The sequence below is a fragment of the Conger conger genome, chromosome 11, assembly GCF_963514075.1.
Source record: "Conger conger chromosome 11, fConCon1.1, whole genome shotgun sequence".
Lineage (NCBI taxonomy): Eukaryota > Metazoa > Chordata > Actinopteri > Anguilliformes > Congridae > Conger > Conger conger.
In genome coordinates, this window is record NC_083770.1 from 15,011,970 (window position 1) to 15,156,148 (window position 144,179).

General features: G+C 42.2%; 8 protein-coding genes and 1 pseudogene across 8 annotated transcripts; all 9 read left to right on the forward strand.

Moving 5' to 3' along the window:
* The first annotated feature begins 4,971 nt into the window (after positions 1 to 4,971).
* On the forward strand, positions 4,972 to 7,948 carry LOC133140590 (hibernation-specific plasma protein HP-55-like; annotated as a pseudogene).
* A 3,369-nt stretch (positions 7,949 to 11,317) lies between these two features.
* On the forward strand, positions 11,318 to 15,504 carry LOC133139882 (alpha-1-antitrypsin-like). The gene is made up of 5 exons (XM_061259335.1): positions 11,318 to 11,408; positions 13,185 to 13,877; positions 14,125 to 14,392; positions 14,627 to 14,774; positions 15,279 to 15,504. The coding sequence occupies exons 2-5, from the start codon at positions 13,193 to 13,195 to the stop codon at positions 15,477 to 15,479; spliced, it is 1,302 nt and encodes a 433-aa protein (XP_061115319.1). The 5' UTR covers positions 11,318 to 11,408; positions 13,185 to 13,192; the 3' UTR covers positions 15,480 to 15,504.
* A 6,131-nt stretch (positions 15,505 to 21,635) lies between these two features.
* On the forward strand, positions 21,636 to 30,766 carry LOC133140591 (serpin A3-8-like). Its single transcript, XM_061260624.1, has 4 exons — positions 21,636 to 22,308; positions 23,009 to 23,145; positions 23,663 to 23,822; positions 30,654 to 30,766. Exons 1-4 carry the CDS (start codon positions 21,636 to 21,638, stop codon positions 30,764 to 30,766), a joined length of 1,083 nt encoding a protein of 360 aa, XP_061116608.1.
* Positions 30,767 to 38,343: 7,577 nt separating this feature from the next.
* LOC133141061 (alpha-1-antitrypsin-like protein CM55-SI) lies at positions 38,344 to 41,605 on the forward strand. The gene is made up of 5 exons (XM_061261440.1): positions 38,344 to 38,370; positions 39,471 to 40,102; positions 40,588 to 40,855; positions 41,107 to 41,254; positions 41,389 to 41,605. Exons 2-5 carry the CDS (start codon positions 39,472 to 39,474, stop codon positions 41,584 to 41,586), a joined length of 1,245 nt encoding a protein of 414 aa, XP_061117424.1. The 5' UTR covers positions 38,344 to 38,370; position 39,471; the 3' UTR covers positions 41,587 to 41,605.
* Positions 41,606 to 48,628: 7,023 nt separating this feature from the next.
* LOC133140595 (alpha-1-antiproteinase 2-like) lies at positions 48,629 to 50,452 on the forward strand. Its single transcript, XM_061260630.1, has 4 exons — positions 48,629 to 49,181; positions 49,416 to 49,683; positions 49,840 to 49,987; positions 50,249 to 50,452. The coding sequence occupies exons 1-4, from the start codon at positions 48,629 to 48,631 to the stop codon at positions 50,450 to 50,452; spliced, it is 1,173 nt and encodes a 390-aa protein (XP_061116614.1).
* A 14,082-nt stretch (positions 50,453 to 64,534) lies between these two features.
* On the forward strand, positions 64,535 to 67,798 carry LOC133140597 (alpha-1-antitrypsin-like protein CM55-SI). The gene is made up of 5 exons (XM_061260632.1): positions 64,535 to 64,576; positions 65,683 to 66,314; positions 66,800 to 67,067; positions 67,319 to 67,466; positions 67,601 to 67,798. The coding sequence occupies exons 2-5, from the start codon at positions 65,684 to 65,686 to the stop codon at positions 67,796 to 67,798; spliced, it is 1,245 nt and encodes a 414-aa protein (XP_061116616.1). The 5' UTR covers positions 64,535 to 64,576; position 65,683.
* A 9,785-nt stretch (positions 67,799 to 77,583) lies between these two features.
* LOC133140599 (alpha-1-antiproteinase 2-like) lies at positions 77,584 to 79,455 on the forward strand. Its single transcript, XM_061260635.1, has 5 exons — positions 77,584 to 77,609; positions 77,790 to 78,184; positions 78,419 to 78,686; positions 78,843 to 78,990; positions 79,252 to 79,455. Exons 1-5 carry the CDS (start codon positions 77,584 to 77,586, stop codon positions 79,453 to 79,455), a joined length of 1,041 nt encoding a protein of 346 aa, XP_061116619.1.
* A 29,639-nt stretch (positions 79,456 to 109,094) lies between these two features.
* Positions 109,095 to 112,505, forward strand: LOC133140780 (alpha-1-antitrypsin-like). Its single transcript, XM_061260981.1, has 5 exons — positions 109,095 to 109,185; positions 110,567 to 111,241; positions 111,427 to 111,694; positions 111,954 to 112,101; positions 112,292 to 112,505. The coding sequence occupies exons 2-5, from the start codon at positions 110,575 to 110,577 to the stop codon at positions 112,484 to 112,486; spliced, it is 1,278 nt and encodes a 425-aa protein (XP_061116965.1). The 5' UTR covers positions 109,095 to 109,185; positions 110,567 to 110,574; the 3' UTR covers positions 112,487 to 112,505.
* Positions 112,506 to 137,303: 24,798 nt separating this feature from the next.
* LOC133140839 (alpha-1-antitrypsin-like) lies at positions 137,304 to 140,935 on the forward strand. Its single transcript, XM_061261085.1, has 4 exons — positions 137,304 to 138,852; positions 139,140 to 139,407; positions 140,000 to 140,147; positions 140,713 to 140,935. Exons 1-4 carry the CDS (start codon positions 138,183 to 138,185, stop codon positions 140,905 to 140,907), a joined length of 1,281 nt encoding a protein of 426 aa, XP_061117069.1. The 5' UTR covers positions 137,304 to 138,182; the 3' UTR covers positions 140,908 to 140,935.
* Positions 140,936 to 144,179: the final 3,244 nt, after the last annotated feature.

Consider the following 144,179-nt stretch of genomic DNA (forward strand, 5'->3'; position numbering starts at 1 on the left):
TCTGCTGCTTCAAGGCAGTAACATTTTTTTCTAGGCTGCCCCCCCTTCTCAGGCCCCTCTATATCTCTAGCCATGAGGAAAGTGGTATTTGTTGCAATGCTAATTCTGCATTGTCCACAGACCACCAATCTGTGCATCATCACTACTGGAGAATGCCCTGTCTGGGTTGTCATTCGCCATAGGGCGTCCCCTGGTAACCCCTCTATTTTTGGGGGTACTCTTGACCCACCAGGTCCCTGATATCCTGGCCTTAACTCATTACATGAACACAGGATGCAACAGCCTGGCCCTTTAATATCTTCCGGCACTGGATAGGCATTTTGAGCAAGGTCATGACCTTTTCTAGCTGTTAAAACTCTAAATGTCCCACCTGTCTGTCTGACCACCTTGACCCAGACTTTAGGGAACAAGCATTTAGGCAGTAAATATTTATGTGGTCCTACCTCCATTATACATTCTTACACTGTCCCACTGAGGTTATTCCTCCCTTTTTCAATTTTACCGTATTTTTTTCAAACACTTTCTCTATTATGTCTATGGGTCCAGACCTCACCTTTACAGGGACCCCCCCGTACTGTCATAGTCATTTATCTGCTCATGTAATTTTATTATGTTCTGATCCCAATCCTTGCTACGTTGGCTATCAATCTCTTCACTGTTTGTATCTCTACTATCCCATTTGCTTGAGGATGATAGGGTGGAGAGAATATTCTTTCTATATTGTTTTTGATACACCATTTATTGATAAAGGTATTCTTGAAATGAGCTCCATTGTCTGATCTGATTTCTTTGGGTTTTCCTATTGCTATTACTGTGCTTTCTAGCCTGGCTAGAATCTGTCTTCCCGTACCTTGCCGCAGAGGATGGATAAGGGTGTACCCAGTGCACGAATCAACTATTATCAGTAAGTATCGGTGCCCCCCTGTGGATCGCATCACAGGACTGGCCGAATCCATGTAAATACTTCCCCAGGGTACTCCCGACCTTATAGTCAATCCAGCACTCCACATATCTTGTGGTGTATTAATCATCTGGCATTGTGAGCAGTTCTTAATTACACTAAAAGAGAAATGTCCATTCTCTTCATGTATTTTTTGAACCAATGCCTCTCCCTCTGTCGGAGGCGCGACTTGTTTAGTCCCTACTTTATTAAAATTTACTGTCCTATACAGTCTTCTAATATTGTAGCTTATTCTATATTTTCTTGATTCCTTTCGAGTTCGAGTATTACGGTTTCACTACTTAGGTGCCTAGCACCTTTCTCTTCAGTGCCAGTGTTGTTGAAATTATATATTCATGTGATTATTTCATTATTAATTACTTATATTATTAATTGCTTATCCTTTACTAATTTCTTATACTATTATTGGTTGCTTATGCTGGAATGATCCAGAGTATACACACTTATTAAAGTATCATAACTTGCCTTGTGCTACTCAATATTATATTCTGTAACTGTGTGAGTGGAGATGTCTCTCCCTGTCTGTACCATGGGCCTCCAAGGCCACGGCCATTAACTGTGTGTTCTGGATTATCTTGTCTTGGTGCCTAAGAGCCTGCAGAACCAAAAACATAATACCTCATGACGGAATCTACCATGGGGATTATCTTCCTAGAAACAGGGAGTTAAAACAAGATAAGAGATTATTCTCAGACGCGCAAGTTAAATGCACAGGCCCCTGCGTATACGTCATGCTGGAATGTTTTGAGAACATGCATCTGCATGACGTACCTTGAAGGGGGAGATATGAATAAACAATCTACAGTAAGGAGAAGAGCGGTGGATTGTCTTTGAATATTGATTATCAGAAATATGAATGAATACTAATGAAGGGGCGTACATTTGTTGCGCTCTGTGTCTACATATATCCAGACAAAGGTCCTGGAACCTTTGTCCTTGTTTTTGCATGTAACTTGGACCCTATGCGCATAGTAAAGATTGGATTTTATTTACTGTCTCTGTCTCTGAGTGTTTTCTTACAGGAATAAATTAAAATTCCCACCACAGCCAGTAATCGACTCGAGTCCCACGAGCAGGAATCTACTCGGGCAGTGCCCCACGAGGCCGTGAGCCGGACTCTCTTACCAGCTCGATGCCCCACGTTGGGCGCCAAAATTGTCGTGAGCTACGGACCCCTTGCTGAGCTCAGACCTCACGTTCCCAGGAGCAGTACCCCACGAGGAGGTGTCTCGGGGACGAACTCTCTTTTCCTTTAAGTACTCCGAACGTCCTGGAGCCCTGGTAAGTTCTACTGAACTTCCAGCCCAGTCTCGAAGTGAAGGGTGTGATGCAAATCTGGTATACGATTTCCTGTATTCACTGTATTCCTCTAAAAGAACCTTTATCACATATGATTATAGTCAGATATACTTTATTATAATCAAAAGAATCAAAGGAATAGAGTTATACTGCTGACAGGTTAAATATCATCTTTCAGTTTGCTAATCACATACAAGTTTCATATACCCCTTTAGCTCTTTCTAATTTACCTTTCCACCAGATGTTAAATTCAAGGTACATCCCTCAAATACCCATCCTCTTTGGCCTTAGCCTTATCCTATAGCTCCCCCTTCTGGACGTTAAAAGAAACTATTCCAAGAATATTATGTGCATCTAAACTCTAAAAACTTCTCTACATTTTTCTACCTTATATAGTATCTTAATGAAAAATAAAAGACATAAAAATAAAAGGAAACTTATAATGTTGAACTTCTATGTGCTACTTTTCCTACTTCTACAAGTAATATAGATTATAATTACCACTCAAGCATGATTATAGTTGTTCTGCATCGCTCTTTCGACATCAGTCCTGTTGCCACAACTCTTGGGCTGAGTCCGCACCGCATACGTCAATCCGTTCTCCATATCCATATCCTGGAGTGGCGCGCAAAGGGAGCGCGCCACTCCAGCTCGACCACAGCTGTCCAGCGTTGCTCTCTCTTCAACAGCCCATAGATATCTTCAACAGCAAAATTCTAAGATGCTTTTCTAACGTCTAAAAGCTTATTCCTTATATATTCTTAACTCGTATAAAAGTGTACCTTTTTTTTGATAAGAAATGTCCCCAGTATACCGAGTGGAAAGACATTTATCTCTTATGCAACTTTTTTAATGAACATATTCATCACTTTTGTTTGTCTCACTGTCATTTTCTCATACCTCAAAGGAAGTTTCCCCAATACTTTATCTCATATACCCCTCCGGTTGGGAGTTTCCACCATCTCAGTATACGAGTGGAAAAACACTAGCTCTTTTGTATTTTTTTAAGGAACCTATTCATCACTGGTGTCTGTCTCAATTTCATAGTCTCTCCTTGACTTTCTCCACACTTTGACTTCATACAAGCCAGAAGTTAGTGCCTTCCACCATCTCAATACACTCTTCAGGTGCCCTTTTTTGTGGCGCCTTAAGGGATCTACAAAGGACATCCAGCTAATAGCTGAGTGTAATTCATCACTTAACTCCTCCACAGTCAGTCCTTTGAATCTATCCCATAAATTATCAAATTATCATTTCCCCATCATCTATATTGTTTTCCTCATCTTTTTGCTTTAGCCAGGCATTATGCTCCTCCCCTGTAGGGTTGGGGTATTCCCCGACTGCTCGCTCAGCATGTTGAATCTCCTCCAAGGTCATGCTGGAACTCATTCTATGCATGGCCTCAGTCAGAACTTCAACCTTGCTCCTTAGTACTCTAAACCTAAGTCCCCCGACTTCAGACTCCTCTGCTGACAATTAGGGCTGCTCATTAGCTCTGAACCGCATATTTTTCCTCTTACGGGCGTTCTTGCTACCACCTCAATGGCGTGTGCGAGGGGTTAACAATGCATTCCTGCCTAACTCATCCCTGTCAATCTCTCATCAGGGGGGCCTAGGGCCGGGTCCTCGACAATAGAAATGAGGTAACAATAATTGTGAAGCCTGTTATTTTGTGGAAATCTAGCTGATAAATGTAAATGTTTAGTTTAATTCATTGAATCATCAATAAAGCTGACTATTTTACATATGTTGGAAAATAAAGCTTTTGTCAATAACTGTTTTTTTAGTTTACAGTATTTTTGGGGCATATTCATCAATAATTGTGGAGCCCACTATATGCATGTGGAATGGCAAGTGTGGAATTTTCAGGGAGGTTTAGAGTTTTTTTCTGAATAGAACTTAACATATGCCCTTTCTGAGGTTTTATTCTGAATAGAGCTTAACATATGCCCTTCCTGTGGTTTTATTCTGAATAGAGCGTAACATATGCCCTTTCTGTGGTTTTATTCTGAATAGAGCTTAACATATGCCCTTTCTGTGGTTTTATTCTGAATAGAGCTGAACATATGCCCTTTCTGTGTATTTCTTCATATGCCTTTTCCAAGTATAGGCTATATTACTGACGCAGAAAATAATTCTGCTATGGCCTCCTGGTGTATCAGTAAAATGGCAGGTTCATGTATCAGTGAGTGAATAGAATAACCTTATTTAAGCTGAGGAGAAGCTTTTGCAAATAGCCACATCCCTGGTGTTGCGTTAGTGTATGTGCACTGATGCCTCTAAAAACCTGTAGAGAAAAAGAGAGAGAGAGAAAAGAAAAACTTTTCTCATCTTCCAATAATCTACACAACAACTGACATGCTGGATTTCTTCCAAATAACTATATAAGATGCAACAATGTTTGCTACTGTAGTTTCCTGTCAGTTGTGAATGAGCAGTGTTTTTTGTTTCTACCTTCAGCAGTATTGCCAGCTTGCTAAGTGACAGTAGCCTGGTCAGTGTTCACAGCACATTTCTAGATGCAGCATGTGTTGCTAAATTGGTGAAAGTGTTTCCTGAATTTTCAGTGTGTTGCTAAATACAGCATATGAGTTAGCAAATTGGTGAATGTATTTTCTCTATTTGCGACACATTGGGCCTTCTCAAACAAACACAGACTGTAAAGGCAACAAAAACAGACTTTATTGCTTGTTTAATGATGTATATTTCTGATGTATGTTTTGATAGTTACCAGGATCAGGGTGCTCCTGAGTTTGTGTCCTTCGCTGGTGCTGCTTTGGTCCACTGTCCAGTGTCGCCCTAGCCATGATCACAGTCACCATGGCAATAACAACGTCAGCATTTCTGCCAATGGAAGCCTGAAGATATACCAGGAGAACCTGGACTTTGCTTTCCGTCTGTACAAGCACATCTCCGCCCAGACCGATTATCAGTCCAAGAACGTCTTCTTCTCCCCACTGAGCGTGTCCGTGGCCCTGGCTGCTCTGTCCGTGGGGGCCAGAGGGAAGACGCACCAGCAGCTCTTTGAAGGTCTGGGCTTCAACAGCACAGAAATCACCACAGAGGAAGTGAACCAGGCCTTCCAACACATCCATCACAACCTCAACGAGAAAACAGACGTAGACCTGTCGCTCGGGAACGCACTCTTCATTGGACAAGACTTCAAGCCACGTCCTGAGTTCCTGGAGAGCATGAAACGCTATTACGAGTCAGAGGGTTTCAGCACCGACTTCAGCAAGCCTGAAGAGGCCAAGGAACAGATCAATAAGTATGTCAATGAAAAGACCAAGGGTAAAATATCAGAGCTGGTTCAGGATGTGGATCCACTGACAGTCATGTATATCATCAACTACATATACTTCAAAGGTGAGGCACAGGCTACATACAGCCTCAGGCTGGAATCGTTTCAGAATGGGTCTGTCCAGGGGAGTAGGTTTCATTTAAACAGCAAATTTTGAGCATCTCTTACTTAATTTCCTACATTCTGGTGAATTTTTATGAACCAATTTGCTCCTCTTCTGCATCAATTTATTGTGTAAATTAATTTTATTTATGTAAAGAAAAAGACATCATTCAGGTAGGCTACCCATATCGTGAAATCTTCACAGGTCCCTCAGTCCAGCTTCCTCATTGTTCGCCGCAAATCTTTCAGACCGTTTGCAAACACAGCGAACAAAATGCTAACAGAAAAAAATTAAATTGTTTGCAAACGTTCGCCTGTTTGCTGAACATTAACACACCTCAGATAACTTCAGGCACAAATTATAATCTAGATAACGTTAGCCTTTCATCCGCAGATACTCTCATTCAGAAACACTGACAGTAAAACTTGCGTGATAGCTACTTACACTAGACTCACTACACTATCATGCTTCCGCAGCGGTAGACATATAGCAACTGCGAGTGAGCGAGGCCGGCAGACCCAGCAAGGTTAAGATGGTATGGTCCAGTAGGGGTGTTTGAAATAATTGTAAAATAGGTAAGAAGGATATCTAAGCGTTTAGACCCTCTGTGCTGTTATTATTCATATTGAGGGGGACATGTTCCCCCTGTCCCCCCCTAAATCTACGCGCCTGCATCTGTCAATCTCTGGCTAACTAGGCCAAACATTTCCAGGATCCCCGTTTTTGATTCTGATCACCTTACTTGGGTAACTGTTACTTCATATCTGACAAAAATATTAATTTGGTGGCTGTCTCGTAAGCTTATTTATTTAGGGGCATGTAAGTTATCATATAGGGCCAGCCTGTAGCCTCGTGGCTAAGGTACATGACTGGCCCCTGGAAGGTTGGTGATTCAAGCCCTGGTGTAGCCAAGATAAGATCTGCACAGCTATTGGACCCTTGAGCAAGGCTCTTAACCCTCCATTACTCCAGGGGGTATTGTCTCCTGCTTAGTCTAATCAACTGTAAGCTTTGGATAAAAGCGTTAGCTAATTAAGTAATTATGATGATTTAAATGAACACATTTACTGTGATGCGTTTCTTACCTGCAGGTAAATGGCAGATTCCATTTGATCCCAAAGCAACCAAGGAACACGACTTTCATGTTGATGATAAAACAACTGTTTCTGTTCCGATGATGTATGAAGAGGACTATTTTCATGTTTATCAAGATGAAGACATCTCCATTCTCCAGCTGCATTATAATGAGTCTGTCTCAATGATGCTGGTGCTTCCAGAGAAAGGATTGCAGGGTCTGGAGGAAGTGGTCTGCAAAAACCATTTGCAGAAATGGATCAGATCAGTGGCGATGATGTAGGCTATTTTAAATCAAGTGTAAAGTGCATTTATAATGTGAACCTGCACCACACCAACAACCTTCTCATGTGGGAAATAAGTCAACTACCTTACTCATGTATGACATCAACACATTTTAGAATGTAAGATCTAAGAACATAACTGTTAGTGGTGATGAAAACAGATCAAGTGTGAAGATGTTGAACTGTTGAAAATCATACAGAATTATACTATGCTTAATTACACTACTGTTGTTACCTTCACAGGAATTACCAAGTGTATGTTCCAAAACTGTCCCTTAAGACCTCATATGAACTCAAAGAAATCCTTCCTGAAATGGGAATCACTGACATATTTGGGGATACTGCAGACCTCACTGGAATATCAGAGGAAAGGAAACTGGCTGTATCTAAGGTAGGGAAAATCTGAAAATCTCTGAAAATGAGAGTGAGCACAAATAGGTGATTTCTTCATATTTCGCTTGTATTTAATAAGGTGAATTGACTTTCTTTAAAAAAACACATCTTGTACTAGCCAATATCTCCAAGCAAATTTGACAAATTTGCTATGTATTGTTTCAACCCCATCTGTTTCATTGTCTGTATTTCACTAGTGTTTGTGCTGTGTTTTGATAGGTTATGCACAAGGCTACCATAGACATGGACGAGGCTGGAGCAACAGCAGCCGCAGCCACAGGAATCGGAGGCGGAGGGTCTTCAGCGGGATTCCCCGCACCCACCCCCGTCTTGAAATTTGACCGTCCTTTCATGGTTTTTGTGCTCAATTCGTGATACCAGAAGTATCATGTTCATGGGAAAAATTGTGAACCCAGCAAAATAATAAAATTGCTGTATATGTACGTGTATACGGTCTGCACACATTCATTTCAATGCACAGAAAAATCCAGAAAACACCATAATATTTCAGGATTTCTAACAATACAAACATATAATTTTATTCTCATATTTCTTTTCACATAATTATGTGTTCTGTCGTCATCAGCATTGCTTCTATGTTTTATGTGAGGGACTGAGTGAGTGAGTTCAAAGAAGAAAGATTGCAAAAAAGGGAGGAAGAGAACAAGTTTGACATTTACTCTTATAAAATTAGGTAGTTATCCTTAAAACTGGCACACACACATTTGCACTGTCCCTCCTTGAGGGTATAAAGGATTGCTGTAAATACAGATTTTTAGTATGGTGTTGAATCAGGTGTACTCTTTCTGCAGAAATAAAGACCTCTATAATTGGATCTAGTGCAAAGTATTTTCTTGACTGGATTTCCTCCTTATCCTCCAAGACAAGGGTGGAGATTCAGTCATTGCATTTGAGGGGTCAGCTTTGTATTCAGGGCGCAGTGTGTGTGATGGAAAAATAATGCAACATTTTCCAGCCTTTTTTCATCCATCGTATGCTTCAGTGTACATTATAGCCTATAGTGTGTGGTCCAGCAATATTTGAACATTGACAGAACTGTGTTTTTTTGGCTCTGTACTTCAGCACACTGGATTTGAAATTAATCGGTGAATATGAGATTAAAGTGCAGACTGTGAGCTCTAATTTGAGGCTACATAGACCCGTATTGGGTAAAAAACTTTTATATGTAGGACCATAAATAACCTCTGCATTCGATGCCGGAAGTGTGCGAACAATAGACATCACATGCTGAGCATTTTCCTTGGTGATGCTTTGCCAGGCCTTTATTCCAGAACATGGACTCAATCTTTTTCCTCTAAATTTACGTGCATTTCCAGTTATGTGCTTTCGGGCAAGTGGTTAATAGATCAGATTGCTGCCACAAGTGTTTTTTGATACATTTTTAATTGAGATTTTCCCTACCACCTCCACCCTTCTTTGGTGATTCATTGCTAATGATGGAGAGGACATATTCTTCAGGGTGAGTTCAGGTAGCAGGACAAGGGGGCGTGAATAGTTGGGAAAGGATAAATGCCACAGCGACATGATGAAGTATGTTTTCACACAGAGGGTGGTCACTGTGTGGAATAGCTTGCCAGGTCATGTTGGGGAGGCAGAAACACTGGCGGGTTTTCAAGATAAGGCTTGATACCATGCAAGATACTATTTAGCTTTTGAACAAAAATGGCAATTTTATCCATTTAAAATGAAATCTACAAAAACTGTGCAAAAAGTGAAGAGAACTTTCGGAAGCCACTGTAATTATATACAGCATATAACTGCATACAGAACACCTAGGTTATCCAATTGTAACATAACAAATTTCCAGTCATTTTCGACTCCCAAAAAGATAAATGATAACATGAAACCCCACAAATTGTGAGACCACAACTTCATATTACCGGTATACAGTATACAGTAGACAATTCCAAGTGTCTACTGTAACCGTTTTCTCCCCAGTTTGTCACAGTGACAGGGTAGCAGTGGGAAGCAAGTCAGATGACCACCATTGAATTCATAGCATGGGTAAATAACAAAATTCTATATATCCAAGTATATAATATGTTCAAAGACTCGTGCAAGATGGGTAGAATGGCCATAAAAGGGACTGGATATACATCAGCTGGATGCTGACTCACAGCTAACAATGCATTAACTGTGGTTCATTTTTAAGTGGAATTCCGAGATCTTTATTCAGCCTTTATAGCACACCACAAATTCCACCAACCTATGACATCAGCTTTCCAAAAACACCAGATACTGTATGTGGAATACTATGGATTATACTATTTCACTTCAGTGGTTTGGGAGAATTTCACTGAGGTGGTAGAATTGAGCAGAGGTAGTAGAGTTATTTTGCTGACACATCTGTAAGGACAGTCTTCAAAGTTATCAGCATGAAACTCAGCAGCAAGTATTTTACAAACACAGGCAATATCAAAAATGGTTGTATGTTACCCCTTGTATCTTTCTGTATACTACATTTCTTTAATTTGTTCTTTTGAATGGAGCATTTTTCTGATTGGTTTAGCAGCTGGGTTAAATAAGATCACTCTGTAGTCAGGGCCGAGGCTTTTTAAATTATTTTTTTGTATACATTTTTTCAGTCTGAAATTTGCAGTCACTATGCTAACAGGATATACCGTTTGAAAGCATCAAAACTCAGGTTTATATCTGTGTAACCTATTTTTTTAAATTCCACTTTCATTGTATTTGAACTTCTCTCAGTTTGTTTCAATAATATCTGGAGTAATTCTGACTCTTGGAAAACAAACATCAAAAGGGTTATGTTTCAGAAGTACTCAACAGGGTTCAAGAATAGTAATTATTTAATTTTGCATTTGTCATTTTTAAGCTTGTGTCAAGAAAAGGGGCGATACTTAATGGGTTAATATGAAATAAAAGTGGTCGTAAACACCCCCACCCAGCCCCCCAGATCTGGGCCCCAGGTCAGTTGCAAACATTTGTAAGTTTACATTTGTTAACTACACAGAAACTTTTCAATGCCAGCCAATTATTTTCTTTAATGATTCCCAGTGATATCCTTGTTAACATTTTCGAAAAAAGATTGCACAAAGCCAACATTGCCTGGTTTTCAAGGCCCATTGAGTTCAAAGTTTGACTTCTGATTAAAGTACTGATTAAGATTAAACTTGAGACATCAAATGCAAAATGTGAACTGATGGAAACAGAATTCATTCTTCTTCCTTGGATACTTGGAGTTCCATACTAATTTTACTTCGTAATCAGTTTTATTGTTTGATATACAGTGGGCTCCAGAATTATTAGCACCCTTTCAAACATGGTAAAACTATATATACTGTACTTTTCTTTCAATACATTTCCTCTCTTTACATGAACTATACTGTATCATTCCATCACTTCAATAGCGTATAGAAATGAGGTAACAATAATTGTGAAGCCTGTTATTTTGTGGAAATCTAGTTGATAAATGTAAATGTTTAGTTTAATTAATTGAATCATCAATAAAGCCGACTATTTTTCATATGTTGGAAAATAAAGCTTTTGTCAATAACTGTTTTTTCAGTTTACAGTATTTTTGGGGCAAATTCATCAATAATTCTGGAGCCCACTATATGCATGTGGAATGGCAAGTGTGGAATTTTCAGGGAGGTTTAGAGTTTTATTCTGAATAGAACTTAACATATGCCCTTTCTGTGTATTTCTTCATATGCTTTTTAGTATAGGCTATATTACTGACGCAGAGAATAATTCTGCTATGGCCTCCTGGTGTATCAGTAAAATGGCAGGTTCATGTATCAGTGAGTGAATAGAATAACCTTATTTAAGCTGAGGTGAAGCTTTAGCTTGGTCAGCATTTCTGTTTGTTGTCTAATGATTGTGCAAATCCAATATGTGGTTTTATTTTTTTAACCACTTAGTTCAAAGTCTGATGCGTTATCTAACTGGACATGAGATATAAGTTCAGCCATGGGGACAGAGACGGGGTCCTGAACCGATCTAAGACGTAAGGTAAGTGCAGAATTTATTTTAATCAAGGTTTTATGTGTTTTTAAATAAATCTTTGCTTTGATTGTAAGTGAGTGTGCATATTAAGATGTAGAAAATGGGTTCTTGTTACTATGTGCTTTATCTTCAGTCAACATAATATGTGCTTGTTTCATAAGCTAAATAATGAAACAGGTGGTAAAGGCAAACCCAGATCAGCTGAATGTCCATTTCTTATTATTTTGCACTCTTTTACACCCTTGGTGCTGGTGACTCTTTTAAGTTCTGAGGTGTAACTGTAGTTACAAAAAAATGTCTCATCATCCAAATTTGTACACCTCAGTATTTGTATTGGAAGAGCCCGAAGGAAAACAGAGCATACTGCAACATATTGTAAATCTGTTGATTTTTGGCTTTTGTCATTGGGAATATTGGGAATACTGGGAATGTGTTTCTCAGGTAGACTGCAATATCTCAATAGTAGCCATAATGCATGTATTTGCCAGATGTTATGAAAATAATAATGACATTGAGATAATCGAGCTATAGATATTTTTCATATTGTACAATAATCCTTTTAATTAGAATTTTCTTGTAATATTTTCCCAACATTTTTATTCATTCATATTAGTTTTTTTTTTAATGCTTGTAATTAATATAATATTAACGTGTTTTGCACTGACATTCCTGTGGGAAAAGGCATGATCATCACACCAATGAAGCCTGAACACATACCTCTGTGTGTGTGTGTGTGTGTGTGTGTGTGTGAGAGAGAGATATGTCTGGTCTTGAACACTTTTTGCATAGTCTTGTTTTTTCTTTTGTTTGATCTCAAATTTCACATCATCCACAAAGGTATGGGTGAGAAAACCCAATGCCACACACTCAGGAACATCCCTCAATGCACTGCAAAAACACATTCAAATACAGGAAATGCACACAACACTACGCAACTCACAGGAAATCACAGTAGCAAACTGGGTTGGCCCAGCAATGGTGGTAGTGTTACGGTTATAGTTTGTTCACCATCATCCCAGTGCAGCACTTTGCATCTCATAAAGGCGGTATATAAATGCAATAATTTTACATTATTATTCAATTTCACTGTTTCACACATCCTGTGCCAGGCAGACAGGACCGTACTCCGCTGTAAAATCCAGCTGTGACCGGCTTCAAATAAAAGCTACCAGCTCTTCAAAAACACAGCTTGAGCTGGTCTACCTGGTCAACCAGCTACCAGCTGTTTCAAAACCTAGCTTGAGCTGTTTTTTCCAGCAGGGTACGCAGGGGACAGATTAGTAGCATAAATGAATGCATTAAAAAAGGCTTGCATTAGTGTATGTGCACTGATGCCTCTAAAAACCTGTAGAGAAAAAGAGAGAGAGAAAAGAAAAACTTTTCTCATCTTCCATAATCTACACAGCAACTGACATGCTGGATTTCTTCAAAATAACTATATAAGATGCAACAATGTTTGCTACTGTAGTTTCCTGTCAGTTGTGAATGAGCAGTGTTTTTTGTTTCTACCTTCAGCAGTACTGCCAGCTTGCTAAGTGACAGTAGCCTGGTCAGTGTTCACAGCACATTTCTAGATGCAGCATGTGTTGCTAAATTGGTGAAAGTGTTTCCTGAATTTTCAGTGTGTTGCTAAGTACAGCATATGAGTTATCAAATTGGTGAATGTATTTTCTCTATTTGCAACACATTGGGCCTTCTCAAACAAACACAGACTGTAAAGGCAACAAAAACAGACTTTATTGCTTGTTTAATGATGTATATTTCTGATGTATGTTTTGACAGTTGCCAGGATGAGGGTGGTCCTGAGTTTGTGTGCTGCGCTGGTGCTGCTTTGGTCCACTGTCCAGTGTCACCATAACGGTGATCACAGTCACCATGACAATGATCACAGTCACCATGACAATGATCACAGTCACCATGACAATGATCACAGTCACCATGGCAATAACAATTCTGCCATTGGAAGCCTGAAGATATTCCAGGAGAACCTGGACTTTGCTTTCCATCTGTACAAGCACATCTCTGCCCAGCCCGATTCTCAGTCCAAGAACGTCTTCTTCTCCCCGCTGAGCGTGTCCGTGGCCCTGGCTGCTCTGTCCGTGGGGGCCAGAGGGAAGACGCACCAGCAGCTCTTTGAAGGTCTGGGCTTCAACAGCACAGAAATCACCACTGAGGAAGTGAGCCAGGCCTTCCAACACATCCATCACAACCTCAACGAGAAAAAGGATGTAGACATGTCGCTCGGGAACGCACTCTTCATTGGACAAGACTTCAAGCCACGTCCTGAGTTCCTGGAGAGCATGAAACGCTATTTCGAGTCAGATGGTTTCAGCACCGACTTCAGCAAGCCTGAAGAGGCCAAGGAACAGATCAATAAGTATGTTAATGAAAAGACCAAGGGTAAAATATCAGATCTGGTTCAGGATGTGGATCCCCAAGCAGTCATGTATCTCATCAACTACATATACTTCAAAGGTGAGGCACAGGCTACATAGAGCCTCAGGTTGAAAACTTTTAAAAATGGTTCATTCAATATCTGGACTAGTGAGATTCCTGTCTAGAATTCCACTGTTTTGTTTTTGATTTGTTCACATTATATGGGTAGAAGTTTACATATAACTGACAAAAAATAATATTTCACAAACCCAAGAACATAAACAACCAATTCTGGACTTCTTTGCATGTTTGGTGGCTGTCTTGTAAGCATATTTCTTACCTGCAGGTAAATGGGAGATTCCATTTGATCCCAAAGCAACCAAGGATCACGACTTTCATGTTGATGAGAACACCACCGTTTCTGTTCCGATGATGTACGAAGAGGAGGATTTTCATGTTTATCATGATGAAGAAATCTCCACTCATGTTCTCCAGCTGCATTATAATGAGTCTGTCTCAATGATGCTGGTCCTTCCAGAGAAAGGATTGCAGGGTCTGGAGGAAGTGGTCTGCAAAAACCATTTGCAGAAATGGATCAGATCAGTGGAGAAGAAGTAGGCTATTTTAAATCAAGTGTAAAGTGCATTTATAATGTGAACCTGCACCACACCAACAACCTTAAGTCAACTACCTAACTCTTGTATGACATCAACACATTTTAAAATGTAAGACCGAAGAACGTAACTGTTTGTGGTGATGAACACAGATCAAGTGTGAAGATGTTGAACTGTTGAAAATCATACTGAATTACTTTATGCTTACTTATACTACTGTTGTTACATTCACAGGACGTACAATGTATATGTTCCAAAACTGTCCCTTAAGACCTCATATCAACTCAAAGAAATCCTTTCTGAAATGGGAATCACTGACATATTTGGGGATACTGCAGACCTCACTGGAATATCAGAGGAAGGGAAATTGGCTGTATCTAAGGTAGGGAAAATTTGAAAATCTCTGAAAATGAGAGTGAGCACAAATAGGTGATTTCTTCATATTCCTCCTGGATTCAATCAGGTGAATTGTCTTTCTTTAAAAAACATCCACTTGCCAAAAAACCCCATCTTGTACTAGCAAATATTTCCAAGCACATTTCACTCCCCTACATGAGTAAATTGTTGGCATTTATATAGCGCCTTTATCCAAAGTGCTGTACAACTGATGCTTCTCATTCACCCATTCATACACACACTCACGGTGATTGGTTGCCATGCAAGGCGCCGACCAGCTCATCAGGAGCATTTGGGCGTTAGGTGTCTTGCTCAGGGACACTTCGACACAGGTGGGGGATTGAACCAGCAACCCTCCGACTGCCAGATGACTGCTCTTACTGCCTGAGCCATGTTGCCCGAGTAGGCTTAGGCTATTTGCTATGTATTGTATCAACCCCATCTGTTTCATTGCCTGTATTTCACTAGTGTTTGTGCTGTGTTTTGATAGGTTATGCACAAGGCTACCTTGGACATGGACGAGGCTGGAGCAACAGCAGCCGCAGCCACAGGAATCGAAATGATGCTGACTTCAGCACGATTCCCCGCACCCCCCGTCTTGAAATTTGACCATCCTTTCATGGTTTTTGTGGTCAATCGTGAAACCAGAAGTATCCTGTTCATGGGAAAAATTGTGAACCCAGCAAAATAATAAAATTACTGGATATGTATGTGTATACGGTCTGCACACATTCATTTCAATGCACAGAAAAATCCAAAGTGTTTTTTGATACATTTTTAATTGAGATTTTTCCTACCACCCCCACCCTTCATTGCTAATGATGTAGAGGACATATTCTTCAGGTAGCAGGACAAGGGGGCGTGAATGGTTGGGAAAGGATAAATGCCACAGCGACATGATGAAGTATGTTTTCACACAGAGGGTGGTCACTGTGTGGAATAGCTTGCCAGGTCATGTTGGGGAGGCAGAAACACTGGGGGGTTTTCAAGATAAGGCTTAATACCGTGCAAGATACTATTTAGCTTTTGAACAAAAATGGCAATTTTATCCATTTAAAATGAAATCTACAAAAACTGTGCAAAAAGTGAAGAGAACTTTCGGAAGCCACTGTAATTATATACAGCATATAACTGCATACAGGTTCCACCTAAATAAACGTATCACCTAGGTTATCCAGTTGTAACATAACAAATTTCCAGTCATTTTCGACTCTCAAAAAGATAAATGATAACATGAAACATGAGACCACAACTTCATATTACCGGTAAACAGTATACAGTAGACAATTCCAAGTTTTTTCATGACTGTTTTCTCCCCAGTTTGTCACAGTGACAGGGTAGCAGTGGGAAGCAAGTCAGATGACCACCATTGAATTCATAGCATGGGTAAATAACAAAATTCTATATATCCAAGTATATAATATGTTCAAAGACTCATGCAAGATGGGTAGAATGGCCGTCCATAAAAGGGACTGGATATACATCACTGACAATCACTGAAAGTTAAAAAATAAGTGCTGCAGAATGTGAAAAATGAATGTCTATACGCAAATGGCATGCAGAAGGTCGTATTGGCGAGTCTTCTTGAACCATTCCAAGATTTCCCCTACTGTACATACCCAAGGCTCACAGAAAAACAATCAGTCATCAAATAATGACAATCTCTGTATGTCTAACAAACCTGGTAACCCTTTGTAGCACAGCTGGATGCTGACTCACAGCTAACAATGCATTACCTGTGGTTCATTTTTAAGTGGAATTCCGAGATCTTTATTCAGCCTTTATAGCACACCACAAATTACAGCAACCTGTTTCCTATGACATCAGCTTTCCAAAAACACCAGATACTGTATGTGGAATACTGTGGATTATACTATACTATTTCACTTCAGTGGTTTGGGAGAATTTCACTCAGGTGGTAGAATTGAGCAGAGGTAGTAGAGTTATTTTACTGACACATCTGTAAGGACAGTCTTCAAAGTTATCAGCATGAAACTCAGCAGCAAGTATTTTACAAACACAGGCAATATCAAAAATGGTTGTATGTTACCCCTTGTATCTTTCTGTATACTACATTTCTTTAATTTGTTATTTTGTATACTACATTTCTTTAATTTGTTATTTTGAATGGAGCATTTTTCTGATTGGTTAAGCAGCTGGGTTAAATAATAAATTTGCAGTCACTATGCAGGATATACCGTTTTAAAGCATTAAAACTAAAGAATAGTAATTATTTAATTTTGCATATGTCATTTAAGCTTGTGTCAAGAAAAGGGGTGATACTTAATGGGTTAATATGAAATAAAAGTGGTCGTAAACACCCCCACCCAGCCCCCCAGATCTGGCCCCCAGGTCAGTTGCAAACATTTGTAAGTTTACATTTGTTAACTCCACAGAAAAGTTTGACTTCTGATTAAGATTAAACTTGAGACATCCATCCATTATCTGAACCCGCTTATCCTGAACAGGGTCGCAGGGTCGCTGGAGCCTATCCCCGCATACATTGGGCGAAAGGCAGGAATACACCCTGGATGGGTCGCCAGTCCATCGCAGGGCACACACACCATTCACTCGCACACTCATACCTACGGCCAATTTAGACTCTCCAATCAGCCTAACCTGCATGTATTTGGACTGTGGGAGGAAACCGGAGTACCCGGAGGAAACCCACGCAGACACGGGGAGAACATGCAAACTCCGCACAGAGAGGCCCGGCCGACGGGGATTCAAACCCAGGACCTCCTTGCTGTGAGGCGGCAGTGCTACCCACTGCACCATCCGTGCTACCCCGAACTTGAGACATCAAATGCAAAATGTGAACTGATGGAAACAGAATTAATTCTTCTTCCTAGGATACAATGAGTTCCTGACTAATTTTACTTCGTAATCAGTTTTAGTGTTTGATATACAGTGGGCTCCAGAATTATTAGCACCCTTTCAAACATGGTAAAACTATATATACTGTACTTTTCTTTCAATACATTTCCTCTCTTTACATGAACTATTCTGTATCATTCCATCACGTCAATAGAGTATAGTGTCGTGAGCTACGGACCCCTTGCCAAGCTCAGATCTCACGTTCCCAAGAGCAGTACCCCACGAGGAGGTGTCTCGGGGACGAACTCTCTTTTCCTTTAAGTACTCCGAACGTCCTGGAGCCCTGGTAAGTTCTACTGAACTTCCAGCCCAGTCTCGAAGTGAAGGGTGTGATGCAAATCTGGTATACGATTTCCTGTATTCACTGCATTCCTCTAAAAGAAACTTCATCACATATGATTTTAGTCAGATATACTTTATCATAATCAAAAGAATTAAAAGAATAGAGTTATACAGCTGACAGGTTAAATATCATCTTTCAGTTTGCTAATCACATACAAGTTTCATATACCCCTTTAGCTCTTTCTAATTTACCTTTCCACCAGATGTTAAATTCAAGGTACACCCCTCAAATACCCATCCTCTTTGGCCTTAGCCATATCCTATAGCTCCCCCTTTTGGACGTTAAAAGAAAATATTCCTAGAATATTATGTGCATCTAAACTCTAAAAACTTCTCTACATTTTTCTACCTTATATAGTATCTTAATGAAAAATAAAAGACATAAAAATAAAAGGAAACTTATAACGTTGAACTTCTATGTGCTACTTTTCCTACTTCTACAAGTAATATAGATTATAATTACCACTCAAGCATGATTATAGTTGTTCTGCATCGCTCTTTCGACATCAGTCCTGTTGCCACAACTCTTGGGCTGAGTCCGCACCGCGTACGTCACTCCGTTCTCCATATCGATATCCTGGAGTGGCGCGCTCCCTTTGCGCGCCACTCCAGCTCGACCACAGCTGTCCTGCGTTGCTCTCTCTTCAACAGCCCATAGATATCTTCAACAGCAAAATTCTAAGATGCTTTTCTAACGTCTAAAAGCTTATTCCTTATATATTCTTAACTCATATAAAAGTGTACCTTTTTTTTGATAAGAAATGTCCCCAATATACCGAGTGGAAAGACATTTATCTCTTATGCAACTTTTTTAATGAACATATTCATCACTTTTGTTTGTCTCACTGTCATTTTCTCATACCTCAAAGGAAGTTTCCCCAATACTTTATCTCATATACCCCTCCGGTTGGGAGTTTCCACCGTCTCAGTATACGAGTGGAAAAACACTAGCTCTTTTGTATTTTTTTAAGGAACCTATTCATCACTGGTGTCTGTCTCAATTTCATAGTCTCTCCTTGACTTTCTCCACACTTTGACTTCATACAAGCCAGAAGTTAGTGCCTTCCACCATCTCAATACACGCTTCAGGTGCCCTTTTTTGTGGCGCCTTAAGGGATCTACAAAGGACATCCAGCTAATAGCTGAGTGTAATTCATCACTTAACTCCTCCACAGTCAGTCCTTTGAATCTATCCCATAAATTATCAAATTATCATTTCCCCATCATCTATATTGTTTTCCTCATCTTTTTGCTTTAACCAGGCATTATGATCCTCCCCTGTTGGGGTATTCCCCGACTGCTCGCTCAGCATGTTGAATCTCCTCCAAGGTCATGCTGGAACTCATTCTATGCATGGCCTCAGTCAGAACTTCAACCTTGCTCCTTAGTACTCTAAATCTAAGTCCCCCGAATTCAGACTCCTCTGCTGACAATTAGGGCTGCTCATTAGCTCTGAACCGCATATTTTCCCTCTTACGGGCGTTCTTGCTACCACCTCAATGGCGTGTGCGAGAGGTTAACAATACATTCCTGCCTAACCCATCCCTGTCAATCTCTCATCAGGGGGGCCTAGGGCCGGGTCCTCGACAATAGAAATGAGGTAACAATAATTGTGAAGCCTGTTATTTAGTGGAAATCTAGTTGATAAATGTAAATGTTTAGTTTAATTCATTGAATCATCAATAAAGCTGACTATATTACATATGTTGGAAAATAAAGCTTTTGTCAATAACTGTTTTTTTAGTTTACAGTATTTTTGGGGCATATTCATCAATAATTCTGGAGCCCACTATATGCATGTGGAATGGCAAGTGTGGAATTTTCAGGGAGGTTTAGAGTTTTATTCTGAATAGAGCTTAACATATGCCCTTTCTGTGGTTTTATTCTGAATAGAGCTGAACATATGCTCTTTCTGTGGTTTTATTCTGAATAGAATGTAACATATGCCCTTTCTGTGGTTTTATTCTGAATAGAGCGTAACATATGCCCTTTCTGTGGTTTTATTCTGAATAGAGCTGAACATTTGCCCTTTCTGTGTATTTCTTCATATGCCTTTTCCAAGTATAGGCTATATTACTGACGCAGAAATTAATTCTGCTATGGCCTCCTGGTGTATCAGTAAAATGGCAGGTTCATGTATCAGTGAGTGAATAGAATAACCTTATTTAAGCTGAGGAGAAGCTTTAGCTTGGTCAGCATTTCTGTTTGTTGTCTAATGATTGTGCAAATCCAATATGTGGTCTTATTTTTTTAAACCACTTAGTTCAAAGTCTGATGTGTTTCTCAGGTAGACTGCAATAGCTCAAAGGTAGCCATAATGCATGTATTTGCCAGATATTGTGAAAATAATAATATTGAGATAATCAAGCAATATATATTTTTCATATTGTACAATAATGCTTTTAATTAGAATTTTCTTGTAATATTTTCCCAACATTTTTATTCATTCATGTTAGTTTTTTTTTTTTAATGCTTGTAATTAATATAATATTAACGTGTTTTGCACTGACATTCCTGTGGGAAAGGGCATGATCACCACACCAATGAAGCCTGAACACATACCTCTGTGTGTGTGTGTGTGTGTGTGTGTGTGTGAGAGAGAGAAATATGTCTGGTCTTGAACACTTTTTGCATAGTCTTGTTTTTTTGTTTGATCTCAAATTTCACATCATCCACAAAGGTATGGTTGAGAAAACCCAATGCCTCCAAATAGAGAATACACACTCAGGAACATCCCTCAATGCACTGCAAAAACACATTCAAATACAGGAAATGCACACAACACTACGCAACTCACAGGAAATCACAGTAGCAAACTGGGTTGGGCTAGCAATGGTGGTAGTGTTACGGTTATTGTTTGTTCACCATCATCCCAGTGAAGCACTTTGCATCTCATAAAGGCGGTATATAAATGCAAGAATTTTACATTATTATTCAATTTCACTGTTTCACACATCCTGTGCCAGGCAGACAGGACTCCGCTGTAAAATCCAGCTGTGACCGGCTTCAAATAAAAGCTACCAGCTCTTCAAAAACACAGCTTGAGCTGGTCTACCTGGTCAACCAGCTACCAGCTGTTTCAAAACCTAGCTTGAGCTGTTTTTTTCAGCAGGGTACGCAGGGGACAAATTAGTAGCATAAATGAATTCATTAATAAAGGCTATGTGCACTAATGCCTCTGAAAACCTGGAGAGAAAAAGAGAGAGAGAGAAAAGAAAAACTTTTCTCATCTTCCAATAATCTACACAACAACTGACAAGCCGCATTTCTTCCAAATAACTATATAAGATGCAACAATGTTTGCTACTGTAGTTTCCTGTCAGTTGTGAATGAGCAGTGTTTTTTGTTTCTACCTTCAGCAGTACTGCCAGCTTGCTAAGTGACAGTAGCCTGGTCAGTGTTCACAGCACATTTCTAGCATGTGTAGCTAAATTGGTGAAAGTGTTTCCTGAATTTTCAGTGTGTTGCTAAGTACAGCATATGAGTTATCAAATTGGTGAATGTATTTTCTCTATTTGCAACACATTGGGCCTTCTCAAACAAACACAGACTGTAAAGGCAACAAAAACAGACTTTATTGCTTGTCTAATGATGTATATTTCTGATGTATATTTTGATAGTTACCACGATGAGGGTGCTCCTGAGTTTGTGTGCTGTGCTGGTGCTACTTTGGTCCACTGTCCAGTGTCGCCCTGCCCATGATCACAGTCACCATGGCAATGATCACAGTCACCATGACAATGATCACAGTCACCATGGCAATAACGACTTCAGCATTTCTGCCAATGGAAGCCTGAAGATATACCAGGAGAACCTGGACTTTGCTTTCCGTCTGTACAAGCACATCTCCGCCCAGCCCGATTCTCAGTCCAAGAACGTCTTCTTCTCCCCGCTGAGTGTGTCCGTTGCCCTGGCTGCTCTGTCCGTGGGCGCCAGAGGGAAGACGCACCAGCAGCTCTTTGAAGGTCTGGGCTTCAACAGCACAGAAATCACCACAGAGGAAGTGAACCAGGCCTTCCAACACATCCATCACAACCTCAATGAGAAAACGGACGTTGACCTGTCGCTCGGGAACGCACTCTTCATTGGACAAGACTTCAAGCCACGTCCTGAGTTCCTGGCGAGCATGAAACGCTATTACGAGTCAGAGGGTTTCAGCACCAACTTCAGCAAGCCTGAAGAGGCCAAGGAACAGATCAATAAGTATGTCAATGAAAAGACCAAGGGTAAAATATCAGATCTGGTTCAGGATGTGGATCCCCAAGCAGTCATGTATCTCATCAACTACATCTACTTCAAAGGTGAGGGACAGGCTACATAGAGCCCCAGGTTGAAAACTTTTAAAAACGGTTCATTCATTATCTGGACAAGATGCCTGTCTAGAATTCCACTGTTTCGTTTTTGATTTGTTCACATTACATGGGTGACAGTTTGGCGACTGTCTTGTAAGCATATTTAAATAAGTGATGCGTTTCTTACCTGCAGGTAAATGGGAGATTCCATTTGATCCCAAAGCAACCAAGGATCATGACTTTCATGTTGATGATAAAACAACTGTTTATGTTCCGATGATGCACGAAGAGGAGAATTTTCATGTTTATCATGATGAAGACATCTCCACTCATGTTCTCCAGCTGCATTATAATGAGTCTGTCTCAATGATGCTGGTCCTTTCAGAGAAAGGATTGCAGGGTCTGGAGGAAGTGGTCTGCAAAAACCATTTGCAGAAATGGATCAGATCAGTGGAGATGAAGTAGGCTATTTTAAATCAAGTGTAAAGTGCATTTATAATGTGAACCTGCACCACACCAACAACCTTCTCATGTGGGAAATAAGTCGACTACCATACTCATGTATGACATCAACACATTTTAAAATGTAAGACCGAAGAACATAACTGTTTGTGGTGATGAACACAGATCAAGTGTGAAGATGTTGAACTGTTGAAAATCATACTGAATTACATTATGCTTAATTACACTACTGTTGTTACATTCACAGGACGTACAGTGTATATGTCCCGTAAGACCTCATATCAACTCAAAGAAATCCTTTCTGAAATGGGAATCACTGACATATTTGGGGATACTGCAGACCTCACTGGAATATCAGAGGAAGGGAAATTGCATGTATCTAAGGTAGGGAAAATCTGAAAATCTCTGAAAATGAGAGTGAGCACAAATAGGTGATTTCTTCATATTCCTCCTGGATTCAATAAGGTGAATTGTCTTTCTTTAAAAAACATCCACTTGCCAAAAAACCCCATCTTGTACTAGCAAATATCTCCAAGCAAATTTCACTCCCCTACATGAGTAAATTGTTGGCATTTATTTAGCGCCTTTATCCAAAGCGCAGTACAATTGATTCTTCTCATTCACCCATTCATACACACACTCACACACCGACGGTGATTGGTTGCCATGCAAGGCGCCGACCAGCTCATCAGGAGCATTTGGGTGTTAGGTGTCTTGCTCAGGGACACTTCGACACAGCCCAGGTGGGGGATTGAACCAGCAACCCTCCGACTGCCAGATGACTGCTCTTACTGCCTGAGCCATGTTGCCCGAGTAGGCTTAGGCTATTTGCTATGTATTGTATCAACCCCATCAGTTTCATTGCCTGTATTTCACTAGTGTTTGTGCTGTGTTTTGATAGGTTATGCACAAGGCTGTCTTGGACGTGGACGAGGCTGGAGCAACAGCAGCCGCAGCCACAGGAATCGAAATGATGCTGACTTCAGCACGATTCCCCGCACCCCCCGTCTTGAAATTTGACCATCCTTTCATGGTTTTTGTGCTCAATCGTGAAACCAGAAGTATCCTGTTCATGGGAAAAATTGTGAACCCAGCAGAATAATAATATTATTGTCTATGAACTGTTTCAAGTGTTGAATGTGTTGATTTCAATGTCAAAAAAATATGAATAATAATACCAAAATAACAATAATGATATCTTAACAATAATAGTTTTATCCTAATGTCGGAATTTAGTCTTTTGTGAAGTAAAACTTGTAGTCCAAAAGTCAGATCAATAACAATTTATTGGTACCGCAAAATAGTCTTGATTTCAGTATGAAACATACCAGGTAAAAGCAATGTAGGGCAGTGTGGGGTTTTGTGTCGTGTGGGGACAAGCTTTATACCCCACAGGTTCCTGTCCCTGAGTGGGTGACAGGCAGACAAACAGACATTGTTACCTATGTATGTGATGTGGAAGTAAACCAAATGGTCATTGTCACCAAAGCAAACAGTAACCTACTGTTTCATGCCCATTTACCACCCTGACTTCCTCCCTGATGGTGCTGGGCTTTGTTCCTAACCCCCCTTGATCATTGAGTACGGTGACTATCTCAGAACACTGAAGCAGTGTATACAATGTATTCTTCCCAACACTAACTTTAGGCATTCCAACAACATTTAGTTTTAGAGCATTTTTGCAGTTATTACTGAAGACACACCTCTTGAAGCAGCACCTCTCCCCGTCCCTCGCTACCTCCCTGTGAACCTTAATTGTTGTCTTTCTGTGATTTACTTTGTGTATCGGTATTTTTAGTTGGCTAGGTAAGCAGTGTTTGGATAGTTAAATTGGGTCACTTTTGCTTTGTTTTTTGTTTGTTTGTTTATTTCTTTGTTAAAAAAAAAGAAAAAAAAAGAAAAAAAAGAATTCAAATAGGTCCTGGTCCTTACCTTTGTTGTACAGGTAGCAGTTGAAATTGTACTTCCCTCTAGGGTCTTTCAGCGCACTTATCCCTGGTTATGGGTATGCACTTTGTTGTACGTCGCTCTGGATAAGAGCGTCTGCCAAATGCCATTAATGTAATGTAATGTAACAAAATCTGAATTTATTTATGAATGCAATTACAACATAGGGTTGTTTGAATCATAGCAACAACATGTAGGTAAGTGGAAAAACAAAACATTGGTTAGTTACCATCAAGCCTCCCCTGTCGATTTGGCCATAAGTTCTCAACCCCATCACAGTGGATATTTTCATTTGCCATATATCTGGGAAAAAACTTGTTGCAGGGCAAATCCAGGCCTGACATTGGTCTGCGGTGATGTCACTGCATGCATCATCATCAGAATAATGTAGACCAAACATGGATTACCCGACAGAATAATGTAGACCAAACATGAATTACCCGACAGAATAATGTAGACCAAACATGGATTACCTGACAGAATAATGTAGACCAAACATGAATTACCCAACAGAATAATGTAGACCAAACATGGATTACCCAACAGAAAAATGTAGACCAAACATGAATATTTTCCAGTAGGAATCTTGAAACTAAACATACCTGAACATACTCAATCCACATTTGTTTTACCCTTTCTGCATTTAATTCAGAAGGGACCAAGTATAATATCGGTTTTAGGGACACCTGGTAGCTTTTCAGAATGCATGCTATAGTCGTCAGATTTATTGTTATGATCCTGGATTCTGTCTGTGTTTTTGTTTACATTCATTAGTCATCTTCCCCTGTGATGTCTGTGTCTTTATGTAGTTCAGAGCCCGAGTCACTTCCATGTCTGCGTGAATCACTATTCAAGTATTTTCGTAATTTTTTGGTTTCCCACGATTCCTTCTTAGTCTCGCTTTTTCTTACTTCCTGCTTTCTCTCCATTACAGTAGTATCCATTCATATTTGTAGATAGCACTAATCTACTAATACCAACTAACATAGATTTTGTATAGTACTAATATTATATTACTATATTAACACACTAATTTGTCTGTCTAACTAACTAACAGTCACTAGTTTTGGGTAATTATGGTTTAATCACGAATACTAAAAGATTAGCTTTATCACTATTTCTACACTTCTCTGTAACTCCGTCTCCCTGTTCTATCTCTCAATTTCCTGCCTTAATTCAGCGAAGTGTTCGCACCTGCTATCCACTATCACTACGTTCCTGAACTTTCTGCAATTGTCTACCGTCTGCCGTTTGTATTACGTGTGTCTATGTAAATCCAGTTCCGCGTCTTCATGCCTCCCTTGTTATTGTATGATTGCCCTTTCATGTGTCTCACCTGATGTCTATTTGTTAGCCTGGCCTCACTCCCATGCCCTGTCTAGGTTATCTCATTCCCCTGTGAATTTACACCTGTCCTTTCAGTTTCTCTTTGCTAGTTTGTCTCTCTCTGTTCCTGAGTTCTGCCCTTGTGTTCCCTACGCCGGTTCTAGCCTTCCCTGTGCAATCACCCCTGGATATTCTGTTCTGTTCTGTTCTGTTCTGTTTTGAAAATTTCAATTTCAGAATTTCTGTTTTGCCCCGTGCCTGGCTCCTTGGACTCTGTCTTCTGGATCAAGTTTCTGTACCTCTGCCCCATTTGGACAGACCACCCAGTTTTTTAATTACCTTTATTAAACCTGCCATTTTTGTTAGCCCTGAGTCTGCGCTTGGTCCCTCGGTCCCCCAAACCCGACACTTATGGCCTCAACATCAGTGAACCTGTCATCATCGTCAATGATGTACTGCTGAATTTCATCAGGCTCATCTCATTTCTGGCCTGAACCAAATTGACCACTGCCAGTTCTTGTTGGCAAGTCAAAATTCTGCCTCTTCCCCATTTGGCTTAGGCTCAATTCTGCAGGAAAAAAAAACACATTCAGTCAGGGCCGTGCAGTGACATTTTGGGGGGCAGGACTCAACCACAAAAAGGGCACTCACCCCACCGACACATACTGTACCCACCCCGATGTTGCCACACCCCCGCCATCCACAATTACACACTATAATATGGGACCTTAAGTTCTGCTGAAACACATTAGGCTATTTCATGAAGAACCCACTCTTAAACATTCACTGAGCACTTTAAGTATTTATTAGACTTATTTCCACTTAGAGTTATGATGTGTTGTGTGTTCAGAGATGCATACCACTGTTGTGTGGTTATTTGCCTTATTCTCACCTTCCTATCATCTTTGACCTCCTCTGACAAATCCCAGGAGATCAGCAGTTTCAAACCACCCTGTCTGCCACCAGCAATCATTCCATGGTCAAAGTCACTTAGATCACTTTTTTCCCATTCTGATAGTTCTTGAGAACATTAACTGAAGCTCCTGACCCATATCTACATGAGTGTATGCATTGTACTACTGCCGCACAATTGGCTGATTAGATAATCGCATGAATAAGTAGGTGGAATAAAGTAAAAATGTTCCGAATAAAGTGCTTGGTAAGTGTATATTTGTTCCATCTATGTATATGGCTAAAAAACTGATCCAGGGTCAGGGAGGTGAGAAGTTTTTTTTTTTCATTGGAGACAGGCATATTTACCTCCACTTCCAGTGTTTTTGCTGCTTCTTATTTCCCAATCAAAATGTATTCATTGATTGATTGAAACATAAACACACTGCGACATGCCCAAATAAGACACTTTTAAATATCACGTTTTTAGAAAATTAGCTATAAAGAAAAACTACCTGCTTCAGAAATGAATAGCATATTTGTAAGTTAGGTACGATGGAGAATGTCGCTTTAATTATAATTAGACTAGCTTGCTTGCTGGCACTGAGAGTGGAGTACTTTTTAAATTCATAAGGTGTATTTTTTCATGGATACTACTGTAACCCAGTCACAGAAAGGGTTAATAGTATCTGTTTAAGTATAGGTAGAAGAGCATGTGTTATGACCAATGAGAAGTGTCTTATTTAAAAGTCCCGCCCCAATTGAGAACACAATTTTCTTGTGTAGCCTATTTATAATAATCCAGGTTGGGTCTTTTGATTTGGTTGAACATTCCTGACGAGGAATTGGCGAGCCATCCATCCAGTTATTGTGGACCAGGAGAGAAAGACAAAGATAGTTCTTCACGATTGAAAAGACAAAGACAGAAATTCTTCTCGATTGACATTCTATTTGGCACATCTCTCAGTGTGGTAGGACATTTAACACACACACACACACTCTTTCTTGTTTTATTTACTTTTATTGAAAAAGGGCCTTATTGTTTAGGACCTGGGTCATACAGGAATTAAAATTAGCCTACTGTGATTGTGACAGTCACCGTATTGTATTGTTCATCTTCTTTTTCCGATAACTAAAATTCTGCATAGCTGTATACAGACGCATAGTGAGGGCAGAAGAGCGAAAAGATTAACTTCACTTCAAGTGCTTCCTTGTGGAAGGAGCCGCATCACATCTCTGCTGAGAGCAACGGTGTCAGACACTCAAGGCCTTAGTGGTTCCCGTCGCCTGGAGACCAGGTCAGTTTGTGCCGCATCATCATCATCTTCACGGAAGTCCAGTATCACCATGGCCGCAGCAGAGGCCCGTGCTAAGGCTGAAGCTGCACGCACAAGAGCTGCTTATGTAAAATGAGAAATAGACATTAAAGTGAAGAGAGTTCTGGAAGCAGCTGCAGATGTTGACAGTGAAGAGCAGGGCAGTCTTCCTTTGCCAACTCAGAGGTCATTGCAACGGACTCGCGAATATTTCAAAGGACACTTTCAGTCCAAACAAAATGATACTCCTGATCAATGCCATGAAGATAGCGATGCAGAGACTGTTCACACTTAAAAGGTTACTCAATTTCTACACACCGAAGGTTCCCAAGTCAGTCTGAGCCCACCAAAGCCAGATCCATTAGTTTCTAATCCTAAAACACGCCTCCAAGAAACTCAGAACATCCAGCCCTCTCACACCAATGTCAGAGCCCCTAGCTTCTATCAAGCACACTACATCGATCCATTGGACAGTCTAGCGGCCACTGGCAATCAGTCACACATGTCTGCGTCCTGGTCTTCAGATGTCTCTGACTTCGGTACATACTTGGCTCGTGGAGACCTCGTCACAGCCGGACTCACACTGTTTGACTCCCCATCCCTCCCTACCTCCCTGTGAACCTTAATTGTTGTCTTTGTGATTTACTTTGTGTTTCGGTATTTTTAGTTGGCTAGGTAAGCAGTATTTGGATAGTTAAGTTTGGTCACTTTTGCTTTGTTGTTTGTTTGTTTATTTGTTTGTTTAAAAAAAGAAGAAAAAAAGGACCTGGTCCTTATCTTTGTTGTACAGGTAGCAATTGAAATTGTACTTACCTCTAGGGTCTTTCAGCGCACTTATCCCTGGTTATAGGTATGCACTTTGTTGTATGTCGCTCTGGATAAGAGCGTCTGCCAAATACCAAAAATGTAATGTAATGTAATGTTTGACAATAAGCCAGGAAATTACCTGTCTTGGAAATCCAGCTACCGCAATGCCATCGAAGGACTGAACCTCAAACTCAACAAGGAACTAGACCTACTCATCAAGTGGCTCAGTGGGGAGATGCAGCAGCACGGCAAAAGGATCAGAGCAGTTCACGTCAACCATGCACTGACTGGTTTTCAATTGGTATGGCAAAGCTTGGACCAGAGTTATGGCTCTCCAGGCCTCCTAGATATAGCTAGAGGGGTAAATCCAATTGTTCACAAACTCCCTTATTACCTCCAAGAGCAATGGATAGGTCAAGGTTCAAGGTATAAGAGGGAACATCTCATCCCTTATCCACCATTCTCATTTTTTGTTGACTTTGTGTGCAGCCATGCTGAAATGAGAAATGAACCCAGCTTTGCTCTCCAAGCCTCCTTCCAAAGGTGAGAGGCATGCAATAAAGCCATGCAAAACTAGGACTCCCATCTCTGTCAACAAGACCGATGTCGAAGACTCCTCTACTACCCACTCTGAGAACAAGCCGTGTGAGGAACTAGACAAGCTCTGCCCCATCCATAAAAAAACCTCCCTCAAAGTGCAGGGGTTTCAGAGAAAAGCCACTTGCGGAGCGGAAAAGCTTCCAGAAAGAGAACTCCATATGTTACAAATGCTGCTCATCAACTACACATTAAGCCAAAGATTGCAAAGCTGTCAGAGTGTTCAGAATGTGATGGTGAACGTCATAGCTCAGCTCTTTATGCTGATCCCGCCCCCTGGCATGGCGGGGAGCGAATCGAACTGGCTTCACGTGTAACTATGACTGCCTGCACAGAGGCAGGCTGCTCTAAGAAACGTCTACCCCAAGGGACATCCTGAGAGAAGGAAAAAAAAAAAAAGTATGATGATCAGAGTAACTTGGTAACTTGTGACTAGTGAGATCTGCCTTCTTTGACATGTTTGGCATCCAAGGAAATACCTCTCCTTACACTCGCAGAACTACCAGTTTCATAGTGGAGTCAGCTGACGGTGAAGTGCACCTAGCTCTGCCAACTCTCATTGAGTGCAATCAAATTCCCAACAACAGGGAAGATATTCCTACGCCAGAGGAGGCTGCAAGCTCATCGAAGCTGTAGCCACCAAGATTCCACCGCTTGACCCTTCGGCTGAAATCTTCCTACTGCTTGGAAGGGATATCATTTGTGCTCACAAGGTATGCGGTCAGTCGAATGGGCCACACGATGCACCCTATGCCCAGCGTTTAGACTTGGGATGGGTCACTGTAGGTCTGCCTCAAAGGAGCTCACAAACCTTCTGTGAACACCTTCAAGACCAACATCCTGGAAAATGGTCATCCCAGCTACTTCAGGCTTGTGAAAGTGGTGTCTATGTGAAAGAGAAGTTCGGAGGTGAGCAACACAAACCTCTCCCTGAAATACAAAACAACCTAGGAAAACTGATCTTCAGTCACACAGTGGATGACAACAAACTTGCAACCTCTGTTGAAGATGAAACTTTCGTCCACATCATGAATGCAGAGTTCTCCAAGGACAACTCAAACAGCTGGGTGGCGCTGCTACCATTCCGCAGTCCCAGAGTGGTGTCGAGGACCCGGCCCTAGGCCCGCCTGATGAGAGATTGACAGAAGAGGGGTTAGGCAGGAATGCATTGTTAACCCCTCGCACATGCCATTGAGGTGGTAGCAAGGACGCCCGTAAGAGGAAAAATATGCGGTTCAGAGCTAATGAGCAGCCCTAATTGTCAGCAAAGGAGTCTGAAGTCGGGGGACTTAGATTTAGGGTTCTAGAGAGCAAGGCTAAAGGTCTGACTGAGGCCATGCATAACATGAATGTATAATAACATTCTTGATTGAGAAGTGTGGGCTTGCTCATACAGGGGAGGAGCATAATGCCTGGTTACAGCAAAAAGATGAGGAAAACAATATAGATGATGGGGAAATGATAATCTGATAATTTATTGGATAGATTCAAAGGACTGACTGTAGAGGAGTTGGGTGATGAATTACACTCGGCTATTAATTGGATGTCCTTTGTAGATTCCTTAAGGCGCCACAAGAAAGAGCACCTGAAGAGTGTATTGAGATGGTGGAAACTCCCTATTGGAGGGGTATATGACGTCAAAGTTTGGAGAGAGTCCAAGGAGAGATTATGACAGGGAGATAAATAACAGTGATGAATAGGCTCATTAAAAAAGTTGCATAAGAGCTAGTGTTTTATTTCTGTACAAGTTTCAGGATATATAAGGAGTGAGCTTTTAGACGTTAGAAAAGAAGAAGCAAAAAAGAAGCAAGAGAAAAGCCTCTTAGGATTTTGCTTGTTGAAGATATCTATGGGCTGTTGAAGAAAGAGCAACGCAGAACAACTATAATCAAGCTGGAGTGGCGCGCTCCCAAGAGTTGTGGCAACAGGACTAATAGCGAAGAGGTGTTTATGCACATCCCTCATCGTACATGCTTGGAGCTATGAACTGCACCTGGCGGCCAACAGACAGGACGCGGGGTCCCTCTACGCTACAGAACACCTTCCTGCTGGACCCATGCAAGAACCTGAAGCCCCCCCCCCCTAACCTCAGTGTCAGTGAGGAGAGGCACATGCTGCGGCTGCACTGCAAACCCCCCGACGTGTTCGAAGACATACCAGTGCACATCCCATACAACAGGCACTCCCGGAACGAAGTGCAGGTGAAGGCTGTCACCAAGGACATCTGCGGCATTGGAGCCAGTGACTGGAGCAAAGTCACGTCTTTCGAAAGTCCGGGTCCTGATCCTGGCCCAGATTCCCAAACCAATGCAGCTGTTCAAAGATTTCATCAACAGCAAGGAGGAGGGCTCAAATCCCGTGGAAAATGAGATGGCTATATTTAGGGCATGGGTGGTAATTATAATCTATATTACTTGTAAAAGTAGGAAAAGTAGTACATAGAAATTTAAAGTTATAACTGAGATCAGACTGCAGGACCAACTTTGTGGGAGCCTGTAAATAACTCCAAATCATTACATTACATTACATTACGTGGCATTCAGCAGACACTCTTATCCAGAGCGACGTACAACAAAGTGCAAATCAAACACAAATCGGCGCCAAAGGCACCAATAAGCAAGTAGACTGCTACCGCGCCGAGCAAGGGTGCACATGGCTGTTCAACCCTCCACATTCCTTGCAGCAGCTGGGAACGGATGATCGGTATCTCACACCGCATCCTTGATGCTATGCTTCTCCAGCAAGGAGCTGCAAACCTGACACATGAAGTTCTGACAACTTTCATGGCAGAAGTCACGGCACGGCAATAGAAGTCACGGCGATAGAGAATGCAAGGCCGTGACGCTCAATCTCCACAGATCCAGACCAGCCAGTCATTCTCGCACCAGCCATCCTCCTCACCCAGAAGGTAGGCACACCTTCTTTACCTCCTAGTCTGTTCGATGACAGTGACGTCTCCAGACATCAGTGGAGACAAGTACAGTGTCATAATCTGATGTACTTACCTCTTGACTCTCTGTCCTCTTGTCTCCTGGCTGCTCGATCCTCCCCTCCCAGCCCATGGGTTTCTGACCTTCTACGTTCCTCCAGGTCCAGCCTACGTGCAGCTGAGAGGAAGTGGAGGAAATCAAAAGACTCATCGGACCTGTCTTCCTACCAGTCTCTCCTGGTGGAATTCTCCTCCGCTATCACCACTGCCAAAAGAAATTACTTCCAAACACAAATCCAGAATTCCACTTCTAAGCCCCGTCAACTGTTCTCCATTTTCTCCTCTCTCCTCAGCACACCTCCCCCACCATCTCAGTCCTCCCTCACTGCTGATGACGTCGCAGTATTTTTTGACGAGAAGGTTGCAGATATCCGCAGCAACTTCGCGACCACCACCACCTCTGTGCCTGCCTCCCTTTCTGTGCCTGTCCGGTATCTCTCCTTCCTTTTCTGTCCAAATCCATTGAACGAGCTGCCTCCAACCAACTCTCTTCCTTCCTCTCACAGAATAACCTGCTGGACCCCCACCAGTCCGGCTTCAGACCTGGCCATTCGACGGAGACCGCACTCCGTCAATGAGTCCCTTCAGGCTGCACGAGCAACCTCCCTCTCCTCTGTCCCAATCCTTCTTGACCTCTCTGCAGCGTTCAACACAGTCAACCACTCCATCCTCTTAGCCTCCCTGGCATCTACAGGGATCTGTGGCACAGCCTTAGAGTGGATTCAATCTTATCTCCTGGGCTGGAAGAGTGTCAGCCCCTCGACCCCTTGTTACAGGAGTCCCCCAGGGCTCAGTCCTCGGACCCCTCCTCTTCTCCATTTACACAAGATCCCTTGGCCCCGTTATCTCTGCTCATGGCATCTCATATCATTGTTATGCCGATGACACCCAACTCTTTCTCTCCTTCCCCCCAGACACACAGGTCTCTACCCGTATCTCCGCCTGCCTGAGAGACATCCAGAGCTGGATGGGCAACCACCATCGAAAGCTCAACCCAGGTAAGACGGAGGTAATCTTCATCCCTGCTCTAACCTCTCCCTTCTCTGATTTTTCCATTTCACTAGGGCAGGGGTCTGCAACCTTTATTATCAAAAAGAGCCATTTTGCCCTCTCTTCCACCAAAGAAAAATAGTCTGGAGCCGCAAAACCTAACACAGCTTATAAACTTTTAAAAGTTTTAATCTTTTTTAAATTTTACCTGTTACAACAACAGAATATAACAAACAGAAGTGCAGTGTGCATGTGTAGGCCAACTTTGAAATAAATTTAACAGTGAACTATACAGGCCTATTTGAGTCCTTCCAATATTTTGTAAAATTAAAATAAAAACTAGCCCACTTTAATATAAATAAAACATTTAGCTGCAGCTAAACATAAAATTAGGAACGTTTGTGACAAGTCCATTTCAGTGTGCTCTCATCCTCTTCGGGTTTCTTTCTCAGCCAGCAATCAATCGAAGCACTTGAACATACAAAAAAAAAACTACATCAGCTCCGGGTCTGAAACAAATGTTTTTTTCTGAAAAATAAATGTTATTGTTCTCACCTGTTTAATGTGACTTCTGTTTCTGAAGCTCGCTGCAGATCTTCCCTATGTCGGGGCTGTAAGTTGTGACTTTGATCTTCACACAGGACTGTAGGCTCTCATTTGTGAGGCGGTAGCGATATTTGGACTTTATGAAGTTCATGCTCGAGAAAACTTGCTTGCATAAGTATGTTGAGCCAAAGGTGGACAGGACTCCAAATGCATACTTTTTCATGTTGATATACGTGTCGGGAATGGCACTCCATGTTTCTAAAATAAGTTTGTCGACTTTGGGGAGGTTTACAATATCACTCCATTTGTGCTCTTTAGCGAGAGTGGCCTTCTGACGGGCGACTTCCTCAAGATCCGCTGTCAGGTTTTTGAACTTGGAAACCCATAAATCTTTATCTTCTATGTCGGCCAGTTCAATTTCAAGATCGGGCTTACTTACTCCTGTGAATGCGGATATGTTTAGCAGGGATGCGTCGATGTCTCTGATATTTTTATGAACGAATCTTTCATGTACTCTCCGTCTGTGAACGGCTTCCCCCTCCTTACGATTTCCTGAGCTGCCACAAAACTAGCAGCTGTAGTTGACTGTGGAGAGGTGATCCACTTCTTGAAAGTATGCTCTGCTCTGCTCAACTTTCTGTAGCAGTTCCGAAATTGCTCTCTTTCGCTCATCTTCAGTTGGGTACTTTTCAGCAAATGCTGAGAGCTTGTTTTGAAAATGTCTTTCAACGTTGCATTTTTTGTTGTTTGACAATTTCTCGCCACCTATTAAGCACACAGGTAAGCCAGCGTCGTTGGCGGTGAACCTGTACACCAAAAAGACCCCTCCGTTCTGCCACTTCGTGCCACCTGGCGCCTCCCCCTCACCACACCTGCACTTCATGCTCACGACTGCTGACTGTCCTGGTCCCACGGTGGTGGAATGACCTCCTGGTGGATGTCAGAAAGGCAGAGTCTCTGACCTCCTTAAAGCGCAGACTGAAAACTACACCTTTCCCTCCCTAACTCACCACCATGATTAGCCTTATATATGCCATAGACTGTAATGGCACTTATTTATAGATTGTATAGATATTGTTACTTGGATAGATATCGGTTTTTTTGGGGGGTTTTTTTTGTATTAGCTATTGTATTGTTGTACTCAGGGTATTCTAGCTGCCAACTGTGGTATCCTAGTTTGGAAGCTGATTTGAGTTTGGATGCTAGTCAAGGGTTCTGATTATCTGTATGTTTACACTAGGACTCGGAACTGTACTGTCCTCTCAGGTCTTCGCACTTGTACTTGTGTTTGATCTGCACTTCGCTGTACATCGCTCTGGATAAGAGCGTCTGCTAAATGCCATGCAATGTAATATAATGTAATGTAATGTCTCGCCAACACATTCTGTGGGCCCTGGAGACGGGAATACATCAGTATTCTGCAAATGGAGAAATGAAAGCCCCAATGTGCAGGAAGGAGATGTTATCCTGCTGAAGAGATATGACCAAGAGATATGACTGGCCTGTAGGACTGGTCACTAAAACATTTAGCAGTGAAACAGGAAAGTAAGGAAGGTCGAAGTAAAAATAGTCAGGGATGGTATTCAAAGACTGTTCCAAAGACCTGTTTCAGAGGTTGTCCTACTCTTACCAAAAGTGACAAGGAACTGATGTACTTACCTCTGGTGTTCGTACCTCTGACATTTCAGTTGCATTTGATTTGACATCGAAGAATTTTATTCTTCAATTTTTCAAAGTTTATTCTTTTTTATGATGCTAGCTGCCGAATCTACATGTACTGTAAGCTAGGCTAAGCTAATTGCCACCATTTTCTGTATTGTTTACGGTTTCACACCGCACAGTCAGTTTCTGTATTGGGTCTTGACGATTGGAACTGTCTGCATAGCTATACACAGACGCATAGTGAGGGCAGAAGACTACTAGACATTTCTACAGTTCAATTTGCAAATCACTGACACTTGCAACCCCCCTCCCCTCTCTCTAATTGAGTAAAGTGGCATGTGCCAACCAACCGTGTGCCATTATTTTATATTGAAGAGGGGCCAAACAGCCTGGATGCCCCCACACCTATACTAAAAACAAAACCTTGCTATAAATGGCTATTCATCTTGTAATGTATGTTTTTGCACACTAAAATAATAAATGCATTAACCAGGCGAGGATTTTATTAATTTCATCTGTTTGCAAATGCACCTATTAGATCCAAAGATATACTGGTAATGAAAACTGGTCAAGTGTAAGTGCAAGCAGTTTTTTTAAATGTCTGCTTTTCTTCTAGATCTCTCTGCTGCCTTCGACACTGTGGATCACTCCATCCTCCTGTCTGCCCTGTCAGCAACGGGCATCTGTGGCACAGCCCTGGACTGGATTGAGTCCTACCTCTCTGGTCGCTCCTTCCAGGTTGCCTGGGCTGGTTCGGTATCGACACCTCGGCCCCTCGCCACAGGAGTTCCCCAGGGCTCAGTCCTTGGCCCACTTCTTTTTTCTCTCTACACTCGCTCCCTTGGCCCTGTGATCACTGCACATGGGCTATCCTACCACTGCTACGCGGACGATACCCAACTCTTCGTCTCGTTCCCGCCGTCTGATACGCAGGTTTCAGCCTGTATCTCTGCTTGCCTGAGGGACATCCAGAGCTGGATGGACAACCACCATCTAAAGCTCAACCCATGTAAAACTGAAATGATATTCATCCCTGCTAATACCTCTCCCCATCTGGATCTCTCCATTTCCCTCGGGGATACCACACTCACGCCGTCACCCAGTGCAAGGAACCGCGGCGTGGTGATGGACAGCAGACTGTCCCTTTCCGAGAACATTGCGGCGGTGACCCGGTCTTGCAGGTTCTTCCTATACAACATACGGAGAATACGCCCCTTTCTCACCCCCTACTCGACCCAGCTCCTGGTCCAAGCGATGGTTCTGTCCCGCCTGGACTACTGCAATTCCCTCTTGGCTGGCCTCCCAGCGTCCGCCATCAGACCCCTCCAACTCATCCAGAATGCAGCAGCTGGTCTGGTCTTCAACCTTCCCAAATACTCACACGTCACCCCCCTGCTTACTTCCCTCCACTGGCTGCCTGTCATGGCTCGCATCAAATTCAAAACATTGGTGCTAGCCTTCCAAGCAGTTAAAGGGTCCCCCTCTCAGAACCTCCACCTCACGCTCACGACTACTGTCTGTTCTGGCTCCACGGTGGTGGAACGAACTCCCCGTTGAGGTCAGAACTATAGAATCTCTCCCCACCTTCAAGCGCAAGCTGAAGACGCACCTCTTCAAGCAGCACCTCTCCCCATCCCTCCCTACCTCCCTGTGAACCTTAATTGTTGTCTCTGTGACTTGCTTTGTGTATCGGTATTTTTAGTTGGCTAGGTAAGCAGTGTTTGGATAGTTAACTTTGGTGACTTTTGCTCTGTTTGTTTGTTTGTTTGTTCAAAAAAAAAAAAGTACAAAAAAAAAAAAAAAAATTACAAAAAAAAAAAAAAAAAAAAGGCCCTTGTCCTTATCTTTGTTGTACAGGTAGCAGTTGAAATTGTACTTACCTCTAGGGTCTTTCAGCGAACTTATCCCTGGTTATGGGTATGCACTTTGTTGTACGTCGCTCTGGATAAGAGCGTCTGCCAAATGCCAATAATGCAATAATGTAATGTAATGCTTTGGTCCAGCAGATGCTCATGAGGGAGATTTGACTGAAAGGGCAACATTTTCCTGCCAATTTTTTTGTTTGATTATTCCCAGTGATATCCTCGTTAACATTGCTTGTTAAAAAGCCAACATTGCGTGGTTTGTAAGGCCAACAGAGTTCAAAGTTTTACTTCGGATTAAAGTAAACATGACAAATTCATAATTAAAACCGGTATCAGCAGTTGAGTACTATACTAATTGTGTAGATATATGTAGGTGTAATGGCAAGTGGAGGATTGTCATGGAGAGTTTAATGCTGAATATGGCTTAATGTATGCTCTCTTCATATATTTAATGACATGTTTTATCAAATATATATTATTTACATAGTTCTTGTATGGCCTCCACTTTTGTTTCTAAAATGTTATAATCACTAATCCCAGTGAAAAGAATAATGTTATTTTTACCAGGGCAAACTCTGGTTTTTATACCACTTAGTTCAAAGTCTGATGCCTTATCAAACTGGACATCATATATAAATTCAGCCATGGGGACAGTGTCCTGAACTGACGTGAGGTGAGTCCTGAATTTATTTTAATCAAAGTTTTACCTGTTTCTAAATAAATATGTGGTGTACATTTTTGCTTGATTGTTAGTAAGGACTGCATATTCAGAAAATGATATCATAACACTCAGTGTAATGGACCCAATCCCAGAGACTCACAGGAGGCAACAGTTGTACAAATCCAAAATAATTACTTCATGAATTGACTTTAGCCAAAAAAGAAATAAATACAAATAAATTCTGAAAAGGCACACACACATAAAACAACCAAAAACAGGCAGAGAGCACAATCATAAGTAAGAGAAAAAGGGGAAGACTTGGAAAACATACTCAGGAAAGTGGAGAACCCAGAGGACTGGGTCAGATATTGACTACATGTCCTGTGTACGTATATACAAAGTGAATTTAACATGTGCAGACTAAGAAGAACCAAAAATCTACATATCTAATAATGATGAAAAATGAATGCAGAAGAGACAGGGAAACATGAGGAAAAGGAGGGAAGCAGGTGGCGTCTGGTGGCCGACAGTGGAAATGGTAACAAATGAATCATTGTTACTAAGGGCTTCACTTTCAGTCAAAGTAAAACAAGATTGTTTCAAAGTAGTTGAAATAATGAAAATGAAGGTATAGGGAAACCAATATGAGCTGAATGCTCATTATTGTCCTTAGGTTATTAAATTGTATCTGAAGTTACAAACATTTGTCTAAGATAGCAATGAAGATGAGGACCCTGCTGTGTTTGTGTGTTGCACTGGCTGTGCTTTTGTCCATCGTGCAATGCGACTGTAGTCATGGTCAAGGTGGCAGTCCCATTCATCCTCATGGTCATAGTCATGATCATGGTCAGGGTCATGGGCACTAATATTCCTGTTGGAAAGGGCATCACCACAACAGTGAAGCCTGAAGACATACCTGTGTGTGTGTGTGTGTGTGTGTGTGTGTGTGTGTGTGAGAGAGAGTGACAGAGAGAGAGAGTCACTGGTCTTTTCCTTTGTATAATCTCAAATTAGTTTAATCTCACAAGGCATAAACTGTAAATGCAATAAAAACTGACTTTATTGCTTGTTAGTAATGCATTATTTCTGATGTATGTTTTGATACTTACCAGGATGAGGGTGCTCCTGAGTTTGTGCGCTGCGCTGGTGCTGCTTTGGTCCACTGTCCAGTGTCACCCTGCCCATGATAACAGTCACCATGGCAATAACGACGTCAGCGTTTCTGCCAATGGAAGCCTGAAGATATACCAGGAGAACCTGGACTTTGCTTTCCGTCTGTACAAGCACGTCTCCGCCCAGCCCGATTCTCAATCCAAGAACGTCTTCTTCTCCCCACTGAGCGTGTCCGTGGCCCTGGCTGCTCTGTCCGTGGGGGCCAGAGGGAAGACGCACCAGCAGCTCTTTGAAGGTCTGGGCTTCAACAGCTCAGAAATCACCACAGAGGAAGTGAACCAGGCCTTCCAACACATCCATCACAACCTCAACGAGAAAACAGATGTAGACCTGTCACTCGGGAATGCACTCTTCATTGGACAAGACTTCAAGTCACGTCCTGAGTTCCTGGAGAGCATGAAACGCTGTTACGAGTCAGAGGGTTTCAGCACAGATTTTAGCAAGCCTGAAGAGGCCAAGGAACAGATCAATAAGTATGTCAATGAAAAGACCAAGGGTAAAATATCAGAGCTGGTTCAGAATGTGGATCCGCTGACAGTCCTGTATCTCATCAACTACATATACTTCAAAGGTGAGGCATAGGCTACATAGAGCCTCAGGCAGGAAACTTTCCAGAATGGGTTTGTCAATCTCTGGCTAACTAGGCCAAACATTTCCTGAATTCCACTGTTTAGTTTTCATAGTACTTGGTTAACTATTAAATAATATCTGACAAAATAATAATTTGGTGGCTGTCTCATAAGTTTATTTATTTAGGGGCATATGAGTTATTATACAGGGGCAGCCTGTAGCCCCATGGCTAAGATACATGACGGGGATCATGGAAGGTTGGTGGTTCAAGCCCTGCTGCAGCCACGATAAGATCTGCGCAGCTGTTGGACCCTTGAGCAAGGCCCTTAACCCTCCATTACTCTAGGGGGTATTGTCTCCTGCTTAGTCTAATCAACTGTAAGTCGCTTAGGATAAAAGTGTCAGCTAAATAAGTAATTATGATTATTATTATGATGATTATTATTTCAATTAACACATTTCCTTTGCTGCCTTTCTTAACTGCAGGTAAATGGGAGATTCCATTTGATCGATTTGAAACCAGGAAACAAAACTTTCATGTTGATGATGAAACAACCGTTTCTGTTCCGATGATGCACAAAGAGGAGGATTTTCATGTTTATCATGATGAAGACATCTCCACTCACGTTCTCCAGCTGCATTATAATGAGTCCGTCTCAATGATGCTGGTCCTTCCAGAGAAAGGATTGCGGGGTCTGGAGGAAGTGGTCTGCAAAAACCATTTGAAGAAATGGATTGCATCAGTAAAGAAGAAGTAGGCTATTTTAAATCAAGTGTAAAGTGCATTTATAATGTGAACCTGCACCACACCAACAACCTTCTCATGTGGGAAATAAGTCAACTTCCTTACTTAACATGTATTGCATCAGCAAATTTTATAATGTAAGATCTAAGAACACAACTGTTAGTGGTGATCAAAACAGATCAAGTGTGAAGATGTTGAACAGTTGAAAATCATACTGAATCATGTTATGCTTAATTATACTACTGTTGTTACATTCACAGGGTGTACCAAGTGTATGTTCCAAAACTGTCCCTTAAGACCTCATATGAACTCAAAGAAATCCTTTCTGAAATGGGAATCACTGACATATTTGGGGATACTGCAGACCTCACTGGAATATCGGAGGAAGGGAAATTGGCTGTATCTAAGGTAGGGAAAATCAGGTGCAAATCAGGTAATAAGGTCCATTGTCTTTGTTTAAATTTGACTCACCTATAGATTAGGCTATTTGCTATTTGCCATATATTGTCTGTATTTCACTAATGTTTGTGCTGTTTTTATAGGCTATACACAAGGCTACCTTGGACGTGGACGAGACTGGAACAACAGCAACCGCGACCACAGGATTTGGATCCTACCAAATCCTCCGATCCTACCAATCCCCCATCTTGAGATTTGACCGTCCTTTCATGGTTTTTGTGCTCAATGGTGAAACCAGAAGTATCCTATTTATGGGGAAAATTGTGAACCCAAAAGCATAATAAAATGTTTGTATATGAACTGTTTTGAAGTGTTTAATGTGTTGATTTCAATACACAGACATTGTAATCATCACTGTGGAAATGTTCATGTTAAGAGTGGTTTGCATTTCAAGATTCCTAACTACACAAACATACAGTACAATTGCTATAGGGCTTTTGCATTACACCAACTTCATAATTACAGGTGAGTTTTTCCCTTTCAGTCCGATATCAGTCGTTGAAAAGATTACAGTTATTACAGTTTTTACTTTGGCACTGAATTCAGAACCTGTAGACACAAAACTCAAAACAGAAAATATTTTTTCAATTGCTGGGATACAATATGTAAGAACCAAAAATGTGTTCACTGAACCAAATCAGTTGTTCAAATTGTTACAGCTTAACATCAAAGTATTAGCATTTCAAAATTAAATACACATATTACATACAATAACCATACAATGTTTCTATTAATTCCAACACATCTAACTCAATTAATCCAACTAGTAAATGATATGTAACTGTAACATTACTCCTAAAGCATAGTTTTAAGGAAACACTTTGGGGGACATCTTTTCACATAAATACAGAATTTTACAAACATAGTAGAACATTTGACATACATTAAACAATATTTGATTGGAAAGTAAAGTCAGTGCCATACAGGTAATGTGAATGAAAATGAGCAGCAGGGATCTCTCAACTGTCTCATGTTGCTGCGCCAAACTTTGATCAAGAAACCTGAAATGAAGGAGCACTTCGTAGACTTCATGGAGAAGATCTTCAGCAACGGACATGCTGAACCTGCTCCCACACTGGAAAACGACGAAGAGTGCTGATACTTACTGAAATTTGGAGTTTACCATCCTCAGAAGCCGGGGCAAATCAGGATTGTGTTTGATCAAGCGCACAGTACAGAGGCATATCTTTGAATGACGTGCTCCTCAGGGGGCCAGAGTCTACTCGGGGTCCTTGCCCGCTTCAGAGCTGAACCATTAGCAGTGATGGCTGACATCCAAAAGATGTTTCACAGCTTCTTGGTCAGAAAGGACCACTGGACCACTGTGACTACCTCCACTTCCTGTGGTTCCAGAACCACCAGCTCGACAGCGAAGTTGTGGAGTTCCGCATTAAGGTCCATGTGTTTGGCAATTGTCCTTCACCGGCAGTGGCCATCTATGGACTCAAGAGGACAGCTCAGGAGGGAGAAGGGGAGTTTGGCAAAGAGGCAATATGCTTTGTTGAAAGGCACTAATATGTCGACGACGGATTGAAGTCCTTCTCCAATGTGACCGAGGCCATCGACGTGCTGAGCTGATCTCAAGAGATGTTGGCCCAATCTAACCTGAGACTGCACAAAATCGCATCCAGCACTGATGTCATGAGAGCTTTCCCAGGAGAGGACCTCGCTAAGGGCTTACAAGACCTCGACGTCAGCCAAAATTTCCTTTCTATGCAGCGCAGCCTAGGGCTGGGATGGGAACTACAGACACATTCATCTTTCAAGTTGCTGTTAGTGAAAAGCCATTCTGACGACGCAGAGTACTGTCAACAGTCAACAGTTTGTTTGATCCTATGGGATTTGCTGCACCTGTCAGCATTCAAGGTCGCTCGATCCTGAGAGAACTTACCGTTGATGCCTGTGATGCTCCACTCCCATTCACAGACAGGGAAACACGAGTGGTTAAGGTGGAGGAACTCTCTGCAAGGTCTTTGTGGCGTGAAGGTTCCCAGGATGTACTCGCCACTGCCACTCTCTGGAGCTCAGAGAAAAGAGATGTGTGTCTTTTGTGACACGTCTACCAAAGCAATCATTACATTACATTATATTATTGGCATTTGGCAGATGCTTCTATCCAGAGCGACGTACAGTTGACTGGATTAAGCAAGAGACAATCCTCCCCTGGAGCAATGCAGGGTTAAGGGCCTTGCTCAGGGGCCCAACTGCTGTGCGGATATTATTATGGCTACACCGGGGATTAGGACCACCGACCTTGCGTGTCCCAGCCATTTACCAAAACCACTACGCTACAGGCCACATAATCAGCGTGGTGGCTTACCTGCAACTTATGCAGGACACAGCGAAGTGGGTTTCACTTAGACAAGGCTAAACTTTCTCCAAAGCCGGATTTCACCATACCAAGGCTTGAGTTAGGAGCTGCTGTGCTAGAAATGATCTCGGGTGATTTGGACACAGACCTGGATGACATCAAGTTCTTCACTGACAGCAAGGTGGTACTTGGTTACATATTCAACAAACCAAGACGATTCTACAGCTATGTCCACAACCGAGTGCAGCGCATCAGAAGGTCCACACTAAGAAGTCAATGGAACTATGTTCCCACCGACCTAAACCCAGCGGATCATGCTACGAGAGCAATCCCAGCAAACCAACTAGCCCTCTCTTCATGGATGACCGGACCTGCTTTCCTAACCAATGTAAGATGTGAGTCAGTCCCATGAAGAAGCCTTTGACCTTATAGAAGCTGGTACAGATGTTGAAGTATGTCCAGAGGTCGCAACCTGCGCGACTTGTCTAAGACTACAAGCTTAACAGTGGATGGTTTGAGCGCTTCTCTAGTTCGAGATTTCTTTCAAGAGCTATAGCTCGACTCTCACATATTGCTCACTCCTTCACCCAGGCTTCTGAAGGCAGCCCTTGCTATGGCTGGCATACCTGCAACAAGCACCTCTCCAAAGAGCAACTTGACCAGGCCAATGTATGGATCATTCACACTGTTCAGACAGAAGTCTATGCAGAGGACATTAAGCGCATCCAAGAGAGGAAGTCTGTTCCAAAGCGAATTCCTCTCTGCAAACTGTCCTTTCATTGACTCTGAAGGACTTCATAGGGTCGGAGGTCGGCTGGAAAAGGCACAGCTTCCGTCCAATGAGTCACACCCTGTACTTGTTCCTGGCAGGCACTATGTCACCATGTTGCTGATGAGACACTTCCATGAGCAAGTGTGTCATCAAGGCCGACACTTCACTGAAGGAGCTGGAGGGGCAGCTGGATATTGGGCTGTTGGGGGAACATGATCCATCAGCAGCACAATCTACAACTGTGTGACCTGCCGAAAGGCAATGAGCACACGTGCAATACACTTCGAGGTAATCGAATCAATGGATGCCTCTAGTTTAATTAACGCTCTCAGACGCGTCTGAGGGGGGCCTGCAAAGCAACTGAGATCAGACTGCAGGACCAACTTTGTGGGAGCCTGTAAATAACTCCAAATCGACGCCAAAGGCACCAACAAGCAAGTAGACTGCTACCTCGCCGAGCAAGGGTTCAACCTTCCACATTCCTTGCACATGGGCGGCAGCTGGGAACGGATGATCGGTATCTCATGCTGCATCCTTGATGCCATGCTTCTCCAGCAAGGAGCTGCAAACCTGACATGAAGTTCTAACAACTTTCATGGCAGAAGTTACGGCAATAGAGAATGCAAGGCTGTGAACCTCAATCTCCACAGATCCAGACCAGCCAGTCATTCTCGCACCAGCCATCCTCCTCACCCAGAAGGTAGGCACACCTTCTTTACCTCCTAGTCTGTTTGATGACAGTGACCTCCCTCTACAGACGTCAATGGAGACAAGTACAGTGTCTCGTCAACACATTCTGGGGGTGCTGGAGACGGGAGTACATCAGTAGTCTGCAGGGACATTGCAAATAGAGAAATGAAAGCCCCAATGTGCAGGAAGGAGATGTTATCCTGCTGAAGGACAACCAAACCAAGAGATATGACTGGCCTGTAGGACTGGTCACTAAAACATTTACCAGTGAAATAGGAAAGTAAGGAAGGTCGAAGTGAAAATAGTCAGGGATGGTACTCAAAGTCTGTTCCAAAGACCTGTTTCAGAGGTTGTCCTACTCTTACCAAAAGTGATATGGAACTGATGTATTTACCTCTGGTGTTCGTACCTCTGACATATCAGTTGCATTTGATTTGACATCGTATAGATGCCAGGCAGGCTATTCTGCCTTTATTTGGTATTTGGAGCCCTCTAGTGGCGCAATTCCGGTATAATTTCTAGCTGTTTAAGTTAACATGTTAGTCAAGACTCTTGGGAATGTAGCTCTTTTGATTCCATGTTCATCCACTTCTTTTATGCCGTTGTTGAAGCATAATCTGTAAGTATTTTGTTCATAAGATTACTGTGGACAGAATTATATCTCATATTTAGTATTATTTCAAATTTTATTTCAAAGGCTAGTTGTCGAATCTACATGTACTGTAAGCTAGGCTAAGCTAATTGCCACCATTGTCTGTATTGTTTACGGTTTCACACTGCTTCCATTAAAACAGACCTAAAGTCAGTTTCTGTATTGGGTCTTGACGATTGGGACTGTCTGCATAGCTATACACAGACGCATAGTAAGGGCAGAAGACTACTAGACATTTCTACAGTTCAATTTGCAAATCACTGACACTTGCAACCCCCCTCCCCTCTCTCTAATTGAGTAAAGTGGCATGTGCCAACCAACCATGTGCCATTATTTTATATTGAAGAGGGGCCGAACAGCCTGGATGCCCCCACACCTATACTAAAAACAAAACCTTGATAAAAATAGCTATTCATGTTGCAATGTATGTTTTTGCACTCTAAAATAAGAAATGCATTAACCAGGCGAGGATTTTATTCATTTCATCTGTTTGCAAATGCACCTATTAGAACCAAAGATATACTGGTAATGAAAACTGGTCAAGTGTAAGTGCAAGCAGTTTTTTTAAATGTCTGCTTTGGTCCAGCAGATGCTCATGAGGGAGATTTTCCTGCCAATTTTTTTGTTTGATTATTCCCAGTGATATCCTTGTTAAAAAGATTGCACAAAGCCAACATTGCGTGGTTTGTAAGGCCAACAGAGTTCAAAGTTTTACTTCGGATTAAAGTAAACATGACAAATTCATAATTAAAACCGGTATCAGCAGTTGAGTGCTATACTAATTGTGTAGATATCTGTAGGTGTAATGGCAAGTGGAGGATTGTCATGGAGAGTTTAATGCTGAATATGGCTTAATGTATGATCTCTTCATATATTTCATGACATGCTTTTTCAAATATATATTATTTACATGGTTCTTGTTATTTCTTTACAGCACTTAGTTAAAAGTCTGATGCCTTATCAAACTGGACATCATGTATAAATTCCGCCATGGGGACAGAGACGGTGTCCTGAACTGACATGAGGTGAGTACATAATTTATTTGAATCAAAGTTTTACATGTTTCTAAATAAAAATGTGGTGTACATCTTTGCTTGATTGTTAGTAAGGACTGCATATTCAGAAAATGATATCATAAGACTCAGTGTAATGGACCCAATCGCAGAGACTCACAGGAGGCTAAACAGTTGTACAAATCCAAAATAATTACTTTATGAATTGAGTTTAGCCAAAAAAGAAATAAATACAAATACATTCTCAAAAGGCACGCACACTGGAAAGACTTGGAAAGACTTGGAAAACATACTCAGGAAAGTGGAGAACACAGAGGATTGGGTCAGATATTGACTACATGTCCTGTGTACGTTGTGGCACCCCTGCTCCTGCATGTTGTGCCACGTGGGTGGAGAACCCTGGAGGGGCCCGTGCAGGTCAACCACGCAGACGTCACGCATTGGGAGAGGTGTGCGAAGGAGTATATCTGCCTAGAGAGGTGATGGGGAGATCAGCACCTTGGAGAGAGATCCCTCTACCTGCGGTCCAGGACCCCGGGCAGCGCACGTGAGTGAGCAGAGTGGAAAATCACTGACTCAGCTGCAGCCTCTTTTCCTAATGAGCAGGGAATGGGATTTAAGGCGCGGTCGAGGCTGCAGCCAGTCAGTTGGTGCCATTCCTGAGCGTGTGAGAGTGTGGAAGGCAGATAGAGGAAGGACCTGCAACGCCCTGCCATACTGAAACTGAGGAAGACCCCACCTTCACGGACGGCAACACCGAAGACCTAGAAACGGACGCCGGTCACGTGAGCCAGATAAAATCCCTTCCTATTCACCCCCTGTCTTTGTGTTTCCCGCCAGCCCTGACGCGGCCAAAGAGGGGAGGAGGGAGGAAGCCCTGGAAAATACCCCGGTCTGGGAAGAACCTTCGTTTATTTTTTGCCTAAACGGCCCCTTTGATTTCTCCGGTTTTCCCCTACCCTTGCCCCGAGGGGGGGCGCTATCACCGATACCCTGGGAAAAAAAAACACAGAAAAAATAAAAAGTATTTTTTCTGACATCTGCTATCTCCTGTGTTGGTTTCTAGCTGTGCCCACCCTCTGCACCTCAGGATCCACCCCGAGGCACCACAACGTATATACACATGTAGGCAATAATCTAAGTGAACTTAACATGTGCAGACTAAGAAGAACCAAAAATCTACATATCTAATAATGATGAACAATGAACGCAGACGAGACAGGGGAACATGAGGAAAGGGAGGGAAGCAGGTGGCCTCTGGTGGCCGACAGTGGAAATGGTGACAAATTAATCATTGTTACCGAGGGCTTCACCTTCAGTCATAGTAATACAAGATTGTTTCAAAGTAGTTAAAATAATGAAAACGAAGGCATAGGGAAACCCATATGAGCTGAATGCTCATTAGTTAGGTTAGTATACTGTATCTGCATCTGTATCTATTATACTGTATCTGTATCTGTATCTGTATTGCAGATAGCAATGAAGATGAGGACCCTGCTGCATCTGTGTGTTGCACTGGCTGTGCTTTTGTCCATTGCGCAATGCGACCGTAGTCATGGTCAAGGTGGCAGTACCATTCATCCACATGGTCCTAGTCATGATCATGGTCATGGTCATGGGCACTAATATTCCTGTTGGAAAGGGCATCACCACAACAGTGAAGCCTGAAGACATACCTGTGTGTGTGTGTGTGTGTGTGAGAGAGAGAGAGAGAGACAGAGGGAGTCACTAGTCTTGTCTACCTTTTGTAGAATCTTGCTTTTTCCTTTGTATAATCTCAAATTAGTTTAATCTCACAAGGCATAAACTGTAAATGCAACAAAAACTGACTTTATTGCTTGTTAGTAATGCATTATTTCTGATGTATCTTTTGATACTCACCAGGATGAGGGTGCTCCTGAGTTTGTGTGCTGCGCTGGTGCTGCTTTGGTCCACTGTCCAGTGTCGCCCTAGCCATGATCACAGTCACCATGGCAATGATTACAGTCACCATGACAATGATCACTGTCGCCATGGCAATAACAATAACAGCGTTTCTGCCAGTGGAAGCCTGAAGATATACCAGGAGAACCTGGACTTTGCTTTCTGTCTGTACAAGCACATCTCTGCCCAGCCCGATTCTCAGTCCAAGAACGTCTTCTCCTCGTTGAGTGTGTCCATGGCCCTGGCTGCTCTGTCCGTGGGGGCCAGAGGGAAGACGCACCAGCAGCTCTTTGAAGGTCTGGGCTTCAACAGCACAGAAATCACCACAGAGGAAGTGAACCAGGCCTTCCAACACATCCATCACAACCTCAATGAGAAAACGGACAACACTGAAGAGGCCAAGGAACAGATCAATACGTATGTTCATGAAAAGACCAAGGGTAAAATATCAGATCTGGTTCAGGATGTGGATCCGCTGACAGTCATGTATCTCATCAACTACATATACTTCAAAGGTGATGCACAGGCTGGAAACTTTTCAAAATTGGTCTTTCAATATCTGGACCAGAAAGATGCATGTCTAGAATTCCACTCTTTTTTTTCTTTTTTTTCACATTACATGGGTAACAGTTCAGTAAAATATTATTTCACAAACACAAGAACATAAACAACAAATTCTGGACTTCTTTGCGTGTTTGGCAGCTGTTTTGTAAACATATTTACATAAGTGATGCCTTTCTTACCTGCAGGTAAATGGGAGATTCAATTTAATCCCAAAGTAACCAAGGATCATGACTTTCATGTTGATGATAAAACAACCGTTTCAGTTTCGATGATGCACAAAAAGGATGATTTTCATGTTTATCATGATGAAGACATCTACACTCATGTTCTCCAGCTGCATTATAATGAGTCTGTCTCAATGATGCTGGTCCTTCCAGAGAAAGGATTGCAGGGTCTGGAGAAAGTGGTCTGCAAAAACCATTTGCAGAAATGGATCAGATCAGTGGAGATGAAGTAGGCTATTTTAAATCAAGTGTAAAGTCCATTTATAATGTGAACCTACACCACACCAACAACCTTCTTATGTGGGAAAGTGTGAAGATGTTGAACTGTTGAAAATCATACTGATTTGCATTATGCTTACTTATACTACTGTTGTTACATTCACAGGACGTACAGTGTATATGTTCCAAAACTGTCCCTTAAGACCTCATATCAACTCAAAGAAATCCTTTCTGAAATGGGAATCACTGACATATTTGGGGATACTGCAAACCTCACTGGAATATCAGAGGGAGGGAAATTGGTTGTATCTAAGGTAGGGAAAATCTGAAACTCTCTGAAAATGAGTGAGCACAAATAGGTGATTCCTTCAGATTCCGCCTGGATTTAATAAGGTGCATTGACTTTCTTTAAATAAACATCCATGCGCCAGAAAAACCCATCTTGTACTGGAAAGTATCTCCAAGCAAATTTGAGTCCCCTACATGGGTAGACTTAGGCTATTTGCTATGCATTGTATCAACCCCATCTGTTTCATTGCCTGTATTTCACTAGTGTTTGTGCTGTGTTTTGATAGGTTATGCACAAGGCTACCTTGGACGTGGACAAAGCTGGAGCAACAGCAGCCGCAGCCACAGGAATCGAAATTGGGATGCTTGGAATCCCATACCCTAGTCTCGAACCCCCCGTCTTGAAATTTGACCATCCTTTCATGATTTTTGTGCTCAGTCGTGAAACCAGAAGTATCCTGTTCATGGGGAAAATTGTGAACCCAGCATAATCATACATTTATTGTACATAAACTGTTTAAAGTGTTGAATGTGTTGAATGTGTTGAATTCAATGTAAACAAAAAAGTTCTGGTCAATAACAATTTATTAATACAGCAAAATAGTCTTGATTACAGGATGAAACATACCGGGAGAGAGTAGAATCTTGGAACAACCTTCCCAAATACTCACACGTCACCCCCCTGCTTACTTACCTCCACTGGCTGCCTGTCATGGCTCGCATCAAATTCAAAACATTGGTGCTAGCCTTCCAAGCAGTTAAGAGGTCTTCCCCAGCTTACCAACAAAAAATCATCAGACCCTACACCCCTGCCAGACCTCTTCGTTCAGCCTCCACAGGCCGCTTGGCACCTCCCCTTCTCAGAACCTCCACCTCACGCTCACGACTACTGTCTGTTCTGGCTCCACAGTGGTGGAATGAACTTCCGGTTGAGGTCAGAACTGTAGAATCTCTCCCCACCTTCAAGCGCAAACTGAAGACACACCTCTGTAAGCAGCACCTCTCCCCATCCCTCCCTACCTCACTGTGAACCTTAATTGTTGTCTTTCTGTGATTTACTTTGTGTATCGGTATTTTTAGTCGGCTAGGTAAGCAGTGTTTGGATAGTTAAATTGGGTCACTTTTGCTTAGTTTTTTGTTTGTTTGTTTATTTGTTTGTTAAAAAAAATAATTCAAATAGGCCCTGGTCCTTACCTTTGTTGTACAGGTAGCAGTTGAAATTGTACTTCCCTCTAGGGTCTTTCAGCGCACTTATCCCTGGTTATGGGTATGCACTTTTTTGTACGTCGCTCTGGATAAGAGCGTCTGCCAAATGCCGTTAATGTAATGTAATGTAACAAAATCTGAATTTATTTATGAATGCAATTACAACATAGGGTTGTTTGAATCATAGCAACAACATGTAGGTAAGTGGAAAAACAAAACATTGGTTAGTTACCATCAAGCCTCCCCTGTGGATTTGGCCATAAGTTCTCAACCCCATCACAGTGGATATTTTCATTTGCCATATATCTGGGAAAAACCTTGTTGCAGGGCAAATCCAGGCCTGACATTGGTCTGCGGTGATGTCACTGCATGCATCATCATCAGAATAATGTAGACCAAACATGGATTACCCGACAGAATAATGTAGACCAAACATGGATTACCCGACAGAATAATGTAGACCAAACATGGATTACCCGACAGAATAATGTAGACCAAACATGGATTACCCGACAGAATAATGTAGACCAAACATGGATTACCTGACAGAATAATGTAGACCAAACATGAATTACCCGACAGAATAATGTAGACCAAACATGGATTACCCAACAGAAAAATGTAGACCAAACATGAATATTTTCCAGTAGGAATCTTGAAACTAAACATACCTGAACATACTCAATCCACATTTGTTTTACCCTTTCTGCATTTAATTCAGAAGGGACCAAGTATAATATCGGTTTTAGGGACACCTGGTAGCTTTTCAGAATGTATGCTATAGTCGTCAGATTTATTGTTATGATCCTGGATTCTGTCTGTTAACTTATTCTGCGTTTTTAGAAAAAAATACTTGGTTTGTCTGGTTTTTTGTGTACATTCATTAGTCATCTTCCCCTGTGATGTCTGTGTCTTTATGTAGTTCAGAGCCCGAGTCACTTCCATGTCTGCGTGAATCACTATTCAATTATTTTCGTAATTTTTTGGTTTCCCACGATTCCTTCTTAGTCTCGCTTTTTCTTACTTCCTGCTTTCTCTCCATTCATATTTGTAGATAGCACTAATCTACTAATACCAACTAACATAGATTTTGTACAGTACTAATTATATTAACACACTAATTTGTCTGTCTAACTAACTAACAGTCACTAGTTTTGGGTAATTATGGTTTAATCACGAATACTAAAAGATTAGCTTTATCTCTATTTCTACACTTCTCTGTAACTCCGTCTCCCTGTACTATCTCTCAATTACCTGCCTTAATTCAGTGAAGTGTTCGCACCTGCTATCCACTATCACTACGTTCCTGAACTTTCTGCAATTGTCTACTCCATAATCTGGAGCCGTTTGTATTACATGTGTGTCTATGTGAATCCAGTTCCACGTCTTCATGCGTCCCTTGTTATTGTATGATTGCCCTTTCATGTGTCTCATCTGATGTCTATTTGTTAGCCTGGCCTCACTCCCATGCCCTGCCTAGGTTGTCTCATTGTGTGAATTTACACCTGTCCTTTTCAGTTTCTCTTTGCTAGTTTGTCTCTCTCTGTTCCTGAGTTCTGCCCTTGTGTTCCCTACGCCGGTTCTAGCCTTCCCTGTGCAATCACCCCTCGATATTCTGTTCTGTTCTGTTCTGTTCTGTTTTGAAAATTTCAATTTTCTGTTTTGGCCCATGCCTGGCTCCTTGGACTTCTGGATCACGTTTCTGTACCTCTGCCCCATTTGGACAGACCACCCAGTTTTTGAACTTTTGCCTGCCTGTTTGGATTATGCTCCTCTCTGCCCCTTTATCTACCTTTATTAAACCTGCCATCTCTGTCCCCCAAACCCGACACTTATGGCCTCAACATCAGTGAACCTGTCATCATCGTCAATGATGTACTGCTGAATTTCATCAGGCTCATCTCATTTCTGGCCTGAACCAAATTGACCACTGCCAGTTCTTGTTGGCAAGTCAAAATTCTGCCTCTTCCCCATTTGGCTTAGGCTCAATTCTGCAGGGAAAAAAAACACATTCAGTCAGGGCCGTGCAGTGACATTTTGGGGGGCAGGGACTCAAGCAAAAAAAGGGCACTCACCCCACCGACACAGACTGTACCCACCCCGATGTTGCCACACCCCCGCCATCCACAATTACACACTATAATATGTGACCTTAAGTTCTGCTGAAACACATTAGGCTATTTCATGAAGAACCCACTCTTAAACATTCACTGAGCACTTTAAGTATTTATTAGACTTATTTCCATGATGTGATGTGTGTTCAGAGATGCTCTTATGCATACCACTGTTGTGTGGTTATTTGCCTTATTCTCACCTTCCTATCAGCTTTGACCTCCACTGACAAATCCCAGGAGATCAGCAGTTTCAAACCACCATGTCTGCCACCAACAATCATTCCACGGTCAAAGTCACTTAGATCACTTTTTTTCCCATTCTGATAGTTCTTGAGAACATTAACTGAAGCTCCTGACCCATATCTACATGAGTGTATGCATTGTACTACTGCCACACAATTGACTGATTAGATAATCGCATGAATAAGTAGGTGGAATAAAGTAAAAATGTTCCTAATAAAGTGCTTGGTAAGTGTATATTTGTTCCATCTATGTATATGGCTAAAAAACTGATCCAGGGTCAGGGAGTTGCCTTTCCTTTTTTGCCTTTCATTGGAGACAGGCATATTTACCTCCACTTCCAGTGTTTTTGCTGCTTCTTATTTCCCAATCAAAATGTATTCATTGATTGATTGAAACATAAACACACTGCGACATGCCCAAATAAGACACTTTTAAATATCACGTTTTTAGAAAATTAGCTATAAAGAAAAACTACCTGCTTCAGAAATGAATATCATATTTGTAAGTTAGGTACGATGGAGAATGTCGCTTTAATTATAATTAGACTAGCTTGCTTGCTGGCACTGAGAGTGGAGTACTTTTTAAATTCATAAGGTGTATTTTTTCATGGATACTACTGTAACCCAGTCACAGAAAGGGTTAATAGTATCTGTTTAAGTATAGGTAGAAGAGCATGTGTTATGACCAATGAGAAGTGTCTTATTTAAAAGTCCCGCCCCAATTGAGAACACAATTTTCTTGTGTAGCCTATTTATAATAACACAGGTTGGGTCTTTTGATTTGGTTGAACATTCCTGACGAGGAATTGGCGAGCCATCCATCCAGTTATTGTGGCCCAGGAGAGAAAGACAGATAGTTAGAAAGATAGTTCTTCACGATTGAAAAGACAAAGACAGAAATTCTTCTCGATTGACATTCTATTTGGCACATCTCTCAGTGTGGTAGGACATATAACACACACATACACACCCTTTTTCCTATAACTAAAATTCTGCATAGCTGTATACAGACGCATAGTGAGGGCAGAAGAGCGAAAAGATTAACTTCACTTCAAGTGCTTCCCTGTGGAAGGAGCCGCATCACATCTCTGCTGAGAGCAATGATGTCAGACACTCAAGGCCTTAGTGGTTCCCGTCGCCTGGAGACCAGGGGCCTCATTTATAAACGTTGCGTAGGCACAAAAGAATGCGTACGCCACTTTCTAAGCAAACTTTGGCATTTATAAAAAACGAACTTGACGGGAAAATGTGCGGTCCTCCACGGAAACTCTGACCCATGCGTACGCACATTAACTGGAGAAATGAGAAACTGTGACTGCGATGGTAATGGGATGAAACGCGAGAAATGGTGTGAAATTGATACTGTTGTGTCCTGTGCCTTTAATGCTCGTGACGTAAGACCAGGAAAACGGTATAAAGATTTGCCGGGAGTTGTGGCTGGGTATGGCTGCTGTAAGGACGTGCTTCGTCCCTGTTATACTTATTAAAGTGTTGTATTGTTGAATCTCGCTATACGGGTTCTCTCCCTTCCTAAGTGCAACACAACATTTGGCGACGAGAGAAGTCGAAAATGATACACAGCAGATACCACTGTGCACTGTGCTAAATGCCATGTAATGTAATGAAATGTTACCGCTCACGTATCATATATGAAGAGTTAATTTGCAAAAACGGCCTCTCTTACAACGAATAAACAAACAGCTGTTTGATTGATGCTCCCTGGAGTGCCCAAAAAATATGATTTAGGATGATAAATATAAACGGAGATGTTGTTGTAAAATAATCCCTCAAATATGTAGACGAATTGTTAAACAATACTTCATGTTATTAAATGTATTCTCATAAATAATATGGTTGGAACAGTCGGACAAATTGCGCTGCACTGATGCCGTTTACAATGCGTCAGTCGGGCAGATACGAGTGCATATGGATGCATTATGGATTTTTGTTTGTTTTATCTCTTAATTTTGTAACTGTGTTTTCAATGGTGCTAGACAAATAATGTGTATTATTATTATTATTATTATCATCGTCATCATCACATTCGTTGTGCAGAACTGTTTGTCATTTACAACCAATCAGGATAATTCCCACACCTGTAGCTTTTCAGAGGCAATCAAATGGCTGAAATCCCTTTTCTTGGCCTTCTTTTCAGCGTTTGCCTTTGTCGTCTTTGTGAAATGCATATTCATTAGGGGTGTTTCACTGCCTATTTATAGGCAACTGTGGGCGGGACATGAAGCTGGCAAAGTTGCGCCACATTTAGAGTTGATTGTGATTTATAAAGGAAAACTGGCGTGGGACGTGCGTATGCACTGTTTTATAAATCAGAAAACGTTTTGACGTGAATCCTACGCACAGTTTTATAAATGAGGCCCCAGGTCAGTTTGTGCCGCATCATCATCATCTTCACGGAAGTCCAGTATCACCATGGCCGCAGCAGAGGCCCGTGCTAAGGCTGAAGCTGCACGCACAAGAGCTGCTTATGTAAAATGAGAAATAGACATTAAAGTGGAGAGAGTTCTGGAAGCAGCTGCAGATGTTGACAGTGAAGAACAGGGCAGTCTTCCTTTGCCAACTCAGAGGTAATTCCAACGGACTCGCGAATATGTCAAAGCACACTTTCAGTCCTAACAAAATGATACTCCTGATCAATGCCATGAAGATAGCGATGCAGAGACTGTTCACACTTCAAAGTTTACTCAATTTCTACACACCGAAGGTTCCCAAGTCAGTCTGAGCCCACCAAAGCCAGATCCATTAGTTTCTAATCCTAAAACACGCCTCCAAGAAACTCAGAACATCCAGCCCTCTCACACCAATGTCAGAGCCCCTAGCTTCTATCAAGCACACTACATCGATCCATTGGACAGTCTAGCGGCCACTGGCAATCAGTCACACATGTCTGCGTCCTGGTCTTCAGATGTCTCTGACTTCGGTACATACTTGGCTCGTGGAGACCTCGTCACAGCTGGACTCACACTGTTTGACTCCCCATCCCTCCCTACCTCCCTGTGAACCTTAATTGTTGTCTTTGTGATTTACTTTGTGTTTCGGTATTTTTAGTTGCCTAGGTAAGCAGTATTTGGATAGTTAAGTTTGGTCACTTTTGCTTTGTTGTTTGTTTGTTTATTTGTTTGTTTAAAAAAAAAAGAAAAAAAAAGATAGGCCCTGGTCCTTATCTTTGTTGTACAGGTAGCAATTTAAATTGTACTTACCTCTACGGTCTTTCAGCGCACTTATCCCTGCTTATGGGTATGCACTTTGTTGTATGTCGCTCTGGATAAGAGCGTCTGCTAAATACCAAAAATGTAATGTAATGTAATGTAATGTTTGACAATAAGCCAGGAAATTACCTGTCTTGGAAATCCAGCTACCGCAATGCCAACGAAGGACTGAACCTCAAACCCAACAAGGAACTAGACCTACTCATCAAGTGGCTCAGTGGGGAGATGCAGCAGCACGGCAAAAGGATCAGAGCAGTTCACGTCAACCATGCACTGACTGGTTTTCAATTGGTATGGCAAAGCTTGGACCAGAGTTATGGCTCTCCAGGCCTCCTAGATACAGCTAGAGGGGTAAATCCAATTGTTCACAAACTCCCTTATTACCTCCAAGAGCAATGGATAGGTCAAGGTTCAAGGTATAAGAGGGAACATCTCATCCCTTATCCACCATTCTCATTTTTTGTTGACTTTGTGTGCAGCCATGCTGAAATGAGAAATGAACCCAGCTTTGCTCTCCAAGCCTCCTTCCAAAGGTGAGAGGCATGCAATAAAGCCATGCAAAACTAGGACTCCCATCTCTGTCAACAAGACCGATGTCGAAGACTCCTCTACTGCCCACTCTGAGAACAAGCCGTGTGAGGAACTAGACAAGCTCTGCCCCATCCATAAAAAACCTCCCTCAAAGTGCAGGGGTTTCAGAGAAAAGCCACTTGCGGAGCGGAAAAGCTTCCAGAAAGAGAACTCCATATGTTACAAATGCTGCTCATCAACGACACATTAATCCAAAGATTGCAAAGCTGTCAGAGTGTTCGGAATGTGATGGTGAACGTCATAGCTCAGCTCTTTATGCTGATCCCGCCCCCTGGCATGGCGGGGAGCGAATCGAACTGGCTTCACGTGTAACTATGACTGCCTGCACAGAGGCAGGCTGCTCTAAGAAACGTCTACCCCAAGGGACATCCTGAGAGAAGGAAAAAAAAAAAAAGTATGATGATCAGAGTAACTTGGTAACTTGTGACTAGTGAGATCTGCCTTCTTTGACATGTTTGGCATCCAAGGAAACACCTCTCCTTACACTCGCAGAACTACCAGTTTCATAGTGGAGTCAGCTGACGGTGAAGTGCACCTAGCTCTGCCAACTCTCATTGAGTGCAATCAAATTCCCAACAACAGGGAAGATATTCCTACGCCAGAGGAGGCTGCAAGCTCATCGAAGCTGTAGCCACCAAGATTCCACCGCTTGACCCTTCGGCTGAAATCTTCCTACTGCTTGGAAGGGATATCATTTGTGCTCACAAGGTATGCGGTCAGTCGAATGGGCCACACGATGCACCCTATGCCCAGCGTTTAGACTTGGGATGGATCACTGTAGGTGACGTCTGCCTCAAAGGAGCTCACAAACCTTCTGTGAACACCTTCAAGACCAACATCCTGGAAAATGGTCATCCCAGCTACTTCAGGCTTGTGAAAGTGGCGTCTATGTGAAAGAGAAGTTCGGAGGTGAGCAACACAAACCTCTCCCTGAAATACAAAACAACCTAGGAAAACTGATCTTCAGTCACACAGTGGATGACAACAAACTTGCAACCTCTGTTGAAGATGAAACTTTCGTCCACATCATGAATGCAGAGTTCTCCAAGGACAACTCAAACAGCTGGGTGGCGCTGCTACCATTCCGCAGTCCCAGAGTGGTGTCGAGGACCCGGCCCTAGGCCCGCCTGATGAGAGATTGACAGAAGAGGGGTTAGGCAGGAATGCATTGTTAACCCCTTGCACATGCCATTGAGGTGGTAGCAAGAACGCCCGTAAGAGGAAAAATATGCGGTTCAGAGCTAATGAGCAGCCCTAATTGTCAGTAAAGGAGTCTGAAGTCGGGGGACTTAGATTTAGGGTTCTAGAGAGCAAGGCTAAAGGTCTGACTGAGGCCATGCATAACATGAATGTATAATAACATTCTTGATTGAGAAGTGTGGGCTTGCTCATACAGGGGAGGAGCATAATGCCTGGTTAAAGCAAAAAGATGAGGAAAACAATATAGATGATGGGGAAATGATAATCTGATAATTTATTGGATAGATTCAAAGGACTGACTGTAGAGGAGTTGGGTGATGAATTACACTCGGCTATTAATTGGATGTCCTTTGTAGATTCCTTAAGGCGCCACAAGAAAGAGCACCTGAAGAGTGTATTGAGATGGTGGAAACTCCCTATTGGAGGGGTATATGACGTCAAAGTTTGGAGAGAGTCCAAGGAGAGATTATGACAGGGAGATAAATAACAGTGATGAATAGGCTCATTAAAAAAGTTGCATAAGAGCTAGTGTTTTATTTCTGTACAAGTTTCAGGATATATAAGGAGTGAGCTTTTAGATGTTAGAAAAGAAGAAGCAAAAAAGAAGCAAGAGAAAAGCCTCTTAGGATTTCGCTTGTTGAAGATATCTATGGGCTGTTGAAGAAAGAGCAACGCAGAACAACTATAATCAAGCTGGAGTGGCGCGCTCCCAAGAGTTGTGGCAACAGGACTAATAGCGAAGAGGTGTTTATGCACATCCCTCATCGTACATGCTTGGAGCTATGAACTGCACCTGGCGGCCAACAGACAGGACGCGGGGTCCCTCTACGCTACAGAACACCTTCCTGCTGGACCCATGCAAGAACCTGAAGCCTCCCCCCCCTAACCTCAGTGTCAGTGAGGAGAGGCACATGCTGCGGCTGCACTGCAAACCCCCCGACGTGTTCGAAGACATACCAGTGCACATCCCATACAACAGGCACTCGCGGAACGAAGTGCAGGTGAAGGCTGTCACCAAGGACATCTGTGGCATTGGAGCCAGTGACTGGATCAAAGTCACGTCTTTCGAAAGTCCGGGTCCTGATCCTGGCCCAGATTCCCAAACCAATGCAGCTGTTCAAAGATTTCATCAACAGCAAGGAGGAGGGATCAAATCCCGTGGAAAATGAGATGGCTATATTTAGGGCATGGGTGGTAATTATAATCTATATTACTTGTAAAAGTAGGAAAAGTAGTACATAGAAATTTAAAGTTATAACTGAGATCAGACTGCAGGACCAACTTTGTGGGAGCCTGTAAATAACTCCAAATCATTACATTACATTACATTACATTACGTGACGTTCAGCAGACGCTCTTATCCAGAGCAACGTACAACAAAGTGCAAATCAAACACACTGGGAACGGATGATCGGTATCTCACACCGCATCCTTGATGCTATGCTTCTCCAGCAAGGAGCTGCAAACCTGACACATGAAGTTCTGACAACTTTCATGGCACGGCAATAGAAGTCACGGCAATAGAGAATGCAAGGCCGTGACCCTCGTTCTCCACAGATCCTGACCAGCCAGTCATTCTCGCACCAGCTATTCTCCTCACCCAGAAGGTAGGCACAACTTCTTTACCTCCTTGTCTGTTCAACGATCTCTACAGACGTCAGTGGAGACAAGTACAGTGTCATAATCTGATGTACTTACCTCTTGACTCTCTCTGTCCTCTTGTCTCCCGGCTGCTCGATCCTCCCCTCCCAGCCCATGGGTTTCTGACCTTCTACGTTCCTCCAGGCCCAGCCTATGTGCAGCTGAGAGGAAGTGGAAGAAATCAAAAGACCCATCGGACCTGTCTTCCTACCAGTCTCTCCTGGTGGAATTCTCCTCAACTATCACCACTGCCAAAAGAAATTACTTCCAAACAAAAATCCAGAATTCCACTAACCCCCGTCAACTGTTCTCCATTTTCTCCTCTCTCCTCAGCACACCTCCCCCACCATCTCAGTCCTCCCTCACTGCTGATGACGTCGCAGTATTTTTTGACGAGAAGGTTGCAGATATCCGCAGCAACTTTGCGACCACCACCACCACTCTGTGCCTGCCTCCCTTTCTGTGACTGTCCGGTATCTCTCCTTCCTTTTCTGTCCAAATCCATTGAACGAGCTGCCTCCAACCAACTCTCTTCCTTTCTCTCACAGAATAACCTGCTGGACCCCCACCAGTCCGGCTTCAGACCTGGCCATTCGACGGAGACCGCACTCCTCTCCGTCAATGAGTCCCTTCAGGCTGCACGAGCAACCTCCCTCTCCTCTGTCCCGATCCTTCTTGACCTCTCTGCAGCGTTCAACACAGTCAACCACTCCATCCTCTTAGCCTCCCTGGCATCTACAGGGATCTGTGGCACAGCCTTAGAGTGGATTAAATCTTATCTCCTGGGCTGGAAGAGTGTCAGCCCCTCGAGCCCTTGTTACAGGAGTCCCCCAGGGCTCAGTCCTCGGACCCCTCCTCTTCTCCATTTACACAAGATCCCTTGGCCCCGTTATCTCTGCTCATGGCATCTCATATCATTGTTATGCCGATGACACCCAACTCTTTCTCTCCTTCCCCCCAGACACACAGGTCTCTACCCGTATCTCCGCCTGCCTGAGAGACATCCAGAGCTGGATGGGCAACCACCATCGAAAGCTCAACCCAGGTAAGACGGAGGTAATCTTCATCCCTGCTCTAACCTCTCCCTTCTCTGATTTTTCCATTTCACTAGGGCAGGGGTCTGCAACCTTTATTATCAAAAGAGGCATTTTGCCCTCTCTTCCACCAAAGAAAAATAGTCTGGAGCCGCAAAACCTAACACAGCTTATAAACTTTTAAAAGTTTTAATCTTTTTTAAATTTTACCTGTTACAACAACAGAATATAACAAACAGAAGTGCAGTGTGCATGTGTAGGCCTACTTTGAAATAAATTTAACAGTGAACTATACAGGCCTATTTGAGTCCTTCCAATATTTTGTAAAATTAAAATAAAAACTAGCCCACTTTAATATAAATAAAACATTTAGCCGCAGCTAAACATAAAATTAGGAACGTTTGTGACAAGTCCATTTCAGTGTGCTCTCATCCTCTTCGGGTTTCTTTCTCAGCCAGCAATCAATCGAAGCACTTGAACATTCAAAAAAAAAACTACATCAGCTCCGGGTCTGAAACAAATGTTTTTTTCTGAAAAATAAATGTTATTGTTCTCACCTGTTTAATGTGACTTCTGTTTCTGAAGCTCGCTGCAGATCTTCCCTATGTTGGGGCTGTAAGATGTGACTTTGATCTTCACACAGGACTGTAGGCTCTCATTTGTGAGGCGGTAGCGATATTTGGACTTTATGAAGTTCATGCTCGAGAAAACTTGCTTGCATAAGTATGTTGAGCCAAAGGTGGACAGGACTCCAAATGCATACTTTTTCATGTTGATATACGTGTCGGGAATGGCACTCCATGTTTCAAAAATAAGTTTGTCGACTTTGGGGAGGTTTACAATATCACTCCATTTGTGCTCTTTAGCGAGAGTGGCCTTCTGACGGGCGACTTCCTCAAGATCCGCTGTCAGGCTTTTGAACTTGGAAACCCATAAATCTTTATCTTCTATGTCGGCCAGTTCAATTTCAAGATCGGGCTTACTTACTCCTGTGAATGCGGATATGTTTAGCAGGGATGCGTCGATGTCTCTGATATTTTTATGAACGAATCTTTCATGTACTCTCCGTCTGTGAACGGCTTCCCCCTCCTTAGGATTTCCTGAGCTGCCACAAAACTAGCAGCTGTAGTTGACTGTGGAGAGGTGATCCACTTCTTGAAAGTATGCTCTGCTCTGCTCAACTTTCTGTAGCAGTTCCGAAATTGCTCTCTTTCGCTCATCTTCAGTTGGGTACTTTTCAGCAAATGCTGAGAGCTTGTTTTGAAAATGTTTTTCAACGTTGCATTTTTTGTTGTTTGACAATTTCTCGCCACATATTAAGCACACAGGTAAGCCAGTGTCGTTGGCGGTGAACCTATACACCAAAAAGACCCCTCCGTTCTGCCACTTCGTGCCACCTGGCGCCTCCCCCTCACCACACCTGCACTTCATGCTCACGACTGCTGACTGTCCTGGTCCCACGGTGGTGGAATGACCTCCTGGTGGATGTCAGAAAGGCAGAGTCTCTGACCTCCTTAAAGCGCAGACTGAAAACTACACCTTTCCCTCCCTAACTCACCACAATGATTAGCCTTATATATGCCATAGACTGTAATGGCACTTATTTATAGATTGTATAGATATTGTTACTTGGATAGATATTGGTTTTTTTGGGGGGTTTTTTTTGTATTAGCTATTGTATTGTTGTACTCAGGGTATTCTAGCTGCCAACTGTGGTATGCTAGTTTGGAAGCTGATTTGAGTTTGGATGCTAGTCAAGGGTTCTGATTATCTGTATGTTTACACTAGGACTCGGAACTGTACTGTCCTCTCAGGTCTTCGCACTTGTACTTGTGTTTGATCTGCACTTCGCTGTACATCGCTCTGGATAAGAGCGTCTGCTAAATGCCATGCAATGTAATATAATGTAATGTAATGTCTCGCCAACACATTCTGTGGGCCCTGGAGACGGGAATACATCAGTATTCTGCAAATGGAGAAATGAAAGCCCCAATGTGCAGGAAGGAGATGTTATCCTGCTGAAGAGATATGACCAAGAGATATGACTGGCCTGTAGGACTGGTCACTAAAACATTTACCAGTGAAACAGGAAAGTAAGGAAGGTCGAAGTAAAAATAGTCAGGGATGGTATTCAAAGACTGTTCCAAAGACCTGTTTCAGAGGTTGTTCTACTCTTACCAAAAGTGACAAGGAACTGATGTACTTACCTCTGGTGTTCGTACCTCTGACATTTCAGTTGCATTTGATTTGACATCGAAGAATTTTATTCTTCAATTTTTCAAAGTTTATTCTTTTTTATGATGCTAGCTGCCGAATCTACATGTACTGTAAGCTAGGCTAAGCTAATTGCCACCATTTTCTGTATTGTTTACGGTTTCACACCGCACAGTCAGTTTCTGTATTGGGTCTTGACGATTGGAACTGTCTGCATAGCTATACACAGACGCATAGTGAGGGCAGAAGACTACTAGACATTTCTACAGTTCAATTTGCAAATCACTGACACTTGCAACCCCCCTCCCCTCTCTCTAATTGAGTAAAGTGGCATGTGCCAACCAACCGTGTGCCATTATTTTATATTGAAGAGGGGCCAAACAGCCTGGATGCCCCCACACCTATACTAAAAACAAAACCTTGCTATAAATGGCTATTCATCTTGTAATGTATGTTTTTGCACACTAAAATAATAAATGCATTAACCAGGCGAGGATTTTATTAATTTCATCTGTTTGCAAATGCACCTATTAGATCCAAAGATATACTGGTAATGAAAACTGGTCAAGTGTAAGTGCAAGCAGTTTTTTTAAATGTCTGTTTTGGTCCAGCAGATGCTCATGAGGGAGATTTGACTGAAAGGGCAACATTTTCCTGCCAATTCTTTTGTTTGATTATTCCCAGTGATATCCTCGTTAACATTGCTTGTTAAAAAGCCAACATTGCGTGGTTTGTAAGGCCAACAGAGTTCAAAGTTTTACTTCGGATTAAAGTAAACATGACAAATTCATAATTAAAACCGGTATCAGCAGTTGAGTACTATACTAATTGTGTAGATATATGTAGGTGTAATGGCAAGTGGAGGATTGTCATGGAGAGTTTAATGCTGAATATGGCTTAATGTATGCTCTCTTCATATATTTCATGACATGTTTTATCAAATATATATTATTTACATAGTTCTTGTATGGCCTCCACTTTTGTTTCTAAAATGTTATAATCACTAATCCCAGTGAAAAGAATAATGTTATTTTTACCAGGGCAAACTCTGGTTTTTATACCACTTAGTTCAAAGTCTGATGCCTTATCAAACTGGACATCATATATAAATTCAGCCATGGGGACAGTGTCCTGAACTGACGTGAGGTGAGTCCTGAATTTATTTTAATCAAAGTTTTACCTGTTTCTAAATAAATATGTGGTGTACATTTTTGCTTGATTGTTAGTAAGGACTGCATATTCAGAAAATGATATCATAACACTCAGTGTAATGGACCCAATCCCAGAGACTCACAGGAGGCAACAGTTGTACAAATCCAAAATAATTACTTCATGAATTGACTTTAGCCAAAAAAGAAATAAATACAAATAAATTCTGAAAAGGCACACACACATAAAACAACCAAAAACAGGCAGAGAGCACAATCATAAGTAAGAGAAAAAGGGGAAGACTTGGAAAACATACTCAGGAAAGTGGAGAACCCAGAGGACTGGGTCAGATATTGACTACATGTCCTGTGTACGTATATACAAAGTGAATTTAACATGTGCAGACTAAGAAGAACCAAAAATCTACATATCTAATAATGATGAAAAATGAATGCAGAAGAGACAGGGAAACATGAGGAAAAGGAGGGAAGCAGGTGGCGTCTGGTGGCCGACAGTGGAAATGGTAACAAATGAATCATTGTTACTAAGGGCTTCACTTTCAGTCAAAGTAAAACAAGATTGTTTCAAAGTAGTTGAAATAATGAAAATGAAGGTATAGGGAAACCAATATGAGCTGAATGCTCATTATTGTCCTTAGGTTATTAAATTGTATCTGAAGTTACAAACATTTGTCTAAGATAGCAATGAAGATGAGGACCCTGCTGTGTTTGTGTGTTGCACTGGCTGTGCTTTTGTCCATCGTGCAATGCGACTGTAGTCATGGTCAAGGTGGCAGTCCCATTCATCCTCATGGTCATAGTCATGATCATGGTCATGGTCATGGGCACTAATATTCCTGTTGGAAAGGGCATCACCACAACAGTGAAGCCTGAAGACATACCTGTGTATGTGTGTGTGTGTGTGTGTGTGTGTGTGTGTGTGTGTGTGAGAGAGTGACAGAGAGAGAGAGTCACTGGTCTTTTCCTTTGTATAATCTCAAATTAGTTTAATCTCACAAGGCATAAACTGTAAATGCAATAAAAACTGACTTTATTGCTTGTTAGTAATGCATTATTTCTGATGTATGTTTTGATACTTACCAGGATGAGGGTGCTCCTGAGTTTGTGCGCTGCGCTGGTGCTGCTTTGGTCCACTGTCCAGTGTCACCCTGCCCATGATCACAGTCACCATGGCAATAACGACGTCAGCGTTTCTGCCAATGGAAGCCTGAAGATATACCAGGAGAACCTGGACTTTGCTTTCCGTCTGTACAAGCATGTCTCCGCCCAGCCCGATTCTCAATCCAAGAACGTCTTCTTCTCCCCACTGAGCGTGTCCGTGGCCCTGGCTGCTCTGTCCGTGGGGGCCAGAGGGAAGACGCACCAGCAGCTCTTTGAAGGTCTGGGCTTCAACAGCTCAGAAATCACCACAGAGGAAGTGAACCAGGCCTTCCAACACATCCATCACAACCTCAACGAGAAAACAGATGTAGACCTGTCACTCGGGAACGCACTCTTCATTGGACAAGACTTCAAGTCACGTCCTGAGTTCCTGGAGAGCATGAAACGCTGTTACGAGTCAGAGGGTTTCAGCACAGATTTTAGCAAGCCTGAAGAGGCCAAGGAACAGATCAATAAGTATGTCAATGAAAAGACCAAGGGTAAAATATCAGAGCTGGTTCAGAATGTGGATCCGCTGACAGTCCTGTATCTCATCAACTACATATACTTCAAAGGTGAGGCATAGGCTACATAGAGCCTCAGGCAGGAAACTTTCCAGAATGGGTTTGTCAATCTCTGGCTAACTAGGCCAAACATTTCCTGAATTCCACTGTTTAGTTTTCATAGTACTTGGTTAACTATTCAATAATATCTGACAAAATAATAATTTGGTGGCTGTCTCATGAGTTTATTTATTTAGGGGCATATGAGTTATTATACAGGGGCAGCCTGTAGCCCCATGGCTAAGATACATGACGGGGATCATGGAAGGTTGGTGGTTCAAGCCCTGCTGCAGCCACGATAAGATCTGCGCAGCTGTTGGACCCTTGAGCAAGGCCCTTAACCCTCCATTACTCCAGGGGGTATTGTCTCCTGCTTAGTCTAATCAACTGTAAGTCGCTTAGGATAAAAGTGTCAGCTAAATAAGTAATTATGATTATTATTATGATGATTATTATTTCAATTAACACATTTCCTTTGCTGCCTTTCTTAACTGCAGGTAAATGGGAGATTCCATTTGATCGATTTGAAACCAGGAAACAAAACTTTCATGTTGATGATGAAACAACCGTTTCTGTTCCGATGATGCACAAAGAGGAGGATTTTCATGTTTATCATGATGAAGACATCTCCACTCACGTTCTCCAGCTGCATTATAATGAGTCCGTCTCAATGATGCTGGTCCTTCCAGAGAAAGGATTGCGGGGTCTGGAGGAAGTGGTCTGCAAAAACCATTTGAAGAAATGGATTGCATCAGTAAAGAAGAAGTAGGCTATTTTAAATCAAGTGTAAAGTGCATTTATAATGTGAACCTGCACCACACCAACAACCTTCTCATGTGGGAAATAAGTCAACTTCCTTACTTAACATGTATTGCATCAGCAAATTTTATAATGTAAGATCTAAGAACACAACTGTTAGTGGTGATCAAAACAGATCAAGTGTGAAGATGTTGAACAGTTGAAAATCATACTGAATCATGTTATGCTTAATTATACTACTGTTGTTACATTCACAGGGTGTACCAAGTGTATGTTCCAAAACTGTCCCTTAAGACCTCATATGAACTCAAAGAAATCCTTTCTGAAATGGGAATCACTGACATATTTGGGGATACTGCAGACCTCACTGGAATATCGGAGGAAGGGAAATTGGCTGTATCTAAGGTAGGGAAAATCAGGTGCAAATCAGGTAATAAGGTCCATTGTCTTTGTTTAAATTTGACTCACCTATAGATTAGGCTATTTGCTATTTGCCATATATTGTCTGTATTTCACTAATGTTTGTGCTGTTTTTATAGGCTATACACAAGGCTACCTTGGACGTGGACGAGACTGGAACAACAGCAACCGCGACCACAGGATTTGGATCCTACCAAATCCTCCGATCCTACCAATCCCCCATCTTGAGATTTGACCGTCCTTTCATGATTTTTGTGCTCAATGGTGAAACCAGAAGTATCCTATTTATGGGGAAAATTGTGAACCCAAAAGCATAATAAAATGTTTGTATATGAACTGTTTTGAAGTGTTTAATGTGTTGATTTCAATACACAGACATTGTAATCATCACTGTGGAAATGTTCATGTTAAGAGTGGTTTGCATTTCAAGATTCCTAACTACACAAACATACAGTACAATTGCTATAGGGCTTTTGCATTACACCAACTTCATAATTACAGGTGAGTTTTTCCCTTTCAGTCCGATATCAGTCGTTGAAAAGATTACAGTTATTACAGTTTTTACTTTGGCACTGAATTCAGAACCTGTAGACACAAAACTCAAAACAGAAAATATTTTTTCAATTGCTGGGATACAATATGTAAGAACCAAAAATGTGTTCACTGAACCAAATCAGTTGTTCAAATTGTTACAGCTTAACATCAAAGTATTAGCATTTCAAAATTAAATACACATATTACATACAATAACCATACAATGTTTCTATTAATTCCAACACATCTAACTCAATTAATCCAACTAGTAAATGATATGTAACTGTAACATTACTCCTAAAGCATAGTTTTAAGGAAACACTTTTGGGGACATCTTTTCACATAAATACAGAATTTTACAAACATAGTAAAACATTTGACATACATTAAACAATATGGAAAGTAAAGTCAGTGCCATACAGGTAATGTGAATGAAAATGAGCAGCAGGGATCTCTCAACTGTCTCATGTTGCTGCGCCAAACTTTGATCAAGAAACCTGAAATGAAGGAGCACTTCGTAGACTTCATGGAGAAGATCTTCAGCAACGGACATGCTGAACCTGCTCCCACACTGGAAAACAACGAAGAGTGCTGATACTTACTGAAATTTGGAGTTTACCATCCTCAGAAGCTGGGGCAAATCAGGATTGTGTTTGACTCAAGCGCACAGTACAGAGGCATATCTTTGAATGACGTGCTCCTCAGGGGGCCAGAGTCTACTCGGGGTCCTTGCCCGCTTCAGAGCTGAACCATTAGCAGTGATGGCTGACATCCAAAAGATGTTTCACAGCTTCTTGGTCAGAAAGGACCACTGTGACTACCTCCACTTCCTGTGGTTCCAGAACCACCAGCTCGACAGCGAAGTTGTGGAGTTCCGCATTAAGGTCCATGTGTTTGGCAATTGTCCTTCACCGACAGTGGCCATCTATGGACTCAAGAGGACAGCTCAGGAGGGAGAAGGGGAGTTTGGCAAAGAGGCAATATGCTTTGTTGAAAGGCACTAATATGTCGACGACGGATTGAAGTCCTTCTCCAATGTGACCGAGGCCATCGACGTGCTGAGCTGATCTCAAGAGATGTTGGCCCAATCTAACCTGAGACTGCACAAAATCGCATCCAGCACTGATGTCATGAGAGCTTTCCCAGGAGAGGACCTCGCTAAGGGCTTACAAGACCTCGACGTCAGCCAAAATTTCCTTTCTATGCAGCGCAGCCTAGGGCTGGGATGGGAACTACAGACACATTCATCTTTCAAGTTGCTGTTAGTGAAAAGCCATTCTGACGACGCAGAGTACTGTCAACAGTCAACAGTTTGTTTGATCCTATGGGATTTGCTGCACCTGTCAGCATTCAAGGTCGCTCGATCCTGAGAGAACTTACCGTTGATGCCTGTGATGCTCCACTCCCATTCACAGACAGGGAAACACGAGTGGTTAAGGTGGAGGAACTCTCTGCAAGGTCTTTGTGGCGTGAAGGTTCCCAGGATGTACTCGCCACTGCCACTCTCTGGAGCTCAGAGAAAAGAGATGTGTGTCTTTTGTGACACGTCTACCAAAGCAATCATTACATTACATTATATTATTGGCATTTGGCAGATGCTTCTATCCAGAGCGACGTACAGTTGACTGGATTAAGCAAGAGACAATCCTCCCCTGGAGCAATGCAGGGTTAAGGGCCTTGCTCAGGGGCCCAACTGCTGTGCGGATATTATTATGGCTACACCGGGATTAGGACCACCGACCTTGCGTGTCCCAGCCATTTACCAAAACCACTACGCTACAGGCCACATAATCAGCGTGGTGGCTTACCTGCAACTTATGCAGGACACAGCGAAGTGGGTTTCACTTAGACAAGGCTAAACTTTCTCCAAAGCCGGATTTCACCATACCAAGGCTTGAGTTAGGAGCTGCTGTGCTAGAAATGATCTCGGGTGATTTGGACACAGACCTGGATGACATCAAGTTCTTCACTGACAGCAAGGTGGTACTTGGTTACATATTCAACAAACCAAGACGATTCTACAGCTATGTCCACAACCGAGTGCAGCGCATCAGAAGGTCCACACTAAGAAGTCAATGGAACTATGTTCCCACCGACCTAAACCCAGCGGATCATGCTACGAGAGCAATCCCAGCAAACCAACTAGCCCTCTCTTCATGGATGACCGGACCTGCTTTCCTAACCAATGTAAGATGTGAGTCAGTCCCATGAAGAAGCCTTTGACCTTATAGAAGCTGGTACAGATGTTGAAGTATGTCCAGAGGATGCAACCAGCGCGACTTGTCTAAGACTACAAGCTTATGTTGAAGTTTGATCAAAATGCCCTTATTGAAAATCAGGAATGATGAAGTTTGATTTAAATACTTTCAGAATCATGTGCAAAAATACCCTTTCCTAAATGTTACTATATATCTCTATACTATATTTCAAATGCTGTTTAGTACTACAATGATAAGCCATACTGTTTGAAGAATTATTATTAATTATGTTAAAATGAATAAGTCAGTCATCTTGAGCAAATTAGAACTGTGTGTCTGTTAAAACACATTGAGCTGAAAAGTACAGTCTGTTTAATGAAAGTGCAGAGAACACTTAATCAGGTGTTTACAAACCATGGCATTGGATGCGGCCTGTTTTGACTCTGTGATGCAGCCCAAGAGATGTGGGTCTTTGCAAAGAGATGTTTTGAGTTAGTGATCACCAGCTCAATTTGCCTGCATCATTATATAGGCGAAAGGTTAAGACAGCTCAGCTTTCATAGAGTGACAGAAAATATTAAGGTGGGTTAAGAGAGACAATGTGATGATTTATGACAAATGATTGGTTAGCTATAATGTATAAAGACTAGGATACTTCCTACTGTTACTTTGGAATTCTCTGATCTCTGGAAGTATTCTGGAGCGCACAGACTCCCCGGATTAATCTGTTTTATTTTTAACTAAAGATTTATAATGAGCAACTACTGAGTCTGAATATTTTTTCAACATCATTGCTGCCAAAACAACTTCACCTACGTAAAAGGGTCGAGGAGGAAAAGAGACAAAAAATATTTCCTCAACATTTGGTGCCGAAACCCGGGATCCAATCTTCTGAAGCGGGACTGCTGACGGCTGATGGGACACGGTGTTCTTCCCTGAATAGGACCAGTGCACAACTAAGATACAGGTAAACAGTCACCTTTTTTATAAAAGACTGTGAGGGCGTTACCTGTGGTCCATCAGCTTTTGGCAGTACCTGTAAAGGAGTGACGGATACCTGTGGGTGAGTTGTGGCCTTTTTAAAAGTGTGATGTTGAAAAGCATGGATGATAAGAAATGAGCCTTATATAGCTAACCAAAACCAGTGAGAAGTTGTGTTGGGCATACTGACGGTTGGTGCAGTGCACGCATGCGGGCGGGCAGACTTGTCGAAACTGACTCGAGATACGTGGAATTTTATGTGGAACAGGGACTTAATAATTTAAAGGCAAGAGACTCCTTTTAGAGGAGAGTCACCGTGCAGAGGATTGTACATATCGCTTCCTATCTTTTGGAAAGACCTTAGCAACCCAGAGAGGGGCAAGGCAGGCTGCTGCACGGGTACAGGCCGCATACGAGAAGTTTTGACGGTATTTTGTAAGATACTTGCTTTCACAAGCTACTACAGCTCTTTGTTTTTTTTTGTGTGTCATATTGACATATTTTTTACATTATTTTAAGGTTTGAGAATCTTGTGTAAATGTATGCGTGATTACTGCCGGGTGTTTTTAATATTGTGAATTTCCCAAGGGAGAGAACAAATTGATTGGTTGTTCTCATATATAATAATGGTCATATATATATATATATATATATAATAAATAATAATAATAAATATTGTGGATTTCCAAGGGGGGAGAACAAATTGGTTGTTCTCATACATAATTATAATATACATATCAGGATACGATAATAAAAATATTAAAGAATATTGTGAATTTTCCAAGAGCTAGCACAAGTTGGTTGTTCTCAAATATAATAAAAATATATAATAAAAAAGTGGTGCAAGAGGAACACATGCGGTTCCATAGTTCCATTGCCGAAGGTTTATTTTCATTTCCATTTCTTATCTTTATTTTTATCTTTATTTTTATATTTCTTATTTTATATCTTATTTAAAAAAATATAAAAATAAAAATTTTTTTTTTTTTTTTTTTTTTAAACATTTAAAGGGTTATTTTTCTTTCCTCTTTCTGGTTGTTTTTATTCAGTATTGGGGAAAAGCAAATGCAACGAAGAAAGGTTGATCTTGTGATGTTGACGGGCTGCTCAGAAATGTCGGATAAGATTGTTACCCCCCTGGACTATATGTCCAAACATTTTGAAACTGAATATAGCAAAACAATGTCTACTTGGAAAAAATGGACGGAGGGTTACAACAATGTGTGGCCAGATAAGACTGGAACATTTAAACCTGATTACTTGAAGTGCGTTGATGCTGTGTTGACCGAGAAGGAAAAGAAACCAGGCTGGGGGAGCAAAATTGAGTTGAAAATGTACCGACAAGATTTCAAGGAATGGAGAGCTGAGTCGCAGAGGCGTCAGAACAGGCTTGCCGGAGAGACTGAAGCTACCAGGAAGAAGCAGGGAGGGGCACCTGTGAAGGAGGAGCTTCTCTGTGATGCAAAACCAAGCGGCCCTGCCCTTCTTGGGAGACCACCACCTTATGCTGGAGCTCCCCCTACCGGAAAATTGTATCCTGACATTGAGGAGGTCCAAATGATGGTAAGTCAAGCGAATACATCTGACACTGGATTACAGATGGAAGGAGACCTGCAGGTGGAAGGACAACTCAGCGTGAAGGGACTTATAAGGCCAGCTGAGCACCTCCTGTCCTCCCCACTAGAGGGATGTCAGCAGCCCTTCCAGAACACCCCTTGAGGCAAGACCATTCTGTTCATTGCAGAGTGATGACCGTGAGAGCCAGCTGTTTGGAAGATCCATTGCCCCATCCCTGTCAAAAGCAAGACCTGAGCAACCCTCCCAGAAGCAAGAGCACTCCCTAAAGGCTAGTACTGGGAACGAGACTTTTATCCTGTGGAAAGAAAGGGAGGAAAAAGAGAGACGAGAAAAGGAATTAAGAGAAAGAGCAAGTAAATGTGAAGAAGAACCCCAACTTCGGTGCATCGCTGATGAAGGTGGGGAAAAGCAGAGACTGGCAATTGTTACGAGAAGACCCTGCAGATGGCGGAAAGGAGAAAAATAATATCCTGGTACCTTGACACCAGCAGCATGGATGAGGACAGGGATGGAGATGATTGCATCCTCAAAGGGAAGTTAAGAATCTACCCCAAGAGAAGGGAAGACAAAGACCTGATGGACTTTTCATCCGATGACGACAGAGAACCAAGCACCACTGCACTGACGATGCAAGCCTTGCATCTTAGTGAGAACGCACATAGAGCCAGAAAGATGTCGGAAAAACACCAAAAATCGGGAGGAAGCCCTGAGGACCAGAAAGAATTAGAGCACTTCGCAAACCAGGCCGAGGCCGCTGCACGACGAGCCCAGAAGAAACTCCGAAGGCAGGAAAAGAAGAAACAATCTCCCACCAGGAAAAGTCGCAGATTGAAGGATCAAGGAAGAAGGAAATTGGGGTTTGAAGATAACAGTGAAAACGATGAAGGAGACAATCAATGCCCCCTCATTGCCCTACCCCAGCCTGGCAGGGGGCAACCACTCCATAAGTACCAACCATGGTCCCATACAGATATGGAAACCATGATCAAGTCTCTGCCCAAGCTACAGCAAGGGGCGGACCCCTGGATCGCTGCATTCCAGCAGAAGAACTCCCACTCAAACCTCTGCCTGGGGGACATGAAGCAACTCCTGTTTTCCATTGCTGGTGGGGAAACACGTAAGATCTTAGAGCAAGCTGGACTACAACCGTGCCTGGATACCAATGGAAATGACGACGTGCCCTTCCGTTCGCATCAGAAAGCCCTGTGCTGAAGCCGCAGGGTTCACCACAGCCGTACTGGCACAGCTTGTCATGAAACAGTTCAAACCGCTAGCCTATTACAGCACCAGGCTAGACGCTGTGGAAAGAGGACTGCACCCATGTGAAAGAGGCTTAGCAGCAGCTGCGTTTGCCGTGAACAAGGCAAACCCTTTAATGGCCGGACACCCAACCACGCTATATGTGTCACACGCTGTGGACTCCATGCTGTCCAGAGGAAAATCTGCTCTAACCCACCGAAGAGTTTCTGGCTACGAAGTTTTGTTGACTCAACCACACATCACAATCACTCGCTGCCAGGTTGTAAACCCAGCCACTCTCATGACCACTCCCCTCGATGGAGAACCACACAACTGCACAGCCACAGTTGAAGAAGACTCAACTGCGAGACCTGATCTGTTTACAAACCCCCTCACTACCCCTGACATGACTTTGTTTGTTGACGACTCATCGTTTATTGACCCCAAAGGCTGTAGGAAGTCAGGATGTGCCATTGTCACTCAACAGTGCATGGTTTGAGCGCTTCTCTAGTCCGAGATTTCTTTCAAGAGCTATAGCTCGACTCTCACATATTGCTCACTCCTTCACCCAGGCTTCTGAAGGCAGCCCTTGCTATGGCTGGCATACCTGCAACAAGCACCTCTCCAAAGAGCAACTTGACCAGGCCAAAGTATGGATCATTCACACTGTTCAGACAGAAGTCTATGCAGAGGACATTAAGCGCATCCAAGAGAGGAAGTCTGTTCCAAAGCGAATTCCTCTCTGCAAACTGTCCTTTCATTGACTCTGAAGGACTTCATAGGGTCGGAGGTCGGCTGGAAAAGGCACAGCTTCCGTCCAATGAGTCACACCCTGTACTTGTCCCTGGCAGGCACTATGTCACCATGTTGCTGATGAGACACTTCCATGAGCAAGTGTGTCATCAAGGCCGACACTTCACTGAAGGAGCTGGAGTGGCAGCTGGATATTGGGCTGTTGGGGGAACATGATCCATCAGCAGCACAATCTACAACTGTGTGACCTGCCGAAAGGCAATGAGCACACGTGCAATACACTTCGAGGTAATCGAATCAATGGATACCTCTAGTTTAATTAACACTCTCAGACGCGTCTGAGGGGGGCCTGCAAAGCAACTGAGATCAGACTGCAGGACCAACTTTGTGGGAGCCTGTAAATAACTCCAAATCGACGCCAAAGGCACCAACAAGCAAGTAGACTGCTACCTCGCCGAGCAAGGGTTCAACCTTCCAAATTCCTTGCACATGGGCGGCAGCTGGGAACGGATGATCGGTATCTCATGCTGCATCCTTGATGCCATGCTTCTCCAGCAAGGAGCTGCAAACCTGACATGAAGTTCTAACAACTTTCATGGCAGAAGTTACAGCAAAAGAGAATGCAAGGCTGTGAACCTCAATCTCCACAGATCCAGACCAGCCAGTCATTCTCGCACCAGCCATCCTCCTCACCCAGAAGGCAGGCACACCTTCTTTACCTCCTAGTCTGTTTGATGACAGTGACCTCCCTCTACAGACATCAATGGAGACAAGTACAGTGTCTCGTCAACACATTCTGGGGGTGCTGGAGACGGGAGTACATCAGTAGTCTGCAGGGACATTGCAAATAGAGAAATGAAAGCCCCAATGTGCAGGAAGGAGATGTTATCCTGCTGAAGGACAACCAAACCAAGAGATATGACTGGCCTGTAGGACTGGTCACTAAAACATTTACCAGTGAAATAGGAAAGTAAGGAAGGTCGAAGTGAAAGTAGTCAGGGATGGTACTTAAAGACTGTTCCAAAGACCTGTTTCAGAGGTTGTCCTACTCTTACCAAAAGTGATATGGAACTGATGTATTTACCTCTGGTGTTCGTACCTCTGACATATCAGTTGCATTTGATTTGACATCGTATAGATGCCAGGCAGGCTATTCTGCCTTTATTTGGTATTTGGAGCCCTCTAGTGGCGCAATTCCGGTATAATTTCTAGCTGTTTATGTTAACATGTTAGTCAAGACTCTTGGGAATGTAGCTCTTTTGATTCCATGTCCATCCACTTCTTTTATGCCGTAATCTGTAAGTATTTTGTTCATAAGATTACTGTGGACAGAATTATATCTCATATTTAGTATTATTTCAAATTTTATTCTTTTTTATGAGGCTAGCTGTCGAATCTACATGTACTGTAAGCTAGGCTAAGCTAATTGCCACCATTGTCTGTATTGTTTACGGTTTCACACTGCTTCCATTAAAACAGACCTAAAGTCAGTTTCTGTATTGGGTCTTGACGATTGGGACTGTCTGCATAGCTATACACAGACGCATAGTAAGGGCAGAAGACTACTAGACATTTCTACAGTTCAATTTGCAAATCACTGACACTTGCAACCCCCCTCCCCTCTCTCTAATTGAGTAAAGTGGCATGTGCCAACCAACCGTGTGCCATTATTTTATATTGAAGAGGGGCCGAACAGCCTGGATGCCCCCACACCTATACTAAAAACAAAACCTTGATAAAAATAGCTATTCATGTTGCAATGTATGTTTTTGCACTCTAAAATAAGAAATGCATTAACCAGGCGAGGATTTTATTCATTTCATCTGTTTGCAAATGCACCTATTAGAACCAAAGATATACTGGTAATGAAAACTGGTCAAGTGTAAGTGCAAGCAGTTTTTTTAAATGTCTGCTTTGGTCCAGCAGATGCTCATGAGGGAGATTTGACTGAAAGGGCAACATTTTCCTGCCAATTTTTTTGTTTGATTATTCCCAGTGATATCCTTGTTAAAAAGATTGCACAAAGCCAACATTGCGTGGTTTGTAAGGCCAACAGAGTTCAAAGTTTTACTTTGGATTAAAGTCAACATGACAAATTCATAATTAAAACCGGTATCAGCAGTTGAGTGCTATACTAATTGTGTAGATATCTGTAGGTGTAATGGCAAGTGGAGGATTGTCATGGAGAGTTTAATGCTGAATATGGCTTAATGTATGCTCTCTTCATATATTTCATGACATGCTTTTTCAAATATATATTATTTACATGGTTCTTGTTATTTCTCCGGTTTTCCCCTACCCTTGCCCCGAGGGGGGGCGCTATCACCGATACCCTGGGAAAAAAAAACACAGAAAAAATAAAAAGTATTTTTTCTGACATCTGCTATCTCCTGTGTTGGTTTCTAGCTGTGCCCACCCTCTGCACCTCAGGATCCACCCCGAGGCACCACAACGTATATACACATGTAGGCAATAATCTAAGTGAACTTAACATGTGCAGACTAAGAAGAACCAAAAATCTACATATCTAATAATGATGAACAATGAACGCAGACGAGACAGGGGAACATGAGGAAAGGGAGGGAAGCAGGTGGCCTCTGGTGGCCGACAGTGGAAATGGTGACAAATTAATCATTGTTACCGAGGGCTTCACCTTCAGTCATAGTAATACAAGATTGTTTCAAAGTAGTTAAAATAATGAAAACGAAGGCATAGGGAAACCCATATGAGCTGAATGCTCATTAGTTAGGTTAGTATACTGTATCTGCATCTGTATCTATTATACTGTATCTGTATCTGTATCTGTATTGCAGATAGCAATGAAGATGAGGACCCTGCTGCATCTGTGTGTTGCACTGGCTGTGCTTTTGTCCATTGCGCAATGCGACCGTAGTCATGGTCAAGGTGGCAGTACCATTCATCCACATGGTCCTAGTCATGATCACAGTCACCATGGCAATGATTACAGTCACCATGACAATGATCACTGTCGCCATGGCAATAACAATAACAGTGTTTCTGCCAGTGGAAGCCTGAAGATATACCAGGAGAACCTGGACTTTGCTTTCTGTCTGTACAAGCACATCTCTGCCCAGCCCGATTCTCAGTCCAAGAACGTCTTCTCCTCGTTGAGTGTGTCCATGGCCCTGGCTGCTCTGTCCGTGGGGGCCAGAGGGAAGACGCACCAGCAGCTCTTTGAAGGTCTGGGCTTCAACAGCACAGAAATCACCACAGAGGAAGTGAACCAGGCCTTCCAACACATCCATCACAACCTCAATGAGAAAACGGACAACACTGAAGAGGCCAAGGAACAGATCAATACGTATGTTCATGAAAAGACCAAGGGTAAAATATCAGATCTGGTTCAGGATGTGGATCCGCTGACAGTCATGTATCTCATCAACTACATATACTTCAAAGGTGATGCACAGGCTGGAAACTTTTCAAAATTGGTCTTTCAATATCTGGACCAGAAAGATGCATGTCTAGAATTCCACTCTTTTTTTTCTTTTTTTTCACATTACATGGGTAACAGTTCAGTAAAATATTATTTCACAAACACAAGAACATAAACAACAAATTCTGGACTTCTTTGCGTGTTTGGCAGCTGTCTTGTAAACATATTTACATAAGTGATGCCTTTCTTACCTGCAGGTAAATGGGAGATTCAATTTAATCCCAAAGCAACCAAGGATCATGACTTTCATGTTGATGATAAAACAACCGTTTCAGTTTCGATGATGCACAAAAAGGATGATTTTCATGTTTATCATGATGAAGACATCTACACTCATGTTCTCCAGCTGCATTATAATGAGTCTGTCTCAATGATGCTGGTCCTTCCAGAGAAAGGATTGCAGGGTCTGGAGGAAGTGGTCTGCAAAAACCATTTGCAGAAATGGATCAGATCAGTGGAGATGAAGTAGGCTATTTTAAATCAAGTGTAAAGTCCATTTATAATGTGAACCTACACCACACCAACAACCTTCTTATATGGGAAAGTGTGAAGATGTTGAACTGTTGAAAATCATACTGATTTGCATTATGCTTACATATACTACTGTTGTTACATTCACAGGACGTACAGTGTATATGTTCCAAAACTGTCCCTTAAGACCTCATATCAACTCAAAGAAATCCTTTCTGAAATGGGAATCACTGACATATTTGGGGATACTGCAAACCTCACTGGAATATCAGAGGGAGGGAAATTGGTTGTATCTAAGGTAGGGAAAATCTGAAACTCTCTGAAAATGAGTGAGCACAAATAGGTGATTCCTTCAGATTCCGCCTGGATTTAATAAGGTGCATTGACTTTCTTTAAATAAACATCCATGCGCCAGAAAAACCCATCTTGTACTGGAAAGTATCTCCAAGCAAATTTGAGTCCCCTACATGGGTAGGCTTAGGCTATTTGCTATGCATTGTATCAACCCCATCTGTTTCATTGCCTGTATTTCACTAGTGTTTGTGCTGTGTTTTGATAGGTTATGCACAAGGCTACCTTGGACGTGGACAAAGCTGGAGCAACAGCAGCCGCAGCCACAGGAATCGAAATTGGGATGCTTGGAATCCCATACCCTAGTCTCGAACCCCCCGTCTTGAAATTTGACCATCCTTTCATGATTTTTGTGCTCAGTCGTGAAACCAGAAGTATCCTGTTCATGGGGAAAATTGTGAACCCAGCATAATCATACATTTATTGTACATAAACTGTTTAAAGTGTTCAATGTGTTGAATTCAATGTAAAAAAAAATATGAATAATAATACCAAAATAACAATAATGATATCTTAAAAATAATAAAAGTTTCAATCCAATGTAGGAATTTGGTCTTTTGTGAAATCAAATTTCAACAAACAAAAAAGTTCTGGTCAATAACAATTTATTAATACAGCAAAATAGTCTTGATTACAGGATGAAACATACCGGGAGAGAGTAGAATCTTGGAACAACCTTCCCAAATACTCACACGTCACCCCCCTGCTTACTTACCTCCACTGGCTGCCTGTCATGGCTCGCATCAAATTCCAAAAATTGGTGCTAGCCTTCCAAGCAGTTAAGAGGTCTTCCCCAGCTTACCAACAAAAAATTATCAGACCCTACACCCCTGCCAGACCTCTTTGTTCAGCCTCCACAGGCCGCTTGGCACCTCCCCCTCTCCGAACCTCCACCTCACGCTCACGACTACTGTCTGTTCTGGTGGAATGAACTTCCCGTTGAGGTCAGAACTGTAGAATCTCTCCCCACCTTCAAGCGCAAACTGAAGACACACCTCTTCAAGCGTCACCTCTCCCCGTCCCTCACTACCTCCCTGTGAACCTTAATTGTTGTCTTTCTGTGATTTACTTTGTGTATCGGTATTTTTAGTCGGCTAGGTAGGCAGTGTTTGGATAGTTAAATTGGGTCACTTTTGCTTAGTTTTTTGTTTGTTTATTTGTTTGTTATAAAAAAAAGAATTCAAATAGGCCCTGGTCCTTACCTTTGTTGTACAGGTAGCAGTTGAAATTGTACTTCCCTCTAGGGTCTTTCAGCGCACTTATCCCTGGTTATGGGTATGCACTTTTTTGTACGTCGCTCTGGATAAGAGCGTCTGCCAAATGCCGTTAATGTAATGTAATGTAACAAAATCTTAATTTATTTATGAATGCAATTACAACATAGGGTTGTTTGAATCATAGCAACAACATGTAGGTAAGTGGAAAAACAAAACATTGGTTAGTTACCATCAAGCCTCCCCTGTGGATTTGGCCATAAGTTCTCAACCCCATCACAGTGGATATTTTAATTTGCCATATATCTGTTGCAGGGCAAATCCAGGCCTGACATTGGTCTGCGGTGATGTCACTGCATGCATCATCATCAGAATAATGTAGACCAAACATGGATTACCCGACAGAATAATGTAGACCAAACATGGATTACCCGACAGAATAATGTAGACCAAACATGAATTACCCGACAGAATAATGTAGACCAAACATGGATTACCTGACAGAATAATGTAGACCAAACATGAATTACCCGACAGAATAATGTAGACCAAACATGGATTACCCAACAGAAAAATGTAGACCAAACATGAATATTTTCCAGTAGGAATCTTGAAACTAAACATACCTGAACATACTCAATCCACATTTGTTTTACCCTTTCTGCATTTAATTCAGAAGGGACCAAGTATAATATCGGTTTTAGGGACACCTGGTAGCTTTTCAGAATGTATGCTATAGTCGTCAGATTTATTGTTATGATCCTGGATTCTGTCTGTTAACTTATTCTGCGTTTTTAGAAAAAAATACTTGGTTTGTCTGGTTTTTTGTTTACATTCATTAGTCATCTTCCCCTGTGATGTCTGTGTCTTTATGTAGTTCAGAGCCCGAGTCACTTCCATGTCTGCGTGAATCACTATTGTTACGAATCGGAAACCCAACAATGTAACAAAGACAAATGGGTGTAAAAGTTCGTAACATTTAACACACAACCACAGTAATATGTAAAGGCGTGACTGAAACGCAACACGGGATTTATCGGTTAAATAATCATTTAATATTTACAAGTTAATGATCGTCTTAATCCTAAGCTTAAACCTATAACTCTAAACTATAAACTATTTACAGAGCCTCACCAGGCAGTCCATACAGCGGTCCAAGGTCGTCCGATGGTCGGTTCTTGTAAGTCCAAAAGAAGAACCGAAAACGCTGGGCTTGTGAGACTAAATAAAGTATTCTATAGTCTTGATAATTAATAGCTAAAAGTGGTAAACCTAAATAACCAAAAGGGAGAGCGAGAAGAGAATATGGCTCAAAGTAGATGAGTCTCAAGAAGATTATTCAAATGATGATTCGTATGGTGATTCAAATGGCGATTCTGATGAGATGACGACGTCCAGCTGTTATATAGTCGTGCATCTTTTAATCCCACGTCGCGCCGCGATCCCTCGTCTCCGGGCGACGTAAAGGCATCCTGGTCTCCGCAGCATCTGCATGGCCAGGTGGTTCCTCCGCGACGGTCGTCATGGGCATCCACCAAGGCAGGTCACCCGGCAACAGGATGCACTCCTACCTGTATAGGGAAAAACCAGCACGCGGCAATACCCAGCCAAAAACTCCAAACAGTACCCTTAAAATTACATCCCTAGATCTAACCTTATAATACACTGGGATGTAACACTATTCAATTATTTTCGTAATTTTTTGGTTTCCCACGATTCCTTCTTAGTCTCGCTTTTTCTTACTTCCTGCTTTCTCTCCATTCATATTTGTAGATAGCACTAATCTACTAATACCAACTAACATAGATTTTGTACAGTACTAATTATATTAACACACTAATTTGTCTGTCTAACTAAATAACAGTCACTAGTTTAGGGTAATTATGGTTTAATCACGAATACTAAAAGATTAGCTTTATCTCTATTTCTACACTTCTCTGTAACTCCGTCTCCCTGTACTATCTCTCAATTACCTGCCTTAATTCAGTGAAGTGTTCGCACCTGCTATCCACTATCACTACGTTCCTGAACTTTCTGCAATTGTCTACTCCATAATCTGGAGCCGTTTGTATTACATGTGTGTCTATGTGAATCCAGTTCCACGTCTTCATGCCTCCCTTGTTATTGTATGATTGCCCTTTCATGTGTCTCATCTGATGTCTATTTGTTAGCCTGGCCTCACTCCCATGCCCTGCCTAGGTTGTCTCATTGTGTGAATTTACACCTGTCCTTTTCAGTTTCTCTTTGCTAGTTTGTCTCTCTCTGTTCCTGAGTTCTGCCCTTGTGTTCCCTACGCCGGTTCTAGCCTTCCCTGTGCAATCACCCCTCGATATTCTGTTCTGTTCTGTTCTGTTCTGTTTTGAAAATTTCAATTTTCTGTTTTGGCCCATGCCTGGCTCCTTGGACTTCTGGATCACGTTTCTGTACCTCTGCCCCATTTGGACAGACCACCCAGTTTTTGAACTTTTGCCTGCCTGTTTGGATTATGCTCCTCTCTGCCCCTTTATCTACCTTTATTAAACCTGCCATCTCTGTCCCCCAAACCCGACACTTATGGCCTCAACATCAGTGAACCTGTCATCATCGTCAATGATGTACTGCTGAATTTCATCAGGCTCATCTCATTTCTGGCCTGAACCAAATTGACCACTGCCAGTTCTTGTTGGCAAGTCAAAATTCTGCCTCTTCCCCATTTGGCTTAGGCTCAATTCTGCAGGGAAAAAAAACACATTCAGTCAGGGCCGTGCAGTGACATTTTGGGGGGCAGGGACTCAAGCAAAAAAAGGGCACTCACCCCACCGACACAGACTGTACCCACCCCGATGTTGCCACACCCCCGCCATCCACAATTATACACTATGTTCATAATATGGGACCTTAAGTTCTGCTGAAACACATTAGGCTATTTCATGAAGAACCCACTCTTAAACATTCACTGAGCACTTTAAGTATTTATTAGACTTATTTCCATGATGTGATGTGTGTTCAGAGATGCTCTTATGCATACCACTGTTGTGTGGTTATTTGCCTTATTCTCACCTTCCTATCAGCTTTGACCTCCACTGACAAATCCCAGGAGATCAGCAGTTTCAAACCACCATGTCTGCCACCAACAATCATTCCACGGTCAAAGTCACTTAGATCACTTTTTTTCCCATTCTGATAGTTCTTGAGAACATTAACTGAAGCTCCTGACCCATATCTACATGAGTGTATGCATAAGTAGGTGGAATAAAGTAAAAATGTTCCTAATAAAGTGCTTGGTAAGTGTATATTTGTTCCATCTATGTATATGGCTAAAAAACTGATCCAGGGTCAGGGAGTTGCCTTTCCTTTTTTGCCCTTCATTGGAGACAGGCATATTTACCTCCACTTCCAGTGTTTTTGCTGCTTCTTATTTCCCAATCAAAATTGATTTATTGAAACATGATAAACACACTGCGACATGCCCAAATAAGATACTTTTAAATATCACGTTTTTAGAAAATTAGCTATAAAGAAAAACTTAACTACCTGCTTCAGAAATGAATATCATATTTGTAAGTTAGGTACGATGGAGAATGTCGCTTTAATTATAATTAGACTAGCTTGCTTGCTGGCACTGAGAGTGGAGTACTTTTTAAATTCATAAGGTGTATTTTTTCATGGATACTACTGTAACCCAGTCACAGAAAGGGTTAATAGTATCTGTTTAAGTATAGGTAGAAGAGCATGTGTTATGACCAATGAGAAGTGTCTTATTTAAAAGTCCCGCCCCAATTGAGAACACAATTTTCTTGTGTAGCCTATTTATAATAACACAGGTTGGGTCTTTTGATTTGGTTGAACATTCCTGACGAGGAATTGGCGAGCCATCCATCCAGTTATTGTGGCCCAGGAGAGAAAGACAGATAGTTAGAAAGATAGTTCTTCACGATTGAAAAGACAAAGACAGAAATTCTTCTCGATTGACATTCTATTTGGCACATCTCTCAGTGTGGTAGGACATATAACACACACACACACACCCTTTTTCCTATAACTAAAATTCTGCATAGCTGTATACAGACGCATAGTGAGGGCAGAAGAGCGAAAAGATTAACTTCACTTCAAGTGCTTCCCTGTGGAAGGAGCCGTATCACATCTCTGCTGAGAGCAACGATGTCAGACACTCAAGGCCTTAGTGGTTCCCGTCGCCTGGAGACCAGGTCAGTTTGTGCCGCATCATCATCATCTTCACGGAAGTCCAGTATCACCATGGCCGCAGCAGAGGCCCGTGCTAAGGCTGAAGCTGCACGCACAAGAGCTGCTTATGTAAAATGAGAAATAGACATTAAAGTGGAGAGAGTTCTGGAAGCAGCTGCAGATGTTGACAGTGAAGAACAGGGCAGTCTTCCTTTGCCAACTCAGAGGTAATTCCAACGGACTCGCGAATATGTCAAAGCACACTTTAAGTCCAAACAAAATGATACTCCTGATCAATGCCATGAAGATAGCGATGCAGAGACTGTTCACACTTCAAAGTTTACTCAATTTCTACACACCGAAGGTTCCCAAGTCAGTCTGAGCCCACCAAAGCCAGATCCATTAGTTTCTAATCCTAAAACACGCCTCCAAGAAACTCAGAACATCCAGCCCTCTCACACCAATGTCAGAGCCCCTAGCTTCTATCAAGCACACTACATCGATCCATTGGACAGTCTAGCAGCCACTGGCAATCAGTCACACATGTCTGCGTCCTGGTCTTCAGATGTCTCTGACTTCGGTACATACTTGGCTCGTGGAGACCTCGTCACAGCCGGACTCACACTGTTTGACTCCCCATCCCTCCCTACCTCCCTGTGAACCTTAATTGTTGTCTTTGTTATTTACTTTGTGTTTTGGTATTTTAAGTTGCCTAGGTAAGCAGTATTTGGATAGTTAAGTTTGGTCACTTTTGCTTTGTTGTTTGTTTGTTTATTTGTTTGTTTAAAAAAAAAAAGAAAAAAAAAGATTGGCCCTGGTCCTTATCTTTGTTGTACGGGTAGCAATTGAAATTGTACTTCCCTCTAGGGTCTTTCAGCGCACTTATCCCTGGTTATGGGTATGCACTTTGTTGTATTTAGCTCTGGATAAGAGCGTCTGCCAAATACCAAAAATGTAATGTAATGTAATGTTTGACAATAAGCCAGGAAATTACCTGTCTTGGAAATCCAGCTACCGCAATGCCAACGAAGGACTGAACCTCAAACCCAACAAGGAACTAGACCTACTCATCAAGTGGCTCAGTGGGGAGATGCAGCAGCACGGCAAAAGGATCAGAGCAGTTCACGTCAACCATGCACTGACTGGTTTTCAATTGGTATGGCAAAGCTTGGACCAGAGTTATGGCTCTCCAGGCCTCCTTCCAAAGGTGAGAGGCATGCAAAACTAGGACTCCCATCTCTGTCAACAAGACCGAGGTTGAAGACTCCTCTACTGCCCACTCTGAGAACAAGCCGAGTGAGGAACGAGAAAAGCTCTGCCCCATCCATAAAAAAACCTCACTCCCTCAAAGTGCAGGGGTTTCAGAGAAAAGCCACTTGCGGAGCGGAAAAGCTTCCTGAAAGAGCACTCGATATGTTACAAATGCTGCTCATCAATGACACATTAAGCCAAAGATTGCAAAGCTGTCAGAGTGTTCAGAATGTGATGGTGAACGTCATAGCTCAGCTCTTTATGCTGATCCCGCCCCCTGGGCATCAAAGGAGTCCACTACACCCGCCACAGAGCATGGTGGGGAGCGAATCGAACAGGCTTCACGTGTATCTATGACTGCCTGCACAGAGGTCTGTGGGAAAGAAATCCAAGGCAAATCCTGCTCTAAGAAACGTCTACCCCAAGGGACATCCTGAGAGAAGAAAAAAAAAAAAAAAAGGATGATGATCAGAGTAACTTCGTAACTTGTGACTGGTGAGATCTGCCTTCTTTGACATGTTTGGCATCCAAGGAAACACCTCTCCTTACACTCTCAGAACTACCAGTTTCATAGTGGAGTCAGCTGACGGTGAAGTGCACCTAGCTCTGCCAACTCTCATTGAGTGCAATCAAATTCCCAACAACAGGGAAGATATTCCTACACCAGAGGAGGCTGCAAGCTACTACCCCCATCTCGAAGCTGTAGCCACCAAGATTCCATCGCTTGACCCTTTGGCTGAAATCCTTCTACTGCTTGGATGGGATATCATTTGTGCTCACAAGGTATGCGGTCAGTCGAATGGGCCACACGATGCACCCTATGCCCAGCGTTTAGACTTGGGATGGGTCACTGTAGGTGACGTCTGCCTCAAAGGACCTAACAAACCTTCTGTGAACACCTTCAAGACCAACATCCTGGAAAATGGTAATCCCAGCTACTTCAGGCTTGTGAAAGTGGCATCTATGTGAAAGAGAAGTTCGGAGGTGAGCAACACAAACCTCTCCCTGACATACAAAACAACCTAGGAAAACTGATCTTCAGTCACACAGTGGATGACAACAGACTTGCACCCTCTGTTGAAGATGAAACTTTCGTCCACATCATGAATGCAGAGTTCTCCAAGGACAAGTCAAACAGCTGGGTGGCGCTGCTACCATTCCGCAGTCCCAGAGTGGGTCTGCCAAACAGCAGGGATCTCTCAACTGCCTCATGTTGCTGCGCCAAACTTTAATAAAAAACCTGAAATGAAGGAGCACTTCGTAGACTTCATGGAGAAGATCTTCAGCAACGGACATGCCGAACCTGCTCCCACACCGGAAAATTACAAAGAGTGCTGGTACTTACCAAAATTTGGAGTTTACCATCCTCAGAAGCTGGGGCAAATCAGGATTGTGTTCGACTCAAGCGCACAGTACAGAGGCATATCTTTGAATGACGTGCTCCTCAGGGGGCCAGAGTCTACTCGGGGTCCTTGCCCGCTTCAGAGCTGAACCAGTAGCAGCTTCTTGGTCAGAGAGGACCACTGTGACTACCTCCACTTCCTGTGGTTCTGGAACCACCCGCTCGACAGCGAAGTTGTGGAGTTCCGCATGAAGGTCCATGTGTTTGGCAATTGTCCTTCAGCGGCAGTGGCCATCTATGGACTGAAGAGGACAGCTCAGGAGGGACAAGGGGAGTTTGGCAAAGAGGCAATATGCTTTGTTGAAAGGCACTAATATATCGACGACGGATTGATCGAGGCCATCGACGTGCTGAGCTGATCTCAAGATATGTTGGCCCAATCTAACCTGAGACTGCACAAAATCGCATCCAACAGCACTAATGTCATGAGAGCTTTCCCAGGAGAAGACCTCGCTAAGGGCTTACAAGACTTTGACATCGGCTAAGATTTCCCTTCTATGCAGGGCAGCCTAGGGTTGGGATGGGATATAACTACAGACACATTCATCTTTCAAGTTGCTGTTAGTGAAAAGCCATTCTGACAACGCAGAGTACTGTCAACAGTCAACAGTTTGTTCGATCCTATGGGATTTGCTGCACCTGTCAGCATTCAAAGTCGCTTGATCCTGAGAGAACTTACCGTTGATGCCTGTGAATGGGATTCTCCGCATCAGAAGCTCCACACTAACAAATCAATCGAACTATGTTCCCACCGACCTTAACCCAGCAGATCATGCTACGAGAGCAATCCCAGCAAGCCAACCAGCCCTCTCTTCATGGCTGACTGGACTTGCTTTCCTAACCAATATGAGATGTGAGTCAGTCCCATGAAGAAGCCTTTGACCTTATAGAACCCAGTACAGATGTTGAAGTATGTCCAGAGGTCACAACCTGCGCGACTTGTCTTTCAGACAACATGCTTAACAGTGCATGGTTTGAGCGCTTCTCTAGTTGGGGATTTCTTTCAAGAGCTATAGCTCGACTCTCACATATTGCTCACTCCTTCACCCAGGCTTCTGAAGGCAGCCCTTGCCATGGCTGGCATACCTGCAACAAGCACCTCTCCAAAGAGCAACTTGACCAGGCCAATGTATGGATCATTCACACTGTTCAGACAGAAGTCTACGTAGAGGACATTAAGCGCGTCCAAGAGAGGAAGTCTGTTCCAAAGCGAGTTCCTCTATGCAAACTCTGCCCTTTCATTGACTCTGAAGGACTTCTTAGGGTCGGAGGTCGGCTAGAAAAGGCACAGCTCCCATCCGATGAGTCACACCCTATACTTGTCCCTGGCAGGCACCATGTCACCATGTTGCTGATGAGACACTTCCATGAGCAAGTTTGTCATCAAGGCCAAAACTTCACTGAAGGAGCTGGAGGGGCAGCTGGATATTGGGTTGTTGGGGGAAAATGATCCATCAGCAGCACAATCTACAACTGTGTGACCTGCCGAAAGGCAATGAGCACACGTACAATACACTTCGAGGTAATCGAATCAATGGATACCTCTAGTTTAATTAACGCTCTGAGACACTTATTTGCCATCAGGGGGCCTGCAAAGCAACTGAGATCAGACTGCTGGACCAACTTTGTGGGAGCCTGTAAAGAACTCCAAATCGACTGCTACCTCGCCGAGCAAGGGTGCACATGGCTGTTCAACCTTCCACGTTCCTTGCACATGGGCGGCAGCTGGGAACAGATGATCGGTATCTCACGCCGCATCCTTGGTGCCATGCTTCTCCAGCAAGGAGCTGCAAACCTGACACATGAAGTTCTGACAACTTTCATGGCAGAAGTCACGGCACGGCAATAGAAGTCACGGCGATAGAGAATGCAAGGCCGTGACGCTCAATCTCCACAGATCCAGACCAGCCAGTCATTCTCGCACCAGCCATCCTCCTCACCCAGAAGGTAGGCACACCTTCTTTACCTCCTAGTCTGTTCGATGACAGTGACGTCTCCAGACATCAGTGGAGACAAGTACAGTGTCATAATCTGATGTACTTACCTCTTGACTCTCTGTCCTCTTGTCTCCTGGCTGCTCGATCCTCCCCTCCCAGCCCATGGGTTTCTGACCTTCTACGTTCCTCCAGGTCCAGCCTACGTGCAGCTGAGAGGAAGTGGAGGAAATCAAAAGACTCATCGGACCTGTCTTCCTACCAGTCTCTCCTGGTGGAATTCTCCTCAACTATCACCACTGCCAAAAGAAATTACTTCCAAACAAAAATCCAGAATTCCACTAACCCCCGTCAACTGTTCTCCATTTTCTCCTCTCTCCTCAGCACACCTCCCCCACCATCTCAGTCCTCCCTCACTGCTGATGACGTCGCAGTATTTTTTGACGAGAAGGTTGCAGATATCCGCAGCAACTTCGCGACCACCACCACCTCTGTGCCTGCCTCCCTTTCTGTGCCTGTCCGGTATCTCTCCTTCCTTTTCTGTCCAAATCCATTGAACGAGCTGCCTCCAACCAACTCTCTTCAATGGCTTCAGACCTGGCCATTCGACGGAGACCGCACTCCTCTCCGTCAATGAGTCCCTTCAGGCTGCACAAGCAACCTCCCTCTCCTCTGTCCTGATCCTTCTTGACCTCTCTGTGGCGTTCAACACAGTCAACCACTCCATCTTCTTACCCTCCCTGGCATCTACAGGGATCTGTGGCACAGCCTTAGAGTGGATTAAATCTTATCTCCTGGGCTGGAAGAGTGTCAACCCCTCGACTCCTTGTTACAGGAGTCCCCCAGGGCTCAGTCCTCGGACCCCTCCTCTTCTCCATTTACACAAGATCCCTTGGCCCTGTTATCTCTGCTCATGGCATCTCATATCATTGTTATGCCGATGACACCCAACTCTTTCTCTCCTTCCCCCCATCAGACACACAGGTCTCTACCCGTATCTCCGCCTGTCTGAGAGACATCCAGAGCTGGATGGGCAACCACCATCGAAAGCTCAACCCAGGTAAGATGGAGGTAATCTTCATTATAATCTTCATTATCTTCATGGATTTTTCCATCTCATTAGGGTATACCACCGTGACCTCATCCCCTTGTGCAAGAAACCTTGGAGTGGTGATGGACAACAGGCTGTCCTTCTCCGAGAACATCGCTACAGTGACCTGGGCGTGCAGGTTCTTCCTGTACAACATCCAACCCTTTCTCACCACCTACTCCACTCAGCTCCTTGTTCAAGCAATGGTCCTGTCCCACCTGGACTATTGCAATTCTCTGCTGGCTGGCCTTCCAGCATCTGCCATCAGACCACTACAACTGATCCAGAATGCTGCAGCCCGTCTGGTATTCAATGTCCCCAGACATTCACATGTCACCCCCCTGTTCAGCAACCTCAACTGGCTGCCTGTTATTTTTAAACTTTGGTGCTCGCATACCATAGTGTTTGCCCCCTTCCTGATTTCTTATTTTTTTGCATGTTTGTCACACTTAAATGTTTCAGATCATCAAACTAATTTAAATATTATTCAAAGACAACACAAGTAAACACAAAATGCAGTTTTTAAATGAAGGTTTTTATTATTAAGGGAGAAAAAAAATCCAAACCTACATGGCCCTGTGTGAAAAAGTGATTGCCCCCCCCTGTTAAAACATAACTTAACTGTGGTTTATCAAACCTGAGTTCAATTTCTCTAGCCACACCTAGGCCTGATTACTGCCACACCTGTTCTCAATCAAGAAATCACTTAAATACGACCTGCCTGACAAAGTGAAGTAGACCAAATGATCCTCAAAAGCTAGACATCATGCCGAGATCTAAAGAAATTCAGGAACAAATGAGAAAGAAAGTAATAGAGATCGATCAGTCTGGAAAAGGTTATAAAGCCATTTCTAAAGCTTTGGGACTCCAGCGAACCACAGTGAGAGCCATTATCCACAAATGGCAAAAACATGGAACAGTGGTGAACCTTCCCAGGAGTGGCCGGCCGACCAAAATTACCCCAAGAGCGCAGCGATGACTCATCCATTGGTGTGGCGAGGTCACAAAAGACCCCACAACAACATCCAAAGAACTGCAGGCCTCACTTGCCTCAGTTAAGGTCAGTGTTCATGACTCCACCATAAGAAAGAGACTGGGCAAAAATGGCCTGCATGGTAGAGTTCCAAGACGAAAACCACTGGTGAGCAAAAAGAACATTAAGGCTCGTCTCAATTTTGCCAGAAAACATCTTGATGATCCCCAAGACTTTTGGGAAAATATTCTGTGGTCTGACGAGACAAAAGTTGAACTTTTTGGAAGGTGTGTGTCCCATTACATCTGGCGTAAAAGTAACACCGCATTTCAGAAAAAGAACATCATACCAACAGTAAAATATTGTGGTGGTAGTGTGATGGTCTGGGGCTGTTTTGCTGCTTCAGGACCTGGAAGACTTGCTGTGATAAATGGAACAATGAATTCTGCTGTCTACCAAAAAATCCTGAATGAGAATGAAACAAACTGAAACGAACTTGGGTTCTGCAGCAGGACAATGATCCAAAACACACCAGCAAGTCCACCTTTGAATGGCTGAAGAAAAACAAAATGAAGACTTTAGAGTGGCCTAGTCAAAGTCCTGACCTGAATCCTATTGAGATGCTGTGGCATGACCTTAAAAAGGCGGTTCATGCTTGAAAACCCTCCAATGTGGCTGAATTACAACAATTCTGCAAAGATGAGTGGGCCAAAATTCCTCCACAGAGACTAAAAGACTCATTGCAAGTTATCGCAAAAGCTTGATTGCAGTTGTTGCTGCTAAGGGTGGCCCAACCAGTTATAAGGTTTAGGGGGCAATCACTTTTTCACACAGGGCCATGTAGGTTTGGATTTTTTTTCTCCCTGAATAATAAAAACCATTCATTTAAAAACTGCATTTTGTGTTTACCTGTGTTGTCTTTGACTAATATTTAAATTTGTTTGATGACCTGAAACATTTAAGTGTGACAAACATGCAAAAAAATAAGAAATCAGGAAGGGGGTAAACACTTTTTCACACCACTGTATTTCATGACATGCTTTCTCAAATATATATTATTTACATAGTTCTTGTATGGCCTCCACTTTTATTTGTAAAATGTTATAATCACTAATCCCAGTGAAAAGAATACTGTTATTTTTACCAGGGCAAACTCAGAATTTCTGTTATTGGCAAATGATTGCACAAATCCAATATGTGGTGTTTCTTTACAGCACTTATTTCAAAGTCTGATGCCTTATCAAACTGGACATCATATATAAATTCAGCCATGACTACTGACTTCAACTGACGTGAAGTGAGTACAGAATTTATTTTTAACAATGTTTGCATGATTGTTAGTAAGTACTGCATATTCAGAAAATGATATCATAAGTCTCAGTGTCATGGACCTAATCGCAAAGACTCACAGGAGGCAAAATAGTTGTACAAATCCAAAATAATTACTTCATGAATTGACTTTAGGCAAAAAATAAATAAATACAAATACATTCTCAAAAGGCACGTGTAGCATGGTTAGCTCAGCTAGTTCGCTAGTAAGCACGGATGGTGCAGTGAAAGCAAAGGCTGGTAGCAGGTTATCGCAACAACACTCCCCGATGACGTAACCCTCAAATAAAAATAAATAAATAAAATGAAATTTAAAAAAAAAAGTTTTTAAAAACCTTGTTGCCCTTGGCTAGAGGCGAGTTCGTCTTTAGCTGACTGGTAACGCGTTTGTTCAACAAATATTTGGACAAGTGAGAGGCCAGGGTTCAAATCCCACCTCGGACTCAGGCAAATTCTTCAGCTGTTACATTAGTGCCGTGACCCGGATCTGGGTGGGAGTAAAAAAAATAAAAAAATAAAAATGGTTGCTGCGGAGTTTCACATGGAGAAGGAAGTCAAAGGGGGGTGAGTGTAGTGTGGTTGGCTCGGCTAGTTCGCTAGTAAGCACGGATGGTGCAGTGAAAGCGAAGGCTGGTAGCAGGTTATCGCGACAACACTCCCCGATGACGTAACCCTCAATTTCAAAAGACCGTTGTTGCCCTTGGCTAGAGGTGAGTTTGTCTTTAGCTGACTGGTAACGCGTTCGTTCAACAAATAATTTGGACAAGTGAGACACTGGGGTTCAAATCCCACCTCAGACTCTCACTCACTTTTCACCTGTTACACACGCACACTGGAAAGACTTGGAAAGACTTGGAAAACATACTTGGGAAAGTGGAGAACCCAGAGGACTGGGTCAGATATTGACTACATGTCCTGTGTACGTATATACACATGTAGACAATAATCTAAGTGAATTTAACATGTGCAGACTAAGAAGAACCACGAGACTGGGGAACATGAGGAAAGGGAGGGAAGCAGGTGGCCTCTGGTGGCCGACAGTGGAAATGGTGACAAATGAATCATTGTTACCGAGGGCTTCACCTTCAGTCATAGTAATACAAGATTGTTTCAAAGTAGTTAAAATAATGAAAACGAAGGCATAGGAAAACCAATATGAGCTGAATGCTCATTATTGTCCTTAGGTTATTAAACTGTATCTGAAGTTACAAACATTTGTCTAAGATAGCTATGAAGATGAGGACCCTGCTGCGTTTGTGTGTTGCACTGGCTGTGCTTTTGTCCATCGTGCAATGCGACTGTAGTCATGGTCAAGGTGGCAGTACCATTCATCCTCATGGTCATAGTCATGATCATGGTCATGGTCATGGGCACTGACATTCCTGTGGGAAAGGGCATCACCACAACAGTGAAGCCTGAAGACATACCTGTGTGTGTGTGTGTGTGTGTGAGAGAGAGAGATGACTGGTCTTGTCCACCTTTGTATAATGCTTTTTCTTTTGTATAATCTCAAATTAATATCATCTCACAATGCGCAAATTGTAAATGCAACAAAAACAGACTTTATTTTTTAATAATGCATTATTTTTGATGTAGGTAGATACCAGGATGAGGGTGATCTTGTGTGTGTACTGCGCTGGTGCTGCTTTGGTCCACTGTCCAGTGTCGCCCTGGCCATGATCACAGTCACCATGGCAGTAACAATGTCAGTGTTTCTGCCAATGGAAGATATTCCAGGAGAACCTGGACTTTGCTTTCTGTCTGTACAAGCACATCTCCGCCCAGCCCGATTCTCAGTCCATGTCCATGTCCGTGGCCCTGGCCGCTCTGTCCGTGGGGGCCAGAGGGAAGAAGCACCAGCAGCTCTTATGAATAGAATTAAACCATAGGGCTGTTTGAATCATTGCAACAACTTGTTGCTTCAAAGTGGAAAAACAAAACATTGGTTAGTTACCATCAAGCCTCTCCTGTGGATTTGGCCATAAGTTCTCATTCACATCACAGTGGATATTACAAAAACCTTGTTGCAGGGCAAATCCAGGCCTGACGTTGGTCTGGTGTGATGTCACTGCATGCATCATCCATGGCCTGGAGGATGGTGACATGTTTGTGAGGGTGATGATCACACAACTTCCACCTCCAAGCTCAGAAGAATTCCTCAATTAGGCTGAGGAAAAAATAGTATGACGTACAGGGTTATAAATAGTGTTGCTTTCGTCAACGAAAATTATGATGAAATATCTTCGTCAACGAACCTTTATTACGTGACGAAAACGAGACAAGACGCAACAAAGATGCTGGTCACGTGACGATAACAATAATAAAATGTGTAATGCCATTTTGGTGATGAATAAAAACGAGACGAAAATGTGGTTTATAAAATAAAAACTATGCTAAAATGTCTTAGTTTTTATTATCATTATTTTGCCTGAGCGACGTCACTTCCTCGATCCCAACGAGCGGTATTATTTCATTTCAGAAGATGCAGCTGCGGTGGGTTATCACTTGATAAGCACAGCTTAATAAATAAAGGTGACACAGAGAAAGGGACCAATGGTGGAGGGCAAAGTGGAGCTTTAGAATGTGTGTGCTGTGTGTGCACGTGAGCTCGCCAATAGATTTCTCACAGAAAACGTAATTTGTCCACTTTTTTACTTTACAGTAGAGGTGATCAAACTTACAATAACTAAGTGCTAGTGTGTTCTAAGCCTTTACTGGTCCCTGTACGATGTTAGCATGATGTAGCTAGCATACGCGAATAGCACAAAGCCATACAATTTGCTTTTTAACGGCACTTGGTCATTCGAACGATATAAATAAAAGCATTCGATTAAGTTCGACGGCACCGGAATTTTCTGTCGTACCGTCCATAAATGGCAAAAGTCCCACCATAGGATTTATTTAAATCTTTAAAAGTTATACATTTTCTGAATCGTCATTAATTCATTGTTTCTATCAGTGATTCGGTGTGATCGGACAATTCTGTAGCTATGTAAATGATGTCAGAAGGATACAGCACTGTTATTTGCTACCTAAACTTTGACGCACGCTCGAGAGCGTTAACATGATTGAAGTCTGACATGTCTATTGTCAAAATCCATTGAAACTATGAAAAAGTAACCAGGGACTTTGGACTTATAAGGCTGGACATACCGAGTACCCAGCAAAAATATTGACCTGGCTACAGTCACACTTTTGACAGTTCGAACTGCCACCAACTGCCATGTATGAGCGCGTGAAGTAAACCAGCAAAAGCTATTGTTGTGTCACCATTTTCGAGCTCCATATACGTAAAGAATGGAATGGCAGTGAAATCTGCCTGTTTTTCGGTGCCATCGGGGTCCAGCATTTAACATTGATGGAATGCTGGTAAAATGAGCGCTTAAAGCGCTCATTGACTAAAACTATGAGTAAAATGTCATCAGTTTTCGTCAACTAAAACTAGACTAAAATAGTCAGGGACAATTCTGACTAAAACTAGACTAAAATGTTCAGACTTTTCGTCGACTAAAACTTGACTAGACTAAAAGGAGTATGAACATGACTAAAACTAATAAAAACTAAAATGACCTCTTGACACAAAGACTAGACTAAAACTAAAAGTAAAATAGGCCGCCAAAAACAACACTAGTTATAAACTGTGAATGAGCCGGAAGCCATGCCTGAACCATTTCAGAATGGTGGAACCTAACATTGTCCCACACCATTACATAAGTCACTCCATCAGCTTGACAGACCTGCTGTACAATAAGGTGAGTGAACTGAGGGCTAGGATTTTATTCCAATGTGAGTCAAGAGCCTGCAATATCATCTGTTTGACAGAAACTTGGCTATCACCAACAATACCAGACCATGCAATTGTTCCTCCCGGTTTCTCCGTGTTCCAAGCGGATAGATCAAGTGAGGTGTCCAGGAAAAATAAAGGAGGAGGCGTATGTTTTATGACCAATGACACATGGTGTATTTCTGCAAGTGTTCACTTGTTGAACTCCTTCTGCTCACCTGATGTGGAATATCTGATGCTGCTATGTAGACCATTCTGGTTGCCAAGGGAAATTATGTCCATCACTATAACAGCTGTGTATATACCTCCACGAACTGACACAGAGCGAGCACTGAAAGAACTGCACGAGTGCATCAGCAATAAACATCCAGAGGCAGCTTCCATCGTCCTCGGTGATTTTAACCAGGCGTCACTGGAAAAAAGCACTTCCAAAATATTTTCAACATATCCATATGAACACACAAGGCAACAACACGTTACCATTGTTACTCCTGCTTCCGCAATGCCTACAAGCCCCTCCTCCGTCCACAGTTTGGCAAGTCAGACCACGCCGCCATACTATTCCTGCCAACCTATAAGCAGAGGCTAAAGCAGGCAGCGCCCACAGTGAAGAAGATCCACTGCTGGTCTGACCAATCGGATGCTGAGTTGCCGGGTTGTTTTGATGACGTAGACTGGGACATGTTCAATGACACGTCAGATGACATCCATGAATATTCAGATGCAGTTATATCGTTTGTATGGAAGAGTGTAGAGGATATTATCCCAGCAAAGACAATCAGAGTTTTTCCAAACCAACAATACAGTAAGAGAGGCTCTCACAACTTGGGACAGAGCCTTTGCTTCTGGTGATGTGGAGGAGGATAAAGAGGCAGGTTACAATCTCCGCAGGGTGATTAAATCAGCCAAGAGGGAGTACAAGGAGAAGACCGAGAACCAGCTTAGTGGGAATAACACACGCGGCATATAGCAAGGCATCCATACCATATCTGACTTTAAGGCTAGACCAAGCTGTGGAGCTAATGTCTCAGCCTCCCTGCCAGACGAGCTGAATCATTTCTATGCCCGGTTTGAGTCCACCAATACCAACCCTCCAGAACAAACCCACATCACAGCCCCCACCAAAACCATCATGCCCGGTGATCTGACCATCACTGAGGATGAAGTCAACTCCCGAAAAGCAGCCGGTCCAGATGGGATCCCTGGTCGGGTGATCAGAACATGTGCAGCACAGCTGGCAGGCGTGTTCACACATATATTCAACCTCTCCCTCACTCTCTGTGTATTTCTCTCTTGTTTTAAGTCCTCCACGTTCATGCCTGTTCCAAAGAAAAACAAGGTGACATGCCTAAACGACTGACGCCCTGTTGCCCTCACCCCCATAGTGAGTAAGTGCTTCGAGAGGAACATAAAAAACAAAATGTACACCATAATACCTCCCACACTGGACCATCACCAGTTTGCTTATCATGGAAATAGATCAGGTGATGCTATATCCACAGTACTCCATAGCCCCCTCATCCATCTGGAAAATAAGAACTCATATGCCAGACTCCTGTTTGTTGACTACAGTTCAGAATTCAACACAATAGTCCCCTCCAAATGGGTCATTAAACTCAACAACCTAGGTTTCACCCCTGAGCTGTGCAATCTCATCCTGGATTTCCTGACTGACCGGCAACAGGTAGTGAGGATGGGCTCCATCACCTCTGCTCCTCTGACTCTGAACACAGGAGCTCCTCAGGGCTGTGTTCTGAGTCCCCTCCTGTATTCCCTGTACACACATGATTGTGTGGCCACACATCACTCAAACCTGGTCGTCAAGTTCGCTGATGATACAACTGTGGTGGGCTTGATCACCGATGGGGACGAGACGGCTTAAAGGAGGGAGGTTGACAACCTGGCACAGTGGAACGAGGAAAACAACCTCTCGCTCAACGTGGCCAAAACCAAAGGTGGTAGTTTGCCAGGGAAATAGTCAGCGCAGCCATCTGGTGGAGCATAGCATTCACCTTACGGTTGAGAGAGCGAATCGCCCCTGGAGTCTCAGCGCCTCCATGGCAGGGGTCGGGCTCACTGGGTCCATTCAGGCCAGATTGTTCTATCATGTCTGAAGAACAGGCGACCCAGATGCGAGACCAAGGCGTACGATTCTTGATAATATGAGTATTTATTCTAAAGTAGCAGGTCAGACATGTGAGGGTCAATAGCCAGCAAACAGATACATCAGGGATCAAGTAGTTTGTAATAGAAAGACCAGGCAATGGGTCAGAATTCCAGCAAACAGGTGTATCAGGATAATCCAAAACGTAATCAAGCGGGTTAAGTATACACAAACAAAATCCAGAAACAAAAGTAAAAGTACAGAAACGGGTCGAAAAGCTACGGTTTAAAATCAAACAGACAGAGTAACTGGTCGGAGTTGTCTCCAAGTTATTTTCTGTTTCCTATACCACCCGGGATTTTGTGGTGAACACATTCGCATGTCCGCTTATAAGGGATTACCCTTAGTCGCTTCTGGCTCTCCGCCAGTCCCCGTCATTATACAGACAGAATACAAGGGTGAAGGCACAGGGTACAGGAGGCTAGAACCGGGGACAGGAAAATACAGGGACAGACTCAGGATAGAGGGTATGATGAACTAGCCACCTTGGAAGGTAGATGGCTGTAGCTTGAATATGAGTGAGCACTGCGACAGGAAAGAGGCACAGATGAAACAAATGAATGAGAGTGAATGGAACAGAAAACAGATATAGTGGTCACAGAGGGAAAGAAGAGGTGAAAGCGCTAGAATATCAGGACACTTTTAAATATCACATTTTTAGAAAATTAGCTATAAAGAAAAACTTTATTGCTAATGTGAGACTGCTCACACTTCAAAGTTTACTCAGTTTCTACACACCGAAGTCAGTCTGAGCCCACCAAAGCCAGATCCATTAGTTTCTACTCCTAAAACATGCCTCCAAGAAACTCAGAACATCCAGCCCTCTCACACCAATGTCAGAGCCCCTAGCTTCTATCAAGCACACTACATCGATCCATTGGACAGTCTAGCAGCCACCCGCAATCAGTCACACATGTCTGCGTCCAGGTCTTCAGATGTCTCTGACTTCGGTACATACTTGGCTCGTGGAGACCTCGTCACAGCCGGACTCACACTGTTTGACAATAAGCCAGGAAATTACCTGTCTGGAATCCAGCTACCGCAACGCCATCGAAGGACTGAACCTCAAACCCAACAAGGAATTAGACCTACTCATCAAGTAGCTCAGTGGGGAGACGCAGCAGCACGCCAAAAGGATCAGAGCAGTTCACGTCAATGACTGGTTTTCAATTGCTATGGCAAAGCTTGGACCAGAGTTATGGCTCTCCAGGCCTCAGCTTCCTAGATACAGCTAGAGGGGTAAATCCAATTGTTCACAAACTCCCTTATTACCTCCAAGAGCAATGGATAGGTCAAGGTTCAAGGTATAAGAGGGAACATCTCATCCCTTATCCACCATTCTCATTTTTTGTTGACTTTGTGTGCAGCCATGCTGAAATGAGAAATTACCCCAGCTTTGCTCTCCAAGCCGTACCTTTGCTCACTGTAGCTTCCAAAGGTGAGAGGCATGCAACTAAGCCATGCAAAACTCCCATCTCTGTCAACAAGACCAAGGTCGAAGACTCCTCTACTGCCCACTCTGAGAACAAGCCGTGTGAGGAACGAGAAAAGCTCTGCCCCATCCATAAAAAACCTCACTCCCTCAAAGTGCAGGGGTTTCAGAGAAAAGCTTCCTGAAAGAGCACTCCATATGTTACAAATGCTGCTCATCGACGACACATTAATCCAAAGATTGCAAAGCTGTCAGAGTGTTCAGAATGTGATGGTGAACGTCATAGCTCAGCTATGCTGATCCCGCCCCCTGGGCATCAAAGGAGTCCACTACACCCGCCACAGAGCATGGCGGGGAGCGAATGGAACTGGCTTCACGTGTATCTATGACTGCCTGCACAGAGGTCTGTGGGAAAGAAATCCAAGGCAAATCCTGCTCTAAGAAACGTCTACCCCAAGGGACATCCTGAGAGAAGGAAAAAAAAAAAAATCAGAGTAACTTGTCACTGGCGCGATCTGCCTTCTTTGACATGTTTGGCTTCCAAGGAAACACCTCTCCTTACACTCGCAGAACTACCAGTTTCATAGTGGAGTCAGCTGACGGTGAAGTGCACCTAGCTCTGCCAACTCTCATTGGGTCTCATTCATGAAACGTGAGCTGAACGAATTTGTGTGTAAAATGCGAGTAGAGGGAAATTTACGGGTTTTTGGCATTCATCAATATTTTAGTAGCTCCGATCTTTTCGTAGCTACTAACAAAATCTACACCTGCTGCTGACCACGCGTAGTGCTTGTGTAAATTCAAGAATGCACATAAATAATGCTTGTCACTATTGGAAATTTACGTTTTTATTCATATTGCGCTCTGTTATGTAATGTAAACAATACGCAGATGCCTTTGAAACACGTGATATGAACATGACAATTAAAAATATAATAAATTTAGTTAAATTAGTTGGCAATTAGCAGGTTTAAGATCCAGATTAGGTTCATGATTGTGAATTATCTATGAAAATCAACTCAATAGATTACACATTCTTTGTGATGCATTTGCTTACATAAACCGGAAAAACTTTCATTCCGTTAATGTGCAACTGATCTGTGAGGCACACGCTGCTACTCAGGCCGTTGTGGAGCGCACAAACGGGGTCTTGAAGGCAAGATGGATCTGCCTGGACAATAAAGGTGGTACCCTTCTTTATGCACCCGTGAAGGTGTGCAAAATAATATTAGCCTGCTGTGTCCTGCACAATGTGGCCATTAAACAGGGCCTTCCCCTGCCTGAAGTCCCCAATGCAGAGGAACGACTGCCTCCGGAACCAGCTCTTGGGCCTCGAAATGCGGCTGCTATACAGACACGCCAGCAACTTGTAGAGCAATTTTAAGGAAAGTGTTGCTAAGACTGAATAAGCTGTGCACATTTTAGGCCGACAAGCTTTGCAAAAAGTTAGTTTCATTTGTATTTTGTTTTATATTTATATAAAATTTTCCTTCAAGCTGGTGTTAATTTCTTGGAGGGACGTGTTCATTTGGTTGACTGCTGTAAGTAGACTTTCTTGATTCCTCAGGACCTCATCCGTAAGGACAGCCGGATCACCTCTTCGGCCTCGGTACCTGGGTGCAGCAGGAGCAGCAGCGGCGGCAGCAGGTGGTGGAGCCACATCATGGGAGGAGCACTCGCCAGCTAGAAATATGAGACAACGTTTGTTTTTTTTCGTTTTATGTGTGGCTCTTTTTTCATTTGAAAGAAACATTAAATAAATCTTATTTGAAAAATGTTTAATTTACGTTGGCTGCAGACTAACTTATTTTTACATTACATTACGTTACATTACGTGGCATTTAGCAGACACTCTTATCCAGAGCGACGTACAACAAAGTGCATATCAAACACAAGAACACGTGCAAAAGTGGACCTGAGAGGACAGTACAGTTCCGAGTCCGAGTGTAAACATACAGAAATTCAGAACCCTTGAAGAGTTGTTTGGAGCTGTACAGTATAAAACAGAGCTTTAGGCTATTAAGATTCAAATAATTTGAAGACGATGCATACAAAACTGCAGTGGGCTATACGTATCCGTATCCTTTCTTGAAATGAATGTTAAATAGCTCTACATTCCGACACTGATATCCATTACGCACCATATCGCACAATATAACATTACTGGTTTCCCGTTTCCACTTCATTCAATCCGAAGAGAAACCCCCACAAATGTTCTGTTTGTTTGGTGGGACTGTACGACCTAGGTTAAACTATACTAACCACTAAGCTATCAGTGATGGTTTTCAGAATGTATTATGATACAACAATTATCACCTTACCATCTGGGTTTGATGTTGTCTCCAGTGGAGCCATGTCGGTGTCTCCGTCAGGTATAATTCCTGACAGAGAGGTCTCCCCAATAATGCCAGCGATGCGCTCGTCAGCAGGTGATATTTGTGCCTGTGAGCCTCCTCCTCCTGTGGCTGATGCATGTTTTTTGTGTGCGCTTATGCGTTTCTTTGCCTCCAGTTTCATGTCAAACCATTTACGTTTAACCTCGGATATGGTTCTATTGTCTACAGAGGCAACACTACACACGAGTTTACGATCAGATCTGAGTTTCCCGCGGCGTTCATGAATCCAGAGTAGGTTTTTAGTAGCGTGGACGTTCATGTGCAAATCTGCACATAGACTTACTAACGTTTCATGAATGAGACCCATTGAGTGCAATCAAATTCCCAACAACAGGGAAGAGATTCCTATGCCAGAGGAGGCTGCAAGCTATTACCCCCATCTCGAAGCTGTAGCCACCAAGATTCCACCGCTTGACCCTTTGGCTGAAATCCTCCTACTGCTTGGAAGGGATATTTGTGCTCACAAGGTCTGCGGTCAGTCGAATGGGCCACACGATGCACCCTATGCCCAGCGTTTAGACTTGGGATGGGTCACTGTAGGTGACGTCTGCCTCAAAGGAGCTCACAAACCTTCTGTGAACACCTTCAAGACCAACATCCTGGAAAATGGTCATCCCAGCTACTTCAGGCTTGTGAAAGTGGCATCTATGTGAAAGAGAAGTTCGGAGGTGAGCAACATAAACCTCTCCCTGACATACAAAACACCCTAGGAAAACTGATCTTCAGTCACACAGTGGATGACAACAAACTTGCACCCTCTGTTGAACATGAAAATTTCATCCACATCATGAATGCAGAGTTCCCCAAGGACAACTCAAACAGCTGGGTGGCGCTGCTACCATTCCGCAGTCCCAGAGTGCATCTGCCAAACAGCAGGGATCTCTCAACTGCCTCATGTTGCTGCGCCAAACTTTAATAAAAAACCTGAAATGAAGGAGCACTTCGTAGACTTCATGGAGAAGATCTTCAGCAACGGACATGCCGAACCTGCTCCCACACCGGAAAATTACAAAGAGTGCTGGTACTTACCAAAATTTGGAGTTTACCATCCTCAGAAGCTGGGGCAAATCAGGATTGTGTTCGACTCAAGCGCACAGTACAGAGGCATATCTTTGAATGACGTGCTCCTCAGGGGGCCAGAGTCTACTCGGGGTCCTTGCCCGCTTCAGAGCTGAACCAGTAGCAGTGATGGCTGACATCCAACAGATGTTTCACAGCTTCTTGGTCAGAGAGGACCACTGTGACTACCTCCACTTCCTGTGGTTCCGGAACCACCAGCTCGACAGCGAAGTTGTGGAGTTCCGCATGAAGGTCCATGTGTTTGGCAATTGTCCTTCACCGGCAGTGGCCATCTATGGACTCAAGAGGACAGCTCAGGAGAGAGAAGGGGAGTTTGGCAAAGAGGCAATATGCTTTGTTGAAAGGCACTAATATGTCGAGGACGGATTGAAGTCCTTCTCCAACGTGACCGAGGCCATCGACGTGCTGAGCTGACCTCAAGATATGTTGGCCCAATCTAACCTGAGACTGCACAAAATCGCATCCAGCACTGATGTCATGAGAGCTTTCCCAGGAGACGACCTCGCTAAGGGCTTACAAGACCTCAAGGTAGGCCAAGATTTCCCTTCTATGCAGCGCAGCCTAGGGCTGGGATGGGATATAACTACAGACACATTCGTCTTTCAAGTTGATGTTAGTGAAAAGCCATTTTGACAACGCAGAGTACTGTCAACAGTCAACAGTTTGTTCGATCCTATGGGATTTGCTGCACCTGTCAGCATTCAAGGTCGCTCAATCCTGAGAGAACTTACCGTTGATGCCTGTGAATGGGATGCAGAGAAACACGAGTGGTTAAGGTGGAGGAACTCTCTGCAAGGTCTTTGCGGCTTAAAGGTTCCCAGGGTGTACTCGCCACTGCCACTCTCTGGAGCTCCGAGAAAAGAGATGTGTTTCTTCTGTGACACGTCTACCAAAGCAATCGGCGTGGTTGCTTACCTGCAAGTTACAGATGCAGGACACAGCGAAGTGAGTTACACTTCGGCCCGGCTAAACTTTCTCCAAAGCCGGATTTCGCCATACCAAGGCTTGAGATAGGAGCTGCTGTGCTAGAAATTATCTTGGATGAGTTGGACACAGACCTGGATGACATCAAGTTCTTCACCGACAGCAAAGTGGTACTTGGTTACCTATTCAATGAATCAAGACAATTCTACGTCTATGTCCACAACCGAGTGCAGCGCATCAGAAGCTCCACACTAACAAGTCAATGGAACTATGTTCCCACCGACCTTAACCCAGGAGATCATGCTGCGAGAGCAATCCCAGCAAGCCAACTAGCCCTCTCTTCATGGCTGACCGGACCTGCTTTCCTAACCAATGTGAGATGTGAGTCAGTCCCATGAAGAAGCCTTTGACCTTATAGAACCTGGTACAGATGTTGAAGTTTGTCCAGAGGTCACAACCTGCGCGACTTGTTTTTCAGACAACATGCTAAACAGTGCATGGTTTGAGCGCTTCTGTAGTTGGAGACTTCTTTCAAGAGCTATAGCTCGACTCTCACATATTGCTCACTCCTTCACCCAGGCTTCTGAAGGCAGCCCTTGCCATGGCTGGCATACCTGCAACAAGCACCTCTCCAAAGAACAACTTGACAAGGCCAAAGTATGGATCATTCACACTGTTCGGACAGAAGTCTACACAGAGGACATTAAGCGCATCCAAGAGAGGAAGTCTGTTCCACAGCGAATTCTTCTCTTCAAACTCTGCCCTTTCATTGACTCTGAAGGACTTCTTAGGGTCGGAGGTCGGCTAGAAAAGGCACAGCTCCCGTCCGGTGAGTCACACCCTGTACTTGTCCCTGGCAGGCACCATGTCACCATGTTGCTGATGAGACACTTCCATGAGCAAGTTTGTCATCAAGGCCGAAACTTCACTGAAGGAGCTGTAGGGGCAGCTGGGTTGTTGGGGGAAAACGATACATCAGCAGCACAATCTACAACTGTGTGACCTGCCGAAAGGCAATGAGCACACGGGCAATACACTTCGAGGTAATCGAATCAATGGATGCCTCTAGTTTAATAAACGCTCTCAGACGCTTCTTTGCCATCAGGGGTCCTGCAAAGAAACTTGTCATGGTGGGAGGTAATTCCCGTGGTGCCCACTCGTATGAGCCGACGGAAGAGGGACGGTGTGCCCGGTTATTGTATTTTTGTTTGTGTTTATTTTGGTTTTTTGTTTCATGCCTAGCTGTTTTTCACTAGGTTGTATTTTTATTTCTGAACTCTCAGTTGGTAATCCTCAGTGCTCGCCTTTCAAGCACTAATACTGGTTGGAACTCTCGCCCTGTTCTCAGAGGGTTGTTTTATTTTTCTCAGCCGTTTTGTGGGCTCCATTTCTGTTTCCTTATTAAGAATCGCCTTCTGGTTTGTTTTCGTTCCCCCCTCCTGTTTCGGGAGTAGCTTTTATTTTCTGTTCTACAAATCCCTACACTCCGCTCCTGGGATCTAGGAAAGGTTCTTATTCGGTCGCACGTGGCTCTCCGCTCAACCCCCACCTGATAAAACTGAGATCAGACTGCAGGACCAACTTTGTGGGAGCCTGTAAAGAACTCCAAATCGACTTCAAAGGCACCAACAAGCAAGTAGACTGCTACCTCGCAGATATAAAACCCCACGCTAACCCAATGACGGAATTTAGCGGGGGCCGAAGGGGGTTTTGCGTGCTTGTCCTTCTGGCGTTGCTGGGAGAACATTAGTAGGGTTAATTATTATCCTCCGTTCAAGAACAGAGCACAATTACGTTTAAGAATATGCTGGGTCCGTTGCCACGAGTCGGATATGGATTGACCTGCCCCATATCCCGCTTACAGTTGGCCAGAAACGGATCAGTACAATTCTTAATATTCTCCGTTCTCAAACGGGGCCGTATTGTACGCTTAGTGGTTACTATAGTTTTACTCGTTTATCTGACTCCATTTAAAATATAATTTAGAAATTTGGGTTTGCAACTTACGCGGACCTCGGGAGTGATTACATTCGACTTGTACCTGCGCCACCATTACTCAATATATGCTCTTGCGATTAACATTATTGCTGAAATCTCAGTTCGGTGTAGAACTCAGAGGCTGAGGGTCCAGTCAACACGGCGTAGCATTAACTGGGCTCCTTAGAGCTAATTTGGCAGCTTGGTAACGCCCAAGGGTTCCCTTCGCACCAAATCACAAGAGCCGTGCGTCACCGACCCTTTAATTGACAGAAACTTGCTGGCCTCACAGCTTAGAACTATCACAAATGTACCAAAACTGCCGATCGGTCAGTCTTTGGCCCCCATTTTCCCCCTGAGTATTCAGTTGTAATTTAGGCTGAAAAGGTACAAGATGAATTAGAGTCATGGAGATCACGCAAGTTACAAACAAAATAGTTTAGTGCAGACAGGTAGGTTATTAGCTTTAGAATATCACAATCAATTACAAAATACACAAATTAAGAATAGAGAGAGTAAATAATCATACCTAGCCTGCTTGGACTACACACAAACACAGAGTATAGAATATGCCGTGTGGAAAGTCGAATACGATCTTCCGCTGCTACACATACATACATACATACATACACAAGACATGTTGTGTGGGAAGTCGAATACGATCTTCCTGATACTTGCATACACGTACAATATGCTGTGTGGAAAGTCGAATACGAGCTTCCCAGATTGGTCTGTCTCCCTTGCTTTTATGCCAAATCATACGTTTGGAACCAGGCGGCAGTGCCATAAATCAACCTGGAGGGGTGGTAAAATCTGGAATTTAGACCCCCACCGTTGGGGGTTGTTGAGTAGGGAAAATGAGATGATTACCAAGAGAGGACGTGTAGGTTTTCTCTTGGGTTACTGAAACTATAGTTTATAAAATTCCATTTGGTATGAAATGTATCCAATTCCTTGATTTTACCAGATCACATACATACCAAACAGATTACCCTTATGTTTTATTATGTTGCAGTTATCATGAAACTTCCCTCCTGATTATCCATTTTACATGCAATTCCTGTTACCATTACATAAGACTTAATGCAATAATACAAGTGTAAAACCCCACGCTAACCCAACGACGGAATTTAGCGAGGGCTGAAGGTATCAGCGTGCTCGTCCTTTTGGTGTTGCTGAAAGAATACTAATAGGGTTCAAAATTAGTGGCCCCGATGCGGAGAGTCTAGATCAGCCAATAAATAAACCACGATACAAAGGCAGTAGTACCACTCTGCCTTCCGCTCTTTACTGGTCCGGGCTGACCGAGAATCTTCACGATAGGGCCAATAGATTCACCTTCGTTTATCTGACTCCATTTTAGAATAATAATTTAGATTAGTTATCCACATTAGGTAGATTTCTTATTGATAATTTTTACTTGATCGCTATAGGAATCCTGTACTGAGATTTACTCTCCGAACAGTCCTCTGCTGGTACTGCCGCATGTCACATCGCGCGTTATGTGCACGTCTCACGAACTGACTAGCTATCTGTAGTCATCACAGAGGTCGCAGGAATAGCTACTCTTGGGTATATCTGTTTACAGCCTAGGGACCCAAGCAGACCAACCTAGCTACGGCTGTGCTCGACATGAATGAACTACCACGCGGAGGCGAGGGATTTACTATCATAGGTCTACGAGTGCTATACACCGTGATACATTAAGCATAAATATTCATCCTCCCTAGACCAGTTCGAGGGGGTAAACCAAGCATTCCCTGTATAACTTTGAGTGTCAGTAAGCGAAACCACACAGATCAAGTTTTAACAATTTATTTTACCAGGCAGGTTACATACACGTAATTACATACTAGTTCCAAATCAAAAAACATTACAACGGAAACCAAATTACGGAGTCTTAAAGTCATACCTGGTAATAAAAGCTACATACGGGAGTCTGGCTACAGACACCCTGTACGTAGAAATTACGTGCACAGAGTGCACGGGAGGCTGATTGCATTCTCCCAGATTGCTTAGTTCACTGTCCTTAAATCCAAAATCTGGCCTTTGATGTTAACCCTAAAAATGGGTCACCCATCTGTAATTTGAAGCCACGCCTCCCCAGGAAAAGCAGGGGGGTTGAGGCACATGGCTTTCACTGGGGCAGAGCTCCACACAGTTTCCCCTGGTTGGTTATGATGTCCAGGGTTTGCTGTTGCATAAATAAAACCATTGCACCAGTCACACTGAAACAATCAGAATAATACCAAACATGAATATTATCTAAACTGACTTTGTCATGAAACATCCAGTGCTGTACACATCATTTAGTGACTGAGTAAAGAGGGAGAGAGCAATAAAGGGGGGTTCAGGAGAAGGTCAGGGCCTAACAGGCCGTGCCCTCTGAAATCTTCCCGTGCCGTAAAGGATGTTGCCCCGTCGAAAGAATCCTTCTCTAGCCCTCCCCCACAGGCATGTGTGCCAACGGTGGGGGCTAACAATGTATGCTCCAGGAGGGGGAAGTCAGCAAGCTGACCAGCGCATGAGACCAAATGTTACTTATGACTGGCTTACACAGAGCAAGGGTGCACATGGCTGTTCAACCCTCCACATTCCCTGCACATGGACTGTATCTAAGTTAACATGTTAGTCAAGACTCCATGTTGTTGAAAATCACTCTGGGGAATGTAGCTCTTTTGATTCCATGTCCATCCACTTCTTTTATGCCGTTGTTGAAGCAGAATCTGAGAGTATTTTGTTCATAAGATTACTGTGGACAGTATTATATGGTAGCTGTCGAATCTACATGTACTGTAAACTAGGCTAAGCTAATTGCCACCATTTTCTGTGTTGTTTACGGTTTCACGCCGCTTCTATTAACAGACCTAAAGTCAGAATTTCTGTTTATTTGCTAATGATTGCACTAACCCAATATGTGGTGTTATTTTTTTACAGCACTTAGGTCAAAGTCTGATGCCTTATCAAACTGGACATCATGTATAAATTCAGCCATGGGGACAGAGACGGTGTCCTGAACTGACGTGAGGTGAGTACAGAATTTATTTGAATCAGTTTTACATTATGTGTTAAAACAGACCGAAAGTCAGAATTTCTGTTTATTGGCTAATGATTGCACAAACCCAATATGTGGCGTACATTTTTGCTTGATTGTTAGTAAGTACTGCATATTCAGAAAATGATATCATAAGGCTCAGTGTAATGGACCCAATCGCAGAGACTCACAGGAGGCAACAGTTGTACAAATCCAAAATAATTACTTTATGAATTGACTTTAGTCATAAAATGAATAAATACAAATTAATTCTGAAAAGGCACACACACTGAAAACAATCAAAAACAGACAGAGAGCACAAACATAAGTAGGAGAAAAAGGGGAAGACTTGGAAAACATACTCAGGAAAGTGGAGAACACAGAGGACTGGGTCAGATATTGACTACATGTCCTGTGTACGTATATACACATGTAGGCAATAATCTAAGTGAAGTTAACATGTGCAGACTAAGAAAAACAACAAATCTACATATCTAATAATGATGAACAATGATTGCAGACGAGACAGGGGGGACGCAGGTGGCCTCTGGTGGGCGACAGTGGAAATGGTGACAAATTAATCATTGTTACTAAGGGCTTCACTTTCAGTCATAGTAATAGAAGATTGTTTCAAAGTACTTAAAATAATGAAAACGAAGGCATAGGGAAACCAATATGAGCTGAATGCTCATTATTTAGGTTATTATACTGTTTCTGCAGTTAAATTTGTCTATGATAGCAATGAAGATGAGGACCCTGCTGTGTTTGTGTGTTGCACTGGCTGTGCTTTTGTCCATTGCGCAATGCGACCATAGTCATGGTCAAGGTGGCAGTCCCATTCATCTTCCTGGTCGGCCTGTAGCGTAGTGGTTAAGGTACATGACTGGGACCGACAAGGGCGGTGGTTCGATCGCCGGTGAAGCCACAATAAGATCCGCACAGCTGTTGGGCTCTTGAGCAAGGCCCTTACCCCTGCATTGCTCCAGGGGAGGTTTGTCTCCTGCTTAATCTAATCAACTGTTCATGGCTCTGGATAAGAGCATCTGCCAAATACAATGAATGTAATGGTCATAGTGATGATCATAGTCATGGTCATGAGCATTGATATTCCTGTGGGAAAGGGCATGATCACCACAACAATGAAGCCTGAAGACATACCTGTGTGTATGTGTAAGAGAGAGAGAGAGCGAGAGAGAGAGAGAGAGAGAGAGAGAGAAAAAGAGTAACTGGTCTTATCCACCTTTCGTATAATCTTGCTTTTTCCTTTGTATAATATCAAATTAGCATAATCTCACAAGGCGCAAACTGTAAATGCAACAAAATCTGACTTTATTGCTTGTTTAATGATGCATTTTTCTGACGTATGTTTTGATAGATACCAGGATGAGGGTGCTCTTGAGTTTGTGTGCTGCGCTGGTGCTGCTTTGGTCCACTGTCCAGTGTGATCACCATGACAGTGGTCACAGTCACCATGGCAATGATCACAGTCACCATAACAATGATCACAGTCACCATGGCAATAACAATTCTGCCATTCGAAGCCTGAAGATATTCCAGGAGAACCTGGACTTTGCTTTCCGTCTGTACAAGCACATCTCCGCCCACCCTGATTCTCAATCCAAGAACGTCTTCTTCTCCCCGCTGAGCGTGTCCGTGGCCCTGGCTGCTCTGTCCGTGGGGGCCAGAGGGAAGACGCACCAGCAGCTCTTTGAAGGTCTGGGCTTCAACAGCACAGAAATCACCACAGAGGAAGTGAACCAGGCCTTCCAACACATCCATCACAACCTCAACGAGAAAACAGACGTAGACCTGTCGCTCGGGAACGCACTCTTCATTGGACAAGACTTCAAGCCACGTCCTGAGTTCCTGGAGAGCATGAAACGCTATTATGAGTCAGAGGGTTTCAGCACCGACTTCAGCAAGCCTGAAGAGGCCAAGGAACAGATCAATAAGTATGTCAATGAAAAGACCAAGGGTAAAATATCAGAGCTGGTTCAGGATGTGGATCCCCAAGTAGTCATGTATCTCATCAACTACATATACTTCAAAGGTGAGGCACAGGCTACATAGAGCCTCAGGTTGAAAACTTTTAAAAAATGGTTCATTCAATATCTGGACAAGATGCCTGTCTAGAATTCCACTGTTTTGTTTTTGATTTGTTCACATTACATGGGTGACAGTTTGGCAACTGTCTTGTAAGCATATTTAAATAAGTGATGCGTTTCTTACCTGCAGGTAAATGGGAGATTCCATTTGATCCCAAAGCAACCAAGGAACACGACTTTCATGTTGATGATAAAACAACTGTTTCTGTTCCGATGATGCACAAACAGGAGTATTTTCATGTTTATCATGATGAAGACATCTCCACTCATGTTCTCCAGCTGCATTATAATGAGTCTGTCTCAATGATGCTGGTCCTTCCAGAGAAAGGATTGCAGGGTCTGGAGGAAGTGGTCTGCAAAAACCATTTGAAGAAATGGATGACATCAGTGGAGAAGAAGTAGGCTATTTTAAATCAAGTGTAAAGTGCATTTATAATGCATTTATAATAACCTACACCACACCAACAACCTTCTCATATGGAAAATAAGTCAACTTCCTTACCTAATATGTATAGCATCAGCAAATTTTATAATGTAAGACCTAAGAACATAACTGTTAGTGGTGATGAAAACAGATTGAGTGTGAAGATATTGAACTGTTGAAAATCATACAGAATTATACTATGCTTAATTACACTACTGTTGTTACCTTCACAGGAAGTACCACGTGTATGTTCCAAAACTGTCCCTTAAGACCTCATATCAACTCAAGGAAATCCTTTCTGAAATGGGAATCACTGACATATTTGGGGATACTGCAGACCTCACTGGAATATCAGAGGGAGGGAAATTGGCTGTATCTAAGGTAGGGAAAATCAAGAGCAAATCAGTTAATTAGGTGAATTGAAAGGTATAAATATGCCAAAGAATATCTTGTACTGGTAAATATCTCCGTGCAAATGTGACTCACCTATAGCTTAGGCTATGTGCTATTTGCTATGTATCATCTGTTTCATTTTCTGCATTTCACTAGTGTTTATGCTGTGCTTTGATAGGTTATGCAAAAGGCTACCTTGGACGTGGACGAGGCTGGAGCAACAGCAGCCGCAGGCACAGGAATCGAAATGATGCCGACTTCAGTCCAATTCCCCAAATCCTTGAAATTTGACCATCCTTTCATGGTTTTTGTGCTTAATCGTGAAACCAGAAGTATCCTGTTCATGGGGAAAATTGTGAACCCAGCAGAATAATAAAATGATTATTAATGAATTGTTTCAAGTGTTGAATGTGATTGTTGATTTCAATGACCAAAAAATATGAATAATAATATCAAAATAACAATAATGATATCTTAACAATCATAGTTTTATCCTAATGTCGGAATTTGGTCTTTTGTGAAGTAAAACTTGTAGTCCAAAATTCAGATCAATAACAATTTATTGATACCGCAAAATAGTCTTGATTTCAGTGTGAAACATACCAGGTAAAAGCAGGGCAGGGCAGTGTGGGGTTCCTGTCCCTGATTGGGTGACAGGCAGACAAACAGACATTGTTACCTATGTATGTGATGTGGAAGTAAACCAAATGGTCATTGTCACCAAAGCAAACATAAAACTCCTGTTTCACGCCCATTTATCACCGTGACTTCCTGATGGTGCTGGGCTTTGTTCCTAACCCCCCTTGATCATTGAGTACAGTGACTATCTCAGAACACTGAAGCAGTGTATACAATGTATTGTTCCCGACACTAACTTTAGGCATTCCAACCAAATTTATTTTTAGAGCTTTTTTGCAGTTTTATTACAATCACTTTGGCGCTAATCTCACCAATTTGTGTGCAATAATCAAAACCTTTTCAAAAGACACAACACTGAAAACAGTTAGCACATTTAACACAGCCTGTCTGCCAGTTCAACACATGCATTGTGCGTTCACATTGTTGATGCATTCTTGCACTCCCAAAGTCAGTGGTTCAAATAACAAATCTTTTTATGAAATACTATAGAAACATTTCTTACACACAATTATTGTGCTACACACAATATATCTATAGCTTCACTGTTTAGTTGTTTTTACAATGCTTTACTATTGCTGTAAAACATACTTGACACGTTTCAATATGGTTCTAAATAAAGGGAATAGACAGGAGAGAGTAGAATCTTTGAACAAAATCTGAATTTATTCATGAATGCAATTACAACATAGGTTTGTTTTAATCATAGCAACAACTTGAAAAACAAAACATTGGTTTGTTACCATCAAGCCTCTCCTGTGGATTTGGTCACAAGTTCTCATTCATATCACAGTGGATATTTTCATTTGCCATATATCTGGGAAAAACCTTCTTGCAGGGCAAATCCAGGCCTGACATTGGTCTGGTGTGATGTCACTGCATGCATCATCCATGGCCTGGAGGAGGGTGGCGTGTTTGTGAGGGCGATGATCACACAACTTCCACCTCCACGCTCAAAAGAATTCCTCAAAAAATAGTATGAATGTAACCCAGTAAGAACAACACTAAATTGACTACTGTACTCTCAGGTTCAACTCAAGGAGCGAGGGATAAATTAGTGGCAAAGGTAAACACAGGAATATTTATTTTCCCAATCAACAAAACAGTGCAAATCACAATTTCGATTCAATTTCCCAATATAAAAATAAAAAATATAAACAAGAGTAAAGTGTCCCTTCACAGCTTATTGCTGTCTGATATCAATGTTCATTAAAGTCCAGTCCAAAGTTTGCATCCATGTCCGTCCAAGTTTATTCAGTGTGTGTTACCCGGGTAAAGTGTGTATGTATGTTTGTATGCTTGCTGCACGCACCTTAGATCTTATCTGCTGCAGGTGTGAATCTTCAGAAAGATGATGAAGATGGAGAGTTACAAATCCTCTCTACCCTGCCTCGCTTCAGACAGGAATCCTGGTTGGGATCGACGCTGTCCCACAAAGTGCAGAGATCCAGCACTCAAAAAAACCCAATCTGCCATAGCAGGAATAAAATTATCAATTACTGTACAGTATCGTATCTCTCTTTTCCCTTTTAACTAGTGTAACTTATAATACTCAAACCTCAGACATCATTAACTTTAACAGTATTAATCAATCATGTTACACAATTTATCTCGCATCTCTACTCAATCATGTTTTTTCTCAGTCACATTTATGCATTTTTAAGCATCTCAATATGAACTTTAACATGTTATCTATATCATGAAAATCAGAAAAACCCACACATGTACAATTCATGAATATTAGCCCACGTATAGCACATTTTTATCCTCTTAACATTGAACATGGCACCCAGAATGCCGCAGTAAAAATTACCGTTCCTCAAGTGAAAATAAATGCATTTCCAGAACAAAAACAAGAATATTCTTACTTATTACAACATCTCTGTAACTTTTACAATTGACTCCGATTGGTTTTTGATGGTAAGAAAGGTTCAATACTACTTAATAATAACCAAAATTAAAACATTACATGTCCGCTAGCCTGTCCCGCTAGCATGTTCCGCTAGCAGCGTAGCATGCTAACAAGTAACTCACCGGGGTCCTTGGTCATATAAAACAAAAGAAAGTAAATCCTCCGGTTGCAGCCGTCTGGGACTCTCTCACCGCAACTTCGAACATGTGCAGACTCATAAATATGAAAATAAAGCAGTGTTTCTTTCATGAAAATGCAATTTACTCTACTTGTGGCTACATCATGGTCCCGTTAGCATCAGGCTACGCTGGAGTGTCTTGGTCCCAGCATGCAATTCTCACGTCCACTGCATTTACTACACAGCACAGCGACAGTTATCTCGAAACACAGTTTCTTCATAAAATTAGACATTAATATGAAAACTATTTAGTATGAAACCAAACAACAAACAATAGTCGGTAAACCCAAAGCTGTACTTTTATAGGGGTTACATGAAGTACAGGGTTATAAATTGTTAATGAGCCTGAAGCCATGCCTGCACCATTTCAGAATAACATTGTCCCACACCATTACATAAGTCCATCAGCTTGACAGACCTGCTGTAGCTCATCAAGTAAATTTACAAGGAGAGCTGCATTATAGGATCCAATAAGAGGTCTGCGTCCCACCACACCAACCTCAGATACTGCAGCACATGATGTTGGCCCCATGTTGTCCAGGCTCCTGGATGGATGCCCACTGGCCAATTACGTTTTGACCTCTGGGCCAGGTTGAAGCCGCCCTCATCCACAAAGAGGAATTTGTGGTGGTTCTCTGCAGCATCCAGCTCCATCACCCTCTAAAAAGACATGGAAAGAATTACCCTACATAATTGGGTAATCTTTGGGCAAAAGCGGCTCGGGGCCCAGAGAGGGAGATTTGACTGAAAGGGCAACATTTCCAAACCAGAAATTCCTGCCAATTCTTTTGTTTGATTATGCCTTGTTAACACTGCTAAAAAAAGATTGCACAAAGCCAACATTGCATAGTTTTTAAGGCCAACAGAGTTTAAAGTTTTACTTCTGATTAAAGTCACCATGACAAAAGCACAATTTAAACTGGTTTCAGCAGATGAGTGTTTTAGTAATTGTGCAGATATATGCATGTGTAATGGCAAGTGGAGGATTGTCATGGAGAGTTTAATGCTGAATAGGGCTTAATGTATGCTCTCTTCGTATATTTCATGACATTTTTTTTTCAGATATATATTATGTACATAGTTCTTGGATGGCCTCCACTTTTATTTGTAAAATTTCACTAATGCCAGTGAAAAGAATGTTATTTTTACCAAGGCAAACTCATCATTTCTGTTTGTTGGCTAAAAATTGTGCAAATCCAATATGTGGTGTTATTTTTTTAAACCTCTTAGTTCAAAGTCTGATGCCTTATCAAACTGGACATCATATATAAATTCAGCCATGGGGACAGAGATAGGGTCCTTTACTGGCGTCAGGTGAGTCTTATTTCAATCAAAGTTTTACATGGTTCTAAATAAATCGTAGCTTTTTCTTCCTCCCGTACAAGGTGATGCTACTGAGGCTTCATGGCAGGCCCAACCACCTGTGAAGTAAGTGGTGTGAAGCCCTTGACGGTGGTAAGTGGAACGTTGTAGACCAGCAGTGGCCAGAGAAGTTGTGACAAAATTCCATGCTGGTAAATCCACCCTTTGAACTTGCCTGGCAGCCCTGACTTATCCACTGCCATGAGCCAGGTTCCCAACTCACTGCAGGCTGCTTGGAGTGCTGCGCTGTCCCTCAGGATGCAGTCGAAGGTCTTGCCCAGGCTTTTAACTGGCTTGTCTCCGACAGATGGAATCTGGACACCTCCCAGAGAGAAGCGGAACTTAGCTGTGACCTTCCCCTTCTTCACAATCAGGGACCGGGACTTGGCTGGCTTGAAGTCCATCCAAGCCCAGTTGATGAGGCACTCAAGGCCTTGGAGGATCCATCTGCAGACCAGTACAGATGTTGTGGTCACCGTCAGATCATCCATCTGACGGTGACGGGTCTCAGGGGAGTTTGGGGTCTCAGGCAAGCTCGGGAGCACGGGAGGCTGAGATGGGTGTCGGAGGAGCAGCGGTGGTGTGGGGGCAGGAGACGGGGCTTCTTCGGGCAGAAGTGGTTTGGTTCCTGGAGACGGGTTTTCTTCAGGCAGAAGCAGGTCGGTGCCCGGAGACAGGACTTCTTTGGGCAGATGTGGCTCGGGGCCTGGAGACGGGGCTTCTTTGGTCAGAAGCAGCTCAGGGGCCAGGCACTGTTTGCAAAAGCACTTATGAGAACCAAAGACATACTGGTAATGAAAACAGATAAAGTGCAAGTGCAAGCAGTTTTTTAAATGTATGCTTTGATCCAGATGACACTCATGGGGGAGATTTGACTGAAAGGGCAGAAATTCCTGCCAATTCTTTTGTTTGATTATTCCTTGTGAACACTGCTAGAAAAATATTGCACAAAGCCAATATCGCATAGTTTTTAAGGCCAACAGAGTAAACCTTGACAACTGCATAATTTAAACTGGTATTGGCAGATGAGTGCTATACTAATTGTGCAGATATGTGTATGTGTAATGGCAAGTGAAGGATTGTCATGGAGAGTTTAATGCTGAATAATGTTATTTTTACCAGGGCAAACTCATCATTTCTGTTTGTTGGCTATAGATTGTGCAAATCCAATATGTGGTGTTATTTTTGTTATTTAAGTCTGATGCCTTATCAAACTGGACATCATATATAAATTCAGCCATGGGGACAGAGATGGTGTCCTTTACTGGAGGTCAGGTCCAACATTTATTTAATATGTGGTGTACATCTTCGGTAGATTTTTAGCAAGCACTGCATATACAGAAAATAATATCATAAGGCTCAGTGTAATGGACCCAATCACAGAGACTCACAGGAGGCAACAGTTGTACAAATCCAAAATAATTACTTCATGAATTGACTTTAGCCAAAAAAGAAATGAATACAAATAAATTCTCAAAAGGCACACACTGAAAACACTTGGAAAGACTTGGAAAACATACTCAGTAAAGTGGAGAACCCAGAGGACTGGGTCAGGTATTGACTACATGTCCTGTGTACGTATATACACATGTAGACAATAATCTAAGTGAATTTAACATGTGCAGACTAAGAAGAACCTACATATCTAATAATGATGAACAATGAATGCAGATGAGACTGGGAAACACGAGGAAAGGGAGGGAAGCAGGTGGCCTCTGGTGGCTGACAGTGGAAATGGTGACAAATTAATCATTGTTACTAAGGGCTTCACTTTCAGTCATTGTAACACAAGATTGTTTCAAAGTACTTAAAATAATGAAAACGAAGGCATAGGGAAACCCATATGAGCTGAATGCTCATTATTGTCCTTAGGTTATTATACTGTATCTGCAGTTACTAACATTTGTCTAAGATAGCTATGAAGATGAGGACCCTGCTGTGTTTGTGAGTTTCACTGGCTGTGCTTTTGTCAATCTTGCAATGTGACCGTAGTCATGGTCATGGTGGCAGTCCCATTCATCCTCATGGTCATAGTCATGATCATGGTCATGGTCATGGGCACTGACATTCCTGTGGGAAAGGGCATGATCACCACACCAATGAAGCCTGAAGACATACTTGTGTGTGTGTGTGTGTGTGAGAGAGAGAGATGACTGATCTTGTCCACCTTTTGTATAATCTTGCTTTTTCTTTTGTATAATCTCAAATTAATATCATCTCACAATGCACAAATTGTAAATGCAACAAAAACAGACTTCACTGATTGTTTAATAATGCATTATTTTTGATGTGTGTTTTGGTAGATACCAGGATGAGGGTGATCCTGTGTGTGTGCTGCACAGGTGCTGCTTTGGTCCACTGTCCGGTGTCGCCCTGGCCATGATTACAGTCACCATGGCAGTAACGATGTCAGTGTTTCTGCCAATGGAAGATATTCCAGGAGAACCTGGACTTGCTTTCTGTCCAGGGGTGTGTCTAGAACATTTTGAATGGGGGGGCCAGGCTGGGGCACAGACCCAGAGGAGGGGGGCCAGCCATCAAGGCTTACCATATATATTGTTTGCTGCATACAATGGCCTATCATATTCCGGTTCTGGTAGGGGGGGCACCAGGGGTGGCCAATCAGATTCCAGGGGGGGCCAGTGCCACCCCTGGCCCCCCCTGGCCCCGCCCCTGTTTCTGTCTGTACAAGCACATCTCCACCCAGCCCGATTCTCAGTCCATGTCCGTGTCCGTGGCCCTGGCCGCTCTGTCCGTGGGGGCCAGAGGGAAGAAGCACCAGCAGCTCTTATGAATAGAATTAAACCATAGGGCTGTTTGAATCATTGCAACAACTTGTTGCTTCAAAGTGGAAAAACATTGGTTAGTTACCATCAAGCCTCTCCTGTGGATTTGGCCATAAGTTCTCATTCACATCACAGTGGATATTACAAAAACCTTGTTGCAGGGCAAATCCAGGCCTGACGTTGGTCTGGTGTGATGTCACTGCATGCATCATCCATGGCCTGGAGGATGGTTACATGTTTATGACGGTGATGATCACACAACTTCCACCTCCACGCTCAGAAGAATTCCTCAATTAGGCTGAGGAAAAAATAGTATGAAGTACAGGGTTATAAACTGTGAATGAGCCATGCCTGCACCATTTCAGAATGGTGGAACCTAACATTGTCCCACACCATTACATAAGTCACTCCATCAGCTTGACAGACCTGCTGTACAATAAGGTGAGTGAACTGAGGGCTAGGATTTTATTCCAATGTGAGTCAAGAGCCTGCAATATCATCCGTTTGACAGAAACTTGGCTATCACCAACAATACCAGACCATGCATTTATTCCTCCCAGTTTCTCCGTGTTCCAAGCGGATAGATCAAGTGAGGTGTCCAGGAAAAATAAAGGAGGAGGCGTATGTTTCATGACCAATGACACATGGTGCAGTTCTGCAAGTGTTCACTTGTTGAACTTCTTCTGCTCACCTGATGTGGAATATCTGATGCTGCTTTGTAGACCATTCTGGTTGCCAAGGGAAATTATGTCCATCACTATAACAGCTGTGTATATACCTCCACGAACTGACACAGAGCGAGCACTGAAAGAACTGCACGAGTGCATCAGCAATAAACATCCAGAGGCAGCTTCCATCGTCCTCGGTGATTTTAACCAGGCGTCACTGGAAAAAAGCACTTCCAAAATATTTTCAACATATCCATATGAACACACAAGGCAACAACACGTTACCACTGTTACTCCTGCTTCCGCAATGCCTACAAGCCCCTCCTCCGTCCACAGTTTGGCAAGTCAGACCACGCCGCCATACTATTCCTGCCAACCTATAAGCAGAGGCTAAAGCAGGCAGCGCCCACAGGGAAGAAGATCCACTGCTGGTCTGACCAATCGGATGCTGAGTTGCCGGGTTGTTTCGATGACGTAGACTGGGACATGTTCAATGACACGTCAGATGACATCCATGAATATTCAGATGCAGTTATATCGTTTGTATGGAAGAGTGTAGAGGATATTATCCCAGCAAAGACAATCAGAGTTTTTCCAAACCAACAATACAGTAAGAGAGGCTCTCACAACACAAATAATCTGTCGCTGATCTATGGAACATATTTGAAAATGGTGGTGTGGCCAGCAGGGAAGCCACGATGCACCTTGCTCCTGCCAAATGGTAGAAGCTCAGCAGGTATGTGCTTGGTTCATAATATGGATGGAAGACATCTAGAGAAGTTTCTGCTGGAAGTAGGTGGCATTCCTCCCTCTGGTCAAATAGGCCCTGGCGCAGTGATGTTTGGGAGGCCATCTTTCAAATGAGACATTAAACCATGACACTGACACTCATTGCAATGACTAGGTGGTTCCCTCATTTCCTGGCTAACTTAGGTGATTTGGCATGTGTTTGGTTCAAAACCTGTTTGTAAATTAAGTTTTCAATCTACAAATTGACACATAAATGCATGCTCGTGTAAGGTTTTTAAGAAAGAAAAAAGAATTGGCCTAAAAATGTGTATTCAACTTTGATATGCATGGTCTACCCTTTTCAGTTTCTCACTTGTTACACATGATCTGTAAATGTATTAAGAAATCATTTACTAACCATTTACAAAGCTTTCTGCAGCCCCTACTCTAAAGTGGGAACTGTTCTTCATGTACAAATGTGTACTAAACTGTGTTACACATGGTCTACCCTTTTCAGTTTCTCACCTGTTACACATGATCTGTGTTAGATTTCGGTGTTTTCAAGATTAAGTTAAAAAGTTGACACGCAAGTTCTGCTCCTATTCAAATGCATATCCCCACAATCACCCTGTTTTCACCCACTCTATTTACATTTCCTTTCCTGACGTTGATTTGAGGTCTATGTGCCGACAACCATTTGTCTGTGGCCTAACCAGGAAACCTGTCAATGGACATTATCATATCTAAAGGAGTGTTTTGTCACAATGGATGAAGCACTTCCTTTCAGATACTGATATAAACTGTGTCATTCCCAGGAAGGATTGTGTAAGATTGGTGAAAGCTCAGGAGAACCTATACACTACCTGGAACCACGAATAAAGAGCTGAAACTTGTCTTACACCCTCAAATTTTGAGTAACGTCTCTTTCTTTCCTGAAACGCGATTTGAAGTACCAGCAGCGAAACAGTTATAATGTTGAAGATGAAACAAGAAGTTCTTCATCTGTAAATGTATTAAGAAATCATTTACTAACCATTTACTTACCCTAATCTTATCACGTTTCAGGTCTGTTTTGCCATGTTTTATGTTTATTCATTTTGTCTTAGTCTCGTAATTGTCTTATCATGTATTATGTTAGTCTAGGTTCGTCATGTTGTTCAGTTATGTTTCGTTACGATTTATTTTACCTTGTTATGTTGAGTGGTTATCGTCTTAGTTTCGTGTTATGTTTTGATTTATGTTTATTGTTACGTAGACTGGTTACTGTTTAAACATACACTTTTACATGTCTTTCCGCAAACCTTGCTTTCCGCCTTTTCTCCCTCTGTCTTTCTGTCATTCACACCCTAATTGTTTCCATTTGTCTATTGACTAAAACTACTAACGCTAGATCAGGATTGGGTAGAACTAACAAACTAATTATGTGTTCATGTTACCTTACGTTTCTCGTGCATGTAATTTACTAATTTACTAATGCTACGGCAGGATAGGTTTATTACTAACGACTACTAATTACCTTGTTAAACTTGTAATCTATCGCACCTGTTTTTCATTTCCTTGCTGTTCTCTAAACTAATTGTCTACACCTGTCTACACCCGCATTTATATCCCAGTTGCGCTACTGTTCTCTGCGAAATTGTCTGCCTCGTTTTCAACGCAACTCTTGAGCATTATTACTGATTGATTCACGTTAAGAGCCAAGCCTGTTTTACCGACCATTGATTATTGATTTCTGTTTCGCTGACCTCCGTTTGTTTTTGACCACGTCCTCGCCTACCGTTTTTGTACCTTTGCCTCGCTGATTGTTTCATGGTTTCGACTTCCGCATCGCCCTCGACTACGACTCTGCCTGCCGTCCGCCTGTACTTCTGCCCCGCTGACGGCTCTCCTGCTACCGGACCTTCCTGCACGTCTACCGACTACGAGTTTGCCTCTTCCCTCGGCACCGTGCTTTTTGTTTGTTTATTGTTTGTTTGGCTGGATCTACGTGTATGGACTTTGCTTTTTTGACTACGCTCCTGGGATTCGTCCCGAATAAAGCCCTGACGGGACTTTATCTAACCATTGTTTCTGAGTCGTGCATTTTGGGTCCAACCCCCACGCACCAGTCTCAAATCTAAAGTGGGAACTATTCTTCATGTACAAATGTGTATTAAACTGTTATGCATGGTCTACCCTTTTCAGTTTCTCACCTGTTACACATGACCTGTAAATGTATTAAGGAATCATTTACTAAACATTTACAAAGCTTTTTGCAGCCACTAATCTAAAGTTGGAACTGTTCTTCATGTACAAATGTGTATTCAACTTTGTTATGCATGGTCTACCATTTTCGGTTTCTCACCTGTTACACATGATATATAAATGTATTAAGGAATAATTTACGAACCATTTACAAAGCTTTCTACAGCCCCTAATCTAAAGTTGCAGCAAACAATCAAACATTTTGGGATCCATTCCTTTTGGGACCAAAGGAGCAAGCAAATATGTACAAAATTGACAACACAATATTAACAGATTTATTGCAGAAATATAACCACAAAAATATTGTCACAAGTTTCACCTTCCTGATTTCCTTATTTTTGCAAATTTGTCACAATGAATGGCTTCAGATCTTTCGATAAAAGTAGTAGTATTCTACAAATTGTTATGTACGGTGCAGAGAACCCAGACGCAGACCACAGGATAATCCAAAAATCGAAGTTTTAATGTTCAGTGGTCAAAAGCCAAGAGATCCAGTACAAAGCCAAGAACGAAAAGCAAAAGAATAGTCGAAAAAACAAGCGAGAGGTCAAAATCCAGGAAATCACAGGGCGAAGGTACAAAAGGGCAAAAACAAACTCGTAGTCAAAAAATACAAAATAACACGTCGAAAAAACCAGAAGATCAGATGAGCAAACAAAACAAGAGGGCAAGGCAGGTACGGAAGTCAAGGCAAAGGGGTGTCTATCAAGAATCTCTATAACAAGGCTTACACACAATCGGCATTTATTAAGATCAACGTTCTGACAAAGAAGCATAGTGAGAATGGGGTTTAAATACAAGAGGGAAGGTGACAATCTAGGCGGGGCAGAGAAAAAGGTGGGCTAAACAAATAGACAACAGGTGGGAAAACATAATAGGGTAATAACATAATAACGGGAGGGAGACGAAAACGCGGACTGGATGCACGAAACAAAACATGTAAAACATACGGCTCCGGATTAGGGAGTAGACATTTGCACAGTTTGAAGACGTAGTGATAGTTAGAGACAGGTGCGAACACTTTGCTGAAACTAAACGAGTAACCAGGGATAGCATAGGGAGGCGGAGTTACAGAACAGTGCAGAAATACTAAGAGATAGCGTTAGTGAGTTAGTTACATGAATATTTCTAAACTACCCAATAAAAGAGATTGTTAGTTAGTTAGTTAGACAGACAGTAAGTGTATTAATCGGATTAGTACTGTACAAAACCTAGATTAGTAGTAGTTAGTAAGAATTGTGCTTTACAACATTTAACTACCAAGAAAAAGCAGGAAGTAAGAAATGTTGAAAAACCGAAACTACCGTAACCACCCGAATAGTGGGACACGCAGACAGGGGAGTGACTTGACTGGTAAACATTCAGACGCAGACATAACAGGGGAGGACAATGGAGAACTGTAATGGGAAACATAAACCAGGTAACTAAGAAAAATGAATAATAAACAAGACTAAACATGAAACATACAGAACAAATACAGAAACATTACACAAATAGTAAAATAATTACTGATAACAATTATTTAATCAAAACTGTCCTTATTAATGACACCCATATCACCCATGTGGGTGACCTGTAGTGTAGTGGTTAAGGTAAATGACTGGGACACACAAGGTCGGTGGTTCTAATCCCGGTGTAGCCACAATAAGATCTGCACAGCCGTTGGGCCCTTGAGCAAGGCCCTTAACCCTGCATTGCTCCAGGGGAGGACTGTCTCCTGCTTAGTCTAATCAACTGTACGTCGCTCTGGATGAGAGCGTCTGCCAAATGCTAATAATGTAATGTAATGTAATGTAATATAATGTAATATAATGTCATGTAATGTAATGTGAAAAAATAATCGCCGCCAATCTACCAATTAACCAAATTTAACACAGATCTGTTATGTACGGCTCTGAGAACCCAAAAGTAGACCACAGGATAATCCAAAATCGTTGTTTATTAGTCCGAAATCGTAGCCAGGAGATCCAATACAATGACAAAAATGAAAGGCAAAAGAATAGTCGAAAACAGGGGGTCAAAAATCCAGAAAATCAAAAGTCTAAAGTACAGAAGGGCGAGGGCAAAAAATCGAAATCAGAAAACAAAGCAGAATGTCAAAAAACCAGAAAGGCAAACAAAACAAAAGGGCAAGGCAGGATCGGAAATCAAAAGGCAAAGGGGTGTCTATCAAGAATCTCAAGAATTAGGCTTACGAAGTATTCGGCACTAAGACTGATCAACGTTCTGACTAGGAACAATGCAGAGACTGAGGTTTAAATACATGAGGGAAGGTAACAATCTAGGCGGGGCTGGGGAAAAGGTGGGCTAAACAAATAGACGACAGGTGGGGAAACATAATGGGTAGTAACATAATCATAGAGGGGAGACGAAAATGCGGACTGGCTGCACGTAACCAACATGTAAAACATACGGCTCCGGGTTAGGGAGTAGACATTTGCATAGCTTGAAGACGTAGTGATAGTTAGAGACAGGTGCGAACACTTCGCTGAAACTCAACGAGTAATCAGGGATAGCATAGGGAGGCGGAGTTACAGAACAGTGCAGAAATACTAAAAGATTGCGTTAGTGAGTTAGTTACTTGAATATTTCTAAACTACCCAATAAAAGTGATTGTTAGTTAGTTAGACAGACAGTAAGTGTATTAATCGGATTAGTACTGTACAAAATCTAGATTAGTAGTAGTTAGTAAGAATCGTGCTTGTTAGGTTGAGCCGTTTAGCAGCTGGATACACAGCAACAAGAGGCGGTGATATGGTGCAAACCAAAGGTGTATTTATTCACCCACATAAAACAAGAAACCGTATTGGACAAACAGGACATGACTGAGAGCATCTCAGGGGCACAACACACAACCGCAAGCATACAAACACTGGCAGCCTTTATACCCTGCCACAGGTAATTAAGCTGGATGCTACCATCTAACAGGGGTGTATATAACATTAAACAATACACAGAATTTTGCCCCTTTTACATATGCATAGTCTACCCATATCCAATACATGGTTATATAAATATTGCATCAATCAATAAATAATAAAAGATAACAATATACATTTAAATGCAAAACCCCACACAACACCCCCTTCTGCTATCCCATCATATGGTCCCTCCCAGAACTATATATGTAGGTGCTCGGACCCCGGGGACTCGAACACCTAGTGCACAGACAAAGACAACAAAGGTAAGTGATTGTTCAAACAATTAAAACATAACATTGCACCAATGTAGTATTGCACTAAACTATTGCACCTGCCCAATCATGGCATTTAACCAAACATTAAAACCTATTTCATGCCAGGTTAAGTAGGTTACTGAATCTTTTGTTTCCCTCTACAGGTGGAGCCCAACCCCCTCCCATGCTGAGGACAAACCCACACCAACCAAACACACATCCATTAAAACACTTTAAATCATGACTGGTGTGCAATTATTAATGTTGTGCAAACTATTCAATATATATTTAAAATATGCAATTTTACCCTATCAATGTGACCAGAATTGGTAATTAAATGTGTCTTCATTACAGTGCTTTACAACATTTAACTACCAAGAAAAAGCAGGAAGTAAGAATCGCGAGTTGGGAAGGAATTTCTTGAAAACCCGAAAATACCGTAAACACCTGAATAGTGGGACACGCAGACAGGGGAGTGACTCAGTTGGTAAACATTCAGACGCAGACATAACAGGGGAAGACAAATGAGAACTGTAATGGAAAACATGAACCAATGATCTATGAATAATTAACAAGAATAAACATTAATACATACTGGACAAATACAGAAACATTACAAGATCTAAACATCACTGAAATTGAACCTTACATCAAAGTTCCTAAAAGCACTATCGAAGAAAATTCAAGAAGAAATTAGGAAATATCTTTTGAAATACACTCACTGAACACGTTTAGGTACATCTGTACACCATATCTGTAATGCAAATATCTATTTATCCAATTACGTGGCAGCAACTCACAGCATAAAAGCATGCAGATATGGTCAAGAGGTTCAGTCGTTTTTCAGACCAAACATCATAATGAGGACATAACCTTGTGTTGCAACAGCAGTATGCAGAGGAGCATCTCTGAGCACTCAACACATTGAACCTTGAAGTGGACTGGCTACAGCAGCAGACCAATAAGTTTAATAAGTAACTAATAAAGTGGTAACTGAGTGTATATCACTCTGGAAGGAATAGTGGAACAGTGGTGAATCTTCCCAGGAATGGTCAGTCTCTGCTAAGGTTCATGTTCATGACTTGACAATAAGAAAAAGACAGGAATTCATGGGTGAGTAGTGAGGCTGAAACCAGTGCTAACAAAGAAAAACCCATAGCTGCCAACTCTCACGCTTTTGGCGTGAGACACACGCATTTGCATGTGCGTGTGAAAACAGGCAAATGCGTGTGTCTCACGCCGAAAGCGTGAGAGTTGGCAGCTATGAAAACCTCAATGCTCATCTCACATGGATGATCGGCAAGGAATTTGGTATAATATTGGATAGATTGTACAAATACACTAAAGCTGCCAGGTTGGGAAGCCATAGGCTTATGCATTTATTATTACTTTTTATAATTATTATTATTTTGTCCTGTTATTGAAACATGACCAACATATTTTTACAGATAATTCCTTAAAACAAGCCAATTTACCAAAAATTCCTGCAACAACTTGCGTCTATTCCCAGGAGAGGAAATATTTTATTTTCGGGAAACATCCCTCTTAGCTACCATGGGCTACCTACCATTCAAAGTGGTCCAATCAAGGCAATCACTTTGCTTCAGCTTAATTTTATGACCACATAAAAGCTTCATTTTATGATCACACAAATCGCATTTCATTCTCCCTTTGAGTACTTTTTTCTTCTGCAGCCATTCAATAAGCTTCAGATGTTTTCTTTTAGAATGTTTCCCTTCAACCAGCTCTCTTAGTGTACTCGGTGAACCAGGCATTTTGAATAGCCACGAATGACTGAACTGTGGATCCCGCTCTGAATGTAGCCCTAGTCACGTTATCTCTACGTCACTTATCCCGCCAGAAATATGTCAATTCCCACAAGGAAGTTCTCCCACTTCATGATAGTAAAAGTATACCACAGCGGTAAAGCAGATATGGCCGAAGAAAACCCTTCCAATCCGCACTCAACTCGTTCGAAAAAATTATGTTCACAATGTAACAGTTTTGCAACAAATGAAGAAAGACAAGAAGCTGGTAGCAGCACAAGTAAGCAGTGACTTTGCTAAAATTGGTAGTTTCTATAGCTACAGTAGTCACTATTAATAAGCTAACATGATGATGTAGGTAATATCAAAGTATTTTCAACAGACCAGGTTTTCCTATTGTTAGGTAGCCATTAGCCTCAACCTCTCATGCAAGCTCGGCCTACACAAGGCCTTGTCTTTTTCTTTTTTTATGTCTGATATTAAATTGATAAACTAGGGAGGCACAACACAACACAAGGCTTTGTGAACGGGTTTTCACCTAAGCCTACATCCAACGGATTAGACGGAAATATCTCCCGCAAAGTGAAAGCACATAGCAATATTTGTTTGAATAGATGTTACATTTAGACGTTAAATTTTAACTTCACTTCCTTCTGTCTGCTCCACTGAAATGAATACTTACTACACACAAAGATGTTAATACTTGTATCAATTGCTTGGCTGCCGAAAACGCACACGGTACAACGAAAATACTGCCAGTGTAGGCTTATTGCCACCTAATATTTAGCTGTTCTATAGCTAGTCTAATAGGTTGCGTGTTGTTGCTGTTTGCTGTAATAAAATTCTGCGTTTACTGTGCTATTTATATTTTCCACGACTGTATAATACACTGTAGGCTATATAATATAGTAACTGTCAGCCTTCACGTCACCTAAGAGTTAAGTGTACCTAAGTGTCATGCTCCTATCAGTTAGTAAATGTATTATTCATAGGGGCAACTTATTTCTGTCGCTCATGTCATTTCAAACACTGCTATGCATGAGATCTATTGATTCTTTTTAAAATACTTTAATGTAACACCTATGCTATGCAAAAGGTTAAGGACCAGTATAACTAGGCTCTAAAGGAGCAGTAAGTAAGATACTCAATAAAGAGACCACAACACGAGGGGTGAATTTGAACTGCCGGCTGGTTTTTGTATTGAACTTGGCATCAACATACAAACGCACACAACACACAAATATTTCCCCAAAATAAAATAAAGTGTTCCCTATGAATCTTAAGATTCTTTTAATCCCTAGGGTTGCTCTATTTAAGTTCTCTCTAGGAGAGTTTTATCTATGATTTTGAAATCCTAGATTAGGTTCAAATCTATTTATCTTAAACTCTAATTTTAATTTTAGAATAATTCTAATTATCAAGTTTTAGGTCTATTTTGAATCTAGAAGTGTTTGCTAATGGTTAGTTTTTTTTCTATACCACAATCCAGTTGACCATTTAAGAAAATAAACAAAACACTCTTATCACTGTATTCACAATTCAATAAGAAAAGAAAATACAACTTAACTTTGAAAGTTCCAATCACAAATCAACCTAAACTAAATCCAGTCTTTGTTTACTGGTATTCAATTGAATGTCCTAATCTGTCTCCATTGCAAACTACAGAGAGAATACAAACTAAAATGTTCCACCTCTATTCGTCCAGTAGCTGTTCCTGTTACCCCACAGTTCTAGTTGGGGTGCTGAAGTCTCTATCAATGAAGTTCGATGAAGTCCTGATCCAAACGTGGGTAATCCTATGGGTGGCTCGCCATCTTGAATCCGTAGACTGCAGTAGTACAGCCGTACTACTGAACCAAATCCAAAAAAACCTGACCTGTTTATAAAACAGGGTCAGTACACATACAACTAAATTACTATCTCTTATCTATGAACTATATCCAACTTTGCACTTAACCAATGCATGAAATAAAACGGTGGCTAACTTAAGCCTAAATATACTGTGCTGCACACACTATTATCTGCTACCTAACTGCTGATATTAACACATAGCTTCGAGGCATACTCAGTCAGCTACACTTATATTTATAAATTTCATTTATCAAAATGAACTCACCAAATTGGTGTGCAACAAGTGCTCAAATCCTGTGCAGCAATGTGCATCAGCATGTGTTCAATACCAGGTCACAGTCTTCCATAAGCAAAGCCAAAATGGCTTGAACTAGACATGAATTTTTCACTCCAACAGCTGAGTAACTTTACTCTTTCAATATTCTCGAACTTATTTATAGTCTAGGTACTTATCTCTTTCAATATACTCGAAGTTACCAGCTGTTTTCCAACTCAAATCTCTTCTCTACCGACCTCTGCTTCTCTGTCTCAGAATGATTTCGGTTTCGGGTTTTTTTTTCCATTTTAACCATCACTAAGCTACACATCTAATTGACATGACACAAGTCTATCCATTTATGGTTTAAAGGGATGGTTATCTTTTCATTAAAGGTTTATATCTATTTATTTATCCATTTCTGAGGCTAGTTAACCTAGGTTTATGATGTAAAATAACCTGGGTTACATTAACGTTAAAAAAAGTCATTGATTTTCTGGCAGGGAAGATTGGCTACTCTAAATCCAGTGTTTATATTTCAGGTGAGCGTTATATGAATCACTTGTCAGTGAGTCTAGACTGTAAATGACACACCTATAAAATACACAGTACTCAATAAAATTAAGGTATGTTGAAGGAGTAACATGGTAGTAGGTCACTCTGCACACATGCAATTTGCACAAGAGGGCATTGAAGTGAAACACGATGAAAGTATTAAATATGTCTGTTCTTTGGTGAAGTGAGCGTTTTAAATGTTTAATCCTATTTTCAACCGGTTGAGAATGTTCTCCTAGTAGTAGTCACATGACGATAAGCACTCCCCTTATCCCTCCCCTATAGCAAGTGGCGGCACGTCATAGCTAATTGACAGTTGTCATTACCATGCCCAGACAGTTTGGGTGAACTTTTATAGTGGGAGATTTTGGCTTAGACAAATAAGCTTTAAAATACATTTAAATTACTGAATAATAAAAAGATTGTGCACATTGGTTTTTATTGTATTGTATTTGTTGTCTAAAGTCACATTCAACCACCATGTTACTTCTTTAACAGATTAATCAATAATATTTTGTTATATTTATTCAATAATAATACTTGTAATCTGTTACCTTAATTTTTTGGAGTAGATATTGTGGATATTTTTTTACATTGTAGTGAGATTTATTGAGTGGCAAAAACATTGTAAAAAAAAACCTTGCTTCATCTTAACCCAACACATGACTGAAAACAATTCATGCATTTCTCCCTTGTGAAGGTATATAATGTGATTTTGAATTATTTGTCAGACATATTTTACTCATAAAAAAGCATCAGATGTTTTTACTATATTTAATTAATAGTTTTAAAGCTATCACTGAATACATCATCTGGGATATTAGATTGAGGTTACTAGGAAGGAAAACATAATAATTTAATGAACCAAACATAATTTAAAAGAAATTCTGCTTATGTTATTCACTGAATGTAAATATAACCTAAAATAAATCGTGACCTATTCTTTTATAAACCAGCCTGCTTTTATATTTATAAGGCAGATTTATCCTCATCCAGTTGCTCCATCACCATCTCTGCTGTGTATCTAGCAGAATATCTGCTGTTCTCTGCTATGCTTTATGTAAAGAAAGACAAGATGGAATGATCAAATCTATTAAGTGTGTTTATGGTGTATGTACCGTAACACTTAAAATGACATTGTTTGTGAGACTATGACATTTTACCACTATGTACAGTGTCTGTGTGGGGAGTAGGATTCGGTAGATAGGGGTTAGGGTTTTGGGCTAGCCTTCTGCCCAATGTATGCTGGGATAGGCTCCAGCCCCCCTGCGACCCTGTTCAGGATAAGCGGGTTAGGATAATGAATGAATGAATGTATTCACAGAAAGTAATGTAATCACACTATTTTTAATGATGAGTAATAAGTAATATGTAATATAATGAGTAATATAAAGCAACTTACCCAACACTGCTAGTGTCACTGATCCTTTTCTGTATCATTTCAGGTGTGCCATTTTCTCCAACTGCTGTGCTGTTGGCAAATAAATGGCGCACACAGTTGGACAAGGCAAAGAAGAAAGAAGATTCTCAATCAAAACAAATTTCTGAGTTGGCTCAGGCAGTAAGAGCAGTTGTCTGGCAGTCGGAGGGTTGCCGGTTCGATCCCCCGCCCGGGCTGTGTCGAAGTGTCCCTGAGCAAGACACCTAACCCCTAAATGCTCCTGATGAGCTGGTCGGTGCCTTGTATAGCAGCCAATCGCCATCGGTGTGTGAGTGTGTGTATGAATGGGTGAATGAGAAGCATCAATTGTACAGCGCTTTGGATAAAGGCGCTATATAAATGCTAACCATTTACCAAAGAAAGGGACTCCTTGATGAAACAATTGTTGGAATGTAAGTAAATGTTTTCACTCTTCAGACTGATGTTTAACTATACACACATACTCATTTACACTCAGTGACCACTTTATTAGGCAGACCTGTGCACCAGCTTGTCAATGCAAATATTTAATTAGCCAATCATGTTTCAGAAAGTAATTGCAATTTGATCTAAGAGACTTTGACCACGGATTGTTGGTGCCAGACAGAGTGGTTTGAGTATCTCAGAAACAGCTGATCTCCTGGGATTTTCAAGCACAGCAGTCTCCAGAGTTTACAGAGAATGGTGCAAAAAACAAAGAACATCCAGTGAGCAGCAGTTCTTGGGCAAAAACATGTTGATAATGAGGGAGGTCTGAGGAGAATGACCAGACTGGTCAAAGCTGACAGGAAGGTGAAAGTAATGCAAATAACCACACATTACAACGCATAACGTGTCAATCCTTTAAGTGGATAGATTATTACAAACAAAACAAAATACTGCAGCACCAGCTGCCATACCAAAGGAATGGTACTGCATGTATTTTGTTATTGATTAATCTGCTATTTATTTTATCGAATAGTTGATTAACCCAAGCAATTAATTACTGGGGGGGGGGGGGGGGGTCTTGTATGGTCTTGTTACAATGGTCTTGTAACAATACATAATAGCAAGCTAGATAACCTAGCATCACAGCTCCTGTATGCTTTCTTCTAAGGTGTTTGTGTATGGCCGTTGTGCTGCTGTGATCTGCCGTTTCACTATATTACTGGGTTTCTGCTTAAAGAATTCCCACACTTTGGATGCTCAGGTTTTTTGGATCAACTCTCTGCCGCACTCTCAACCCCCGCCGCCATGTGCAAAACAATACGATGCGTCGCTCATGAATATGCAAATTGATGAAATTACATGCTCGACGTCATCAACGACTTATGTCTGCTTATTTCTGTTTTGTTGATTATTTTTGCTCTATTTTAGACAAGAACAAAAGCAGTACCAAGGGTAAAGGAGGTGTGATTTCCCTGGACGTCATCTGAGTCCGAATCATTGAAGGATTCCTCTTCTACTTCCTCTTCCTCCTCCTCTTTTTCATCGTCAGAGGGGAGAAAAGTAAAGAAACGTAAGGACATGAAAAAGAAGAAGGTGACGGGGAAGAAGGAAAAAAGAGAAGATGAGAGGGAAAGAAAGCATGTGTGGAAAGAAAGGTAAACATAGGCTTTGAAAGTTTTTCTTTGGGAGCCGTGACTACAAAAACCTTGATTGGTATGACTATTTTCAAAACTGGTTTAATTCCCATTGGCATATGTCATATTATTGGAATACATTACATTACATTATTGGCATTTGGCAGACGCTCTTATCCAGAGTGACGTACAGTTGATTAGACTAAGCAGGAGACAATCCTCCCCTGGAGCAATGTGGGGTTAAGGGCCTTGCTCAAGGGCCCAACATGTTATGTTCCTGTGTTCTGTGTGTTAGTGTATCATTGTTTAGTATTATTTATTCTTGTAATTTATTATTTTTCATATTTCATGTCTGGTTCTGTTTATTTTCATTAGTCTTTGCACTCGTCCTCCCCTGTTATGTCTGCGTCCGAATGTTTTCCAGTCGAGTCACTCCCCTGTCTGCGTGCCCCACTATTCGGGTGGTTACGGTAGTTTTCGGGGTTCAACATTTTTTCTAAACTCGCGATTCTTACTTCCTGCTTTTTCTTGATAGTTAAATGTTGTAAAGCACTATTCTTAGTAACCACTACTAATCTAGGTTTTGTACAGTACTTATCCGATTAATACACTTACTGTCTGTCTAACTAACTAACAATCACTTTTATTGGGTAGTTTAGAAATATTCACGTTACTAACTCACTAACGCATCTCTTAGCATTTCTGCGCTGTTCTATAACTCCACCTACCTATGCTATCCCTTATTACTCGTTTGTTTCAGCGAAGTGTTCGCACCTGTCTCTTAACTATCACTACGTCTTCAATCTATGCATTGTCTACTCTCTAGTCCAGAGCCGTTTGTTTTACATGTGTGTCTTTGTGAATCCAGTCCGGGTTTTTGTTTTCCCCCTCGTTATTGTCCCATTACCCTTTCATGTGTCTCATCTGATGTTTATTTGTTAGACCGCCCTCACTCCCATGCCCCGCCTAGTTTGTCTCATTCCCCTGTGTATTTATACCTGTCCTTTTCAGTTGCATGGGGCTAGTTCGTCTTGTCCTGTTTCTGTTCCCGAGCCCTTGATTCCTTCCCCAAGTTCTAGCCTCCTTGTTTCCTTGCCCTTGCCCTTGCCCTTGCCCTTGCCCTTGCCCTTGCCCTTGCCCTTGCCCTTGCCCTTGGTTATCTGCTTATCTGGTTTTCCTGTCTTGACCCCCTGCCTGCTTCCCTGGACTATTCTTTGTGTTTTGTGGAATTCTGTACCTCTGCTTGTTTCGACTGACCCCCTGGATTTTGACCATGGCTTGTTTTGTGACTACGCTCTGTCTGCCCCATCACCTGTGAGTAAACTTGCCATTTTCCACACCCCTGTGTCTGCTTCTGGTTCCTCTGTCCTCCCCGCCGTAACACAACAGCTGTACAGATCTTATTGTGGCTACACCGGGATTAGAACCACCGACCTTGCGGGTCCCAGTCATGTACCTTAACCACTACACTACAATACCTTTATCCCCTGATCCAAGAGGAGCAAAAATCAGTTTTGTGTCCTGTGTGCACTGTACCAAATAATTATATTTAATAGTAGTAAATAAATAGTTCTATTTTACTTTGCTTTTATGTGTAAATCCAAGTATGTTATTTGCTAGACTTTGGTTTGTAAAAATTGGACTTTGTAATTCATTAACCATTTTTTCCTTTTCAATTGTATCGGTAAATCCACAGCAGGTCGTAAGGAGATACAAAAGAGTCCTACAACAATTGCAAAGAGGGAAGAATATGAGTTCATCCTACAAGTCCGTGGGGGTGGACAGAAACAGTGGTGGCCAGTGCTGTAATCACAGAGCTTGCCATTGTGTCGCCAGTGAAATATGGAGAGCTTCTAAATACTTCATACTTCATTCAAGAGAACAAAAGCTGCAGATGTTTGCCATGAAATGTTCCGACAGGATTAATGATGACCCTGCACTGTTAGCAGAGGTGAAAAAAAAAAAAGAAGTAAAAAGGAAAGACATGTTGGGGAGCGTGTTGTTGATAAGTCCTGTAAAAAGAACTGTCATGTTTATATATTTTATCTTGTTTATCCTGCACTTAGCTAGGATGGGGGGTGGGTAATATTTGTAATAGTTCAGGGGTTGAGGACCCCATGTAATTTTGTTTTAGCAAAAAAAGTATCCCACAAATATTATGTTGAAAGTTTTTTTTTGTTGTTAATGTGGTGAAATTGGCAGTTTTTAGTTTGAGGAAATGCTGTGCCAATATTTTTCTGGTAAAATTTGTTTATTAAATCTGTCATTTTTCTGTCGTCACCTTTTGATATCTTTGCTTGCTCCTTTGGTCCAATTGTGACACAAAGAATGATTCGATCCCAAAGCTGTCTGTTAGACTGGAATTTATGAAAACAAGTGAGAAACTTGTAGACCACACATAAAGTTTAATACACATTTGTACATGGAGAACAGTTCCCACTTTTGATTAGGGGCTGCAAAAAGCTTTGTAAATGTTTAGTAAATGATTAATTAATTCATTTACAGGTCATGTGTAACAGGTGAGAAACTGAAAAGGGTAGACCATGCATAACACAGTTTAATACACATTTGTACATGGAAAGCAGTTCCCACTTTAGGGGCTGCAGAAAGCTTTGTAAATGGATAGTAAATTATTTCTTAATACATTTACAGATCATGAGTAACAAGTGAGAAACTGAAAAGGGTAGACCATGCATAACAAAGTTGAATACACATTTTAGGCCAATTCTTTTTGCTTTCTTAAAAACCTTTACAAATATTTACACGAGCATGCATTTATGTGTCAAATTGTAGATTGAAAACTTAATTTACAAACAGGTTTTGAACCAAACACATGCCAAATCACCTAAGTTAGCCAGGAAATGAGGGAACCACCTAGTCATTGCAATGAGTGTCAGTGTCATGGTTTAATGTCTCATTTGAAAGATGCCCTCCCAAACATCACTGCGTCGGGGCCTATTTGACCAGAGGGAGGAATGCCACCTACTTCCAGCAGAAACTTCTCTAGATGTCTTCCATCCATATTATGAACCAAGCCCATACCTGCTGAGCTTCTACCATTTGGCAGGAGCAAGGTGCATGGTGGCTTCCCTGCTGGCCACACCACCATTTTCAAATATGTTCCATAGATCAGCGACAGATTATTGTGAATGTTCAGTTAACATGATTGTTTACAAATCATTTACATATATTTTATTCAGGTTTAGATCATTAGTTACTTCATGACTTACAACATATTATCTATATATGAACAAAGTATTCATTTATCATTTACAAATGTATTTATTGATTTGTTGGAAACAGTAATCTACGAATCATATAGAAATGTTTAGTTAACATAATAATTCATTTTTTACAAATCATTTGCACATGTTTTATTCATGATTAGTTCTTTAGTGATGACTTACTTCATGACTTACAACATATTATCTATATACGAACATCTGATTTATTAATTACTCACAAATGTATTTAAATAATTTGTTAATGATTAGTTCATCATGAACTAGTAACTTATAAATGACTTATAAGGGATCCTTATTATAAAGTGTTACCTATATTAGTTCCATCTATGCATATGGCTGAAAAACTGATCCAGGGTCAGGGAGGTGAGAAGTATTTTGCCTGTCATTGGAGGTTCTGGATTGATTGATTGAAGAAGGGTAACCGCACTGAGACATGCCTAAATAATACACTTTTAAACATCACATTTTTAGAAAACTGGCTATAAAGAAAAGGGGGTGAATAATCGTGAAAATATCAAAACTATGCAAACCACAACTACCTTAATGTATGCCCTCTTTGTATATTTCATGACATGCTTTTTCAAATATATATTATTTAGTTTTTGTATGGCCACTTTTATTTGTAAAATTATATAATCACTAATCCCAGTGAAAAGAATAATGTTATTTTTACCAGGGCGAACTCAGGGCATTTCTGTTTGTTGGCTAATGATTACGCAAATCCAATATGTGATGTTATTTTTTAAACCACTTAGTTCAAAGTCTGATGCCTTATCAAACTGGACATCATATATAAATTCAGCCATGGGGACAGAGACAGTGTCCTTAACTGGCGTGAGGTGAGTACAAGTTTTGTTTCAATCAAATTTTTACATGTTTCTAAATAAATATGTGGTGCATATTTATCTAATAATGATGAACAATGAATGCAGATGAGACTGGGAAACATGAGGAAAGGGAGGGAAGCTGGTGGCCTCTGGTGGCCGACAGTGGAAATGGTGACAAATGAATCATTGTTACTCAGGGCTTCACCTTCAGTCGTAGTAATACAATACAATACAATGCTGATTATTGTCCTTAGGTTATTATACTGTATCTGCAGTTACAAACATTTGTCTATGGTAGCTATGAAGATGAGGACCCTGCTGCATTTGCGTGTTGCACTGACATTCCTGTTGGAAAGGCCATGATCACCACTGCAATGAAGCATGAAGACATACCTGTGTGTGTGTTTGTGTGTGTGTGTGTGTGTTTGTGTGTGTGTGTGTGTGTGTGTGCGAGAGAGAGAGAGAGTGACTGGTCTTGTCCACCTTTCGTATAATCTTGCTTTTTTTTGTATAATCTCACAAAGCACAAACTGTAAATGCAACGAAAACTGACTTTATTGCTTGTTTAAAGCCACACTATCACGCTTGTTTCAGTTGAGATTTGGATTAAATGCTTAAATTATTTATGTAGGCACTCCTAAAATCACTGTCAGTGTGGCCGTTTCCTAAACATGGGCCAAAACGTCTAAGGGCAAACGTGTCCAATGATGTCAGTGGACGTGTTCGGCTTCAATCTCCAGCCTGTGTTTCCCAGAAAGTAACGGGCGCTCAACCTTGACCCTTGAACGCAGAGACTGGTTTATGGATCGTCAAATGCCCCTAGAAGTGTTGCTCCATATTTAGAAAATGGCTACACTGACTTTTAAAAGTCCTACACACATAATTTAAGCATTTCTGATGTATATTTTGATAGATACAAGGATGAGGGTGCTCCTGAGTTTGTGTGCTGCGCTGGTGCTGCTTTGGTCCACTGTCCAGTGTAATCACCATAACGGTGATCACAGTCACCATAACGGTGATTACAGTCACCATGGCAATAACAATTCTGCCGATGGAAGCCTGAAGATATTCCAGGAGAACCTAGACTTTGCTTTCCGTCTGTACAAGCACATCTCCGCCCAGCCCGATTCTCAGTCCAAGAATGTCTTCTTCTCCCCGCTGAGCGTGTCCGTGGCCCTGGCTGCTCTGTCCGTGGGGGCCAGAGGGAAGACACACCTGCAGCTCTTTGAAGGTCTGGGCTTCAACAGCACAGAAGTCACCACAGAGGAAGTGAACCAGGCCTTCCAACACATCCATCACAACCTCAACGAGAAAACAGACGTAGACCTGTCGCTCGGGAATGCACTCTTCATTGGACGAGACTTCAAGCCACGTCCTGAGTTCCTGGAGAGCATGAAACGCTATTACGAGTCAGAGGGTTTCAGCACCGACTTCAGCAAGCCGGAAGAGGCCAAGGAACAGATCAATAAGTATGTCAATGAAAAGACCAAGGGTAAAATATCAGATCTGGTTCAGGATGTGGATCCACTGACAGTCATGTATATCATCAACTACATATACTTCAAAGGTGAGGCACAGGCTACATAGAGAATGGGTCTTTGCAGAATTGATCTGTCAATACCTGGCTAACGAGAGATGCCTTTCTAGAATTCCACTGTTTTGTTTTTGATTTATTCACATTTAATTTATGCACAGTACCTGGGGAACAGTTAATGTTTTAACTGACAAAAATAATTATTCACAAAATATATAATAACATAAATAATGAATTCCGGTCTTCTTTGCAGGTTTGGTGGCTGTCTTGTAAAAATATTTAAAATAACACATTTACTGTGATGCCTTTCATACCTGCAGGTAAATGGGAGATTCCATTTGATCCCAAAGCAACCAAGGAACACGACTTTCATGTTGATGATAAAACAACCGTTTCTGTTCCGATGATGTATGAGGAGGGCGGTTTTTATATTTATCATGATGAAGACATCTCCACTCACGTTCTCCAGCTGCATTATAATGAGTCTGTCTCAATGATGCTGGTGCTTCCAGAGAAAGGATTGCAGGGTCTGGAGGAAGTGGTCTGCAAAAACCATTTGAGGAAATGGATCAGATCAGTGGAGAAGAAGTAGGCTATTTTAAATCAAGTGTAAAGTGCATTTACAAAGGGGAACCTGCAACATATGTTGTTCCCATATGGGAAAATGTCAACTTCTTCACTCAGTTTGGAAAAAGTATTTAGCGACAGCACATTTCAGAATCTTAAATTTAAGAAAACAACTGCTAGAGGTGAAAACAGGACAAGAGCAAGCAGTTTTTCAATGTGTGCTTCAATCCAGGCAATGATTGAAAAGGAGACCTTTCACTGAAAGGGCAGCAACAAAAAATTGTCAGTTTCTGCCAGTTCCTGTTCATAGTTTTTGTTCTAATTAGTTATATCCTTGTTACCATAGCTGGAAAAATTCTAGATATGTATTTTTTCAAACTGTAAAATGTAATATAGAGTGGAGTTTGTAAAAAAAAAAAAGTCATATGGAGGACGCACAGTAACTGTTTTTATATAATGTTGTTATTTTCTACTCTTTCCAATGATTCTTCTGGCTCAAAGAATACACTGATATCTGGGACATGGACATGTTTTATGTTTTGTAGTGTCAAGCTACTGAAGGTTACACTGAATTATATTCTGCTTAATTATACAACTGTTGTTACCTTCACAGGAAGTACCAAGTATTTGTTCCAAAACTGTCCCTTAAAACCTCGTATCAACTCGAAAAAATCCTTTCTGAAATGGGAATCACTGACATATTTGGGGATACTGCAGACCTCACTGGAATATCAGAGACAACGGATTTGTATGTGTCTAAGGTACAAAAAAATCTGATGCTCTGTCAAAAATATAGGGCCAGCATGAAGATGTTATTTATTTAAGTCCATTAACTTAATTAAAAAAACTGAGGCAAAAACCCTTTCTTGTACTGCAAAATTTCACAAACTAAATTTGACTATACTGTAAGAGTAAGGTGGCTGCTTTTATCTGGTATACAGAGTGCATTCCATTTGTCGGTGTATTTCACAAGCAGGCAGTTTGTGCTGTTTTGCTAGGTTATTCATAAGCAGGCTGTTTGTGCTGTTTTGCTAGGTTATACACAAGCAGGCTGTTTGTGTTGTTTTGCTAGGTTATTCACAAGCAGGCTGTTTGTGTTGTTTTGCTAGGTTATTCACAAGCAGGCTGTTTGTGTTGATTTGCTAGGTTATTCACAAGCAGGCTGTTTGTTTTGCTAGGTTATTCACAAGCAGGCTGTTTGTGTTGTTTTGCTAGGTTATGCACAAGCAGGCTGTTTGTTTTGATTTGCTAGGTTATTCACAAGCAGGCTGTTTGTGTTGTTTTGCTAGGTTATTCACAAGCAGGCTGTTTGTGTTGTTTTGCTAGGTTATGCACAAGGCTTCCTTGGATGTGGACGAGGCTGGAGCAACAGCGGCTGCAGCAACAGGAGTGGAAGTATCGCAAAGGACTTCACCTTCTCGTGTGCGCATCTTGAAATTTGATCGTCCTTTCATGGTTTTCCTGCTCAGTCGTGAAACCAGAAGTATACTGTTCATGGGAAAAATTGTCAACCCAGCATAAAAATAAAATGCTGTTTTATGAACTCAAAGCATTGTGTTGTGTAAACTTGCTGATTTCAATGCACAAATTCGGTAAACACTACTTTTGGGGAAATAGTGTTATTACTATTATAATTAATACTATAAATTACTATTATGTCTTCAAATCATTTCAATTTATTAGAACCAGTCTAATAAATTGAAATGACATAGTTAGCATAGTTGTGTCGTATCCATCTCTGCAAACCGTAACTTATTGTTTTGAATTTCCTGGTGAAATTACTGTACACAATATGGAAGATAACATGTCTGAAACAAAACACAACATAGGTTTCTCTGGGACTGCATTCAATATATCTTGGACTTCACTGCAGAATTGTGTGGACAACTTAATATTTTTGAAATTCAATCAGCCTTGAATAACCTTTGGTGAAACAATAAAATTTTTCCTACTGAATACGATTGTTGGCTTGTTAGACCTAGGGGTCTAAAGAAATGTAAGTTCAGGAAGAAAAGTGTAGTTCAAGTAAGTCCAAAGCACCTTGCACAGTGACATTATGTTTCCCAATGATATTTCAACTTTTGAAACCTCAACCTAAATTATGACATTACTTTTTCATAACAAGACTTACTGGACTTTTTCAGAAAGAAGGCTTATTTGTGTCCAAGGTAGGGAGAATGAACACTTATGGAAAATACAGATTGCAAAATACAGAATTGAAATAAAGTAAATTTGACATTATTAAGCCTATATTTAAATGTTATGTGCGGTGCGCTCAAACGCAAGGCTGTTGTGCCAAATATAGCCATATTGGGAAATGTGGAGCTGTAATATTATCACACCACTAAGTACCAAGCGCAGGTTTCTTTGCCAAACTCGTTCGAAAGCTTTGCGTGTTCCCTGGTGCGTGACATCAGAGGGGTTGATGCTGAATGCGCGGGCAGATGGTAGGAGCAGTTCCGGGTTACTCATTGTGGTTGGAAGGCAACAATTTCAAAATATTTTTCTTAAAAACTAAACAAAATTGCCAGTTGTGCATAAACTGGATTGTGACTGGATCGGGATGGTTTGTAGTAGTAGAGGGAATTCAGAGGAAGAAGACGATATGGATTTAGATGTTCAGCATTCAACACAATAATCCCCTCCAAACAGGTTATTAAACTCAACAACCTAGGTTTCCACCCCTGAGCTGTGCAATCTCATCCTGGATTTCCTGACTGACCGGCGACAGGTAGTGAGGATGGACTCCATCACCTCTGCTCCTCTGACTCTGAACACAGGAGCTCCTCAGGGCTGTGTTCTGAGCCCCCCCCTGTATTCCCTGTACACACATGATTGTGTGGCCACACATCAGTCAAACCTGGTGGTCAAGTTCGCTGATGATACAACTGTGGTGGGCTTGATCACCGATGGGGACGAGACGGCTTAAAGGAGGGAGGTCGACAACCTGGCACAGTGGAACGAGGAAAACAACCTCTCGCTCAACGTGGCCAAAATCAACGAGCTAGTGGTGGACATCAGGAGGGGGAGGAAGACGGAGTTGGCCCCCATCACAATTGGAGGTGCTGCTGTGGAGAGAGTGGGCCAGTTTAGGTTCCTTGCCATCAACATCACGGATTACCTAAAATGGGACACTCATGCTGATCAGGTGGTGAAGAAGGCCCAACAACGCCTCTTCCCCCTGAGAAGACTCAAGAAGTTTGCCATGGGGCCCAGCATATGCTTTCTACAGAGGCAAAACCAAAAGTGTTCTAACTGGCTGTATCACAGCATGCTACAGGAACTGCGCTGCTCACAGCCGCAGAGTAATACAAAGAGTCGTAAGGCAGCTCAGAAGACCAGCGGCTGTGAGCGCCCGTGCATAGAGGACATTTTTGCTCTTTTTTTACATGTGAATATGATGAACATGCAACAATAATGCTGAATCTGAATCTGGGTCTCGGAGGAGCAGAAGCGGAAGCTGGAAGCTGGACCTGGCGTGGTTCTGGAAGCTGGGACAGGAATTAAGCAGAAGACTGGGCTCGGGATGGATCAAGAAGTTGGACATGGCGTGGTCCAAGGAGCTTGGCCTGGGGCACTGCAGGCTGGGCAGTGATCTGTTCCAGACTGGGTCAAACCTGGAGTCCGCTGGTTCCATACTGGCTAGTTTGTTCTGTCAAGTTTGGGGGACAGAGGAAACAAGTGCAGACTCAGGGGTAACAGGAAAATAGCAGATTTAATGACACAGGGCAGATCCAAAATGCAATCCAGAAACAGGTAATGGTCAAAATCCGGGCAGATGGGTACATACAGGGTATGCAGAAGAGTGGTCAGATGACAGGCAGAATTAAAAAACAGGAAGGCAGTCCACACAGACGAAGGCACATATCTTGGGTTCACCGTCGTAGCGCTCCAGTGGTGGAAGGTGGGGCTCTGGATGGGATCGGACCCGTTCTGGAGCAGGTATCGGTGGAGGCGTGGAGACGTGGTAGTTTGCCAGGGAAATAGTCAGTGCAGCCATCTGGTGGAGCATAGCATTCACCTTACGGTTGAGAGAGCGAATCGCCCCTGGAGTCTCAGCGCCTCCATGGCAGGGGTCGGGCTCACTGGGTCCATTCAGGCCAGATTGTTCTATCATGTCTGAAGAACAGGCGACCCAGATGCGAGACCAAGGCGTACGATTCTTGATAATATGAGTATTTATTCTAAAGTAGCAGGTCAGACATGTGAGGGTCAATAGCCAGCAAACAGATACATCAGGGATCAAGTAGTTTGTAATAGAAAGACCAGGCAATGGGTCAGAATTCCAGCAAACAGGTGTATCGGGATAATCCAAAACATAATCAAGCGGGTTAAGTATACACAAACAAAATCCAGAAACAAAAGTAAAAGTACAGAAACGTGGGGTGTCTCGGTGGCGCAGCCTGTAGAGCACTGACCGCATGCTCATTGTGAGCCGCGACGTCGGCGGTTCGAATCCGACCGTCCGACATTTGTTGCATGTCTTCCCCTCTCTCTCGCTCCCATTCTTCCTGTCTCTCTATACTATATACTGTCCAATAAAGCTGAAAAAGGCCTAAAAAAAATATCTTTAAAAAGTACAGAAATGGGTCGAAAAGCTACGGTCGGAGTTGCAGGGACACACTCAGGATAGAGGGTATGACGAACTAGCCACCTTGGTGTCATGGTGGGAGGTTATTCCCACTGTGACCACCAGAGGGCCTGAGATCATTGGCTCCACCTGTTCCTCATTAGCACCAGGGGAATTACCTCCCTTAAGGGTATTTAAGACCGGCACTGACTATCCTTCAGTG

What these genes read in the sequence shown, in the direction of transcription:
- LOC133139882 (XM_061259335.1), top strand. Translation starts at nt 13,193, where the DNA reads ATGAGGGTGGTCCTGAGTTTGTGTGCTGCGCTGGTGCTGCTTTGGTCC. An exon ending in CAACTACATATACTTCAAAG is followed by an intron (nt 13,878 to 14,124) that starts GTGAGGCACAGG and finishes TCTTACCTGCAG; the next exon opens with GTAAATGGGAGATTCCATTT. An exon ending in ATCAGATCAGTGGAGAAGAA is followed by an intron (nt 14,393 to 14,626) that starts GTAGGCTATTTT and finishes TTACATTCACAG; the next exon opens with GACGTACAATGTATATGTTC.
- LOC133140591 (XM_061260624.1), top strand. Translation starts at nt 21,636, where the DNA reads ATGAGGGTGCTCCTGAGTTTGTGTGCTGTGCTGGTGCTACTTTGGTCC. An exon ending in CAACTACATCTACTTCAAAG is followed by an intron (nt 22,309 to 23,008) that starts GTGAGGGACAGG and finishes TTACATTCACAG; the next exon opens with GACGTACAGTGTATATGTCC. An exon ending in GGAAATTGCATGTATCTAAG is followed by an intron (nt 23,146 to 23,662) that starts GTAGGGAAAATC and finishes GTGTTTTGATAG; the next exon opens with GTTATGCACAAGGCTGTCTT.
- LOC133141061 (XM_061261440.1), top strand. Translation starts at nt 39,472, where the DNA reads ATGAGGGTGCTCCTGAGTTTGTGCGCTGCGCTGGTGCTGCTTTGGTCC. An exon ending in CAACTACATATACTTCAAAG is followed by an intron (nt 40,103 to 40,587) that starts GTGAGGCATAGG and finishes TCTTAACTGCAG; the next exon opens with GTAAATGGGAGATTCCATTT. An exon ending in ATTGCATCAGTAAAGAAGAA is followed by an intron (nt 40,856 to 41,106) that starts GTAGGCTATTTT and finishes TTACATTCACAG; the next exon opens with GGTGTACCAAGTGTATGTTC.
- LOC133140595 (XM_061260630.1), top strand. Translation starts at nt 48,629, where the DNA reads ATGAGGGTGCTCCTGAGTTTGTGTGCTGCGCTGGTGCTGCTTTGGTCC. An exon ending in CAACTACATATACTTCAAAG is followed by an intron (nt 49,182 to 49,415) that starts GTGATGCACAGG and finishes TCTTACCTGCAG; the next exon opens with GTAAATGGGAGATTCAATTT. An exon ending in ATCAGATCAGTGGAGATGAA is followed by an intron (nt 49,684 to 49,839) that starts GTAGGCTATTTT and finishes TTACATTCACAG; the next exon opens with GACGTACAGTGTATATGTTC.
- LOC133140597 (XM_061260632.1), top strand. Translation starts at nt 65,684, where the DNA reads ATGAGGGTGCTCCTGAGTTTGTGCGCTGCGCTGGTGCTGCTTTGGTCC. An exon ending in CAACTACATATACTTCAAAG is followed by an intron (nt 66,315 to 66,799) that starts GTGAGGCATAGG and finishes TCTTAACTGCAG; the next exon opens with GTAAATGGGAGATTCCATTT. An exon ending in ATTGCATCAGTAAAGAAGAA is followed by an intron (nt 67,068 to 67,318) that starts GTAGGCTATTTT and finishes TTACATTCACAG; the next exon opens with GGTGTACCAAGTGTATGTTC.
- LOC133140599 (XM_061260635.1), top strand. Translation starts at nt 77,584, where the DNA reads ATGAAGATGAGGACCCTGCTGCATCT. An exon ending in ATCAGATCAGTGGAGATGAA is followed by an intron (nt 78,687 to 78,842) that starts GTAGGCTATTTT and finishes TTACATTCACAG; the next exon opens with GACGTACAGTGTATATGTTC. An exon ending in GGAAATTGGTTGTATCTAAG is followed by an intron (nt 78,991 to 79,251) that starts GTAGGGAAAATC and finishes GTGTTTTGATAG; the next exon opens with GTTATGCACAAGGCTACCTT.
- LOC133140780 (XM_061260981.1), top strand. Translation starts at nt 110,575, where the DNA reads ATGAGGGTGCTCTTGAGTTTGTGTGCTGCGCTGGTGCTGCTTTGGTCC. An exon ending in CAACTACATATACTTCAAAG is followed by an intron (nt 111,242 to 111,426) that starts GTGAGGCACAGG and finishes TCTTACCTGCAG; the next exon opens with GTAAATGGGAGATTCCATTT. An exon ending in ATGACATCAGTGGAGAAGAA is followed by an intron (nt 111,695 to 111,953) that starts GTAGGCTATTTT and finishes TTACCTTCACAG; the next exon opens with GAAGTACCACGTGTATGTTC.
- LOC133140839 (XM_061261085.1), top strand. Translation starts at nt 138,183, where the DNA reads ATGTATATTTTGATAGATACAAGGATGAGGGTGCTCCTGAGTTTGTGT. An exon ending in ATCAGATCAGTGGAGAAGAA is followed by an intron (nt 139,408 to 139,999) that starts GTAGGCTATTTT and finishes TTACCTTCACAG; the next exon opens with GAAGTACCAAGTATTTGTTC. An exon ending in CGGATTTGTATGTGTCTAAG is followed by an intron (nt 140,148 to 140,712) that starts GTACAAAAAAAT and finishes TTGTTTTGCTAG; the next exon opens with GTTATGCACAAGGCTTCCTT.